Below are 141,623 nucleotides of genomic sequence, written 5' to 3'. Positions count from 1 at the left end.
AGAAGAAAAAAATAAAGACACAAACTATTCTGATTCTGATTATCTTTCAATTCAAGATTGTATTATTGACTTCATTATCAATGAGTGAAAATAAATGTTCTCGTAATGAAAAATATTGCAAGCTGTACCCCACGCCGTAGTAATTACTTGTTTGTATGAATTTCAAATCTTCCAACACTAGACCCGATTCAGCCACCCTTCGCGCCATATATTTTGTTAAAATTTTCTAATTAATCACGGGTTCATATGTTTTCTTTTTTTATTTTGTGTCATTAAAATAACATGTTGATATCATAAATGTTCAATTAAATATTTGCCGCTGGACGTTAAGCAGCTTTTAATAGATATAGTAAGATGTGGTATGAGTGGCAATGAGACAACTCTCAATCCAGGTAACAATTTATAAAAGTAAACCATTATAGGTCAAGGTACGGCCTTCAACGCGGATCCTTGGCTCACACCAAACAGCAAGCTATAAACGGCCCTAACATTACTAGTGTACAACCAACGATCCAAAATATAAAATATATACTCATAATTAGCTACTGCAGCTTTTGTCATGTTTGTGCTGATGTTAAAAATAGCAGGTCCTTTTGTTTTGTAATGTGTCTTATTTGTTAAAATGTTATTCAACATGTTACAGTTTAAGCAACGAATAGTAGGATAGCTCCGAAATCCTTGCAATTTTTCTTTCTCTTAGTACGTTGAGCAGATTCCGTTTGGCCGTACAGTTTCGGCAGTTATTCAGTGTTTTTGTCAGAATAAAAAGCTCAAAAATTCTTCTTCCGTCTTTCCATGTTATACTGTCAGAACTCTCTTCTGTGTCTTTTACCTTCTCTTCAATTCGTCATGCAAAGTTGTATTAGTTTGATGTTTGTTCATATCCAGTATTTCCTTTGATCTCACTGCTCTATGGCAGATTTTGCAGTCTTTTAGAAACGACATAGCCGCTTTTTTAGCAGGTACTTTTTTGAGATTCGCGAAACCTGATTATGACGTCAGTGAATATTCCGCGAAAATATGACCTAATTTAAAGCGACGTCGCGAAATGTTAACGTTCTTATTACAAACATCGCGAAATTACAACGATCTGGTTACCAACGTCGCGAAAACAACACCAACAGGTTTTAAAACATTATCATTTGCCCCTGCTACTGTATCGTGTTCCTTTAACATAGGAGAAGAAGAAATTGATAGTAATTTTTGGCCAAAGACTTTAAACCTACTTTGCATTAAATTCTGGAAGTTTTCTTGTTGCCGTAAATAGTATAATCCTCAGAAAATTCTCAATAATTTTTTTGGAATGATTACAGGTTGTAAATCAAATTTTCATGGATCAACTTGTTAGCTCCCATCCTGACGAGCCATGATAGCTGTCGGTATCCTGTTACACCTACCGCCCGTAAACTTTCACATTTCCAGTTTTTTTACCAAATTCATACGTGACAGGATTATTATGCTAGTAACCGGTGTTTAACCCTTATACTGCCAGCGGGCCGATCTGGGCCGATTGACGTTACCTTTAACTGCCAATGGGCCGATCGGGCCGATTGACGTTGTCATTAACTGCCAAAGGGCCGATTGGGCCGATTTAGTTGTTCTTTAACTGCCAATGGGCCGATATGGCCGATGGTTAAGGTTAATAAAATAGATGTTGATTTTAGCTATAAAAGCATAATTTAATGATGTTCTGTCAATGCCATTTCATTCTTGTTTCATTTTTTTATTTTTCATGACGTCATTTAGCCATTTTTTTGACGTTACAATGATGTCATGTATATTTAGCTACCATATCTGAATTTTGCTGTTCGTTTATCAATCCGTTGGTTGTTGTTTTTTTTTTTGTTGTTGTTTTAAATGTTTCACACTTTGTCATTTCGGATCCTTACTGTACGATATGGGTTTTGCTCGTCATTGTTGAAGGTCTTGAAGGCCGTACGGTGGTTTACGATTTCATTCATCACGTCAATTGGTCTCGAAAAAGATGTTTAGTAATTGCTACATTGGTAATCATACCATACCTTCTTATGTTTATATTGTTGATAATTTCGATAAGACATATTAATTTGACCGAAGACAGATTGGCCTTTTTTTATCATTTGGTCCATAAGAATTCGTAACTTGTGATCTTTCACTTTATATATCATATATAACTACGTTTTTTCAAAAAAATGTTTTGGGGTAATTTCTAGGTGAATAATGGTTTATTTCTTCAATTGGTTATATTTTTGTTGTGGAGCTTTTTTATTTTCTGTTGGGATTTTTTTTTGAGAAAAAAAAGTTGTTTTTACATGAAATAAATATATGGCAAACAAATAAAGGTGACGAATACTTTTGATCATGTACTGTCTTCACATGTTTCGCTTCTTAAACAATACATTCTTTGCTTTTAAATATTTAATTTTAAGCATTTCTGCATGATGAAAGTAAATCCAGAAAAGGGCTACGGAAGCATGAAATTTATCAAGTGTTTTAATTAAAACAGACATATTTATAATTTATAATATAAAGGACCCATCTTTCTTGTTAATTTTTTCCCGCTTTTAACATATATTCTGAAAGTATTTTTTGTTTATTTGTAAATTTATCTAACAGTAAGGTGCGGCCATAGCCATTACGAAGTCATGGATACCGTTGACGGTCAACGAAATCCAGTCTTTAGGTGGGTGACCATCTAAAATTCTGAGGATGGGAGAATGGGGGTGGTAGGAATGTGAAAATGAATATTATGGCATCATGAATAACGAGGCCCAAGTCGTTGTGAAAATGAATATTTTGTCCAACAAAATGCATGACAATAAAGGGAATAAGTATGAATGAAAACAATTTGTACTAGCAAAAAATGAAAAAAGAATATCAATCCGGAAAACTGTCTCCCCTCCTCATCAGAAAATCAATTAATCGCCTCTATACATATTTGACAAAATCCGCTTGGTAATGTACTTAGCCGTGACCAATAACTTAAGGATGAGCACCAAGTCTTGGTAAAGGGTCATGTCCTGAAGTCGTTTTGATTTGTTCATGTTTCTGACTATTCAAGAAACGTCCCCAGACAGGAACGGACATTATGTAAAATATATTAAACGAAAAACAGAACGATCTTGTGATGCATTGATAAAAAGTTTTGCTAATCTGTTTGCTTTTAATAAAGATGTACTCGTGCAAGAATACATGTATAGTCATATCATGCCGATAAGACAACTGTATGTACAATTATTTGATGCTTACCGGTATTTCAATCCGTCCGGAGTCCGTTCATTGGACTTAAAGGCACACGAAATTACCGGACTTGAACTATATATACAAGCCAAGATTTTGGTCACCTCACACAAATTTAAGAACCACTCAAATATAATATTTTACCAGTTTACAAGTAACTTTGCATACAATATTCTAAACATGATTAGATCAAAGTATTCTCCATCAAATGGTTCCATTTCAAGAGGATACCCTAGAATGGTTGTCTAAAATTTCTTATTCATTTCTGACATCAAATTAAGTATTTAATCACTCACTCCCACAGACTAATCGTTGTTTCTTTTTTCAAATCTGCATGCAGTGTTAATTGTTTATCCGAAGAAATTGACAAAAAGTTTTAAGTTCCCGAAAAAAGTATAACTTGAAAGTATTTTTTAAAAATTTCCTCTGTTGTATGAGTTATAACAGTATACATATAAATATGTATAGTTGCCGTCAGGTAAAATTGATACCATGCATGGTTTTAGTCGAAATTTTTAAACTACCAACCGCATTTATTCGAAATTACGTGTTTCAATTATCGGAATCAAAATTTTTTTCCAAAATACCAGTTATGTCCTACCTTTTGTTGTGATTGCACTGTATAATCCTGACCTTCACATTATCGAAGATTATTTTCCGTTGTGAATCCGCCATCGTGGTTTCTATGAGGATCCTTTATTTGCATAACATTCGTTACTCTCAAAAGGGCTGCATTCGTTTGCATCATATTATTCCTTTCGAACGTGTCCCAATTTATATAATTTCATAAATAAATTTGACCTGATAATGTATACTTTTTTGGCAAAGAATGCGTAATTGGACAATATTTTCTTGATTTATTTTTGAAATTAAACACAACATTCAACACTCCTGTCTTTTTTGTGATGCACAGTTTTTATAAGAACATGAAGCAACAGTTCCATGAGAAAAAAAACACAGACTCGAGAAAAACCCGACTATCCAAGTAAATAAGGTTCGGAGTCGAACTCAGCTTAAAGACAGATATTTCAGATTTTGTTGAAAATTAGTACGCATTTATATAATTCGTTGGAATCGTCAGAATGTTAAAAAAAATATATAAATAAGAATGTTTTATAATTCCAAGTTTATGTCGATTACGTGCAAAGGATTACTGAAGTAAAACGCGTCAGAGAATATGCTTTTCCCAAAATCTGTACACAGAATTCTATTCAAAAATAATATTCTGTTGCTGTAAACATTTTCATTTTAACGATAGGAATATATTAAGGGGTCACCGGATTCATATTTGCTGTCTTCATCATTTATGTATGAGTGATAAAATTTTACGACGCTAAAATTATTATTTTTTTTACCTTTTCCACGTTACGAAAGTGAGACTGATTATTTTCAACTGAAAAAAAAAAGGAATCCGGTGACTCCCTTATATTTTCACATAATTTTAACGGAAATGTTTAATAGCAACAACCCATAAGTTTTAATCAAAATTCTGTAGACGCATTCTCAGAAGGCATCAAAGGTAAATGAAAATCTCTTTCAAAACAAATATTCGTATTCGTTACATTTCACACATATTCAGGATATTGCAGCCTATATTTATAAAAATCTTATTTACTTTTGAATATTAAGAATTAAGTTTGTACATTAGTATATGCCAAACAAAAATTGCATCAATTCAGTATATTTTGAACTTGATTTATTGAAGATAACAGATGTGTGTAGCGTAACGTTTACACTGCATTTGTACAAGGTTTTCAATGGCATTCGTCGACGTCGTAGTAAAATTTAGCAACGTCATAGGTGTAACGTTATTTTGGACTTTGAAAAATTTTGGCAGCGAAAAGGTTAAGTTAAAAAAAAATTCCACAATACTATATTAATTTTGTGCATCAATTTGTTTAGACAAAACAAAACTGCAAAAACTTCGAATACAAAAGAGTATCTTTTTTTAAATGTCATTATTTTAAGTATGTCACCCAAACGACGTCACCCGATCGGCAATGTCGTGTGACATATTGCTTTTCCTCTGTTTCTTTTACCCTATTATTATTATTTTTCTTCAACTTACTTTTGTCCGGCAGTTTTCTCAGAGTCAATGGAACCAATCTTAATGATACTTTACTGTAACAAAGACCACTGACTTTAGAGTTCCAGTCCACCTTTTGAACTATAAAATGGGTGCCTTTACCATGGAAACAGCAAAAATGTGGAAAAAAATCAAAATAGCAAATCCATTCAATCTTTCATTAAAAGACCCAACCTGATGAAACTTTATGGGAATGTTGCCTGGCATGCCAAGATGTGTTGACCATATTTATCAATTACAAAATGGCTGCCATTACCATGGAAACTTGATATACATTTACCATTAGACCCTATGGTAAATTCTGAAAAAGTTGTATTTACTCAATTATAATGGTAGGTCAAATCAATTGAAACTTTTATGGCATATTCTCTAACATGAACCAATGTTGCATCTGTGATTAAAAAAATTGGAAATTGTCTCTGTTACCATGGAAATCAGCAAAAATGTAAAAATGCTCAAAAATTGATGAAACTTAATGTGATTGTTGTCTGTCAAGTGTGCATGAGACTTTTGAAGTTTGAATTGCCAAAATGACCAACGTTGCCATGGAAACTACAAAAATGTCAAATACATGTATTGTCAAAATTCTCCGAACTTAATGAATCTTACTGTTAATTTTAACTGGCATGTATAGATGAGACTTTCAACTTTGGAATTTTCAAAATGATTGCCGTTGCCATGGAAACAGCAGAAATGTGAAACTTTTAACAAAGCTCTAAATGACTGAAAATTTACAAAAAGATATATATAAATAAGAAGATGTGGTATGATAAAACTCTCCATCATCACAATAAATAATTAGTTATCAAAGGAAACAAAATTATAAATTATTAAATGTGTATTAAATTAAATGTATAAAATTATTATTATAAAATTATAAACAATTATAGTTCAAAGCACGGCAAGAACGTCATATTTGAATTGATCTTTGTTTATATTATCTGTCTCGTTTTGTCAAAAACAAAGATAATCAAAAGACATCTAGAGGGCAGTATACAGACTCGAACAATAGAAACAATTAAAACATACAGCCAATTGTTGAGAAGTATTATTTTTTTCAACAACTTTCTGTGTTTCAGGTTCAACCTAGTTGTGATTTCACTGCGACAACTCCATAAAACGGACGTCAATTAAAGAATCCAAAAATTGCACGTCGATTTGAGAACAACAAAAAAGACGTCGAATAGACGAGCAATTAGCCGTCGATTTGCAATGTCATTTTTATTGTGATGTCAGATATGGACATCGATTCAATGAACGGACGTCGATTAGAGACCGGACGTCGATCTAAGTCTTATAAATATATACGGTAACACTTTGCCATTTGTAAAACAACCACGTAGGTTATATATTAGACTACACCCAAAATACAAAAAAAAAAATCCAGTCATGCAATATGTAAGATAACATTTGGCTGCTCGGTAAATGTATAAGTCAAACTTGGCAAATCTAGTACAATAATAACAATCGGCCAATTACAATCGCCTAATCTACACAATAACCACTTCGGTAATAAAGAACATGAGCAGTGGCAAATCTGACAAAATAACCACTTGTCCGAATGGGTAATGTAATATATAACACTCCCCAATCTCCATAATTACCACTTGGGTAATATAATAGACAATACTCTGTCATTCTAAAAATTAACCCCTCTGGGAAAAAATCAGATAACCCTCGGCAAATATACAAAAAAAATATTACTTAGGTAATACATTAGATATTATACAACCAATCTTCACAAAACAAACACCACTCGAGCAATATATAAGATAACTATTTGCAAATCTATGGAATGACTACTCATGTTGTATATTGTATAAAACTCGACCAATAACTCAGACATAAAGATGATGACACTCGGCCAATGTACAAATGACAACTCGGGTAAGTTATAAGTATATTTTCATATATTGTGTCACATTACATTAAATTCGACCTTGAACACAAGGTTTTAAATATAAGCAGCATAAGTACTGCGTGATAACATTATAAGTTGAATGTTGACTCATCATAACAGGAAGACATAGGTTGTAAATATAGATATTTACACTTGACATCATCCGTAGGTTTTAAGTAGACACGCTATATTCTATACATAAGCTAATTGTAACCTTATATATTGTACGTTTTAATACATTTTATTATGAGTGTAGTAAATATTTAGTATATTATGGGGTAATATGAAAATAAAAAGTTATCACCAGTTGCAACATCTATAAACACAACTTGTTTCAAGAACTTCTCAAACAAGATGGTTGAATCCATTAATTTCATTTCATCAAACAAGTTAATCCAACAGCAAGCTATAAAGGGCCCCAATAATTATTAATGTAAAACCATTCAAACGGCAAAGCCAACGGTCTAATATATATAAAAACGAGAAACGAGAAACGAGAAACACGTAAAAACTACATGAACAGACCACAACTATTGTACATCAGATTCCTGACTTAGGACAGGTGCAAACATTTGCAGCGGGATTAAACGTTTTAACGGTACCAAACCTTCTCCCTTTTCTGAAACAATAACATATACATTGTAATCACAACATAGACAAGTAACACTATAAAATATCAGTTGACTTTTCGTCGGAATACATCCTTTGCTGTCCTCCCTCTGTTGTTTTCAAAAATCATTGTTCTATTAAATGTTGTCTGGTGTCATTGAGACAGACAACATAAGTAATCGATGGATTTTATTATATGTTGTCTGTTGATATTGAGACAGGCAACATAAGTAATCGATGGATTTTATTATATGTTGTCTGGTGTCATTGAGACAGACAACATAATTATTCGGTGAATTATATGTTATGGTGTGTGACATCATTAAGACAAACATGATAATCAATCAGTGTTTCTTATGTCATGTTGTCTGATGTCAATTGTGGGGGGGGGGGGGGGGGCAACATACTAAATGGGTGGATATTATCTGGGGTCATTGGGACATACATGATAATCAATCGTTTGATAACATTGTATGTTGCCATGTATGTGAAGTTAGCAGCCGGTTCGTTATTCGATATTCGATATTCAATATCCAACCGGCTGCTAGCAGTCGGTTGGATATTCAAAATTTTGTTGAAAATCTTAAAAAAAGAAATACTTGATAACATTAAAAACATGATTTTCATAGTTAAGATGACTGATAAGATACGTAAGAAAATCGTAAAATGACCTCTTCAAGCTGTTGTAAATTCTCGTTGTCCTCGAATATAAACCCTTTTCTATGTTGCATATTAATCTTTATATTATATAGATTGTTGTCAATAAAACAACTTCAAAGATTTACTTTTATACATGATATTTCTTTAAACAAAAAGAAAAACCACTAACTCTAGAAAACATTATGAAATATAAATATAAATATTTATGGAATGCCCAAACAAGAAATATATAGTGAAAACCTACCTGAGACCGCTTAAATGAGTGTGAGACCCCCCCCCCCCTGGTCTTTCAATGTCCATAAAATTAAATTAAATCATAGACTCTGTATATATAAAGGTTGTATTAGAAGGATTTCCCAGAATATTGTCATATTCGATATCTATGGAGGGCTTATATTGTCACTTTTCAGCTAAAAATTATCAAAATTTTAGGACAAAGGGCACAGGGCAATGGTGATATCCCCCTGGTCTCTCAATCTGTCTAATATTAAGCAGACATTTAGTCAACAGAGAGATACAAACGTGACTAAAAGGAATTTGCGTAAACTTTCTGTCTTTTATGTTTACGGAGCGCCCAAAGTGCCAGTTGGATATTCAAAATATATAGTGAAAACCTACCTGAGACCGCTTAAATGAGGGTGAGGCCCCCCTGGTCTTTCAATGTCCATAACATTTAATTAAATCATAGACTCTGTATATATAAAGGTTGTATTAGAAGGATTTCCCAGAATATTGTCATATTCCATATCTATGGAGGGCTTATATTGTCACTTTTCAGTTAAAAATTATCAAAATTTTAGGACAAAGGGCACAGGGCAATGGCGATAGCCCCTTGATCTTTCAATCTGCTTAATATTAAGCAGACATTCAGTCAATAGGTAGATACAAACGTGACTAAAAGGAATTTGGGTACACTTCCTGTCTTTCATGTTTACGGAGCGCCCAAAGTGCCAGTTAGATATTTTTAAAATATACAGTGAAAACCTACCTGAGACCGCTTAAATGAGTGTGAGACCCCCCTAGTCTTTCAATGTCCATAAAATTTAATCAAATCATAGACTCTGTATATATAAAGGTTGTATTAGAAGGATTTCCCAGAATATTGTCATATTCGATATCTATGGAGGGCTTGTATTGTCACTTTTCAGTTAAAAATTATCAAAATTTTAGGACAAAGGGCACAGGGCAATGGTGATAGCCCCCTGATCTTTCAATCTGCCTAATATTAAGCAGACATTTAGTCAATAGGTAGATACAAACGTGACTAAAAGGAATTTGGGTACACTTCCTGTCTTTCATGTTTACAGAGCGCCCAAAGTGCCAGTTGGATATTCAAAATATACAGTGAAAACCTACCTGAGACCGCTTAAATGAGGGTGAGACCCCCCTGGTCTTTCAATGTCCATAAAATTTAATCAAATCATAGACTCTGTATATATAAAGGTTGTATTAGAAGGATTTCCCAGAATATTGTCATATTCGATATCTATGGAGGGCTTATATTGTCACTTTTCAGTTAAAAATTATCAAAATTTTAGGAGAAAGGGCACAGGGCAATGGTGATAGCCCCCTGATCCTCCAATCTGCCTAAGATTAAGCAGACATTTATTCAATAGGTAGATACAAACGTGACTAAAAGGAATTTGGGTACACTTCCTGTCTTTTATGTTTACGGAGCGCCCAAAGTGCCAGTTGGATATTCAAAATATATAGTGAAAACCTACCTGAGACCGCTTAAATGAGGGTGAGGCCCCCCTGGTCTTTCAATGTCCATAAAATTTAATCAAATCATAGACTCTGTATATATAAAGGTTGTATTAGAAGAATTTTCCAGAATATTGTCATATTTGATATCTATGGAGGGCTTATATTGTCACTTTTCAGCTAAAAATTATCAAAATTTTAGGACAAAGGGCACAGGGCAATGGTGATATCCCCTGGTCTCTCAATCTGTCTAATATTAAGCAGACATTTAGTCAACAGAATAATACAAACGTGACTAAAAGGAATTTGGGTAAACTTCCTGTCTTTTATGTTTACGGAGCGCCCAAAGTGCCAGTTGGATATTCAAAATATATAGTGAAAACCTACCTGAGACCGCTTAAATGAGGGTGAGGCCCCCCAGGTCTTTCAATGTCCATAAAATTTAATAAAATCATAGACTCTGTATATATAAAGGTTGTATTAGAAGGATTTTCCAGAAAATTGTCATATTCGATATCTATGGAAGGCTTATATTGTCACTTTTCAGTTAAAAACTATCAAAATTTTAGGACAAAGGGCACAGGGCAATGGTGATATCCCCCTGGTCTCTCAATCTGTCTAATATTAAGCAGACATTTAGTCAACAAAATAATACAAACGTGACTTAAAGGAATTTGGGTAAACTTCCTGTCTTTTATGTTTACGGAGCGCCCAAAGTGCCAGTTGGATATTCAAAATATATAGTGAAAACCTACCTGAGACCGCTTAAATGAGGGTGAGGCCCCCCAGGTCTTTCAATGTCCATAAAATTTAATCAAATCATAGACTCTGTATATATAAAGGTTGTATTAGAAGGATTTTCAAGAAAATTGTCATATTCGATATCTATGGAGGGCTTGTATTGTCACTTTTCAGTTAAAAATTATCAAAATTTTAGGACAAAGGGCACAGGGCAATGGTGATAGCCCCCTGATCTTTCAATCTGCCTAATATTAAGCAGACATTTAGTCAATAGGTAGATACAAACGTGACTAAAAGGAATTTGGGTACACTTCCTGTCTTTCATGTTTACAGAGCGCCCAAAGTGCCAGTTGGATATTCAAAATATACAGTGAAAACCTACCTGAGACCGCTTAAATGAGGGTGAGACCCCCCTGGTCTTTCAATGTCCATAAAATTTAATCAAATCATAGACTCTGTATATATAAAGGTTGTATTAGAAGGATTTCCCAGAATATTGTCATATTCGATATCTATGGAGGGCTTATATTGTCACTTTTCAGTTAAAAATTATCAAAATTTTAGGAGAAAGGGCACAGGGCAATGGTGATAGCCCCCTGATCCTCCAATCTGCCTAAGATTAAGCAGACATTTATTCAATAGGTAGATACAAACGTGACTAAAAGGAATTTGGGTACACTTCCTGTCTTTTATGTTTACGGAGCGCCCAAAGTGCCAGTTGGATATTCAAAATATATAGTGAAAACCTACCTGAGACCGCTTAAATGAGGGTGAGGCCCCCCTGGTCTTTCAATGTCCATAAAATTTAATCAAATCATAGACTCTGTATATATAAAGGTTGTATTAGAAGAATTTTCCAGAATATTGTCATATTTGATATCTATGGAGGGCTTATATTGTCACTTTTCAGCTAAAAATTATCAAAATTTTAGGACAAAGGGCACAGGGCAATGGTGATATCCCCTGGTCTCTCAATCTGTCTAATATTAAGCAGACATTTAGTCAACAGAATAATACAAACGTGACTAAAAAAAATTTGGGTAAACTTCCTGTCTTTTATGTTTACGGAGCGCCCAAAGCGCCAGTTGGATATTCAAAATATATAGTGAAAACCTACCTGAGACCGCTTAAATGAGGGTGAGGCCCCCCAGGTCTTTCAATGTCCATAAAATTTAATAAAATCATAGACTCTGTATATATAAAGGTTGTATTAGAAGGATTTTCCAGAAAATTGTCATATTCGATATCTATGGAAGGCTTATATTGTCACTTTTCAGTTAAAAACTATCAAAATTTTAGGACAAAGGGCACAGGGCAATGGTGATAGCCCCCTGATCTTTCAATCTGCCTAAGATTAAGCAGACATTTAGTCAATAGGTAGATACAAACGTGACTAAAAGGAATTTGGGTACACTTCCTGTCTTTCATGTTTACGGAGCGCCGAAAGTGCCAGTTGGATATTCAAAATATACAGTGAAAACCTACCTGAGACCGCTTAAATGAGTGTGAGACCCCCCTGGTCTTTCAATGTCCATAACATTTAATTAAATCATAGACTCTGTATATATAAAGGTTGTATTAGAAGAATTTTCCAGAATATTGTCATATTTGATATCTATGGAGGGCTTATATTGTCACTTTTCAGCTAAAAATTATCAAAATTTTAGGACAAAGGGCACAGGGCAATGGTGATATCCCCCTGGTCTCTCAATCTGTCTAATATTAAGCAGACATTTAGTCAACAAAATAATACAAACGTGACTTAAAGGAATTTGGGTAAACTTCCTGTCTTTTATGTTTACGGAGCGCCCAAAGTGCCAGTTGGATATTCAAAATATATAGTGAAAACCTACCTGAGACCGCTTAAATGAGGGTGAGGCCCCCCAGGTCTTTCAATGTCCATAAAATTTAATCAAATCATAGACTCTGTATATATAAAGGTTGTATTAGAAGGATTTTCAAGAAAATTGTCATATTCGATATCTATGGAGGGCTTATATTGTCACTTTTCAGCTAAAAATTTTCAAAATTTTAGGACAAAGGGCACAGGGCAATGGTGATAGCCTCTGGTCTCTCAATCTGTCTAATATTAAGCAGGCATTTAGTCAACAGGTAGATACAAACGTGACTAAAAGGAATTTGGGTACACTTCCTGTCTTTTATGTTTACGGAGCACCCAAAGTGCCAGTTGGATATTCAAAATATATAGTGAAAACCTACCTGAAACCGCTTAAATGAGGGTGAGGCCCCCCTGGTCTTAAAATGTACATAAAATTTAATCAAATCATAGACTCTGTATATATCAAGTTTGTATTAGAAGGATTTTCCAGAATACTGTCATATTCGATATCTATGGAGGGCTTATATTGTCACTTTTCAGCTAAAAATTATCAAAATTTTAGGACAAAGGGCACAGGGCAATGGTGATAGCCCCCTGGTCTCTCAATCTGTCTAATATTAAGCCGACATTTAGTCAACAGGTAGATACAAACTTGACTAAAAGGAATTTGGGTACACTTCCTGTCTTTTATGTTTACGGAGCGCCCAAAGTGCCAGTTGGATATTCAAAATATATAGTGAAAACCTACCTGAGACCGCTTAAATGAGGGTGAGGCCCCCCTGGTCTTTCAATGTCCATAAAATTTAATCAAATCATAGACTCTGTATATGTCAAGGTTGTATTAGAAGGATTTGCCAGAATATTGTCATATTCGATATCTATGGAGGGCTTATGTTGTCACTTTTCAGCTAAAAATTATCAAAATTTTAGGACAAAGGGCACAGGGCAATGGTGATAGCCCCCTGGTCTCTCAATCTGTCTAATATTAAGCAGACATTTAGTCAACAGGTAGATACAAACGTGACTAAAAGGAATTTGGGTACACTTCCTGTCTTTTATGTTTACGGAGCGTCCAAAGTGCCAGTTGGATATTCAAAATATGTAGTGAAAACCTACCTGAGACCGCTTAAATGAGTGTGAGACCCCCTGGTCTTTCAATGTCCATAAAATTTAATCAAGTCATAGACTCTGTAAATATAAAGGTTGTATTAGAAGGATTTCCCAGAATATTGTCATATTCGATATCTATGAGGCTTATATTGTCACTTTTCAGTTAAAAATTATCAAAATTTTAGGACAAAGCGCACAGGGCAATGGTGATAGCCCCCTGATCTCTCAATCTGTCTAATATTAAGCAGACATTTAGTCAACAGGTAGATACAAACGTGACCAAAAGGAATTTGGGTACACTTCCTGTCTTTTATGTTTACGGAGCGCCCAAAGTGCCTGTTGGACATTCAAAATATATAGTGAAAACCTACCTGAGACCGCTTAAATGAGGGTGAGGCCCCCCTGGTCTTTCAATGTCCATAAAATTTTATCAAATCATAGACTCTGTATATATAAAGGTTGTATTAGAAGGATTTTCCAGAATATTGTCATATTCGATATCTATGGAGGGCTTATATTGTCACTTTTCAGCTAAAAATTATCAAAATTTTAGGACAAAAGGCACAGGGCAATGGTGATAGCCCCTGGTCTCTCAATCTGTCTAATATTAAGCAGACATTTAGTCAACAGGTAGATACAAACGTGACTAAAAGGAATTTGGGTACACTAACTGTCTTTTATGTTTACGGAGCGCCCAAAGTGCCAGTTGGATATTCAAAATATATAGTGAAAACCTACCTGAGACCGCTTAAATGAGGTTGATGCCCCCCTGGTCTTTCAATGTCCATAAAATTCAACCAAATCATAGATTCTATATATAGTAAGATTGTATTAGAAGAATGTCTTAGAATAATGTCATCTTTGATATCTACGGAGCGCTTAGATTGTCAAATTTTAGCCAAAAAAAATTCAAAATCTTAGAACAAAGGGCACAGGGTAATGGTGAAAGCCCCCTGATATTTCAACTTTTCTAATAATATGGAGACATTTAGTCAATAGGTAGATACAACGTGACCTAAAGAAATTTGGGTAAACAGATATACAGACCATTACCACGCACCTTCACACAGCTCACACCCCCCCCTTTTGATGTAAAATCCAGGTCCAAATGCATTGTTGACGGCTATTTCACACAGGCAACTTAGGGCTCCAACACCTCATGCTGGCAGAATTGTTTTCGCCAACATAGGAAGGGCTTGCATTGCCCTTCCCGCTAACATGGGTAGGAATCCACTTTCTTTTTGAATGTTTTCTTCAAGTGGGTAGTGCTTATTTCAAGAGTCATACCACTAGAACCTTTTTGTAGGAGCTTGGTGATCTTTTCAATCTGTCGCGGGGTAAACAACATCTTGTGTTCACCTTGCAGGTTTGTGTAGGATAAACGAATGGTGACCGGGCAACCTTTTTTGACTGCTCCCTGTAGTTCATTAGCTTGACCTTTTATTAAGTTCGAACCGTATTTTGATAGAATATTTATTCATACCTCGCAAAGATGGAAGCGGATGGTGAGATGTTCACTGCGGAGACTGATAGGATCGCCGTCTTAATCGGTGAGGTATGTCTGCATGCGATTGATGGTTCTCAAGGTCACGGGTAAGTTCACCATGTAACGATGCCCCACCTACGATAGTAGAGGGGCATTATGTTTTCTAGTCTGTCCGTCCGCCCGTTCGTCTCTTCGTTCCGCTTCAGGTTAAAGTTTTTGGTCAAGGTAGTTTTTGATGAAGCTGAAGTCCAACCAACTTTAAACTTAGTACACATGTTCCTTATGGTATGATCTTTCTAATTATAGGGCCAAATTAGACTTTTGGTCCCAATTTCATGGTCCTCTGAACACAGTTTCCAGAGACAAGGATGGAAAACCCTTGTTTTTGGTCTGTGTTTTCGACGATTTGCTGCAACAGTGTGGTGTCCATTTATTTATTAAAACACGATGTTCATCTTCTGAACGTCCGATTCGAACTGGAGGACTCCTTCGGAGATGCTTCAGTGTTGGCGGGAACATTACGCACGAAGTCCGCTCGAATCTGGATGTCCACTCGGATTGATGACTTAAGCTTACATCGATGACATACAGCGGCTATAGGCAATGAAATCAGAGGGGTTGACGCCACCGTTACTGAGGAGGGTGTCAATGTTGTAGAATTTCTTTCTGAAGTTTACAGCCTCCTTGTGAAAAACCGGCATTAAAGTCGACGGCTGAGTAACGTTTAGCTTTGAGGGTGACATGGATATTTTGCAATCGACAGTGATTTAACACGGAAGCATTACGTGTTTTGTCATTATCTCTGTCGGTTTGGAAGACAACGATGATATATCTAGGCTTTTCGCGACCACTATTGGCAGCTAGGCGACAGTTAAAATGTGAGGCTTGGGGAACGGCTATGGAATCGCACTGTATCATGCGAAATCCACAGTGGATCTTGGATTTATTTTGGATGGTTTTGCACAGTCGTATCTTGTTTTCGTCTGCAGGAGTGACGTGAGTGAGGAACCAAGAGATCTTACACAGGATTATTTTCGCCACGTTATTGACGGCGGCTGCCCTCAGAATGAATTGCGAACGAGTGGGAGTTCGTGCCTGAACCCGTACACTTTTTTGTTGTAATCATCCCAAAATATGTTTCAGGGGGATGGAAAACGAGTACGATCCTTTGTTGGTGAGCTTGGTGATTATGTATCCATGGCAGGCTGCAAATCCAGTGTTTTCAGCCTCGACATTGGTGGAAGAATCCTTAAACAACAGTTGGTCGAGACCCTGCGATTTGGAGAAGTCGTCGAGGTAGGTTCACATTCCCAGCATAGTGGTGGCGATGCCGGGGTCGTTAATGTGTTCAATCTGCTGGCCGGAGAGTCGATAACATATAGTTTTGAAGAGATACATGATACCATTGTGAATGAGATCAACGTCTGCATATGCAGTGCCGTCGTGCTTTTGATGTCGTCCTTCTACCAAGAGATAACGTTGGGTGGAGCAACAGGTCTTGCGTTTCGATGTTGATTCGGATCTCCGCTCCAAAGTTAGTAAGTTATTAGCCGGCTTAAGGTTCGAATTCGTGAACCTGGTCTTAATATTTTTGAAGACTTTCATCGAAGGTCAACCCTTCTGTGATTGTAAGGATGTCAGACATTATGTATTTATTTATAGCGTTGGATGAAGTCGTGGATGTTAGCGATGCCACGACCAGAGATGATATTGTTTAATCGGGGTTGGTTGTGGAGCTTTCTGTGTTTAACACTGAGTGGTTGATTGCGCTTGCTGCGTTGGACACTGATTTTTCGGGGGTTCTTGCTTTAGATGTGCGACACAATCTTCGTCCACTTGTTACTCTTTTTCGCCTTCGGGTTCTCGAGAGGGTTTATTGCCTTGATACATGGCATCGGAACTGTTCAGGATCTCTGCATAGTCGACAAGGTCTTAAAAGCTTCGGGCTCGAACGACTCTGGTTTCTTTTTCACCATGAGTTCCCAGAGGTCAAGGGTTCCTTTGTACCTCACACCATCCACGAAAATATCATCGCCGTCAGAAATAACTGGTTAGCTTCCGATGAAGATACCATCGTTTTCAGATCGCGATCCAAAGGTGTGGTCGGCGGAAGAATTGTTATTGAGCTGCAAATACTGCTGTGCTCGAGGTCCGAGGATGGTGTCTGTAGGTGGTGCAATGGGTAGTGGGTAGCCAAACTTTGGCGGTGGAGGAGGGAGGGCTGTCACTGCTACAGGAAGGTATACGATCGTTTCGGTGATCGGTGAAGCTGCCTCTCGCTACGACTCAACCACGTGCACAGGCGTAACACCTTGGAAAGGTCCTGGTAGAGTCAAATCTTCTCGAGACGATGCTGAATGTTAAAGCTGGCTTGAATCTGCCGCTTGATCTCTTGCAACTCCCTGGCGAGCGCCTCACACTGTTTAGGGTGTGTAATCTTTATAAACGTCGCGTTGACGTGAACCCCCCTAAGCGATGGTTTGAACACCTCTGAGCGTTTGTTTGAACGCCCCTAAGCGTTGGTTTGAACAGTGGTACCTTTCCTGAAACCATAGGCATATATCTATCAAAAGGTCCAAAAAAATCACATGCATTTCTACTCGTTTTTCCATAAAATTAAATTGAAAAGATCGAGCGATAAATGTTTGTTGATGAACACTACAATAACATATGGGTGTTACGGATAGGAAAAAAACGGACTGTCAAACAGATAAATGCCATACAAAACATGCTAAAAACAATCTAAATGTTCATATAAACCCACTGAGAAGGCTATATTATTCTTTAATTATCTAAAAATCTATTTTATTGTACAAAAACTTTCATATTTGAAAAAAATCACCATGGCCATAATGTGAAACTAAACTTCTAACTGTGTATTGCTACCTTATCGATAAAGCACTCAAAGTCCGCGTTCACCACGAAAGGGACTCTCATCGAGTGGGTGTTGTTGACAAAGGTCAGCTGGTATGTCCCTTCTTTGGGCAGCTCGATCTTGATCTTGTGGTTGACGCAATACTCTTTGTTGGTCTCCAGCACCTGTAGCCTCGATCAGCAGTAAGTTGGGTTCTCTCTCTTGCTGTTCACCAACGTCTGAAATGCTCAGCGGGTATACTTCACTATCATCTATTCCAAATACATTAACCGCCAAGGTGGAATTGGCCTTCTCAAATTTATTAATTTCCTTTAGGCTAGCCAGATTGAGCTCTGTGTAACCCTGTCCGTTTGTTTTGGGTCTACCTCGTTTTGGTGCAAGGCCGAAAGTATGGCCCTCTTGAAATACTCCTCGTCATTATTTTTCACATTGATTACACCCTTCTTGGCTTTGATCAACGCCGGCTAATCAATGTACTGTGACCCACCCAGCGGTCGGTGTTTGTTAATATTGACTTGAAGTTTTACAATTGCCTCCAATGTCAAGCCACAGTACTTTTTTCAGAGGTCCACTGCGCAATCTTTTCTCCGATCTTTTCATCCATTTCCTCAAGGGTTTCAACCAAGTCCGTTGTTGAGGTGAAAATCTGGTTTCCCGAGTGAAAGTATGCCACGTTCTCATCATCCATCTTACCTGTTGGGTTAATCTTCACAGTGAAGCATCACATTGATTTTTTATCCTTTCAATGCCCAATCGTCTGAGTTCCATCCTTGGCATCCGAGAGACCTCAAGGAAGGTCTGCACATCCATGTCAATAATGGGGGTCATCTTTCAGGTAGTAAATACATCTTTAAAGGCTTTCTTCAGTGGATGTACCTCAATTTTATCCCCAATGGCGTTCCTATCTTTTCTGATCTTTTCCTGTATCTTCTCCAGCAGTCGATCTTTCGACATCCTGCTAACCCCTATCAACCCATGCTGTTTGGCCTGTTTGATAATAATCCTTCCTCGTATAGGGTTGGGACAACGCTCAAATAATGTTGGTTCTCATTTCGATCAACTGAACCAACTGACCCTTCCTCATCCGGGAGTACCATCGGAGGTGGTTCATTTTGGCAATACTTCTCAGGCCTTTGACGTTTTCAACAACTAATTCCAGCAATTTCTAGCTATTAGATCCATGTCTTTATCCTAACAATTAAAAAAAAATCAATTTAGGTCCCCCAAAACCACTATCCACAATTCAATGGTTTCAAAACCCGGTTTTTGATCTTTCGATCCTATCGTTCTTATCAAAAAATATAAAATTCGTGGTAATCATACCCTGTGCGCCTGTTTTTTTTTCATCCCATAGCTCATAATTTGCAGAGCTCAATCGGTCTCTTTCGTTTCCAAGACGGTGGTCAGCTGCTTGTTTAATCTCTCACAATCCCAACCTTCCAGCATATGGTTATAAGTTTTGCCTACCTATTAACTTAATGTTTGCATAATATGAGAACGATGTAGAGATCAGGGGGCTATAACCATTGCCCTGTGCCCTTTGTCCTAAAATTTTGATAATTTTTAGCTGAAAAGTGACAATGTAAGCCCTCCATAAATATCGAATATGACATTATTCTGGAAAATCCTTCTAATACAACCTTTATGTATACAGAGTCTATGATTTGATTAAATTTTATGGACATTGAAAGACCAGGAGGGGTCTCACCCTCATTTAAGCGGTCTCAGGTAGGTTTTCACTATATATTTTGAATATCCAACTGGCACTTTGGGGGCTCCGTAAACATAAAAGACAGGAAGTGTACCCTAATTCCTTTAAGTCACGTTTGTATCTACCTGTTGACTAAATGTCTGCTTGATATTAGACAGACTGAGAGATCAGGGGGCTCTCACCATTGCCCTGTGCCCTTTGTCCTAAAATTTTGATAATTTTTAGCTGAAAAGTGACAATATAAGCCCTCCATAGATATCGAATATGACAATATTCTGGAAAATCCTTCTAATACAACCTTTATACATACAGAGTCTATGATTTAATTAAATTTTATGGACATTAAAAGCCAGGGGGGTCTCATCCCCATTTAAGCGGTCTCAGGTAGGTTTTCACTATATATTTTGAATATCCAACTGGCACTTTGGGCGCTCCGTAGACATGGAAGACAGGAAGTGTACCAAAATTTCTTTAAGTCACGTTTGTATCTACCTATTGACTAAATAGATATAAGAAGATGTGGTGTGAGTGCCAATGAGACAACTCTCCATACAAATAACAATTTAAAAAGTAAACCATTATAGGTTAAAGTACGGCCTTCAAAACGGAGCCTTGGCTCACACCGAACAACAAGCTATAAAGGGCCCCAAAATTACTAGTGTAAAACCATTCAAACGGGAAAACCAACGGTCTAATCTATATAAACAAAACGAGAAACGAGAAACACGTATATATTACATAAACAAACGAAAACTACTGTACATCAGATTCCTGACTTAGGACAGGTGCAAACATTTGCAGCGGGATTAAACGTTTTAATGGATCCAAACCTTCTCCCTTTTTCTGAAACAATAGCATAGCATCCCAACAAAGAAAAACATACGATAAAATATCAATTGGCAGACTTAACTCAATCAAAAAACGGATGATTAAACAATGAACGAATAAATTTGATCTGCGATATCTGAATACAAATGCACAGTTAATTAAATATTAGAGACAAACATTCATGACCAAAAAGCTAACAAACAAATTCAAACACAGCACATGACTGAGAAATATTTAAGCAATCAATGTTCACTTTAGAAAAAAAACGTTTTTTTATAATCTTGAAGTTTATACAAATGTTGTAAGAATAAGTGAAAAATTGAAGATATTACAAATAATCAAAGCTGGTGTACAGACAAGATCCATATAAATAAAAAATAACAAAAAAGCATTATAAACAGTATCAACAGGTCGAATTAACAAGAAAATACGATTTGAGAGTACTCGCAGTTACTGACAGCTAGTTAAAAGCCAAAACCAATTAATAATAAAAAATCATGCATCAGAGACTAAAATCGACTAAAACACATCACAGGGATTTAGTATTTTAACGTCATTAATAGTCAAAGAAGACATGACTTGTGCAATGCCAAAAATAAATGTATCGACAGGTAGTAGTATAGTGAAGAGCGACTTCTATAGAAATAAAAGTTAACGTGTCTGTGTCTTTATACATCTCGCCTCAAAAGATAATGAAATTTAGTTATGTTTTAATTTGCTAATGACAATATCAATATTAGTGCCAATGTGAACTATATTCAGAGATCTTATTACAATATTGGTACGATACCCCTTACTTATGTCTGAATAATATTAGAAAGATTGAGAGATCATGGGGTACTCACCATTGCCCTGTGCCCTTCGTCTTAAAATTTTGACAGCTTTTGGCTAAAAAGTGACAATCTAAGCGCTCTGTAGACATCGAAGATGACATTATTCTAGAAAAATCCTTCTAATACAATCTTAATATATGTAAAATCTATGATTTGGTTGAATTTAATAGACGTTGAAAGACTTGGGGGTCTAAACCTCATTTAAGCGGTCTCGGATAGGTTTTCGCTATATATATTGAATATCCAACTGGCACTTTGGGCGCTCCGTAAACATAAAAGACAGGAAGTGTACCCAAATTTCTTTAAGTCACGTTTGTATTTACATATTGACTAAATGTCTGCATAATATTAGACAGATTGAGAGATCAGGGGGCTCTCACCATTTCCCTGTGCCCTTTGTCCTAAAATTTTGATATTTTTTGGCTAAAAATTATTCTAGAAAATCCTTCTAATGCAGTCTTAATATATATAGAAACTATGATTTGGTTGAATTTTATGGACATTGAAAGACCAGGGGGGTCTGAACCTCATTTAAGCGGTCTCGGGTAGGTTTTTGCTATATATTTTGAATATCCAACTGGCACTTTGGGCGCTCCGTAGACATGGAAGACAGGAAGTGTACCAAAATTTCTTTAAGTCACGTTTGTATCTACCTATTGACTAAATGTCTGAATAATATTAGAAAGATTGAGAGATCATGGGGTACTCACCATTGCCCTGTGCCCTTTGTCTTAAAATTTTGACAGCTTTTGGCTAAAAAGTGACAATCTAAGCGCTCTGTATATATCGAAGATGACATTATTCTAGAAAAATCCTTCTAATACAATCTAAATATATGTAAAATCTATGATTTGGTTGAATTTAATAGACGTTGAAAGACTTGGGGGTCTAAACCTCATTTAAGCGGTCTCGGATAGGTTTTCGCTATATATTTTGAATATCCAACTGGCACTTTGGGCGCTCCGTAAACATAAAAGACAGGAAGTGTACCCAAATTTCTTTAAGTCACGTTTGTATTTACATATTGACTAAATGTCTGCATAATATTAGACAGATTGAGAGATCAGGGGGCTCTCACCATTTCTCTGTGCCCTTTGTCCTAAAATTTTGATATTTTTTGGCTAAAAATTATTCTAGAAAATCCTTCTAATGCAGTCTTAATATATATAGAAACTAAGATTTGGTTGAATTTTATGGACATTGAAAGACCAGGGGGGTCTGAACCTCATTTAAGCGGTTTCAGGTAGGTTTCACTATATATTTTGAATATCCAACTGGCACTTTGGGCGCTCCGTTAACATAAAAGACAGGAAGTGTACCCAAAATCCTTTTAGTCACGTTTGTATCTACCTGTTGACTAAATGTCTGCTTAATATTAGACAGATTGAGAGATCAGGGGGCTATCACCATTGCCCTGTGCCCTTTGTCCTAAAATTTTGATAATTTTTAGCTGAAAAGTGACAATATAAGCCCTCCATAGATATCGAATATGACAATTTTCTGGAAAATTCTTCTAATACAACCTTTATATATACAGAGTCTATGATTTGATTAAATTTTATGGACATTGAAAGACCAGGGGGGGGGGTCTCACCCTCATTTAAGCAGTCTCAGGTAGGTTTTCACTATATATTTTGAATATCCAACTGGCACTTTGGGCGCTCCGTCAACATAAAAGACAGGAAGTGTACCCAAAATCCTTTTAGTCACGTTTGTATCTACCTGTTGACTAAATGTCTGCTTAATATTAGACAGATTTTGAGACCAGGGGGCTATCACCATTGCCCTGTGCCCTTTGTCCTAAAATTTTGATAATTTTTAGCTGAAAAGTGACAATGTAAGCCCTCCATAAATATCGAATATGACATTATTCTGGAAAATCCTTCTAATACAACCTTTATGTATACAGCGTCTATGATTTGATTAAATTTTATGGACATTGAAAGACCAGGAGGGGTCTCACCCTCATTTAAGCGGTCTCAGGTAGGTTTTCACTATATATTTTGAATATCCAACTGGCACTTTGGGGGCTCCGTAAACATAAAAGACAGGAAGTGTACCCAAATTCCTTTAAGTCACGTTTGTATCTACCTGTTGACTAAATGTCTGCTTGATATTAGACAGACTGAGAGATTAGGGGCTCTCACCATTGCCCTGTGCCCTTTGTCCTAAAATTTTGATAATTTTTAGCTGAAAAGTGACAATATAAGCCCTCCATAGATATCGAATATGACAATATTCTGGAAAATCCTTCTAATACAACCTTTATATATACAGAGTCTATGATTTAATTAAATTTTATGGACATTAAAAGCCAGGGGGGTCTCACCCCCATTTAAGCGGTCTCAGGTAGGTTTTCACTATATATTTTGAATATCCAACTGGCACTTTGGGCGCTCCGTAGACATGGAAGACAGGAAGTGTACCAAAATTTCTTTAAGTCACGTTTGTATCTACCTATTGACTAAATGTCTGAATAATATTAGAAAGATTATGAGATCATGGGGTACTCACCATTGCCCTGTGCCCTTCGTCTTAAAATTTTGACAGCTTTTGGCTAAAAAGTGACAATCTAAGCGCTCTGTAGATATCGAAGATGACATTATTCTAGAAAAATCCTTCTAATACAATCTTAATATATGTAAAATCTATGATTTGGTTGAATTTAATAGACGTTGAAAGACTTGGGGGTCTAAACCTCATTTAAGCGGTCTCGGATAGGTTTTCGCTATATATTTTGAATATCCAACTGGCACTTTGGGCGCTCCGTAAACATAAAAGACAGGAAGTGTACCCAAATTTCTTTAAGTCACGTTTGTATTTACATATTGACTAAATGTCTGCATAATATTAGACAGATTGAGAGATCAGGGGGCTCTCACCATTTCCCTGTGCCCTTTGTCCTAAAATTTTGATATTTTTTGGCTAAAAATTATTCTAGAAAATCCTTCTAATGCAGTCTTAATATATATAGAAACTATGATTTGGTTGAATTTTATGGACATTGAAAGACCAGGGGGGTCTGAACCTCATTTAAGCGGTCTCGGGTAGGTTTTTGCTATATATTTTGAATAACCAACTGGCACTTTGGGCGCTCCGTAAACACGGAAGACAGGAAGTGAACCCAAATTTCTTTTAGTCACGTTTGTATCTACCTATTGACTAAATGTCTGCATAATATTAGAAAGATTGAGCGATCATGGGGTACTCACCATTGCCCTGTGCCCTTCGTCTTAAAATTTTGACAGCTTTTGGCTAAAAAGTGACAATCTAAGCGCTTTGTAGATATCGAAGATGACATTATTCTAGAAAATCCTTCAAATACAATCTTATTATATGTTAAATCTATGATTTGGTTGAATTTAATAGACATTGAAAGACTTGGGGGGTCTAAACCTCATTTAAGCGGTCTCGGATAGGTTTTCGCTATATATTTTGAATATCCAACTGGCACTTTGGGCGCTCCGTAAACATAGAAGACAGGAAGTGTACCCAAATTTCTTTAAGTCACGTTTGTATTTACATATTGACTAAAAGTCTGCATAATATTAGAAAGATTGAGAGATCAGGGGACTCTCACTATTTTCCTGTGCCCTTTGTCCTAAAATGTTGACATTTTTTGGCTAAATATTGACAATCTAAGCGCTCTGTAGATATCAAAGATGACATTATTATAGAAAATCCTTCTAATGTAAACTTAATATATATAGAATCTATGATTTGGTTGAATTTTATGGACATTTAAAGACCAGGGGGAAGTCTGAATCTCATTTAAACGGTCTCGGGTAGGTTTTCGATAAAATTTTGACATTTTTTGGCTGAAAATTTGTTTTTTTGGATTTCCATAAATATTTCGATTTATAGAATCTTTCTAGAGTTATCCAGTTTTTCTTTTTGTTTTAAGAAATATCATGTAAAAAAGTACATCTTTGAAGTCGTTTTATTGACAAAATGTATACTACATAAAGATAAATATGCAACATAGAAAAGGGTTTATATCTTATCAGTCCTCTTAACTATGAAAATCATGTTTTTAATGTTATCAAGTATTTCTTTTTTTTATGATTTTCAACAAACTTTTGAATATCCAACCGACTGCTAGCAGCCGGTTGGATATTGAATATCGAATAACGAATAACGAACTCGCTGCTAACTTCACATACATGTTGCCTGGTGTCATTGAGACACAGATTATAATAATGGTGTGGCAAAACAGTCGTTGGACGTCAGAGTAATCTCGGACTAGTTTAATAGGTGATTATTCGGAACTTTTTGTATAAAATGATGTAATATAGTTCTAAACTTAAAAACTTTTTCGCCATTTATCTAAGAACATAACATAATAAAGACATGTTTCCTTCATCACAGAACAAATTATTCTGACCCTTAGTTGGCAAGTTGTATCATAAGTTCGATGGTCTAGGTTTAGAATTTAGTATCTCATTTAAAAAAAAAAGATTCACAGCCAGCTTGCATTGTTTTATCTTAAAATGTTACCGTACAACAATATTTGTGTCTCATTTTAATTGATCAATTAGTTGATTAACACACTCTAACAAATATACAAGGTCCATGATAAAATGGAAATTCCGTTAAAACTTTTAAAATAAATTAAAATGACTCATCTACATTTTACAAAATATGTTCACTGTTCATCAAATATAACATATATAACGTACTAGTATTTCGACACTGTCTGCCAAATGCTATCACGAAGTTAAGTGTACAAAAAGAATTCATGCCGGTTATTAAAAACGAACGTTATAAGAATGCAAGATTATGTACCTCTTTGCGTTGAAGCACAGTTGCTTTTCAAAGGCTACATAATAGAAGAAAACATATAATAGTATATCTTTCCTGGCAACATATAGAAAACAAAACATCTTACTTACCTTCTTTAGCTATTACATCTACATCACGCTAGTTGAAAATAATTCCACCGCCTTTTAAACGTAATACCTCAAATTGAATAGAAGAGCAGGAAGCAAACAGTTATTCAAAACGAGGCAACGATGAACTGCTCTTCCATCAATTGTACGTACATGTACTACACAAGTCATGTAAGTGTAATACAAAATCGTCACTGTAAATATCATAATAAAAATTGACTAAAAATGATAAAATGAATATTGAAATCCAAAAAAGATTTGTAAACACATTTTTGTTCAAACAAATGAAAATAAAAAATAATAATTAGATAAATGACGTGCTTCCAATGCCCGTTTATAAATGTCATCATAAACACTCAAACGAAAAGATGGACTTATCAATCTTCCTTTGATAAATAAGGAGTAAAGACACCTGTTTCAAGAGACATACTACTATTGGTAAAACATTTGAATAACACACCAGTGAACGATACGTAAAACAAGAGATGTACGCGTAAGTACAACTTATTGTCAGAAGCATCAAAGTATTTATATAATGGATGGTCTAGTTCACTTATCGTTATCAATATAATGAAATTTGATGCGACTGTTATACAAGTGAAAAGTTTAGGTAGCTATAAATCCAGGTTCAATCCACAATTTTCTACATAATATAATGCCTGTACCAAGTTAGGAATATAACAGTTGTTCTGCATTAGTTTAATATTTTTGAGCTTTTGATTTTGCCATTTGATTAGGGACTTTCCTTTTTGAATTTTCCTCGGAGTTCAGTATTTTGTGATATTACTTTTACCTAGGAAATGTCCGAATTAGGATATACATCTGAATGTATGCGTAATTGTCTATGTCGTAGACTGATATACTAGTAACAGATAAAATGATTCTTTCTAGTGCATTACACCGGACTTAAATAATCTTTAGTCAAATTTGATGTGTTATAATACTTGTAGTTCGAGCACAAATTAATAAATTCCTTAATGTAAATTTTTCGATAATTCCGACATGAAATTGAACATTGGTTATTCAACTATTTTCTGTTCATTTTTCAATTTTAAAGTTCAACTTATGAATTGGGCTTATAATTATTCTTCCTAAAGTAACTTCCATATTAAGATACAAATTTTATCAGTGATTGGTGAATATTTATTTCTTAATTTCCAGTGGCAAATATTAAGGGTGAGGATTTAACTGTTCAAGACAACCTATAAACTAAATAAAACATGATGCATTTTGGTATCAAATTATTATATTATATAACAATGGCAGATCGACGAAAATGACTATTTCGAATATAATGTAAAGATATGTATCTATATATTTCAAAATACATGAGGTAATTTGAAAATGAAGAAACATAACCAACATATGGGAGTTTGTTATACACATTTCTATTTTAAATCTTAACTTATTGTACAAGTTTATAAGTTTGAACTCTCAGACGGATCCACACATGTTGAGGGGGATCAAAACAGTTTTCATCCTAGTGAGTCAAATAAAGTTGTCGAAAAAGTCAATTTGCCTGGTTGATGTAAGAATCCTAAAATATAGCCGTGATTTATCGATCAATAAACATTTATAGCTATGGACCCATTTCTAAATCAAAATGACGTCTATGGGTGGCCATTTTAAAATGGCTACCTGAAAATAAATAATAAAATATGAATAAAATGTGTAAAAAAAAAGGAAACGCTTTCGTCAGGTAACGGTTTTTTTCATGTTGAAAAATTATTAAAAATGAATTTGTATTGAGTTCCAATCTTATATTTTACTAGACTGATAAATATATACTTTATTCAAAGTCTCTAGCAAACAAGACCGGAGAAGAAAGTAGATTTCTGAACAAATGCAGTGAAAACTGGAAAAGGAAGTAGATCTGGAAAAAAAAATCTGGATTTTGAGTTCAATAGTAGAATGAAAAATTCGGGAAATTTTGCCGATTTTTAAAGAAAAAATTTATTATTGATTTTTCTACCATATTTTGAGACTTCGTCCCCATATAATAGGGTTATTCACCGCTGGTGTAAATTTTAAGGGTTGTTCGTCCTTCCTTGCTATTGAATGAAACTTAACTGAATTATTCCATGTCATGTGATCACGTTTCACCCAATATAATTGTTTGAGATATATGTAAGGTATAATAATAAAGCTTAAACGTTCGTAATATACTGGGATTAAAATTGTGTGGCGCTCGAATATAAAGAAGTAAAATTATCAAATAATGTTGGTATACCCGTAATTCTGACAAATACAGCTACGGTAATCTATCCCTGGGGTTAGAAAATGCTTAGTTTTCATAATATGAGGCAAACCTTACCAGTGAAAGGGGACGCAGTTTATGACTTTTTTTTAAATCAAACATGTATATCTTAATTTCAAAACGGAAATACCGTAACATTTCCGATTTGGGTTCTGTTGTTAGGGATTTTAGTTGTGACGTTATTTAAGTTATGACGTCATATGCAATGTAAACAAAAATGCTATCATTAAGTAACATTTTTTCATATCAAGGAATTACTAAAAATGAAATTGATATTGCGTTCCTTCCTTTTTTATACTAGACTGATACATATATATTTTACTCAAAATTTCATGCAAAGGGTGCTATAGACAGTTTCGTATAAAAAACAAGGGGTTATTCCCAACTAAAAATAGACATGGAGGGAAGTCCCTTTTTATCAACATAATCGGTGAAAAAGTATCATGATTTTTGTATTTGGTTGTAAAGATATGTTAATTAACTTCAATTAAAGCAGGTTGAATGATTAAACTAATTTAAAAAAATAGATTAATTATACATGTTTTGAGGGGACACAACACTGTAAACAGTCTGTTTTTTTGGCAGTGAAAATTGAAAACTTATTTGCAGCCACTGTAGCTATTTTCGGAGCAGGCGAACGTACTCTGAAGTGTGGATTTTTTGAAAGACCAGGTAAAAATCTATGAAATTCATACAATTTTGATTATGAAAAATGTGCAGGTATCATGTCTTCACGGGTGTTCACATGACCTGATTTCAGGTTTTTTAAGCTTAAATTAGGCAATGTTTTTCCCAGTTTCTCTGGATAAAACTTTTTTATACCATTAAAAGTACAGTTTTTTTTTATTCCTTTATAAACTAGAGAACATTCTGATTCCAGTGATATCTAGTTTTATACAAGTATCTTTATTAATCAGTCCACCACTAAGGGTCACTTATACATGGTCCCTCAAATTATGACGTCATAGAAAAAAACTGTTGATTGGACCCAAACGAGACTGGAAAACGGAAGTACATTGTAGTTTTCTGCGCAGATGCGGGAATTCAAAACATGACATAAAAAAAAATAAACGATTTTGAGTTCATTAGTACAATGAAAATTTCCCGACTTTTTTTTTTTTTTTTTTTTATTGAATTTTCTACTGTTTTCGTCCCCATAATATGAGGCAGGCATTACCTGTGAATGGGGACGAAGTCTGTACTATTTTTTTTATAATTCAAACATGTTGATGAAAGAAACGGAAATACCGTAACGTTTCCGATATTGGTTCTGTTGTTAGAGATTTAGTTGTGACGTTATTTAAGTTATGACGTCATATTAAATGTAAACAAAGAAACGCTGTTATCAGGTAACGTTTTCTTTTCATATCAAACAGTTATCAAAAATGATCGGCTGTTAAATTCCTTCCTAGAAATAGGAAGATGTGGTGTGAATGCCAATGAGACAACTCTCCATACAAATAACAATTTAAAAAGTAAACCATTATAGGTTAAAGTACGGCCTTCAACAAATGAGGCTTGGCTCACACCGAACAAAAAGCTATAAAGGGCCCCAAAACTACTAGTGTAAAACCATTCAAACGGGGAAACCAACGGTCTAATCTATATAAACAAAACGAGAAACGAGAAACACGTATATATTACATAAACAAACGACAACTACTGTACATCAGATTCCTGACTTAGGACAAGTGCAAACATTTGCAGCGGGATTAAACGTTTTAATGGATCCAAACCTTCTCCCTTTTTCTGAAACAATAGCATAACATCACAACAAAGAAAAACATACGATAAAATATCAATTGGCAGACTTAACTCAATCAAAAAACGTATGATTAAACAATGAACGAATAAATTTGATCTGCGATATCTGAATACAAATGCACAGTTAATTAAATATTAGAGACAAACATTCATGACCAAAAAGCTAACAAACAAATTCAAACACAGGACATGACTGAGAAATATTTAACCAATCATTGTATTCAAAGTCTCATGCAAACAAGACCGGACATGCAAACAAGACCGGAACAGGATGTAGATCTGAAAAAAAAGTGATCTGAAAAAAAGTTAACGATTTTGAATTCATTAGTAGAATAAAAAATTCGGGAAATTTTCCCGATTTTTTTTTTTTTTTTTTTTTTTTAATTGATTTTTCTACAATAATTGGGGACTTCGTCCCCATATCAATTACAGTTGCTAAAATTATTACAAACATATGTCTTACTATGAATGTGATGTTGATTGAAAGGGGAATTAGTCAATGTTTTGATTTTTTTAAATTGTTCGTTACACAAATGTTCGTCGTTAAGAAGACGTGATTGCATTATGTAGTCCGATACAGTTTTAGCTACTAATCTGACGTATTTCTTGGTCAGCTTTTTTTGATAGCGTGCGTCCATGTAAATTTTGTGTTGAAGTAAATGTTTTTTTAAATTTCTTATTACATAGTTAATAAAACAATATATATGTGATTGGTTGCAATTTTTGCGTAGGGGCTGGTCCTATTTTTCTAATTAGTCGAAATTTATTGCAAAAACTTACATTCGTGATTGGTGGGAGAGGGTTTCTATTTCGATTTTTAGGTTTCTATTAGTTGAGGATTCCCCTTTGTACGGGAAGCGGAAGTTGGTGTGTGCGAAAGTAAGGTACTTTTTATTTTGGGTAACGTGGCCGCCATTTTGGATTCTTAGAACTTTAGGTTTTGAGGTATATATGTTTTATCTGTTGGTCATGGGATATGCTGTATAATAATTGATTTTAATGTCCACTTTTTGTTGTGTTTGTTTTATGTTCTATACATTCCTTGATATCCGTTTCATATGTATGGATTGTGTCGATGTTCTTCATAACAAAATGGCGGCCGTTCATCTATAACGGACGATTGTATATCGATCAGGTATGGCCTAAGTATACTATGGTCTTATTAATGTGGTTTTCGCGTGCAATGTATTATGTTTACATTCTTAAACATTATACGGATGTCTAGGGTAAATGTCAAACAAACGAAAACCAATCAATTTTGATAGTTTTTCAAAGGGTTCGTTCAAATAATACATAACGTACCTTGACCTATTATGGTTTACTTTTTTAAATTGTTACTTGGATAGAGAGTTGTCCCATTGACACTGATACCATCAATGCTCTTCAATTTTGTACTTGTTTGGCTTTATAAATATTTTGATATGAGCGTCACTGATGAGTCTTATGTAGACGAAACGCGCGTCTGGCGTACTAAATTATAAGCCTGGTACCTATGATAACTATTTACACCACTGGGTCGATACCACTGCTGGTGGACGTTTCGTCCCCGAGGGTATCACCAGCCCAGTAGTCAACACTTCGGTGTTGACATGAATATCAATCATGTGGTCATTTTTATAAATTTCCTGTTTACAAAACTTTGAATTTTTCGAAAAACTAAGGATTTTCTTATCCCAGGCATAGATTACCTTAGCCGTATTTAGCACAATTTTTTGGAAGTTTGGATCCTCAATGCTCTTCAACTTTGTACTTGTTTGGCTTTATAAATATTTTGATATGAGCGTCACTGATGAGTCTTATTTAGACGAAACGCGCGTCTGGCGTACTAAATTATAATCCTGGTACGAATGATAACCATACCACATCTTCTTTTATTTATGATGACTGTATGTTAATTTCATTGAAACCTTGTTTAAAAGTTTTTATTATTAGATTTTCCTTTTTTCAAATACTAATTTCTATTGTAAGAGTACTAATTTGTATATGACGAGAGGGTGACATTAAAAAATAGTGTCACCCGCTCAGCAATGTGCTAGAGTAGATTAACACCCTCGTATTAGCCAATCAAAATATTGCATTTTAACGTGAAGTATAGTATATGGCATATTGCCATTCTGTTAATGTTATTGAAAGAAAGCTAATAATCCCAATTTCCGTTCAAACTTTTAATTTGACCTGTGAATGATACTATCACTTATTACATTGTGATTATTGTATATTAATTTAATTAATCTAAGAATGACTGAGCATTATATATTACTGTTTCTTCTTTTTTAATGTGACTATTACACTTGGTAAATTGTCTGAATCACTATCAATTGTTTTAATTTACCTTCATGAGGATACAACTTAACGTTTCATTGTATAAGAAAAAACAATAGTAGCCTAAATAAAAGTTGTGTTCATTCTGTACCAGGCAGTTCACCTCATGTATTTTCAATCATTATGAATAATTGTTTTCGATAATTGTTTTGTACATCAAACAGGCCGTTATTTTTTGGTTTCAATTGTTCTACACTTGTCCTTTCGGACCTTTTCTAGTTTATGATACGGTATGGCATTTGCTCATTTTTTGAAGGCCGTACCTTGAACTATAGTAGTAACTCCAACGACATTTGGTCTGACGGAGAGATGTTCCATTAATGAAAATACCACATCTCCTCATGTTTATACTGATTGTAATATATGCCATAAACAGAAGGAAGCACATCTGATTACAAGAACATGCATTTATTGAGTTTAGTCTTAGTTTTGTTTTACTTTGCTTTGGACACACAAATGTTGAATCTTTATACAATCTTTATTACAATATTTGTTTGCTTTGTTAGTACAAATTAAGTTTCTCCGCACGGGGACGGGGTTTGTAAGGAGCGTTGAATGAACAGACTGCCTTTATACTGAAAGTTGTCGTTAGTTTTTTTCATGATATTATTATATTTGTTGTAATGAATTACATTGATTTCCCGGTAAATAAAAACCGATAATTTCACATGTGAAATAAACGTGATCATTTTACTCCTTTGACATTATACAACAAGACGCTTGGTCAAGACGTTTTTAATAACGTTTTTAATCACGTCGCATCAAAACAAAATGTGAATGCGTACAAACAGATATAGTTCTTTACATGTTCTACTTTAATTTCCTGAAAACGCTATTTGCCAATGTCATAAAAATAATAATTTATCAAATAATTTACATATTGAAAAAGATTCAACTAGTGACCGAACAACCCTGTTCAATAACTCATGCGCTACGCGCATTTGTGAATTATTGTGTAGTTTAGTCACTCGTTCAATATTTTACTATATTTGAATTCTTCGATTAGTTATTCTATAATAATTATTCTAGGGTTGCAAATGTTGGTCACACCACACAATCAACGACAGTTACCATAGTAACAGCAGATAATTTAAGACATACCCTAATTTGAACTTTGACACATGCTGTATCTGTTTTAGTTTTATTTATTGAAGTATATAAAATTTACCGTCGTTCAACATCATCGTACAAAATAAAAAAAAATGGTTTTGAAAAATATTTCTGTTTGGGAAGTTAAATTCTGAATACGAGAAAGAGTTATGTCAATTAAACCATTAGAAATATATCTATAGTTGTGATGTGTATAGTATAACTAAAACTGACATTATAGTTTTTAGCAAATATTTGTTCGTACTAACCTTTGGAAGAGTCAAGGCTGCAACAAAGCTTTTGTCAACACTCTCAATGAATCCATCCTCGTTTCTCATTGGTTCAGTCACTCTCAATGAGTCCATCCTCGTATCCCATTGGTTCAGACACTCTCAATGAGTCCATCCACGTTTCCCATTGGTTCAGACATTTTCAATGAGTCCATCCTCGTATCCCATTGGTTCAGCATCATTTATCTGACACGAATTACTCCATGCTAAAAAGTTAATATATTTGCGTATTTGAATTTTTGAGCAAAGTTGTGAACATAACGACCACATGGCAACTATTATTTATCCTGTCTCTTTGTTTTTTTATAACAGTTATTTCACATAATATCCACACTACTAGGAAAACTATTGAAAAGGACAAACGGAACATGATGTTTCAATTCAAAAACATTGAAAGTAGTTTTCTCTTTCTCTTTTAGCGAAAAGCTTTGCGTCTGCTCCAGCGGACCATTTCATTACTGTACAATAGCACTTAACAACTCTACTGGCTTATTTTGTTATGAGTCTGATTAATGATTTTGGGAGTCATTCATTCATTAGGGGATCCCGCTAACATGTTAAACCCCTCCACATTATTTATGTATGTGCCTGTCCCAAGTCAGGAGCCTGTAATTCAGGGGTTGTCGTTTGTTTATGTGTTACATATTTGATTTTCGTTGATTTTTTTTTTACATAAATAAGACCGTTAGTTTTCTCGTTTGAATTGTTTTACATTGTCTTATCGGGGCCTTTTATAGCTGACTGTGCGGTATGGGCTTTGCTCATTGTTGAAGGCCATACGGTGACCTATATTTGTTAATGTCTGTGTCATTTTGGTCTTTTGTGGATAGTTGTGTCATTGGCAAGCATACCACATCTTCATTTTTTATATTATCTTCAATTATCAAAATGATAATTTACATTTAAGAATGATTTTTTCTTGAAATTACGAGAACTACTTTGATACAACTGTATGTTTGGAAATACAAACTTCAAAAAATGTTCCGTAGGGAAAACTTAATTCGTCGTTTCAGAATCTAAAGCATCATGGGTAATTTTATTCTTCCTACCCCAAGATTAAAATAACGTCACGTCATTGGTTATATTTCCATTGTTTATGAAATTGTAACCAATCACGACGTTTTGGTGTACACTTTTGAAATATTACCCAGAATGCATTAGATTCTGAAACGGCGAATTAGGCTACAGTTCCAAAATAAATGACTTGATGACAAAATAACCAGCTCGAATTATCATAGACTTCCGTGAGTATTCACATTATGAAAGGATTGCGTTGGGGGACAATTGATGAAATTTCATTACTGCATAAACAATTATAGAGCAAATCTACTCAATGCTGTCAACATGATCCTTTTTTATTTCAATCTTGACTTTCGTTAGCTATATATTCTACACATTTTGTCAAAATTAAGCAAATGAGTTTACCATAAACAAGACAAAATACCATTAAGTGAAGATATTGTTACAATATTTTGTCAAAACATAATTATTACGATCAAAATCTAATTAGTATATCAAAAATTAACGCAAGGTCGAACATTATTTTAATTAAATCTACCAAAACATTTGTAAGTTGAGTATCAAGATAAAATTCGCCATTACCATATGTAAATAAATTGTCAAGGTCAATTCCACCAGAAGCATATGGATGACAATTGTCAGGATGGAGTCTTCAAGAACATATGTAAATCGATAATCAAGGTCAATTCCAGCAGCACCAAATAGATCTATCTTGTCAGGATGGAGTCTTCAAGAACATATGTAAAAAAATAATCAAGGTCAATTCTACCAGCAGCATATGGATGTAAAATGTCAGGATGAAGTCTCAAAGAAAATTCGAAGGTCGAAAAAGACAAAAATTAAATTCACCAAAAACATTTTACTGTTTATCTGGCACTAGCAGTTATTTGTCAATTTCACAAGGCATTATATAATCTTTTATGATAATATAAACCTGAAGTTTTTTAAATTTTATGTACGAGTAACGTGCATTTCTGCATTTGACTTTATAACTATAGGCTATGTTTCAATAAAAAAGAATAGACACAGGTTCTAGATTACGAAATTATTTAAAAGGTGCTATTTAGACGTCATGTATCTCTGACAACGTGGACCCAACTTATTTTTTTGACTTCAGTTTACATTTTATCGGACAAACATCCAATAGTTCTAAATAAATATTAGACTCTAAGTTTTTTTTTTATTGGAGTTGAGTGTGTTCACCAAAAATACTTTCCCCAAGTGACGTTAAAAAGTATGGAGATACAATTTATTTGTATGACATCACTTTATGCACTATCACTGAATAAATTAGAATCTGAAACTTCTCACGGTTAGTTTCTTTAATGAGGTTGATTTTGTTCAATTATAAGACTATCCCCAAGTGACGTTAATAAAACCGAAATGAAGCAAAACTTGTACATAGTTTCTGATATTGATCTGACAATATGTATATGCCTGTCTCAAGTCAGGAACCTGTAATTCAGTGGTTGTCGTTTGTTTATGTGTTACATATTTGTTTTTCGTTCATTTTTTTTATATAAATGAGACCGTTAGTTTCCTCGTTTGAATTGTTTAAGATTGTCATTTGATGGCCTTTTATAGCTGATTATGCTGATCATTGTTGAAGGCCGTACGGTGACCTATAGTTGTTAATTTCTGTGTCATTTTGTTCTCTTGTGGAGAGTTGTCTCATTGGCAGTCATACCACATCTTCTTTTTTATATTGACAGAAATGTACTGATCTAAAAGGGACAATTAATAGGTGAATAGGAGAGTTTTATGTAATGAATTAAATTATTTCAATGGAAAAACCAAATTACATGTGAATAACATGTGCTACAGAGAATGAAGGAGAAGTTTTAACTCTTTGGTTATCGACGTTTGAGTACTATGACTTGAATTTGTGTATTTCTCTGTCCTGAATGTTCTTCCATTTAAATGCATTGAAGTCCAATCATGTTAGACTGTCATTTTAGTGTTATACATGTATTTAACATTGCCATACAAACTGAAGGTTTCGATAGCCGCTAAACTAAGTTAAAACCACATTTTTTCTTTTCTACCAAGGAAAATGGCAATTGTTATCTTACAGGTCGTTTCTGTGTTTGTTGTATTGTCTTTTTATTTATTTTTTTACACTTAAGGTGGTAGACCTAGGTCAAGGGAAACAACTCTTAAAATCATCAGTACGTTTGTGTCAATCATTTTCAAAAACATATTCTAAGCTTCTAGGTTACATAGATTATTTTCAATCTGTTTCAGGTAAATGCTTAAAATACATTGGTGAACTTGACTTTTACAAACGCTTGACTGATTTAAAGAGTTATCTCCCTTAACCAAGGTCTACCCCCTTAAGTGTTTCTCCTGTTCCTTTGTCATTTCTTTTATAGTTTTAGTTTGTAATCTGGATTTAATTTGTCATTTCTTTTATAGTTTTGGTTTGTAATCTGGATTTAATTTGTCATTTCTTTTATAGTTTTAGTTTGTAATCTGGATTTAATTTGTCATTTCTTTTATAGTTTTGGTTTGTAATCTGGATTTAATTTGTCATTTCTTTTATAGTTTTAGTTTGTAATCTGGATTTAATTTGTCATTTCTTTTATAGTTTTGGTTTGTAATCTGGATTTAATTTGTCATTTCTTTTATAGTTTTAGTTTGTAATCTGGATTTAATTTGTCATTTCTTTTATAGTTTTAGTTTGTAATCTGGATTTAATTCGTCATTTCTTTTATAGTTTTGGTTTGTAATCTGGATTTAATTTGACATTTCTTTTATAGTTTTAGTTTGTAATCTGGATTTAATTTGTCATTTCTTTTATAGTTTTGGTTTGTAATCTGGATTTAATTTGTCATTTCTTTTATAGTTTTAGTTTGTAATCTGGATTTAATTTGTCATTTCTTTTATAGTTTTGGTTTGTAATCTGGATTTAATTTGTCATTTCTTTTATAGTTTTAGTTTGTAATCTGGATTTAATTTGTCATTTCTTTTATAGTTTTAGTTTGTAATCTGGATTTAATTCGTCATTTCTTTTATAGTTTTGGTTTGTAATCTGGATTTAATTTGTCATTTCTTTTATAGTTTTGGTTTGTAATCTGGATTTAATTTGTCATTTCTTTTATAGTTTTAGTTTGTAATCTGGATTTAATTTGTCATTTCTTTTATAGTTTTAGTTTGTAATCTGGATTTAATTTGTCATTTCTTTTATAGTTTTAGTTTGTAATCTGGATTTAATTTGTCATTTCTTTTATAGTTTTATTTCTAATCTGGATTTAATTTGTCATTTCTTTTATAGTTTTAGTTTGTAATCTGGATTTAATTTGTCATTTCTTTTATAGTTTTGGTTTGTAATCTGGATTTAATTTGTCATTTCTTTTATAGTTTTGGTTTGTAATCTGGATTTAATTTGTCATTTCTTTTATAGTTTTGGTTTGTAATCTAGATTTAACAGCTGAGATATAAGAAGATGTGATGTGAGTACCAATGAGACAACTCTCCATCCATAGTCCTGCTGATTCACAACGTAACAGTATAAAGTTATTCCTGATCTTATAATTCTGACTACGAGCTGACCATTGTTTGCTGCTACCATCACGTGCCAAAATATAGGCGCCAATAAACATGAACAAAGTAAATTCGCACCCATAACTTATTGCATCGGAAAAGGCAAACTACAACAAAACATAATTTCTATAAAGTTTAAAGTTCACTAGTACATAACTGGGTTTTGTCAAAAATCCAAATTAATAAAAATACACGTTATGTTTAAAATTTGATTAAATATTGATACTATTCAATTTCAAAACTTGTTTTTAGAAATGTTAGCTTTTAACATAATTTTCGAAATTTAAAATAACTAGAGGCTCTAAAGAGCCTGTGTCGCTCACCTTGGTCTATGTGCATATCATAAACGAAGGACACACAGATGGATTCATGACAAAATTGTGTTTTGGTGATGGTGATGAGTTTGTAGATCTTATTTTACTGAACATTCTTGCTGCTTACAATTATCTTTCTATAATGATCTTGGCCCAGTAGTTTCAGTGGAAAATGTTTTTAAAAATTTACAAATTTTATGAAAATTGTTAAAAATTGACTATAAAGGACAATAACTCCTTAGGGGGTCAATTGACCGTTTTAGTCATGGTGACTTATTTTTAGGTCTTACTTTGCTGTACATTATTGCTGTTTACAGTTTATCTCTATCTATAACAATATTCAAGATAATAACAAAAAACGACAAAATTTCCTTAAAATTACCAATGTAGGGGCACCAACCCAACAACCGGTTGTCGGATCCATCTGAAAATTTCAGGACAATTAGATCTTGACATGATTAACAATTTAACTCCGTCAGATTTACACTGAATGCTTTGATTTTTGAGTTATTAGCCAAAAACTGCATTCCCCATTTCCATTCTCAATTTTATTTTACCCTTATGTTCTATATTTAGCCGTGGCGGACATCTTGGTTGGATAGCCAAGTCATCGGACACATTTTTTAAACTACATACCCCAAAGATGATTGTGGCCAAGTTTGGATTAATTTAGCCTAGTAGTTTCAGAGGAGAAGATTTTTGTAAAAGATTACTAAGATTTTCAGCAACGTCCATACAGCATAATCCAGTATAAAAGGCCTCAAAATGACAATGAAAAGCAATACAAACAAGAAAACTAACGGCGTAATTTATGTACAAAAATTAAACGGAAAACAAAATATGAAACACATAAACAAACGACAACCACTGAATTACAGGCTCATGACTTGGGACAGGCACTGCATACAGAATTAGGCGGGTATTAACATGCTTGCGGGATCCCAACCCTTCCTCTTACCTTGGACAGTTGTATAACAATACAACATAAGAACGAACTATAACAATCAGTTGAAAAAGGCTTAACTCATCAGATGGACAAAAATACAAGCAGACGTGGCCGGGTACTTGTACATCCCAACAACAGATATGAGAGTACTCGCAATTAACTGACAGCTAGTTCAGAGCCACTAACAACTAATAAAAATATCATGCATCTAAGAATAAATTATCAATCCGTACACATCCAACATCCAATGGAATTAGTGTAACGACGTCAGAAACAGTCAGAGAAAAACTTGACATTGTGCAATGCCAAGATACAGGTTTTGACTGATTGAATATCCATGAATTTGTATATGTATATACATTTATTTCTATTCCGTTATATTTAGATTTTTCCTTATCTATTTTTATATTTAGTAACTGTGGTTTGTAGATAAAGTTTGTAAAACAAGTTCGAAGAACTGGTTTGATGGTATCTACATATAAGTCTTTAGCTAGTACTGCACGGGCATTTCTTAGGCGGGAATACGGGTCGGGTTATATAGTCCCATATAGTCCCATATAAGTTGGATAATATGTATCGAGGTGCTCACAGTAACTTCAAAGTACGACACGTTCTGCAGAGTATATTATTTGCATTAATTTATAATGGTTTGGTTTAGAAAAGCTAGATTTGTATTTCTTGAGAGATATTTGTAATGTGTTATTATCTGTATTAAATCTTGTATCGCACAGAAAATATTAAGTTACTGCGAGCAAACCAAGCCTACATTTTGACTTCCCTATTACATTTAGCCATGTAGATAGATTAGAAATGTATAAAATTCGGACGAATTTAGGAGTGAGAATTTAACATTGTAGTAATATTTAGATATAAGAAGATGTTGTGTGAGTGCCAATGACACAATTCTCCATCCAAATAACAATTTATAAAAGTAAACCATTATAGGTCAATGTACGGCCTTCAATACGGAGCCTTGGCTCACACCGAACAAAAAGCTATAAAGGGCCCCTACATTACAAGTGTAAAACCATTCAAACGGGAAAACCAACGGTCTAGTTTCCTTTTAATTTACTGATAACAAAAACAATATTCATACCAATGAAACAATATTAAATGATCTTATTACAGTGTATAATTGGTAACCTTTCAGAAAAAGTTTATTTGAAGGAGCGATAAGTTTACCAGAATCATTTCTAAATTTCCGGGTACGGTTAACAACATTTCCGTAAAAATGAGGTTGTGCTTTCCCGTTTTAAATAATTTTTCTACCGATACAACCAAACTTAAAAAAACTCTTTAAAAAAGCCTACAAATCGAAAATTTGACACGTGATATCTTTTAAAATATAAACGACAAAAGATGTTTTTTTTATGCCCATTGCTATTTTGTATGATCGATAAAGCTTCTTTTGATCCTAGTAAAGGTAGCAGGGGTGTTTTGATTCAAAACCTTATATTTGTTTAATAATCTGTCAATATTAAGTTTTTATCATGATTTTTTCAAAAATATAAATATCTTGATAATGCCAGTTTCAGAGAATTTTTTGTTTGAATTAGAGTGATCCTTTACAAAGTAGAATTTATCCCTCCCTTAGACAAGATACTTGTATCTACGTTGGCCATATTTTTTTATTAATCAAAGCAATACCAACTCTTTCAAATGTCTTTTGATTTGGATTGGGGAATACTTGTGTAAAGTGTAGAAAAGTCAAATATTTTAATACTTTTGCAAGAGGAAAACATTTTAGATTGTATGTAGTATAAAAGATCTTTGGATTGTTTAGTATTCACATCTGATTCACGCCACCTCTAGAATTGGCAGTTTCACAATAACTCTGCAGGCCGTCTTTGATCTGTCATCAAAGTGAGAGGGTTAGCGCTATGGAACCAGGTTTAATCCACCAATTTCTACATTTGAAAATGCCTGTACCAAGTCAGGAATATGACAGTTCTTGTCCATTTGTTTTTTATGCTTTTTGTTATTTGATTTTGCCATGTGATTATGGACTTTCCGAATTGATTTTCCTCTAAGTTCAGTATTTTTGTGATTTTACTTTTCACTTACGTTAGCCATGTCAGTGTGCATTGTGACATTTAAGACTCAAATGAAAAGATAGATAAAGATCAGAAAAATTTATTTTATTAAAGTGTCACATCTTACACAAAATTAAATATTTACAAGTACAATCACATAAACAAAATCAGAACCAAGCTTATAAAGACTTATGAGACACACAAAGCACTCAAGGTAAAAAAGGTAAAATGCATTTAAGACACAAATGACTAATTCATGTTAAGTGTATAATTAAGTCGTGCTTTTGTAACCACAAATTACATAAAACGTTTTTTTTAATAGATACACAAGTTAACTATTGAACATATGAACTGTTTACACAGAGATAATTTAAGTACAGCTCTTTGTAAGAACCAGGCAGCGTGCGATACATGAATGTTTCAGATTTTTTCTATAATTGGTCTAGTAGAAGCAATAAATGAAAAATGCTCAAAAAATAATTTTGAGTGGGAAAATATGAGTGGTTGCCATGGTAACGGACACACAAGTTTTTGGTTGTTAAGCATGGAAAAATCTTTCAAAAATCAGCTAAATCACCACAATTCAGAGCCTGATTATGAATCAAATCGTGCATTTTTCATTAATTTTCATATGTAGCATTGATAGAACTTGGTTTAAGCTTCATTTTGGTGAAGATTGCATGTCAACCAAATTTGTAACTTTTTTGTAAAATTTTGTGAAAAAATGCATATTTTCAACTTTTCTGAAAATGGGATTTTTGCTGAATTACCACATTTTCTCTGGTGTTTTTCAGAAAAGTGCAAATGTGTACAGAATAGTTAGTACTGTAGTTATGAAGTTTGAATACTACTTTACCAAATTTAATAGAAAAATGTGTGGGATTTTTTTTAGTTTTATCACCATAGCAACCGATTTTTTCCTTGGAAACGGAGTTTTCATTTGCAGAATATTGCAGTTTAAGAGCTTAAATGTCCTGAATTTTTCATAACCGATAAGAAAAATACATAAAAGCTAATGCAAACTTTAAATTACAATCGTCAAGTGTTGTTGACTTCAATTGTTACCACGGAAACACTTATTATCCATAGCAACATCCACTCTGAAATTGCATAAATAGAAACTTATGTAATAAATACATATTAAATAGAGGTAGTTTTTTTTGAAATTGGAATATGACTGCTTTGCTTCACTTACAGTCTATTCTGTTTATTTCATAAGGTTCAACAAATGTAATATATAATGTAATGTTATGGTTGGAAGGTTAGAAAAGGGGTGGGGTGGGGTGGTAGGTTTATTTTTTAAAGATATACATGTAGATTCTTGAAAAGATTATGTTTGGTCGGAGAGCCTGATTATAAATAGAATCAATTTTTTTTTTCAGAAATTTTATATATACAAGATAGATTATCTATAACTTGGGTTTTGCTTCAGAGGTTAGTTAAGGTATATTGCAGTTCGCTTGTCAGGGTTTTTGATTTTTGTCACATTTTCGGAAACCTCAGGTTTTATTCATTTGAATACCAAAAAAAAAAAGGCATTGACCCCCATTTATCTTTTTATAAATCTTTTACATGTATAATGATATTAAGCAATCTGTAAAAGTCTTATTAAATTCAAATTATTCTTTGATAGTTTTGAGAATGTAAACTTGATCTCTATATTTTTTTACTCTTTTGATTCCTTTAATCATCCCCTATCGATATTCACTTATATTTAAATTGAAAGATCCAAAATAATGTCATACAATTGTGAAACTCCAAGTCAAATGGACAAAGGAGTAGGTCCGGTAAGGACCGATTTTGGCCTCAAATTTCAGGTTCATCTTCCCAGTAAACAATCCAACGTTGGCATTACGTCGTGACAATGTAATACTATCGTTGTGACAACGTAGTGAAATTACGTCGGTACAACGTTATTTTGTGAACTCCAAGGCACGTGCTGACAACCATCCACACAACGTTGGCACAACGTAATTTGTGACGTAATTTATGACCTTCATAGGACGTTGTGACAACGTTGCAACTCAACTGTAAATGACCCTTGTCCTCATTTGATTGATAAGAGCAATAACATTTCATTGAAGAAGTAAACAGGGTCTATTTTTTCTTCTTTTCACCTGTTTTTTTAGTTGTAAAATTTTCAATGTAGGAAAGATGGACACAACAGATATAGGAAGATGTGGTATGAGTGCCAATAAGACAACTCTCCATCCAAATCACAATTAATAAAAGTAAACCATTAACGGTCAAGGTACGGCCTTCAACACGGAGTCTTGACTCACACCAAACAACAAGATATAAAGGGCTCCAAAATAACTTGTGTAAAACCATTCAAACAGGAAAACCAACAGCCTAATCTATATATATAATATATATAAAAAAAACAAGAAACACCTATAAATTACATAAACAAACGACAAAAATGTTGATAAATGCTTTACTTCCAAACTGCCAGCAGATTCCAATATAGTCACAACAGTGGTTTTTTTTTACCTTTTAGTCAGGTTTAAATATCAAATGTATTTTTTCCAATTCATGATTCACACAGTTTTAAGGTTAAAGTCTTAGTTTTTTTTTTGCAATACTAATGTACAAGATTTACACATTTCCATTTAACAAAAGCAACTTTCCTTCAAAAATTTAACACATAAATTAATACTATTCAAAAGGCGAGATTTTGTATGATGGCCAATGAGACAACCCTCTGTCCTAAAATCAAATATGAAATATGTTAGCAATCATGGTAAATGTACAGCCTTCAACATGACACTTTGGTACATGCTTCTAAATGTTTAGGGTTTCAGTGTCCTAGACTAATAGTTTCACTATATGACGGTGGAAATTTTAGAATGTAGATTTCATTTTGACAATGGAAACATTTTTTAATGAATTATTCAGAAGTACGAAAAACTACCACATATACCTTACTATTTACTGTAGAATCATTCAGCTGGATTCCCCACACAAGAACAGGCTACGAAAAATTTTTGGAAAAGTCCCCAAAGTCTGTAGTTTACAAATATATATTTCTACACAAATTATACAACTCGTCTTAACATCAACCTATTACTATGTTAGGTCTGTAAATTTGCTTTCAAATTCGATCATGCTACTATGATATCGTGACACCAAATCGCCTGCACAGCAGCCATCCAACTAGACCACATGATCAACTTATACACACTTCTAAAAATATCCCAAAATGAAGAAAATAACTGAAATTCAATCAAATTAACTATTGCTTTTTTCCATTGACAAACCAGAGAAAGACCTATCCAAAAGTTAGGACTTCTTTTTTCTTATGTACATGAACCAATAATAAAATAATAGTATGTTTCTGATTTTTTGAAAATTTATTCCAAATTCTAGTCTTGTGTTGGTTGTATACATGGCATTCAAAGTTTTGGTTTTCTGCCCTCTAATCAGCTGGTGTTGTGTTGGTTTCCGGTCTCTGAAAAAAAAAATCATAAATTATAAAATAGTTTTTTTTTATCCCAACTTAGGAAGAACAGCAGTTCTTAAAAAATATCCTTGTTTAAACACAATCAATTTTTTTATGCGGGGTTGGTGGTATAATAAATCTTGCAGATTCATAATCATACTGTGTTGTTACTGAGATGTTTGTATCTTTGCCAATTTTATATACATATTTTGATAATGTATGTTAGAAATTTGAACATAATTTCAGCAGAATATGATAATTTATAACTTTTAGTTAACATGGTTAACCTTTGTCCTTGTTTAAAAGAAAGTTAATGAAATTATGGTTGTTCCATATAAAACTGTTTCCACCCCCAGGGACAACCTTTTTTTAATCCCCAGCACAGACAGAATAAAAAATATATAAGAACAACACTCCCTTTAATTTGCATCATGGTATTTCAAAAACAACCAACCCCGTATTAAAACGGGCGTATTAAAAGGAAGTATGGTTTCTCAAAATTGTCATTCATCAATTAATTTAAGATATTATTAGGATTTTACCTTATATTTTAATCTGACATGTTAATAAATTTATTATTCACATCATAACAGCAAGACCTTACACTACAGCTCAGGTGGATTTTGCTTTGTCTACCCGTCCACAGTGGGAGTGGGCACCGGGTGGGTAAAATTTCTAGCTTGTTAAATCAAAAGACTTGCAAACTTACAATCAATTGAAAAAATCAGATAAGCAATTATAATCAATATTTCTTACAAAAAAAAAGAATTATGGCTGGAGTGGGCACAGGTGGGCTGTTCACGGTGGGCCGGTGGATAAAACAAAATCCACCCAGGCTGTTGTGTATATCATATATGCCAATGAACGCAATCGTATTATTATCTTTAAATGAACAAATTATAATTTAATATATAAAATTAATTAAAGAATAAAGTGTCCATGAGCCACAAATGATGTTATCATTGAAGGACATACTAGTAACTTATAAAGAACAGTTAAACAGATGGTCTCCAAAATCAAAATCTGCGTTTTATGATAACAAGCTTTGTGTATAAATGTCATAACATGTGGTTCAGGCAAACTAAAGTTAGAGTTCAGAAACCAATTTTGAGTTCAATGTTCATGTACATGTATGTACATACAGTACAAGAGTAAAACCATATGGCCCAGTGAAGGAGGGCATAAAAAGAGCTGATCAACTGATCATGATGTTTACCTTTTTATATCTTGGTCCATCTTTTTGATCTGGTACATGTACATGCTTACATTGTAAGTATTGTAACTGTAGTGCATTCCACAACCTCAGACACATGATAACACATTGGATCTGTGGATTTTTATACAAGATTCTGGAAAATATCATAAATACAATCAATTATTTTCTATATTGATCAGTCTGTGTACATACTACATGTGTGTCAGTCCAACAAATCTTTGGGAGAACCAGGTAAGTGAAAAATGTACATGCATTCCATACCATAAATTGAAAAGCAAATAAGACTTCCCTATATACTGTTTTTTTTAACCCCAGTAAACTGGGTTATACCCTAATAAAAGGATAATTTTAACCAACTTTTCCCAACTGGTACGTGGATCTTGGTCTAAATAATTATGACATCTTGGAATGATTTTTTTAAAAAGTTCTGTGACGCCTATCTATGACAGTTTTTATTGGTAAAATTGTCTATTCCTATGTCAGACCCAGTAAAACATTGATTGTTTGTTGGTTTCGTTATGTTCAGTGGCAAATCTTTCATGCAGGTCTAGGACGACCACCAGTGATACAGTCTTCACGCTTGCAACTGGTGATACATGTACAATGTAGTATTATCATTAATAGGACGAGTTTGTAATATGCCAAGTTTGTAATGTGCTGAGATTGTATTAAATGTGGCAAGTTTGTAATGTGCTGAGATTACAATCAGGTAAAGGGGCGAGTTTGTTATGTACAGAGATATCTAAAAAAAAAATGTAGCTTCGCATTTGTGATATTGATCAGACTTTTATGATTCCGACAATATTTAAAAATAAGTGCAAAAAACACTTACAGCTTTTAAATATAAGATTATAGGAGGTATCATGGAGAGAAAACAATACACCTTATCGCTATTCCCGGCTGACCCGTCCGCTTGAACTTTTGACGTCAACAACAATCACTTTTCCATTGTGGCGTCAGACATTTTGTTTTATGACGTCAAAATTTTACGGGAACCTGTGTGATTTCCAGCAATGGCGGACAAATAGCGATAAGGTGTATTGCCCTCCCCCTTTTTTACTTTCTATAGACAATTACTTAATATTTCTTAAAAAACAACACAAGTTAATGGAGAAGTTTGAAAAATGGATTCATATAACACATATGTTGGCTTTAATATCCTGTACAATGTACCAGTGCAATAATATATTGACATTAAAAGAAGAAGTATCATATTTCAACTCGGTAACCAGTCAATGAGTCAACAGATTTGAACGAGGCGCCCTACACGGCAACAGATGTTATATTTTCTTGAATTATACTTGTTGTAATCATGGAAAACCTTTTTGAAGTAATGTGCAATTTATATTTTACCTTTTTCTTTGTTCTGGAATCTGAATCGAGATAAATATTTCACTGCAACTTTTATCACTGTTTTCAAAATTCAGGCGGTAAAAGTGCGCATGCTCAGAGTTTTCGTAGTATCCGGCGGTAAAACCCGAGGACTGCTGAACGTGCACTATTATAAAACGATTATAAAATTATTAAAAATAATAAATGACAAAACTTGATAATGGTATATAGTAAACAATAAATTTTCATATAAAATATTTATATGAGAACATTTAATTTGAATTTGTAATATTTTCTTTGATATTTTGGTGCAAATAATTTTAAGTATGTCTGTGCGGGGAAAAAGGGGGGATATTTTGAAAATCGAAAAAATCGTTAGCACATTTAAATGAAGGTGAATGATGTATTTAGTAAGACTCATAACCACAAAATTATCCCATAAAACCAGATTTTAATGTGTCAGCTGGTATTTACAGGGTCTGTTCACTACGTTATTATAATGTTGACAGAACGTAACAAAATGTTACGTCGAATTATGACAGTTATAAGCACGTTGTCACAACGTAATAAAATGTTACGTCCTGACAGGGTACTAAATTTACGTAAAGCCGACGTAATTTTATAACGTCGTCTCTACGTCTGCATCCAACGTTGGGTTTTTACGTTCTCACAACGTTGGTACGACGTACAATCAAGACATGACGTTCAGACGACCATTAACCAACGTTGGGAGTACGTCGTGTGTTTACTGGGTTACGAAGGATTTTGACAACTTTTTAAACACTTAAGTGTCTATTTCATTTGTATCAATTAGTTTATGTGAAAGATTTAAACTGATTTTGTCATTTAAAACGACCCGATTCACGCTCAATTATGAAAAATCTACCAAATATGCCAAAAAATGTCACTTTTCAGATGGTTTTCGTCAAAAGTGAAAGTGGCCGCATTCGTGTTCATCCTCAATCTTTATATATGTTATCTATTATCATAAAATACAACCTACATTTTAATATTAATGATGAACACGAATGCGGCCACTTTCGTTTCACACGAAAACCGTCTAAAATTTAACATAATGCTAGAATTGTGAAGATTCTGTAATTTAGCCTGACTTAATGGTGCTAGTACCTGATATTTGTGCATTGCATTGTCAAAAACAGCCCATTTTCATGTAGCAGGACCAGTCTACTGTACAATAAATATCTAAAAGTTTACATTTTAACAATTTTGTAAAACTGCTATATTTTGGGGCCAAAATGGGGTCTTACTGGACCTACTCCTTTATCTTTCTGCTTTAAAATGAATTTTAAATAAGGAAACATTTTTTTTTTGAATCTCAGAATATGATCAAGATTCTTTGATAGAAATTTAGTCATTGAATTTTCATTTCAATATACTAATGAAGTATTTTTAAGATGCTTGGATAGCAATTTAAATAGAGAGAACATAATTTTATCAATAAAACATCTCCATTCTATATATATTTCTTGCCAACCTACTTTACACAAATGAGAGCTTACTTTGGTAGTATATTTATATTGGGTTATAGCTATATAAGCAGGGTTGATGTTTTGGTTTTCCGTATAACCGCAATTTACTCAATTTTCTTTGTAATAAATAATTTTTTTTATATATGTTATATTAAAATTTTGTCTTTGGCAATTCATAATTTTTCTTAACTGCTGATACGATTGCAGCAATACTGGAGGCCAAGATGCAGGAACCATTAGAGGAAATTAGAAGACTACATACCTCGATTAACATGGCAAAACCAAACCAGCCTCAACAACAGAACAAACCCAGGTACAACAAACCAAGACCAAACTATCGACAAGGACAGGGTTACCAACAACAACACGCTTTTGTACCGCAACAACAGTACATTCAACAACAGCCAGTAGTGTATAATGGACAACAGTACAGCCAACCAATGCCAGCAGCAGTACAGAATCCATATCACCAGCAGCAGCAACAACAACAACAAGATGATGGTTCATGTGAAAATTGTGGTATGTTTTGTGGTACTAATTGCCCAGCAAGAAATAAAGAGTGTTTTAATTGTCATAAGATAGGGCATTATGGTCGTAAATGCAGAGGTTCACAAAAATCTGGTCAAAACCCCCCTTTTCACCGCTAGGGATTCGCGCCTGTCCCTAGGCATTTGTCAAAGGATAGGCACAGAGGTAGAAATTCTTTTGCAGAGGTAAATTTGGTATTGCCTATGCAGAAAAATACATCAATTATTGATATCAATGGCAGAAAAACACATGCATTGATTGATACTGGTGCAGAAATTACTTGCTGTAGCTTTGATTTTTATAGCAAGTTGGCCCTTTCTGATAAACTTTCACAATCAGATATTCCATCAATTAAAGGTGTAAGTGGACATAGGTTACAAGTGCTAGGAAAAGTTAATTTACCAATTTCATTTAAAGGTGCTGTTTTTAATTATCATGTTTATGTTCTGGATGGGCTACATCATTCTTTTATAGTAGGTTGGGATTTTTTACATGCAAACAAGATTAATATTGATTTTTCTAAAAGTGTTTTACAGGTACCAGATAAGGAAAATGCTGATATTCCTAAAGTATGTATGATACAGACTTCTAGTACTGGCCTTGCTAGAACGTATTACCCTGTCACTATTTCTCCATTTTGTGAAATGAATGTTGGTGTCAAAATTTCAAAAAGAAATTCAGGAGAAATAGTTCTTTTGGAACCAGTAAGTAATTTAGCGGATTCCAATCTTACGAGTGCTAAATGTTTGGTCAAAATTATTAAGATAAGAGCGGTCATAAGATTGATGAATCCTACAAATCAGAAAATACACATTCCCGCAACAAAAGTGCTTGCTTCTGTATCAGACATTGATTCAAATTGTATTCATGATTTAGATACATGTAACAACATGCCATCTGTTGCTAGTTTACAGCAAACTAAGGAAGCCAAGGAACCTATTAATTTTGATTTCAGCACATCTGATTTGAATTCTGACCAGAGACAGAAAATGCAGACATTTCTAGCTTCTTATAGAGATATTTTTGCTACTAATTTATCTGAATTAGGTTTTACTAATAGGTACAAACACAGAATTGAAACTTTTAGGGATTCCAGACCAGTCAAAATGGGATTCTATAACCAGTCTCCTCATATGCACAAAGAAACAGAAAGACATTTGGCTGAAATGAAGAAAAACAACATCATTAAAGAATCAACTAGTGAGTATCATTCACCTGTTATATTAGTGAAAAAGAAAACTGCACCGGGTCAGCCTCAGCAGTACAGATTTTGTGTGGACTTTAGAAAATTGAACCTTCAAACAAAAAATTCGTCCTTTCCAATTCCACGACTAGAAAACGTATTTGACACGATTGGTGAAGTGCAGCCTCAAATTCTGAGTTGTCTCGACCTTCACAGTGGATTTTGGCAAGTCGAGATGGACGAGGAAACCAGACATAAATCAGCTTTTATAACTCGCAATGGTGTCTATGAATTTCTGAGAATGCCTTTTGGTCTTAAAAATGCTCCTATAAGTTTTCAACAGCTCATGTCTAATGTTTTACGTGGTCTTAATTGGCAATTTGTTTTAGTTTATGTGGATGATATTTTGGTATTTAGTAGGAGTTTTGAAGAGCATCTTTCGCATCTAGAACAAGTTTTCACTCGTCTTCGTGATGCAAATCTCACATTGAAACCAAGCAAATGTGTGTTTGCAGCAAAAGAGGTGAAATACTTAGGGCACATCATTTCAAAAGAAGGTATTAAGGTGGATCCTGAAAAGACAAAAGCTATTAGTACTTTTCCTGTCCCTACAAGACAAAAACAGGTCCGCTCATTTTTGGGAATGTGCAATTATTATCGACGCTTTGTTGATTCATATTCTAAGATTGCCACTCCTTTAAATGGGTTGTTAAAGAAGGAAAAAGAAAGAAGTTTTAAATGGAATAGGGATTGTCAAGTAGCTTTTGACAATTTAAAACAAGCTTTATTAACACCTCCTGTCCTGGCTTACCCTGACATGAATAAACCCTTTATGCTGACTTGTGATGCTTCAAATTCAGCTATTGGTTTTGTTCTAGGTCAATTAGACAGTCAGAGAAAAGAGCGTGTCATTGCTTTTGGTGGTAAAAGTTTATCCAAAACTGAACAGGTTTGGAATACAACTGAAAAAGAGTGTTATGCAGTAGTTCAAGGTGTAAAAACATTTAACACTTATCTTGCTACTGGCAAATTCACTATATATACTGATCACAAAGCTTTGACATATCTCATGAATCAGAAGGCAAATACAGGTAAACTTACAAGATGGGCAATGGACTTGCAGCATTACAATTTTGAGATTAAGTATAGAAAAGGTTGTAACAATCAAGTAGCTGATGCTCTCAGTAGACGCTCATATCCTGAACAGCCTGACGATGAAAATGAAGTCGCAGCTGTAAAGGTATCTGAAGTGAATACTAGAACAGAAGCTAGTGGCAATGATAAGACTTTTGAGAGTATCCACGTGGAATTCTTTTATGATGATTACACTATGGTTGCTCCATTAGATCCCGTTATTGCCAGACCAGAATTGTCAAACCTTCCTGCTATTGCAAAGTTGCAACAAAATTGTCATGATTTTGGAAATATGTACAAATTTCTTACTCAGGGTATTCTTCCTGCAGACAATGATCAGAGTTCAAAAGTTCAAAAATCTGCTCAAGATTACTCTATCTGTAATAATGTTTTGTATAAATGGTTTCAGAAGAGAGTCAGAGTTGACAATGGTGAAAAGTGGATTAAACAATTATGTCTCCCTCAAGCTCTTAGAGAGGATGCTCTTTTAAGTTATCATGATAGTTTCGTAGGTGGTGCACATCTTGGGATCGAACGTGTTTATCATGCTTTGAGGCTTAAGTACTTTTGGCCTAAAATGCACCAAAGTATTGAAAACTACATTCGATCATGTGATCGCTGTCAGAGAATTAAAAGAGATACAAAGGGTAAGAAACCACCTCTTAATCCTCTGCCAGTTGACACAACCTTTGAAAGATGGCATATGGATTTTCTGAAACTCAGTAAAACTAATGAAGGTTATTCTTATGTGTTGCTTTTAGTAGATTCTTTTTCTAAATGGAGTGAGGCCTTTCCTATGAAAACTCAAGAAGCTTCTGAGGTTGCAAAGGTTTTATTTCGTGAGATTATTAGTCGTTACGGTGCAATGAAGTGTCTAGTTACAGATCTTGGTCGAAATTTTGTATCGAATTTGGTGAATGCTTTGTGTGAAATGTTGAATATTACAAGGCATCATACAAGTTCATACCATCCTCAAACAAATGGATTAGTGGAAAGGACCAATAGCACACTGATACAGGCAGTCAGAGCTTATAGTGATAAGGACCAGAACAATTGGCCAAATAAACTCCCTGGTATTTTAATGGCTTTTAGAAATTCTCCGTCAACTCAATCAACAGAGTATTCTCCCTTCTCAATGGTGTTCGGCAAGGAGATGAACTTACCTTTTGACACATCTGTTTTGCCAAAAGACAATCTGTCAAAAGATGCAAAACACCATTTAGAAGAAATAATTTCAAACCTCAAAATTACCCAAGATTTGGCTGCTGAAAATATTAAGCTTAAACAAGCAAAAATGAAAGAACGATACGACAAAAATACCAAAATTCCACAATTTAGGCTTAGAGATAAAGTTTTACTTAAAGAACATGTAGTCCCTGTCGGTCGTTCACCAAAATTAGTTGATAAATTTAATGGTCCTTATTACATAACTGACTGTGGGCCGAATTTCACATATAAATTAAGACGCTGCAGTGACCAGAAGGAACATAAATCTATGGTCAATGCGAGCAATCTTAGGCAATATGTGGATCCCACTGATTTCCGTGATCCGCCACAAGCTCCAGAACGTCCAGTTCCAGATAATCCACCCGATGCGCAAAATAACCAACCTGCAGATAATGATCAAGATGATCAAATTGCAGACGATGAGAGTACAGATTCAGTTACTAACAGTGAGAATGGAGATGAACCAAACAATGTTATTGATGATACGTTTCATGAGGTTGAGAAACTACTAAATAACCGGAAAACAAGAGGAATACAATATTTTCTTGTGAAATGGAAAGATGATTCCAAACCGACATGGGAACCAAAACAGAATATAGGAGAGGGCTTGATACAAGAATATTTTACAAGGAAAACTAGGAGAGGAAGGAGGAGAAAACAGAAAAAATATTTTACGAGGCCATAGGTGAAAACAAATTACTGTACAAAATTTCACTGGAATAACACAGATAAAGCTTTGATGGCGAATAACTCACTTACATTCAAATAATCTGGATTGAACTCCAGTTTCGAATCTGCGCAGTGGACCTTTCTTTAATTATTTGACCCTTTGATTAACATTTTTTTTCTAATTTCAGAAATTTGATAGGCAAATTATGATGTGAAGTCAAACCTAACAGAATGCATATGTGTTTTGTTGTCAGTAGTGCTAGAGTACGGCCGTGCTCATTCGACTAATCATCTTCTTTTTTTTTTATTTTAGCAATTTAGTGTCCTGAGAAACTAGAATCCATTCCAATATTATAGTTATGTATGATGAAGTTAAGTGTTCAGTGAAATGTTACCGAGAGCCAAAGTGGAGGAGTTAATTATTGGAGTGTATTAATATTTAGTTTATTTCTTTTTGTAGGATTTAGAACACAGTTATATTAAACATATTTTTAGATTACATTATGTCATAGAGATTGCAGATCGTGAGATTGCAGATCATGCGCTTACAAGGAGTGAGCATATAAGAAATCATTCATTTTCATGTTTTATATTTGAATTTTATATTGTTATATTGCCTATTAATATGAAAATGTATTGGTACTTTGACTTTTCTGTTGCACTAAAACACCTGGTTTACTTGATTTTTCATTATTGGAAAACTGCATCAGTACTATTTTTAAAACACACATATTTTAGTGTGAAGTGTTAATCTTCCTCCTCATATGCAAATTGGTGCCGTAATACTTATTAAATGCATATTTGCAAAGTAAAATCATTGAATAATTAGATCATATATCAAGTTGTACACCCGTTACAAGTGTATTAACATACATACTTTGAAATTTTGGAAGTGTCTTATTGAATATCTGCAATTATGACCATACATATATGTATTTTTAATTTTTTAACTTAAGTATTTTATGGGCATTAGATCACAAAACTACATTCACATGATTGTGATATATAAACATTGACTCTATATGAACTTTTACATTATGTTTATCATACTTTTATTCTTTTTACATGTATATATATATATAATTATTATTTTTATTTTATCAGTTCAGATGATGTTTCAAATTCAAGCTTTGGGACAAAGCTTAGTGAGGTTGAGGAAGAGTTGTTATAGAAAAATTATGAATTGCCAAAGACAAAATTTTAATATAACAGACCAAAACTTAAGTGAAAATTATTCAATTTTTACAATTTGAGTTAAAGTATTTTGAAGTTTAAATTTTATTTTATTTTCTAAAATTTCTCCTTACATAAGTTACATTATTTTTGGAATGTTAATTTTTGATAAAGAAGAATGACATACAACTTTAATATTTAGATTACGTAATTAAGACGGATAACAAAGAGACATGTAAGTGCTAAATTATTTACTTTGGATTATGTACCTTACATGTAAATTAAGGCTTTTGTTAAACAACCTTTTCCTATTACTCATGTGTGAAATTGTTTATAACACCTGTCACCCATGACTGGATTATTGACCAACCAGTGAAAATAGGTTGTGGTCAAGGGAGCTAAATTACAAGGTAATTTTTGATTGGTGAAAACAGGAGAAAGTTAAGAAATCAGTGATCATGTGACCACGCCCGCATGGAAACAATCTATGTTTTCAACGGTCACTTTGATTACTGATTTCAAATAATAAACATCAATATTTACTAGAACTTTCTCTTGTTTTACACCAGGTAAGTTGAAATATATATTTTGTATTTTTTGTTTTATTTAAATTAAAGAGTTTAAATTACCTTATATTTTTGGAAAAGCTAACTAAAGTTAAAATTCATTTAAGAAATTCACTTAAATTATTTGTATATATTTTGTAAAGATTTTATTTGTTTCCATTGAGATTAATTATTTTTATGTTGGTTACGCTAAGGACGCGATGCTTTTTATTTATGTAAACAATTGGAAAACGTTTCAAGAAGTGATTAATTCAAATCTATTTTATGTTTAGAAACATTTAGTTAATTTTATAATAGTTATTCGTAAAAGATTATTTAAAGTCCGGAAATATTTCATATTGTATCCGTATTAACTTTAAGTATTACAATGTCCAGGGGAGATAATTTGTAACTTTTATTTGCCGGGAGAAATGTCTTTTGTTGAGAAAGCATGATTAAGAGTTAAATCGAAAGCTAAATAACATAGACATGAGACCTTATATTCTTCTTTATTATTCTGTAAGTTGTGTTTTTATATTTTGTATATAGATTGCTTATTTAGTTCATAAATTAGGTTTTGGAAAGCGACACTTGTCCGCAAGATTTCAGTTTGTTTACAAAATAGTTTGAACATTTTGAATTGACTTTTGAACTTATATTTAAATTGAATTTAGTTAATTTTATTGTATAACACTCATACACGGAACTCGTGACAGAAGTACATGTTGTTGCTAAGCAACATGGGTATATTCTTTATTTTAATATTTTGTAAAAAGAGTAAATACTGTTTAGGAATTATGCAAAGTTATATTACATACCAATTTATTCAGAAATAAATTGTATTTGGTATTAGATTTTATGCGATTAAATATAGAAATAGTTTGGCAAAGATTTTATTAATTTTAAAGGTTTATTATTTCCATAGCAACAAGTTATTAAAAACTTTATGATGACAATCCTATGAATTAATTATGATATCTATTATTTAGTGATCATTATAACCAAATTCAGTCATCTGTATATAATTTAATTAATTGTTTCCCTATGTTTTAAGGTGTAAATAGTTGCTCAAACTATACCCTTTGGGTAGTGCTCCACATTTAATGGAGGAATATACAAGAAACTGAACTGAACTGATTATACAAAACATTTTAAATTAAGTATTCTTTTTAGTTGAAATGATTCGGTTTATTTAACATATTGTATTATGCATTAACCTGTACGTAAAGTTTTGTAAAGCTCTTTCACTTGATAAAATAGAGTTTGGGCAAGTTTTGTTTAATTAGTTAAAATTTGCATAGAGTTATGTCCCTTAATTTAGTTCATTTGTGAAATTCTAAATTTATTATCAAGTGAGACTTGCTATTTTATTGTGTAAAATCTGTAGCACTTTGATTACTGATTTCAAATAATAAACATCAATATTTACTAGAACTTTCTCTTGTTTTACACCAGGTGCTAAAAGTCATCAGACACAGCACAGAAAGTCGGTACAACATATATATATACCATAGAAGAAGGATATCGTTTCTGGGGGGCTTTTATAGTTTGTTGTTCATGCAGTGTAAGCTAATGCTCCGTGTTGAAAACCGTACTTTGGCCTATGATGGTTTACTTTTAGGAATAGTGACTTAGATGAAGAGTTTTCTTATTGGCATTCATACCACATTTTCTTATATTATTCTGCTCATTATTGAAGTCAATGATATATGATCTAATTATTCAATGATTTTACTTTGCAATGACTACAATAGTGATACATTTTAATATATACAGCCTCCTCTATTAATAACAACTGTTTCCTTTGAATCTTAAATAAGAAATAAGATAAAACAAAGGTTTGCATTATTTCGCAAAGTTTTGCATTGTAACGCAAACATTGGAAGAAAAATTTAAAAAAATGTGTGGCGCTAATACGTTTCCGTAGATTTTAAGAAAGGTAGTGCATATGTTAGTTAAGAATCAATGCTCACCCATTACATTAAGAATTGAAAAATCGTAATGTACAGCTGATAGAGTTGAGGATGAGTGTCATTTTTCAATCGAATGCTCACTTCATAACAATTTGAGGGAGGAACTCTTTCAGCACATTTCTAGCACATCTCGATGTTAACACAAGAAAACTTGACTATTATGGGGGATACTGACGATTGTATTGTTAAAATATAGTTCTTTTGAAATATGTAGTACATGTCTTCATACTGACTGTTATTTGAAAAATTTGGTTGGGTTCTTTTCTATTTTGTTTTGGCTCAGATTGTGACTGAGGCTAATGGTGCTATAAAGATAATTATATCATATTATTATTGTTGTAAAGTCTTTATGTTGTTCCAATCATTATACCGCCGCTTCAAAAAAAGTGTGGTATAGTGTTTTTCCTCTGTCTGTCTGTCCGTCCAGTTCATCCCTCCGTCCCATGAATATTTTCGTTGAATTTTTTCATGAACTACATTACAAGGATTTCTGAAAGGTTTATTGAAGTCGGCTATATCGTGTTATATGTTTTCAGATTCATCACTCAACCACTTCCTGTTTACCAAACACTTTTTACATGACAGCCAAGTTAAAAAAAAAATCGTCATATTTTTCTGAAGAACTACAATTTAATACAAAGATTTCTGAAAATTGGTTTCGGGGTTTATATTAGTCAACTATACTGTGTGATGCTTTTTCAGATTCAAAACTCAACAACGAAATATTTGGGCGAGGTATCATCAGTAGTTTGCATCATCATTGGTTGTTTATATGCTCTTTATAGACCCTTTAATTTGGAAAAATGAAATATTCTGTTCTGTTTTATTCTATATACAGATTTCGAATTGAGTATATAGAAAGTATTCGAACTACCTAAGCCTGATGTTATATATACAGAGTTATTTTTTTAAAAACATGTTTTTATATCTAATAATACAGACAGACATTTTTTTTTTATCCTGTTACCCTTATGATTGACTTGATAAGTGTTGGACTTATGGATTGTGGAAGTATTGGGCTGTCGGAGCAATGGATTGTCGTACTATTGGGTTGTTGTACTAATGGGTTGTCAGACTAATTGGCTGTTGGACTAATGTGCTGTTGGACCAACTGCTTGATAATTCTGATTTGATAGTTTTGCCGGTAAAAGCATAATTTTTTTAACGGGATTAGCACAATTCCAACCTAGTAGATGTATTCTATTTGTCTATCTCGTAGATCATGAATTTCATTTGCGGGATAGTAGTACAACAAAGCAGTTATTAATGATATGTTAATAGCTACATGTATATATTAAGAGAATTTCCATTATACTGGACTTCCGATATTAGCTATCACCCATTGCCTATTATTTTTTGTTTAAATCACCACCAACTTAAAATGTGTTCAATTTGCCTTTCCCTCTTTATCCACCCGTCCATCACACTTCAGTTTCAGTTTAGAAATGCATTGACCGAATGATTCTATTATTGGTTTGTTAATATTATGTTACGGGTCAATTTTGTGATTCAAGCTGGTGGAATAACATCTCAGACGGATGTGTGCCATAAGAAATTAAGAATTGTCTTATGTTTGTTAGGGCCATATATATCTTGCCTTTCCATAAGCCAGGTTGGCCCGGCTTTTGCAATCCCATGAAGTTCATCACCTGTCAACCTTAAACCAGTTGCTCCACAGAGCACCCCTTTATACGACCGCAGAGTCCGAATCCTGAACAGTATGGACACAACATTAAACCTTGATACAACTCTGAATTTGGATTGCGAATAGTTGACACAACATAGTTTTCTGACACAGAATGAATGTGGTCTAAGAACTTAAACTTACCTATTATGGTCCAATATCCTAATTCTAAATACATAGTTAGATTCATCATATCAAAGAACCACAAGAATTCATTTTTTGTTAAAATCAAAGTAAATTTAATTTTGGACCCTTTAGACCTTAATGTAGACCAATTTGAAAACGGGACCAAAAATTAAGAATATGCATTCACAGTTTAGATTCGGCATACTAGTATTTAAGAACCCCAATTATTCAAGTTTAATTTTGACCCTTTTGGTCCCTAATTACTAAACTGTTGGGACCAAAACTCCCAAAATCAATCCTAACCTTCCTTTATGGTCATAAACCTTGTGTTAAAATTTCATAGATTTCTATTTACATATACTAAAGTTATGGTGCGAAAACCAAGAAAATGCTTAATTGGGCCCCTTTTGGCCCTTAATTCCTAAACTTTTGGGACCAAAAACTCCCAAAATCAATTCCAAACTTTCTTTTGTGTTCTTAAACATTGTGTTTGAATCTGAAGTTATTGTGTGAAAATCAAGAAAAATGTCTAAATGGGCCCTTTTTTGGCCCCTAATTCCTAAACTATTGGGACCAAAACTCTTAAAATCAATCCCAACCTTCTTTTTGTGGTAAATAACCGTGTGTATAAATTTCATAGATTTCTATTAACTTAAACTAAAGTTAAAGTGCGAAAACCAATGATTCTTCGGACGACGAAACGCAATTATCTTTTCAAGTATCTACTAATGTATGCAACATTTAAACAAATCAACTTATACCCTCCCCCCATTCTCCAAAGCTCCCCCCCCCCCCCAACCCTAATGTTTCATGACATATTACATTTATTGAACAATCTGAAGAAAAAATTCCAGACAAGACTGTGAGTGAAGCAAAGACTTAAGTCATATTCCAATTTGAACGCTTTATTTATATGTTTTTTTGTACATAAATTTCTATTTATGCAGGTTTTTGGTGGATGATGCTATGGATAATATGTCTTTCCGTGGTAACAATTGAAGTCAACAACACTTAACGATTGCTATTTAAAGTTTTCGTTAGCTTTTATGTATTTTTCTTATCGGTTATGAAAAATTCAGGACATTTAAGCTCTTAAACTGCAATATTCTGCAAATGAAAACTCCGTTTCCAAGGAAAAAATCGGTTGCTATGGTGATAAAACTAAAAAAAATCCCACACATTTTTCTATTAAATTTGGTAAAGTAGTATCCAAACTTCATAACTACAGTGCTAACTATGCTGTACACATTTGCACTTTTCTGAAAAACACCAGAGAAAATGTGGTAATTGAGCAAAATTCCCAATTTCAGAAAAGTTGAAAATATGCATTTTTTCACAAAATTTTACAAAAAAATTACAAATTAGGCTGACATGCAATCTTCACTAAAATGAAGCTTAAACCAAGTTCTATCAATGTTATATATGAAAATTAATGTAAAATGTATGATTGTATTCATAATCAGGCTCTGAAATGTGGTGATTTAGCTGATTTTTGAAAGATTTTACAACGCTTAACAACCAAAAAATTGTGTGTCTGTTACCATGGCAACCACTCATATTTTCCCACTCAAAATTATTTTTTAAGCGTTTTTCACGTATTGCTTCTACTAGGCCAAATATAGATAAAATCTGAAACCCCCCATGTATCACATGTATATGGCACACTGCCTGGTTCTTATAAAGAGCTGTACTTAATATGCCTCACCTGTGTCGGATCTTCGTGCAATAATGCAAAATTAAATTAAACTCAACACTTTTATGTTTTAATTTGGCAAAACGTTCAAAGTCAATGTACTCAAGAGTAACAAACAAATCTCCAATGACATGCGAAGTGACAATTTTTTTTTATACAACTGCGAAACAACATTATTTACGTTATACCAAGATTGGTTCCTCTTTAACTGACAAATTACCTACACACTAGTCCATGTAAGTGAGCGGAGGAGGGGGAAACGAATCAACAAGCAACTATTCAAATTAAAGGTGTAGGTTCAGTAAGACCCCTTTTTGGCCCCAAAATATAGCAGTTTTACAAAATTGTTAATATGTAAACCTTTAGTTATTTATTGGACAGTAGAATGCCTCTGCTACATAAATATGGGCTGTTTTTGACAATACAATGCACATATATCCGGTACTAGCACCATTAAGTCATGCTAAATTATTGAAATCCTCATAATTCTAGCATTTTATTTAAATTTTAGACGGTTTTCGTGTAAAACGAAAGTGGCCGCATTCGTGTTCATCCTTAATATTGAATTGTAAGTTGTATTTTATGATAATACATAACATATCGTCGCTGGGCTTCTAAAATGTTGTATATTACAAATTTTTCAAGAATTTTTTTTCTTACAAACAGGCTTTGAAAATATTGGCAAAATGCATGCTTCCAAAATGTCGTATGTGAACTTGAACATTTTTGTAAATAGCAGTGACATAAAAACGTTGACATTTCTGGATCATCCAAGAACTTAAATTATTTTCACAAAAATAAAGAAATGTACAATTATTTTTTTCCCAAAGCCATTCTACAACGATTTTCAAGTTTTCATACAACATTTTGGAAGCAAACTTTACAAACAACTGACATTGGCAATTTTGTAATATGTCTTATTTCACACATTTTGATTGGTCTAACTGTATGCTATTTTGTGATACTAAAGATTTCCTCCCGCCCAGACCATTGGTGTCAAAAAGTATTTTTAGCCAAAAAAGTCATATACGACATTTTAGAAGCCCAGCGACGATATATAAAGGTTGAGGATGAACACGGATGCGGCCACTTTCATTTTTACAAAAAAAACATCTGAAAAGTGACTTTTTTCGGCATATTAGGTAGATTTTTCATATTTGAGCTTGAATCGGATCGTTTTTAATGACTAAATCTGTTAAAATCTTTCACATAAACTAATTACTTCAAATAAAATAGACACTTAAGTGTTTAAAAAGTTGTCAAAATCTTTCGTCAGATAAACCTGAAATTTGAGGCCAAAATCGGTCCTTACCGGACCTACTCCTTTGTAAATGTAATTACAACTGCATACCAAATATAATTACCATACCATTAGTGTTTTTTTTTAAACTGATGAAAATGAGACCTGCCTTATTCAGCTGCATTCCAAATTCACCAATTTACCAAAAGCGATTCCATTTAAAATGACTTACCAATAGCGAATCCTCTAAAATTAACAAACATTTTAATCTGTCATAGACGCGATAACAATATATTATTGTAAGTATATTTGAAGAAAACTTGCAAGAACAATGCAAATTTGAAAACCTTGAAATTAAATGTATCCTAAAACTTATATGTTGAACATGGAGAAATCGATATTCATGAGCGCCTAGAAAAATATGTCAGGACAAATAAGAATCAAATATCTCGTTAGTTGAAACAGCTAACATTTCAAAAATAATCATTGCATCAGTGAAACAAATTAATAAAACGTGTTAATCAATTTGACGTAACAAAATAACTGGCTTTATAATTAACCAGTTATACCTATATTGCATTATTGAAGTGCAAGACAAATTAAAGATAAGAAGATGTGGTATGATAGTCAATGAGTCAACTATGAACCAAAAAACAAATTGAGTAAATGTAAGCATCTAGAGGTCACTGTATGGCCTTAAAAATGGGCAAAACCCATATTGTATAGTAAACATGAAAAACAGTCTTACCCAAAAGGATATTTCCCTGAACCATTGTTCGCCTCTAATTCTCTATAGTTTTTTAGATGAATTTCTTTAATAATAATTTTTAATTTACTTTTCTGGGATTTCATTATATATTTGACATTCAAGTATAAAATGGTATTCATCTTTAATAGTGTTAGTGTTACACTTAGTACATAGTCTATTATTTTATCAACACTATAACATCTGCTTGTTTCTTTACTTGAATTATGAGCTGATATATGATATATTCTAATATGACGTGCTTCTTTAGCTTTGTAAACAACACTGTGATAAAATTCTCGATAAAATATACTTAGCGCAGACTCAGAGATATACATAATAATGGCTGTTACAATATACTTCCTACGTAAATCTACATGTATTGGAACCTATTTGCAGACCCTTGCCGATTTTATTGTTTTAAAAAGAGCAATTAAAAAAAGACAAAATAACTTTTATTCTTATTCGCATGCCTAATAAAAAAAAAGTAATGCACAAGAGCTCGGAGAAATCAACAAAATAAAAATTAGATAAAATTCCGCGAAAGTCTATTAATCTTTTTGGCGTTTTTTTTAAAAGTCATTTCAAAACATGACGTCATACAAATGAAACCGCTAAAGTTGAAAGTTTTCTGTTACGTGAACCATCGGAATTCGTATGATTATTGTATTAAAACTGATTTTTGAGGTAGGTTTTGTTTTATTTTCTATTCTATTCTATTGCGTTATTCGCAAATTTACTCATTTCAGCAAGTCAACATGGCGGCTCCTTAGTTACAAATGTCAGTTTTGGATTTGACGGAAGCTTACGAGAAAAACATGTAAATTAAAAATGGCAAATGTTGGGTTTGAGAATTTAATGAATTTGAAAGTTTATTTCTAGCAGTTATTCACGAAATAACCTACGCAAGCTATATATTTATAAAGATATTTGAGCTTTATCTAACAGGGAGTAAAAAAGAACAGCCACACACACAGCATACCCACCCTCGCTTCAGTTTTTTAATGACCGTATTTGTCCTATTAGAATCGAAATAATTCATGGAAGCCATAGATTGTAACGCTCAGGATAAAATTCGAATATCACGGCCCAGGCCATGTGTAAATTTCCAACAAGCTATGAATTATTTCTTAATTTACAAATATATAGTGTGTTTGTATATATAGTTTACATGTCTATCTAAATAAAATTGCAATCATGTGTACTATGTATATATATATACAAATAACATTTACTCTATTTTTTAATGACTGGCTATACATTGGACTTTGTTATTTTTATTGAAACTTTTTTACTCTTATTTTCTTATTCTGATTCATCTGTAAAAGTGTAGGAAATCAAATTTGTTATCAATACACTCAAGTGAACATGGTGTATTTGTTGACTTTTGAGAAACTGTTTCACTTAACATTAAACATGTAATTCAATAACGGTCAAACTAAACGAGAAAAGATGTTATCTGATGACACAATTGATGATACTATCTGCACTACATTTGTAACATAATTGATGTGGTATACTCATATCAATAATACTAATGATGAAACAATTACAAAACAGAAAAAGCTAAACAGTTAAAAGTAAAAGTGATAATGATAGGTATACAGAATCAATAATAATAGTATACAAAATCAATAATAATAGGTATACAGAATCAACAATAATAGGTATACAGAAGCAATAATAATAGGTATACAGAATCAATAATAAAAGGTATACAGAATCAATAATAATAGGTATACAGAATCAATAATAATAGATTTACAGAATCAATAATAATAGGTATACAGAATCAACAATAATAGGTATACAGAAGCAATAATAATAAATATACAGAATCAATAATAATAGGTATACAGAATCAATAATAATAGGTAAACTGAATCAATAATAATAGGTATACAGAATCAATAATAATAGGTATACAGAATCAATAATAATAGGTATACAGAATCAATAATAATAGGTATACAGAATTAATAGTAATAGGTAGACAGAATCAATAATAATAGGTATACAGAATCAATAATAATAAGTATACAGAATCAATAATAATAGGTATACAGAATCAATAATAATAGGTATACAGAATCAACAATAATAGGTATACAGAATCAATAATAATAGGTATACAGAATCAATAATAATAGGTATACAGAATAAACAATAATAGGTATACAGAATAAACAATAATAGGTATACAGAATCAACAATAATAGATATACAGAATCAATAATATACAATTATAGCCTTTGTATGAGGTCGATACGAGGTTATATCGACCCAAGAGAAGCATATCGACTGAGGACGAAGTCCGAGGTCGATATGCTTCTCTTGGTCGATATAACCTCGTATCGACCTCAAACAAAGGCTACAATTGTTATATTATTAATCAAGAACTATTGCATGAATAATATATTGTTTTGCATGTCTTCAAAACCATTATGACTGTAAAATTTTCAAATGTTCATACGTTATAACAGAATCACAACAATCAATATATAGATGTTTGCTTGTTTAATTGAAACAATATATAACAATTAACAGATAAAGTAACAAGAAATTTACAACAAAAACATTTTGTATATGAAGCTATACCTTTGCAGGGTTGTTCACATATGGATGAACATTGTAATTTATATTAACAGTTACATTGTTACAGTTATTAAGAAATGGCATTTTCATATCTGGTTGTGGTAGGTTTAAAAAATTTTGATTTGTCTTCAATGTCTCTGGTTTCATTATATTTGTATTTGAGGGACCATTACCAATTTCTGTAAGAATTTCATCCAATTGGTTATTAGGCAAAATGTCATTCATTACAGTTTCATTCTGCGAGTTTGATAAAAGCTCTAAATCAAAATTTGCATCACTCAATTCAACAGGAATATTTTCCACCCCTTCATTGGCTTCAACTGTAATTGTACTTTGAGACAAGCAAAGAAAATCTATATTAGATATACATGATTTCTTTCCACATGTTTTTGAGCTTAAAATTTCCGACATATGCCGTTTCTTTTTTTCACAAGTTTTTCCAGAGTAAGTTTTTAGAGAAGTTTCTGACTTGTGTCCCGTAACTGTCATTATATGTCTGCTTGGAATATCCGCTTCGTCAAGAAGATGAACAGTTGTTGCTCGGCAGGAATGATTGGTATATATGTGAGAAAGATTTGCCATTTTGCTAATTTCATTCATGAATTGGCCAAGTCTATTATGACCTAGAGGTATATTGTCATAATACACTCCTTCTTTAGGGTATGATCTTGCTTGTTGAAATAATTTTACACATTTAGGATTCAACCTCCTGATATACTTCACAAAAGACTTCACTGGACATCTTTCACCATCTGAAAAAAGCATGTTAAACATTTCTAAATAAAAATACTCCAGATAAAAGTCTTCTGCAGTCAAATAAGTTTTTTTCTTTATATGATCATAGAGTTTATACAATAATTTCTATTTTGTTTTTCGTATATTATCCCATGCATATATTCATTGATATTTGACATATACATTGTACAACGTATTTACCAACTATAAATATCACATTTTCCTATTAATGTTTGATTGTAATATGAAAAAAATGGCAAAATAATATTATAAAAAAATGTCTGCCACTGTGGTTCAAAACACTTGATAAAAAAAAAATATGGGATATGTAGCTATATTGGTTGATATTTTTTTACTCACTAATGGTTATTATATATATATTAAATCAATGCAAAAAAAATTAAAGGGTAGTTACTTTGTAGGTCAATATGTACATGTATATATAGATAACAGTTACCTGTAATTTCATACATTCGTCCATCTGAGGATAATTCACTGTCTGACTGGTGGTTTTTTGTTTGCTCATCAATTACTTTGTAGACATACAATTTGTCATCTGCACCACGCTTAACTGCAAAATGCTTTCTTGTAAGACTTGACAGGTTTTCCCTCCCTCTACGACCAAAGTGCAGCATGATGTCAACAAATACCTAAAACAGAAGAAATTTTAATTGAAGTGGACAGTATGCACACAATTAGATAGATACTAAAAACAAACACAATTTTCAATATTATATGCAAATAATTAGCCATTTTCACTATGAACAGAAGATAAATATTTTATTGACATTGAATAATATTTGTATTTAATTTTGATATACATCTAATTGTCACATTGACGTGCTGTTCTTATTATAGATTGTTATAGATGATTGTGAAAATTTTCGTCTATAATATTAATATGCATGCGCAATATTAAGCATGTACAAATGTAGATGAATAGGTACATATATACGCATGGAACACCTATATATTATAGTATGATTTTTTTTGTATACAACCTCCTTTGTAGCGAAGTCATCCTTTAAAATTCACAATATGTTTATTTTTACACTGATAAGGCTTTATGCATGGAATTAAAAAAATGTGTCATACATTGAAGACCTGTTGGTGACCTTCTGCTGTTGTTTTTTATTTGGTCGGGTTGTTGTCTCTTTGACACATTCCCATTTCCATTCTCAATTTTATTAATTTTACATGTATGTGGTATAAAAATTACCTTATACTGCAAAAGCTGTGCATCCTCCATATTTTTACAAAAATATGAGTACATCTTCTCAATATCACTCTCTTCTATGGAAGGGTGATGTTCTATAGCAGCTAGCCCAAGGCGCTTGAGTTCCTTTGTCATACCCTTGAAGGATTTACAGGACTTTTTGAATATTTCTTCATTGCAAATGTCTATGTCCCTACATTTCTGTAAGTGTCTGTTTAGACCTTGTCTATATGCTTGCATTGTTGTCTTTTTATAATGTTTACCCTCTTTGTTTCTCATTTCCAAATAAAACGATGCCAATGAATCGTCCATTTGTTCTATAGTGTACTGTTCGAATTCTATCGGCTTACTTTTCTCGGTCAAATATTCCCTGAATAGTTTAACTGCTGTGGTGTTCTGCCTTTTTGTGTTTTTTGTTTCAATATTTTCCATTATATTGTCCCTATCGTCTTGTCCCAGGGACGCGAATCTACCTTCAGCCATCTGTTCCGCCATGATCGTCTGCAACTACTGCAACAGTCTAGACAGGAAGTCGTTTTGATTGGCCGAGAAGAACATGTGACGATAATTGGGTTTTTTTAAATGTATTTTTAGTAACATGCTGTATGCTCTGTGCAATATGCTGTTTCTGACCTACGAAACGCTAAATATAGCAGAATTAGCGTGCAGCCTGAGTAAATACAAATGAACATGTGACCAAGTCTTAACGAATCACAAATTGCTAAAATAATACGATTAATAATATTAATAGGTATACAGAATCAATAATAATAGGTATACAGAATCAACAATAATAGATTTACAGAATCAACAATAATAGATTTACAGAATAAACAATAATAGGTATACAGAATCAACAATAATAGGTATACAGAATCATCAATAATAGGTATACAGAAGCAATAATAATAGGTATACAGAATCAACAATAATAGGTATACAGAATCAACAATAATAGGTATACAGAATCATCAATAATAGGTATACAGAATCGATACACAAATTGCATTAACTGAGAATATAATCAGATACAGTGTGCTTTTGACCTTAAGCGATAAAATCAGAATCGGTTAATGCCACAAACGACCCCGTTTATATAGTGTCTGGTCAATAACACATTGCGTAACGTTTATATAGTGTCTGGTCAATAACACATTGTGTAACGTATTTATCTTCGACTATCTTCACATAGTTGAATTTAGACGTTGTTATAAAGACCTAAATGAAGCATTGACGTAATCTTTGGTTTCTGATGGACATCTCTAGCTTGACATTAAGAATCTAATTATACAAAAAAATCAAAATACCTCCTATAGCAATTTTATGTCATAGATCCTTGATTTCACAACTTTCGACACGAAGCTTTCTTTCAATGATAAAACATATTGATGATTTAACTTTATGATTAGATACTATGTTTTAACTTATCTTGAAATACTAGTTAATATATCAAACACATTCTGCATTTGTATGCGCTTGTCCTAAGTCAGTAACCTATTGTTCGATGGATGTGGTTTGTTGGTTTGGTTCATATGTGTTTCTCTGTTATAAGACCTCGGTCGTCCTGTATGAATGGTTTTACACTATAATTTATAGTTTGCTGGTTGGTGTGTGCCGCGGCTTCGTACTTTGACCTATAGTTAACTTTTATAACATACGGACTCGAATGGAAAGTGTTCAAATCACATCTTCTTCTTTATATTTATTGTTTACCATTGACTTTTTTGTCAATTGAATGAGTAAATTATAGTTTGAGTAGTTCATTACATTTTTCTAATATGCGAATTTTTCACAGATTCAATATTTATCCTATTGACCGCTAATGGTGAATACAAAAATGAATTAACAAATATCGTTCAAAGCATCAGATACCACACTATCGACAACTACATGAATCTTTTCTATCAATCCTGAAAAATGTAAAAGAAATTCCGTCAAAAAATCATTTGCAAAACGTGTTTGCATCCGATACTGAGATAATATAATGTACCTAATTAGAACAACATATCTGTATTCGTTTACCTTAACATGAAGAATAACTTAGTTGTAATAAAATTGAGAATGGAAATGGGGAATGTGTCACAGAGACAACAACCCGACCAAATAAAAAACAATAGCAGAGGGTCATCAACAGGTCTTCAATGTAGCGAGAAATTCCCGCACCCGGAGGCGTCCTTCAGCTGGCCCCTAAACAAATATATACTAGTCCAGTGATAATGAACGCCATACTAATTTCCAAATTGTACACAAGAAAATAAAATTAAATTATAATACAAGACTAACAAAGGCCAGAGGCTCCTGACTTGGGACAGGCGCAAAAATGCGGCGTGGTTAAACATGTTTGTGAGATCTCAACCCTCCCCCTATACATCTAACCAATGTAGAAAATAAACGCATAACAATACGCACATTAAAATTCAGTTCAAGAGAAGTCCGAGTCTGATGTCAGAAGATGTAACCAAAGAAAATAAACAAAATGACAATAATACATAAATAACAACAGACTACTAGCAGTTAACTGACATGCCAGCTCCAGACTTCATTTCACCTATCGCCCATATAGGGTTATGCTCCGCCCATTTATGCTAATTAGCTATTGCCACGGAGACTCAGACAAACAAAGCGGAAAAGATGGCGTCCGCCAAGCCTTATCGTGCGGCAAGTTTGTCTGATCTGCCAAACAATTTCCAGTTGGGGTATCTTAATTGTGAAATTTCTTTGAAATGCAAGCAGACTGGTTTCAAATATTTCAGCGAGGGATATATTCATAATGTGAAAATGTTGAAACAAGTCGTTGAGCATGCAGACAGTAAACATCTCCGCAAAATGTCATAGAAGTCAACGAAAGAACGAGATCCCGCACAGTGTTGAGATCGATGTTAATGGAGGACAGATAGAACTTTCCAACTGTTCATGCACTGCAGGGTACGTTTATTTTTCAATCATTAATTTTATCTGCATGTCGATTCACCTGTAATCATAATCCATGTAATCCTCTCAACCATAAAACGTAACGCCCCCCTTTTTTTACTACATGGCTATGGCCACTTCTTCTGTCTGTAACTATGTACTTTGAGATTTCGCCAATATAGACGCACCCCTTGATTGACAGCAAGGGTACAGCGGTTCCGTTGTTAGTTGTATATCTGACATTACAAAAATATTCTGTCAAGTCTCTTTTTTCCACAAAAGAAGTATGTTCCTTTAGGATAAGGGGAACTGTCCCACTTCTTTGTGATTTTTATACAGTGCCATACAAAAACATTGCATATGTATGCATGGCAATGGTTTTGTCTATTGTAAGGGATATACCATTTATTTTTAGGGGAAGTGTTGGGTGTGTGGCTATATATATATCTTTTCAATTATTTTAAAGCTCCCCTTTTCTGTATTAATTTTTTGGAAAATATAGGGCAGGGAAGGATTAACCCCCCCCCCCCCCCCCCTCTTTTTTGGTTTAACATTGAGTCCATCGTGTTTATTGGAGAGACATTTTGACTTTAACAGTGTGAAATGCCTCTTGAAAAATAAAAAATAAACTTTAGGGTAGGTACATGTACAATGTAGGCTATTTTTGAGCTTACAAACTAGGGAGGGTAATAGGAAATACACAGACGAGAATATGCACTAAGAAATATAATATGTATATATTTTGTTCAAGATCTTCACATGTACATGTATACCATATATTATAATGATGTAGGCTCAATATACATGTACATGATATACTTCCTGTAACAGTTATCTTTTGATCCCCTTTGGAAAGGTTTGAACAGATTTATAAAAATTTATTAGAATAATTATGTTTTGGTGCCCAGATTTCAAATTTTCCTCAAGGACAACCAGGGGAAAAAAGATTTTGCAGCTGTGCTAAATTAATTGACATACAATGTGGAACTTCACCTTAAAATGAAGTGTGTGTTTATTGTCCAATCAAATTCAAACAAACGAAGCTAGCCAGTTAATCAAATTCTTTATTTACTTTGAGCCTTACAGCTCATCCGTATAATCAAGTACATGTACAGTGTATACATATGGCATATTTCAAACAATATGCATAATAAACAATAGGTGACATCAGAAGTTTCATCAATACAAAATATCTTTTATTACAATTTACTGTTTCTTAATTTAAGAGAGAAATGTATATACTTTCCCAAGTTACAAAGCTGTTTTGTGTTTTCACCTGATAATAATTCTATTAATTTAAAAGTTGATTGCCTAGACCAGGATTACTTTTCGTATATTTTTTTCGCCAGTCAGTATATCTACTACATTGAAGAATAAAATGAAATTCATCCTCTATTACTCCTAAACCACTGATTATTCCACAAATTATTCATAACAAGACTATAATATATCAATCTTTTTACATATGTTGCCCAATTCAAACTTTTTGAACAATTTCACACAACTTTTTTATAACAAGACCTAAATAATATACAATTGTCACTATTCAAAATTTTGAACCAAAATTTAAGTATTCTATAGTCACGCTCATACTGCAGTGGAAATCTACCTAATTCAAAATAAACCATAACGTTTGAGGTCTTTCTTTTGACACCCAATAACATTTTGCAGAAGTCCAAATGGACCTTTTCTATCATAGGAGATTTGTGTACTCCCCATATTTCACACCCATACATTAATATGCTACTAACATAAGTATCAAAAAGACTAAGCATTGTAAATACATTTAAACATAATAATGATGCAGTTCTTCTCATACTGAACATAGCTTTTTTACCTTGTTCTGCATATTGTTTCTGTGTATTAAGAAATTTACAATTATAAGGTATAATTAATAAATAATCAAAGGTTTGCTTTGCAGGCTTTTATAGAAAAGCTGTAATGGCACTTTACAGTATGTGATATCATTGTCTTTCAGGTCATATATATATATGTTGCATTTTCAACAAAAAAATACAGTGTAACTTGATTACCTTCTCTTAAGTCTAATCATATTATTATTTAGTAGGTTAAATACTGCTCCTCTAAATGCCAAAAATGTGCTCCTAAATGTACATGTAAGTCTAATTAACAATGTCTTTAATTATTGTTCGAAGTACAATAAGTAATATTTATAAAATAATGTCTATGATTGCAGGAAGATCCAAGTAAAAGAATCAGACATTTCATATCTGAACAGCTTAAAAGGTTATCCCATCAGCTATCTAGCACACAACACACCAGTCATGCAGGACACAAGTTATGGACCCTTTCCACTGGGAAGTGCATTAAGTACTCAAGTAAGTTAAATTCAAATTATAAACAATACTTTTCTAATAATTTGTATATAAACTTGTTTGATTTTATTAAGAATTTTATTATTTGGGTTCTTTAATATGCTGAGTCTGACTGTGTACCTAAAGGTTAAATATAAGTACCATATTGATGAATTGGTCTACATTACGGCCCAAAGGGTCCAAAATTAAACTTAGTTCAATTTTATCAAAATTTGAATTCCAGGGATGTGTATCTAAAAGTTAAATTTATGTACTGTTATCAAATTGGCCTACATTAAGGTCCAAAGGGTCCAAAATTAAACTTAGTTTGATTTCTTCAAAAATTGAATACTTGGGGTTCTTTTATATGCTAAATCTAACTGTGTATTTAGATTTCTAATTTTGGGTCCAATTTTCATATTGGTTTACATTAAGGTCCAAAGGGTCCAAAACTAAACTTTGTGTGATTTAAAAAAGAATAGAATTCTTGGGGTTCTTTTATAAGCTGAATTCAACTGTGTATTCAGATTTATAATTTTGGGTCCAATTTTCATATTGGTTTACATTAAGGTCCAAAGGGTCCAAAACTAAACTTGGTGTGATTTAAAAAAGAATAGAATTCTTGGGGTTCTTTTATAAGCTGAATCCAACTGTGTATTCAAATTTATAATTTTGGGTCCAATTTTCATATTGGTTTACATTAAGGTCCAAAGGGTCGAAAACTAAACTTGGTTTGATTTTAACACAAATAAAATGTTTGGTAGTTATTTGAAATGCTGCATCAAAACATGTATTTAGATTTTTAATCATGAACCATTGTTATCAAGTTTTCAAGTTGGTCCAAATTAGGGTCGAAAACTAATCTTCAACAAAAATTAAGTTCTGGGGTTCTTTGATATGCTGAATCTAACTGACCCCAGAAACCCCCCTCTGGATCCGCCACTGTGACTGAGTATTAAATACTTGTAAGCTGTACATGTCTTTTGTTTCAAGTTATTGGTTGAACTAGTGCATACTATACTTAAATGTTTAATGCAATATGCTAATGAGGGAGGGAGGACAGGAGGGGTCCTGATCCTGAACATGAAATCCTTATGTTCTGAATTTAAAGTAAATGAATTAGCTAAATTCTAAGATAAGGGCATACGATACAGTTACAGGGGAGGTAATAAGGTTGTTAATGTAAATTGTTATTTTTGCGACATCAAACTATGACTTGTCTGATTTTTATCATTCAAACTGATTTATCTTAAAAACAAGTTCATGGACCCCTTTTTTTTAAAGCGGCGATTTGTTCCATTTTGCAAGGAGACTGTGACCCAAAATTTATAAAACTGTAAATAGTGGATTTTTTTTTAATTTTGACAAACATACAGCAAAAAATGATGGTTTTTTTTCTCAATTCATTAACATTTGATAAATATGAGTTATTTCTGAATAAAAATTGCATAATTTTTTAGGATACTTATAAATACAGAAATTATCGATAATTTAACAAAAAAACAATTTGGGTTTATTTTATAAAACAAAAATGTTAAAGTTTTGTCTTTCTTTTGAAGAAGAAAATACGGCTAGAATTCTGAATTTTGAGCAAGTATACAATATTTCTACCTCATTTTACTCAAAAAGTACCACATGAAGGTATATTTTTTATAACATATTTGATTTAATCAGGTAAACAATAGTCTAGATGCATATTTTCATCAACTTGTAAATATAGGACCAAAACTGTATTGTATGCCCTTAATTGAAAATATGAACAAAAAACAGACACATGTTCATTGTACTAAAATACATGTAATTATTTTCGACGAATAATTGGTTTTTGAAAAGTTGTTAAAAAACAACATACATTCCAAATCTGGTTAACACGTCCAAACAAAGATAAAGGTACTTTTTGTCCAACTATTTTAAACTTCTTCACAGAACCTATAGTACGCTCAACATGTACGCGATGTGCAGCAATCTTCTTTGTTAAAAGTGCATCTGCTTGAGTCATTTGTAATCCAGCATTAGCAAAAGGTGGGATGTTTAACTTTAGTTTGCAATCTTCAACTTCTTTATGAATATTAAAACCCTTGTCTGCCATAATACCACCACCTTCCTTGATATGACCATGCTGTACTAAGTTTTGTAACATCTTCTTTAATCCCGATTGTTCAAATATATCTTTGTCTGATATAGCACCAGAAAATAAACATGAAGTAAATAAAAGTGACCCTCTAGGATCAACTGCTACCAAAGCTTTTAAAGTGTTTGTAGACTTGTAATTTGAATATGACTGTGACTGTGCATGCAGAGAAGAAGGCTTCTGTATTTTGATTTCTGTACCATCAATTATTGCCAAAGTATTAGGAAAATCCCTTTTATAATTTTCAGGCATATTTTTAATAATCATGTCACGTGGCGGCCAAGTACATACTGCTCCAAACCTTAAGTACATGAAATTTATCCAGTCACAAAAAAGTGAACTACAGTCTTGTGTAGATATTTGAAATCTGTATCCCAAATCTGTAAAGTCCAAATTATTTCTCAATTTACATAATGTAAAAAAAAACTGGTCCTTGATTTTTATTTTTATCTTCATATTCTTTGACATTTTTAAGGGATAATTTGATGAATCTGGCACTAAAAACTTAAAAACTGCATTAAATTCAGTATTGTTAAAGCCACTGTAGTATCTCAACATTTTATCATTTTTAGTAAAGTTTTCGGCTGAAAAAATTGACCTTTCCCTCTGTTGAACTTGAAATATTTTCTGGGATTTCCTGGATGCATTATTCAATGTTAGCTTTTCATTATCCAATATTTTTCGTGCAAGGTCTCTCTCCAAAATCTCCTTTTGCACTGTTAGAGACAGAATATCAATTGGGTCAGCCCCTGAAATATAAAAAATATCATTAGATTCTTGTGACTTTTAAATATATGTTTGTTAAAGAAAAAAAAGTTGGAATCTGATTTTTTTTAGTTTCAAACAGATCAGAAAAAAATTGATTTGATGACGTTGTTTTGTCTATCAGTTCATAGACAAAATTTATTGATGTGAGCCTGATGTCGTCAACTTTATTTCATGGTTTACTCCAGTATAAAATAGAATTTAGAATTAAATTATGAGAAAAAACTGATATATTTTATCTGTCAATTAGTAATAACATTAAATATTGTGGTGCAGACTTAAAAATAAAAAAAATTGTAAGGGTTCCGCGGAACCCAGTGTCTCGCCTATTTTTACTATTAATCTCAGGCTCAACAAAAATGAGGCAAAAAATCAATGAAAATATTCCTCTTGATACTATCTTCTGATTGTAAGAAGCTTCTGTCCAAGTTTGGTAAAAATCTAGGATTATAGTTAATGAAACTAATAAATGTTTTGAAAACTTTAACTGCAGACCGTATGTAATGTTAACTGTAAGAAAATCTAAGTCCATTTAATAGTAAAATACAGAAAAAATGGAATTATCTTTTTACAAAATTTACTTCTGGATACTATCTTATGATCATAAATAAGCTTCTGTCCAATTTTGGTACAAACCAAGGATAGTTTAAGAAAGTTATTAATTTTTTAAAAACTTTTACCAGAGTGAATGTAATGTTTCCCCGCAGAAAAAACTAAGTCCATTTAAGAGTAGAATACAGAAAAAATGGATTTATTTTTTTACATAATTACACCTTATGTAAGAATCCGGGGTTTTGATTGGTTAATAGCCAGTGTATTTTTCACCAATTTACTGTTATCAAATGAATATCGTTCATTTTTAACGCCACCGGGGTATTTGCTAAAAGGATATGCCTTTTTTACCCTCTCTGCCGTGGTATTTGCCAAAATATACTCTATCCGACTGGACGCTTGTAATGTCACGATCATCAATGCGTTTTAGTACATTAACATTCGGTGTAATTAAACAGATATATCAATTATTGTTATTGAGGGGTATTTGCGAAAAATACCAGTCTTGAGAATGAATTTCCCTCGCCTTACGGCTCGTGAAATTTAACATTCCCTCGACTGGTATTTTTCGCAAATACCCCTCCTTAACATGATATATCTGTTCAAAATTTACTTCTGGATACTATTTTATGATCATAAACCAGCTTCTGTCCAAGTTTGGTACAAATCAAGTATAGTTTAAGAATGTTATTAAAATTCTAAAAACTCTAACCACAGAGTTAATGTAATGTTTCCCTGCAGAAAAAAACTAAGTCCATTTATAAGTAAAATACGGAAAAAAATGGAATTTAGTTTTAAAAAATTTACTTCTGGATACTATCTTATGATCATAAGGCTAGACAAAAACCAGTGTGCACCATTTTTTTTATGTTATTTCTCCATAAACAGAAAAATAATTTCAGTTATTTCCTTAAATATAAAATTTTAACAATCCCCTTTCTTTTTAGGCAGACTTTTATTCAGAGAGAGAAATAGTTCCAGTGGAAACTGTTTGTGGAGATTTAGTTTTTCCGAAAGAAAATGGTCAATCTGTTTTATCAGAAAAATACAACACTTTGATAGACACCATTTCAAATGATGAAGTAAACATTATAGAAGAACAGACCAGAGAACAAGCTCAATGTGAAAAGTGGTTCAAGGAAAGAGAAAAGAGAATAACAGCATCAAACTTTCATAGAATTGTCAAAAGAAAAGCTGCAATTAATGACAAGTTCATTCTTTCCATAATGAAGCCAAAGCCTTTCACTAGTAAAGCAACATCATATGGAAGAAACAATGAAATAAAAGCTAGAAACTCATATGTTCAAACTTCTGGCCATCATGTTCATGATTGTGGGTTTGTAGTTAACCCGAGGTACCCTTTTATTGGTGCTACTCCAGATGCCAAAATATGTGACAATGGTGTAACTGGAATTATGGAAATTAAATGTCCATTTAGCCAAAGAGATAACCTTATCACTGACGCAATGCAGGGTGCAGACTTTTGTTTAGAGTTGTCTGAAAATGGACCGAAATTAAAAATCAGTCATGATTATTTTATTCAGGTACAAGGTCAATTACTTGTAACAGGTTCTCAGTTTTGTGATTTTGTAGTCTATACAAAGAAGGACATCCATATTGAAAGAATTTATCCAGACAAAGCAGTAATGCAAAACATTCTTAATAAGCTTGCAGACTTTTATTTTGATCATGTACATTTATAATTTTATTCAGTGTGTAAGAAGTTTCTTGCAGGTTAATTTATTTCATGTTTGACAAAAAACAAATCATTTATAAGAATACTAGTTGTGTCATTGGCATTCATATCACATTCTTATTTATATATTACAATGTATTAGGTGAAATAAAAAAAATGTACAACTTATAAATGATAAAATGAATCAGGAAAGCATTACTTTAGGAATAAATATATAATTGGAAAATTTTATAGGTTAAAGAACTCCTTATCAAGATATTTGATGTTAAGGAAATGGCAGGGAAAGGATTTCTCTGACTTTTACCTTATATATTTGGCTTTTGTATTATTTGGGTCACAAATTGTAAGAAAAGAAATCTTCAGTTTGCTTATATTTTGTAAATGATCATTTAAATATTTCTATAAAAAGAAAAGTGTGTGATGGGGCAAAATATTTAACCCTGTGTCTTAGCTAGGGGAAACGCAAGAAGTTCGAAAATTTTACAAGGAAAAAAAAAACTGTTTGCAGGATGTTAAAAGCATAATTTTTAATTATTATATTGGAAGTTAAAGTTGTACCTAACACTTCAGGGGATTAAATCTGTGATATCACCTAGATATTTAATCACCTCGTATTGTTATTAAATGAAATATAAAGCTTTTTAATTATCAGAAATAGTATTTGTCAAACTACTATATCTCTTACATTTTTTTTCTCGAGAGATTGGTTCAGGTTTTTTGAAATTTTTATAATTTTTTCAAAGGATCAAAATACATATTTTGTAAACAAATTTATGAAAATTAAACGAGCCAAATTAATTTAAGTCCAGATGTTGGGTGACACCTAAATTGGTGTCATTTTGGTATATACATGTATAGTAAATATAAATGGTTTGTCAAAGAACCCCTTCTTATTTTTAAGCCTTGTACATTTTTTAAGAATCCCTCCTCTTGCTGACTTCATGTAGAACATTCTTTTTAATTTGTATGATTATTACTTTATCAAAATTTTCATCATACCTAACACTGCAAGGAGAAAACTCTGTAAAATCAGCTAAACGTTTTAATTAACTTACATTGTTAAGGAAACATTACGCTTCTCAATGATCAAAGTTATTGTCTGCCAAACTGCTATGTAAGCAGTGTAAATTTCTAGTAAAATGGTTGGTTCAAATTTTTTGAAATTTTTATATTTTTGTCAAAGGATCAAAAGGAGTAAATACTTTGTCAAAATTTTGTGAAAATTAAACGAGCCAAATTAATTTTAGTAATAGTGTTAGGTTCCACCTTAAAAGTAATTCAATTCTGAAAGTGATATATCAATAAATAAATTTAGAGAAAACTTTAAAAAAAAATTAATCTACAATTTCAAAGTTACAAGGTCGACAATAAAAGAGCACTTATTTTATACCAAGATTGATTTTTTAACAAAATTAAAATGTGTTTGTTTGGTGTACATGCTGTTTTATGCTTCTTGGTTGGATTGTGGTCTTTCTTACGCATACCCCATTTCAACTCACAATTTTATGTTATTGAATCACTTTGCATACTAACTGTATTTAATAAACAGTACTGATCACAAACTTTGTGTTATGTCATTTATCATTGTGTACCAAAAAATTGAACCATCAACAAATGAAAACATCTTTTTGAGAAAGTTTAGTAGTCCTGAAAAGGACTGTTTTTGTAATCATTGTCATCCTCTGCTGTACAAATATCAGTCTTAGGCACACATTTCAACTTACATCCTCCTTCTGTTTGTATAGCAACAGTGTTTTCTTTGTTGAAATCTGGTGGTATATTTTCTTTGTTGGAATCTGGTGTTATTTCTGTTGTTTGAATTTCTGATGTTTCACTGAAATAACAAGAAACAATTAGTCAAAGGGAGACAACTTGAATTTGTGAAATTATCTAAAGCGATTTCTTATTAAAAAGAAAGATATATATGTAAAAGACCTTTGAAATAGGAGAGGGCCATTTCATAAAAAAATAATAAATATTGTTAAAGGTACCTGTATATTATTTCATTTACAGTAATTTGTTAAACAAAGCTAGTGTGTCATATATTTCTGCATTTGCTTTTTACTTCTGCTCTAATTTAAAATAAATTAGGGTATGTTGTTACTGTTAATAGTTTCTTGAAATATTGACTTGACCAGACTTTAGATATAAAATAGGAATATCTTGTTTGATTTCCAATGAGACAACTCTTCACACGAGACCAAATGACACAGAAAATTAACGACTGTAGGTCACTGTATAGCCATCAACAACAAGCAAAGTCCATACCACATAATCAGCTGTAAAAGGCCCCGAAAATACAAACGTTAAGCAAGAAAACAAGGAAACAAATGGATGTTACATGTAGTCCAGATGTATGTCACCTTTTAAAAACAATCATAACCTGTAATGCTTTATATTTTGGTTTATGGGTAAAGTCACTGTATAGTTCAGTATTGATAAAAATGAATGATGGGAGAAAAAAAAATTGTTTTTATGGGTTACATATTTATGACCAATTATTATATTTATAAGGGACATATTTTCATAAAATTTGTATCTACCTGTAGATCAATTTTCTTTTCACTTGTCTGTTTGGTGCAGCTTTTGGGGTTTCAATCACTCTTTTGGTGAGGACTTTTCTTGCTGGTTTTGGAGTTCGTCCATCAAATGGTATCGGGTCGGGATATTCTTCTGTTGGCCCATTTTTGTTGACAAAATGCTGAAATAGAGAACCTAAAATATTGTACACTGTATTTACTGGAAGGATTATCAGTTCAATTATAAAACAGCAGCTTAGATTTGTTTTAAATCAATCAATCAACATCATAATATGTGTGTGTACCTAAAATATGTGCGTTCTAATGAGGGTCTATCTGACACATGAAATTTTTACAGGGTTTTATGTCTTTTTGATAACAAAGTTACCGTAACCTGTTGTCAATTCAGTAGGATGAGTCAGTATAAAAAAAGACTTATATACAAAAATACATGTATGAGACATTTTTTAATCATTAATGATTTAAACTTGTAATGAATTCTATCAGATCATAAATGCAGTTCAGACTTTTTACACATTTTTCTTTCATTTTCAATGAAAAATCTCCATCAAGGACCAACAGTATTAAACATTAACAGTTATAGGACATAGTAAAACCTTCAACATGGAACCTTGGGTCAAACTGCTTCAAGTGCCAATTAGACAATTAGTTGTTCATCACAATGTGTATTTCACAAAATTCTTTCATTTCTATGGCCTAATTATTACTGCATTGAACGTTGGGATTGCCTTGTGCGATGTTTGCCATGGCAAATGTTTCAATAATAGAAATATATTTTGATTGTGTTTGTTTTAAAGATAACATAGTAATTTCATTTAAAAAAAAAACAAATAGAAAAGAATAAATAAATAGTGCACTTTAAAGTACTGATTATCATTGTGTATGTTGTTTTAAAGCAAAACAGATAAGAAAACAACTGTGTAAATTAATATCTAAAGTTCAGATGTAAAAAAAAGTAATGTCAGTCAAATAGAACTTTCATTTCCCTCGACTGTTGGAGATATGAAGATTAGTTCACCCTCGAAAAGTCATATGCCCTCGTCAAATATGATTTTTTTGGGGTTAACAAATCTTTATATCTCCCTCAAACACAGGAAATATATGCATAATATTCTACCCCCAGGACGAAGAACACCTCTAGGCTCTTTCCAGCTTAAATAATCTAATTGTCCCACCAAAAAAAAAAAACTAAGTCCAAATATCTGAAAAATTTCGCCAGCACGGCTCCTAGAAAAAGGGTTTTCAATATATTACGAGACAAAGACCAAAAGTTTGGGCAAAAGAAAGAAAGTATACCTAGAAGTGAGGGCAGTTCCCCTTATCCTAAGGGACATACTTCTATGCAAAGAGATAGCTTTCCAAAATTCATGAATCAAATAATTCCTTTTGTTAATTGACTTACATTGAAGACTTACCCTCTCTTGTGTATGCAAGGCATGATTAAATATGTGTAGTGTACACAAAAGTTATCCAAACAGTTCAGGAATATACAAAGATGATAACTAAAACATGGTTGGAAAATGCATTGGACAGTTGGAAGGACTTTGTATAATAAATGCTTACATTTACATATCTGAAACCAATCTCTTGACAATTTATTTATTTTTATGTATATTCGTGTAAAGTTAATGTGTCGGTCGTGTGTGTACATGACTATATTGCGCTATGTTATGACTTTAGGCACACAAAAAAGGGGGGTATGGACTGTCATAAGCTGTGTTTTGGTGTCTAGGACATCAATTTTTTATCAATGGTGATATTTAAAACAAGAATACTGTTGAATCCTTTCAATTTAAAGTATTTGATTTGTTTCAGTATACCTTTGAACAAATGTAAGTTGCTCTCGTTATCCGTTCAACATTGAACTGTGAGTGCGGTCTTCCGCAGGCCTTTATCCATTTTAGACACTTTTCTAAGTTGTTTGACTTCTTCGGAAATGGCAAAAAATAAACACCGTCCTGAAGTCGATCCTCGTACCGACTGTCGGTGTTACAAACACCGTAACAACAGCGCTTTACCATAATTGACCAAAATGTACACTCAGACAATTTCAGGCAGACGTCATTGTTTGTCTGAGTCTTGTTGTAGCAACAAAAATACGCGCGCGCATCTGCGATTTCATTGGTCGATAAATTATTATGGGCGGAGCGGCGATAGGTGAATTAAACTGACTGAAAGATTATGATTTCATCATATGAACATCAGGCACAATCCTTCCCGTTAGGGGTTTAGTATCATACCATCATAACATATATGAGAAGAACATAACCCGTGTCATGCCAACAACTGTTTTTAGAATAAATGTGTTTAGTTCCGATGCAAAGACCTTATCAGTGTTTCAATATTAACGCCAAAATATGCAATCTTTAATGACTTGACAACAGTATCGTAATTATATCCCTTCTTAATAAGTCTATTCAAAGGTTTAGTAAGTTTCTGAGGTGAATACTGATACCTTTGTGCTTTATAAAGAATATTTCCATAAAAAATTGGATGTGAAATACCTGAACGTATTAGAAGTCTGCATGTGTTCGCTTTATCTAGATGATTTGTTGTATGTATTATTATTTGTTTTAAGTTTGAATTGATGATGCAGAATATCGATTTGTTTTCACTTTTTTAAGTCTAAATATATCTAAAAGCTGTTTAAGAACATTTGTTTTGATTAGGAGGTATTGTAATGGACACTTTCTTCATTGCCTACTATATTATACAAAACGTCACAAAAATAACAAGCACTTCATACTTACAAATGGTTAGGTGTTCTAAATTCGGGGTTGATATATTTGGTTTTGCATACACATGTACTTGCATTCCTATTTTTCTTTTCTGTATAAAAGCAAGTATTTTCTAATAGTTTTAGAAAAGTATTATATCATCTGACGAGACTTGTTAATTGGAAGTTGCAGTTTATCTACCTTTATTAACAAGGAAATGTAAACAGGATAAACTTTTGTATTCCCGTTTTCCGATCGTAATCGTCAATAGTCGAGAACGAAGGGGAAGGTTTGTTTGTTGGCTTCAAAGCATTGGTTTTACTGTTTTGCGTAGTGATTTTTTACTGTTGTACTCTTTTCCATCGATTTCTATTTGGGCGTGGTGTTATCTGTCTTTCAAGATTTAGGATTTGTTCCTGTACTTCAAACATAAAAAAAGATATCACTTAAGTTACCTGCTGTCATTCGTTCTTTTATCTCTTTAAAACTCCTCGTCTCTAATTCCATTTTCCTGATTTCGTCTAATCGTTTTACATAGGATTCACCTGCTGGATTGTTACGCTGGTCAAATCTAGTTAGCATATCATGAACTATAGTGATTAGGGTTTGGTATCGTGTGTCATCTAATCCAAAGACAGAAGAATGCTGCATTTCATTTCTGATCACACGTATCCGTTGAATGTCGTCACCAATAGTATCTTCATTGGTAGAAATCTCGTCAACAAGTTTTATTTTCCTAAAGCCTTTACTTGGAAAGTTTATTTTTAAAGCACAATATTTCTTACACATTTCTGTTATGTCCAACTTATCACGATCAAGTATTTCTCCAGTCTTTGTATCTATGTATAAGCGATCGTATAAAACGCCTGATAATACCTCTAGAACTATCATTGACATTCTGACGTAATTCTGTTGATCACTACTTATTCTACGGGAAGCCTAAAATATCAATGAAATATGTTATGGTACAAACTTATGCTATATAATTGCCATCTATTAACAGGTAGGTAGACCTACAAATATAGTCAAGGCAGTAAATACACCGGGATAGTGAAAAAGGATAGAACACAGAATTAATGCTAGCCAGAAAATTCATGTTGACGTCAGAATATTCAGCATGTTCAAAATTACGTCAAATTTATTTGAATAATTAAAAAACTATAAAAAAGATATACATATATATCATTGCAAGCATGCGAGATTTGTACAAAGCATGACACAATGTTCTAAAAGATATACTAGAAGTATTTCCATTCAACAATAATTTTACAGTGGAGCATTTTTTTTAAATGAGCTAGCTACGTTGTATGTTGTTCGACAAAGATAGGTATTTAGGGGCTATTCAAAATGCTATGATATTCAACGCAACCAAGTAAACATGGCGTTCTTTTCAATTGATTGAAGATGCATTATTACATGTATTTCATTACCTTGAACATACATAAAACAACTTAGAATATAATAGCAACATACCGGTCAGTAACATTTCTTTATTTTTCATATAGCATAGTATGATACGATCATAAACAAGTGAAATAGGATGGATAATTTGCTTAAAAATCACATTAATATTTTCGCTATACAGCTTTAATCCTGTAGACGATCACATTAATTTTAGGAAAGCACTTAACATGCTTGAAAAGGAGGTACTTAAAAAATTGTCAGGTGTGGACGTGAAGCCTGTAGGCTGGCTGTAAATTATCTGAAAGTTCATTTATGATTTCAAAAATTTAAATAAATATAACTCAACTGTTCGCTTTTCGTGATATTTTTCGTGTCATGTTATTTGTTTTTCAACCTGGAACAGAAATAGGAATCGATGAAGACCCTAGGGTAACCTGTATATTTTTCGCAAATTGTTCTTTGATCTATGAAAAGCTATTCATATATTTATAATGCAACCTTTATTTTATATGAAGGTCCCACAAAAAATCTAAAAAGTGTGTATGTTTTTTAGCTTCTCTCATGCGATACCTTTTTGGTCACTTTTTATGAATTGCGTCGGAATATGAATCATAACCCTCAATAGTGAATGAACAGGTTGAACAAATCATTCTGAACAAACAGAAAAAGAAGACACATAAGAACCTCACAAGACTTTTTTCAAGTTTATTAATGAAAACTCTGTCTCTGATCGAATACGGTTAGGTGAGCTTTAAATTATAAGTTATAGTGTGGATTACGCAAATGTTTGAAGTTAGTCGGGTTTTGCGTACATTTCCTGTAAAACAAAAGTTTTGTTGTTTTCCTCTTATAGTTGATGTGTTTACCTCAGTTTTAGTTTGTAACACGGATCTGTTTTCTCTCAATAGATCTATGACTTTCGAACAGCGGTATATATAAAATTTAGTCCTGGTATCTATGATGAGTTTATTTACAACCACTGCCGGTAGAGATTTATTTCCCAAAGGGTATCACAAGCCCAGTAGTCAGCACATTCTGTGCTGACATGAATTATCATTGATATTCATATATTGTTACATTTATAAATTAACTGTTTACAAACTTTTGAATTTTTTTAAATACTAAGGCTTTTCTACCTCAGGCATAGCTTACCTTAGCTGTATTTGGCAACACTTGTAGGAATTTGGGATCTCAATGTTCCTCAACTTCGTACTTTATTTGTCACAATACACAAATTACCAATAATTGGATTTCATCATGTCACAAATATATGCCCACTAAATGAAAATAATCTAAAGCAAATAGAAACATTACCTTTGATTTCTCACCAGACCAATAGTCTTTATATTTATGAACTGTCGCATGTTCTTCGCAATAATAATTTTTCCCATCATTTACTTGATCAAATTCTAGGAATCCTGTGTCAAAGGAGAAACTGGTGGTCTCACACTTCCATTTTTTCTCGAAAGATACCGTTTTCAACTTGTATCGCGTGTTGACAATTCTGTTGATTTCTCTTTCGACAACTTTTAAAACAGCTTGGTTAACCTCTGTATCTACTTCATCCCATTGCCATACTTGCAGCTGAATCATATGGCTACTCTTTGCTAATACAAATTTTGCACAGCCAGTTCTGTCAATATTAAATACACAACAATCCTTGAAGAGACCTATCTCGCCCTTTACCACTGCTAGAGGATATTCTCGTAGACAAGAGACAATCAGATTGCTGATTAGATACGGCGGTAAAAAACTAAAGACAAAACACAAACATGTAGACTTGCTAGCATTTGGAACGTTAAACAATACATCAATATCCTTAATTTTTAATGTTTGAAGCATGCATGGAACATAAAAACTATGCTCCCTTTGTACATTTCCACTTTCCGTCAGTAGCAATGGATAGATGATAATGTCAAACTTTTCAATTACTTCCAGTATATGCTCTTTATGAATTCTCATGTCTGCTGATTGTTTCTTGAATATTTCTTCCAATAGCTTAGGATCCATCTTTCCTGTTTTTTTTAAGTTGTCCCATTGTAAGTGTGGTAATTCAAATTGAAACTGCTGGGCTGTAACAATGCATTTAAAGGCATTTGCTAACCATTGGGGATCAAGTATGATGTATGACGGAATGTCTTCAAAAAATATCACGTTACCAATTTCATGTTCATGTTCATACCTGAGAAAGAGATGAAGCTCCTTGTTATCAGTTATCGGAAGTGGTATTTTCTCACCTAGTTCTTTTAATCTTTCAAAAGAAATTATTTGTTTTCCGATCGTAAGTTCATAGTTGATGGCTTTTTCCATCTGAATAAATTTAACAGGATATTCTCGATTCCAATTTGCGGTACTCTTTGCTGTGGCAAATATATCATTCCTCAATTTTTCAAAAGCATCTTCTACATCCTCTGTGTTGGAGATCAGGTGAATTGATCTAAGGTGAAGTTTGGAATCTTTAAAGATTTTATCAGTGTATGATTCGAGACGTTTTCTGCATTGTTCTTCGTCCTTTCGCAAAAACAAAAACAGTGATACTGTATTATTTCAGTATCATTTAACTTAAACAGTCTTAGATACATGATTTGTTATAAGATGTTTTTGGCTGTAACTATTACTATTCTCATATCTGTACTTTTCTGTGTCTTTTTTTCTAGAGCGGATGTATAAATACTCTGGCTTTCGTAAATTGTTATGATATAAATTAGGCTGTTAGTTTTCGCATTCAATTATTTCATATGTTTTTAAGCCGGCTTTGAGTCTTTTGTTTTTATGCTGATTGGTTTGTGCTTCGTACCGATCCAATGGGGAGGGTTGCATGTTCACAAATTGTGTCGCTATTAATAAGGCCATACGTTTTTCCTTTGTTTCAATTTTATATATTTCGAGGACTATATGGTGTGTATTATTCTCGTTGTTGTACGGTTACCTACATTGTATGCGTGCTTATCATTTTTATCTGGTCGGTAGTTGTCTCATTGTCATACCACATCTCCTTATTTGCATACACTTTTATAGTAATACCATCTTCGAGTAGTGTGGGTACACATAAATTCATTTTTTTAACTTGGACTTTTTGTGTTTGAGTTGATATTTTAGCACTCCTTTATTCTCTTTTCCTTTTCTGGCAACTAGAAACAAATGCGTTCATGTATAGTTTATGTTTAGTCAGTCTTAAAAATAAATACAATAACATTTAAGGAATGATATCTTTTAAGATCATACAAACACATTCATTTAACGACAAACTTAATGGTCCAATACAAATTTTTGAAAAGCACACCAAAAATAATTTTGCTTTTTAGTTTTCAATATAGCTTAGAGCTACTAGTTTGTTCAATCAATACTTTTCTAAGATCAGTATGAAAACGTCTTTACAAGATTTTCTTTTTTTCACGTCAATGTTGCAGTATCAGTCAATGTTGAGCAAAGTCCAGTTAGTTTTTTGTAAATATGAGAAATTAAATAATGTAATGATAGGTTTAACACTAGCCAAAACTATAGACTTTTTTTTCGTTAGCAATACAATTGCAGCTTAAAAATAGATTTATTGAATGATGATCGTTTTCGAGTTTCCATCAAATCTGACAGCGGCGCTCGATATATTTGAGAAATGTCTTTGATGATAACTGAATATAGCTTATATTTTAATAGTTTTCTTTTATCAAAGAAAACCCCAGCACTTCAAGCATCATCTCATTCACACTTCATTAAAAAATGTCCTTGAAATGTAAAATCATCAATTAGAAAGATCAAGCACAACTTTAAAAACAAACACGACAATCAACATTGATGAGCATGACCGTCAGGACAGAAAAGGATATACATTGTTATCAATATGACAAAGGTACATATTCGTACAGTAAAATGAAATAGATATTATACAATTTCCATAGTTTCTATTTAAACTGTGCTCTAACGTAACAGTGACTCAGCGATTCATTAACAACCAGTTAGATGTATAAGACATCGTGGCAAACGTGTTCTAATCGTATCTTATAGATCTGATACATTGGTGAAGTATTTCCAATATCCATAGTCTAAACTTAACTAGAATTACGTTTTTATACGAACACCAGTTAACATTACCTAAATATTTTCAAAGGCGCAAATTCAATTGTCAAGTTTTTATAAATAGAGACTAAATTAACATGTCTACTCCATTGTTTCTTTGATTTAAATACCTGAAATTTGTCCTTGTGTGTACCAATTGCAATAACTGGTGGATCTAGAAGGTTGTGAGCTCCTTCGAGCAATACAGCTTCTGTTTTGTTGTTTATGCTTCCATAACAATGTATTGTATCCATCCAGAAATTGAATGTGCCTGTGATTAAAGACAAATTAATATTTAAATATTTCGGTGGATGACTGCACATGAAATGTCTCTTAAGAATATAATTACTACATTCAATAAAAAATACATAATGATTTATCCTGCAGACCGTTATAATACTGCAAGTAAAAAATATAACTATTTTAATCAGTGTTTAAACAGAGGCAAAAGTTACACACGGGCGAATCAACATTCATCAGTCAAAAAGAAAGCGATAACGATCGGGCAGATCAAAAAACCCAAAGAATAGACAATAAAAAGTAAGCACAACATTATATAGAACACAATCGAGAGAACAAAATGAACCTTGCATAAATCAGGGTTGAATCGAGGTGCTCAAGAAGGGTACGCAGATTCTATATCACATTCAGAACCCGTCTTGTTGTTTGTGGTAAGTACAAATTCGACAATAAGTCTCACTTGTACGTCAGAGTCGACGTAAATAGAACGATATTGTGGTAACTACAAATGGAACATGCCTATGGTAATCTGGTAATAAAGCCAATTTAATGATGGAGTCCATAAATTTTCCATGTGCAGAAAGCAAAATGCTATACATTAATAAAACACATTGCGAGGCGCAGCTTGATACGAGCGATGAGGTCGAACCCTAAACAGTTTGGGCTAAAATCGACACTTCATTCATGCAAGCTTGATACAGAACTGAATTTGGATTCTGATAAAATATTTGACACATATATATAGCTTTCTAAAAATTATTTTTTACAAAATTATAAACAAACCTACCATGAAGTTCTGCATAGTTAGATTAAGCATATAAAAAAAACACCATTGAATTCAAATGTTGTTAAAATCAAACTAAATTCAATTTGAACCCACTACGTCCTACACTTTGAATTAAATCCCATTGAATATGGTCAAGAAATAAACAATTGATACATTTGTATTAGAAAAGTTTTGTTTTTGTTCCGTTTTTCATAACAGTTCAGACCATTGCCCCAAAAATCAATCCCAACCTTCATTTTTTTATCTGAAACCTTGTGGTAACATTTCATCAAAATCCAATCGCTAATATGTAAGCTATTGTTTGGAAATCAAATGTCTTCAGGCAACACAAGATATTTGCGGTCGTATAACAAAGGATGTTTGTATGAGATAAAAAGAAAACAACATTTGTGGAGATACCTTTTTAAGCACGATATAAAATAGGTTAGCTACAAGTATATTACACGATTTTACGTCTATATAAAATAGGTAAGCTACAAGTATATTTCACGATTTTACGTGTAAAAGAGAGGGGAAAGATAGCAAAGGAACATTTATAATCATAAGACGAAAATAAACTGACAAAGACATGACAAAGAACGCCAAAGACTAAAACGACAATCAAAAGTATTCAAAACACAACGTAGAGAACTTAAGACTGAGCAACAGAAAACCCAACCAAAAACCGTGGGTGATTTCATACACTCAGGGAAGATTCTACTCTACATGTGCACACGTCGTGTTGTTCGTGTATTTAAAAACCTGGTGATAAGTATAATTCGGTAGGTTACATACGAGACACAAGTGGATGGGATTGTAGTTACGACTTTTGGAACATATCAGTCGTCATCTTTAAAACAGATATTCAATGACGTTTAACCAACTATTGATGGCGTCTGTAAAATTTTAGAAGGGATAATTTCAACTGCACCTCTTTGACACTTGGCTTGACAGCTTTTTTGTGAGCAGTAACCTTCTTATAAGGACATCATGATAGGAAATACAAGTCCTAGAATATTGTATCAATTTGGAGATATATACTTAATGGGAAGACACTGCTAGAATGTTGCTACATAGAAAATGAAAGAACAATTGGGACCTGAAGGCATCTCTTTTATCACGAACTTTTGTTTTCATCTGATCCTCATTGTCAATTTCTAGATGGAAGTCAAGATAGTAAATGGCTATATTAAATGAAACACGAAAAGTAGTGTTGTTTAGAGCAAATAATTAAAATCATTTAACAAAAAGCCACGTATTAAAATTTGCTGTCTTAAATGTTTAGTTTCATTGTTTTTATATGAACTGATCATCAAGAAAATTCGTATCTACGTTTAATATAATCATATCTTTAAATTTGATAAGGAACCACAAATTGACAAACCGTAGGATACTGTGTCATTTATGTCATGTAAATTTGCTACGACAAGAAAAATTGCTTCTGAATTCAAAAACGTTTGATGTGTGTTGTAATACTCAATGTCACCAGCGAAATCCCACACTGTTAAATTTGCATAGCCGTCTTCGTCTTGTAAGTCTACAGCAGATCCGATTATACTAAACAGCTCATCCTTTGCCAGTTTAGAAATCGGCGGTTCTGTAATCTCCGGATAAGCAAACTGATAATTCATTTTGGCATGTTTGGGTTGAGGTTCTTCGTCATGTTCAATATTTCTGGTGATTGTGCCCTTATCATGCTTATTATCATCTGTTGATATCTGATCTGATGAAGATATCTCCAATATGTCATGCTTTGGTTTTTCTTTATCTTGATGTAACTCTTTGACAATTGACTGCAATATTCTATTGTTGATACTTGTTTCTTTCACTAATCTTGTATCTACAAAAAAAATAGTAAAAAGTGTTCATAGTATAGAAGAAATCTATGGAAGTTAGGATTAAACTTCACCTATTTCATATGTTATACAATAAAGAAACAATAAGAAAACCACGTCCACCCCTTTCTCAGAAACTAAACACATAAAACAATAATCTGTTAAGGCAACAGGTCATTCATTATCAAGAAAAAAGTAAATTAACAAAAAAACCGAACTCTGAGGAAAACTCAATACGGAAAGTATGTATTCAAATGGCAAAATCAAAGCTCAAACACATCAAACGAATAAGGGTATCTGCATTTAAAAAATATAGATATCAATAACATTTTATTTTCATATAAAACCTTTACAGTAACAACTATCGCAGTAATTGAAATAATGAAATTACAGTAGACATAAAGTATTTGCTAAAGGATTAAATTGCCACATACTATAAGCAATAAGTCAACTATATTGTTGTATGGAAGCATTGTTAGCTGTACATGTCTGCCTGGCATATGGTTCATCTGACCTTGACCTCATTTTCATGGTTCATTGATCAATGTTTAGTTTTCTTGGTTAATGTTAAGTTTATGTGACAGTTGTAATAAAGCTTTATATTTGAACTATGTCCAGTGCACGATGTTTTGTCGATATTGTCAACATCGCAATGTCAACTTTGTAGTGTCGTTATTGTGTTTACATTGTTACCTATCAATATGTTCTATACCTTTTTGTTTACATCGTTCACATCGTATACATCTGGATGTTGACAATATCGTGTCGACATCGTGTTTATATTGTATATGTATAGAGTCTATAGCTTTCTGTTTACATCGTTCACATCGTATGCATCGCGATGTTGACAATAACGTGTCAACATCGTTTTTATATTGTATATATATATATATATATAAAGTCTATACCTTTCTGTTTACATCGTTCACATCGTATACATCGCGATGTTGACAATATTGTGTCAACATCGTATTTATATTGTATATATAGAGTCTATAACTTTCTGTTGACATCGTTCACATCGTATACATCGCGATGTTGACAATATTGTATCAACATCGTGTTTATATAGTATATATATATATATATATATATATATAAAGTCTATACCTTTCTGTTTACATCGTTCACATCGTATACATCGCGATGTTGACAATATTGTGTCAACATCGTGTATATATAGAGTCTATACCTTTCTGTTTACATCGTTCACATCGTATACATCGCGATGTTGACAATATCGTGTCAACATCGTGTTTATATTGTTTATATACATATATATATATATAAAGTCTATACCTTTCTGTTTACATCGTTCACATCGTAAACATCGCAATGTTGACAATATTGTGTCAACATCGTGTTTATATTGTATACATAGAGTCTATACTTTTCTGTTTACATCGTCCACATCGTATACATCGCGATGTTGACAATATCTTCCCAATATCGTGTAAACTTCGTGTTTATATTGTATTTATATATATAAAGTCTATACCTTTCTGTGTACATCGTTCACATCGTCTACATCGCGATGTTGACAATATTATGTCAACATCGTGTTTATATTGTATATATAGTGTCTACACCTTTCTGTTTACATCGTTCGCATCGTATACCTCGTAATGTTAACAATATAGTGTCAATAATCTTGTTGTTGTTGTATATACATTTTTTTTCGTTCTTTTTTTTTTTTAAATTAGTTAACATGGTTAAGCAGTTAGTTATATAGTTAAAATTGTTTTCCATTTTTCATGTCGGCGTCTTTATTGTTAACTATGCCATATACACTTTGATTAATGTTAAAGGCCATACGGTTATCTATAGATGTGCCAGTTAGTATGTATGTACTGGAAATTTTACTTATTTGCAATCATACCACTTCTTTTTTTTATAAATACCTTTCTGTTTAAATTGCTCACATAATAATGCTAACAATATTGTGTCAAAATCGTGTTTATATTTTATAATGAGTCTATAGTACGTTACGGTATATAAACGTTAAACTAACTGCATTTGATTGCACCTGTCCTTAGTCAGGAATCTGTCGTTCAGTAGTTGTCGTTTGTTGAATTGTTCATACGTGTTTCTGGTTTCATGTTTTTTACATTAGACCTTTATTTTTCCTGTTCAAATAGTTTTACACTAGTGTTTTTTTGTGCCTTTCATAGCTTGCTACTCGATAAAAACCAAAACTCCGTATTAATGTCAAACCTATAGGGGTTTACTTATAAAAGATGTAACTTAAATAAAAAGTTGTCTCATTTGAACTTATACCGCATCTTCTTATATGTATACATCGCTATGTTAACGATGTCAACGATGTAAACAATATATAAGAGTTCAAACAATGTTGACGAAGTTGACTAGATATTGGTTTAATATTGTGTACATAGCGATGTTAACGATGTCAACGATGTAAACAATATATAAGAGTTTAAACAATGTCAACGATGTTCACACGACATCGTGTTAACCTTGTAAACATCACGATGTTAACGATGTCAACGATGTAAACAATATATAAAATTTCAAACAATGTCAACAATGTTGACACGACATCGTGTTTACATTGTAAACATCGCGATGGTAACGATGTCAACGATGTAAACAATATATAAGAGTTCAAACAATGTCAACGATGTTGACACGACATCGTGTTTACATTGTATACATCGCAATGTTAACGATGTCAACGATGTAAACGATATATAAGGGTTCAAACAGTGTAAACGATGTTGACACAACATCGTTTTAACATTGTATACATCGCGATGTCAACGATATATACATTATATAAGGGTTCAAACAATGTAAACAATGTTGACACTATATCGTGTTGACATTGTAGATATCGCGATGTCGACAATATTGAATAAACATCCTTCACTGGACATGAATGTTGATACGATACCCATATTTAAACTCTAATTTATACCTCGTAATGTTAACAATATAGTGTCAATAATCTTGTTGTTGTTGTATATACATTTTTTTCGTTCTTTTTTTTTTAAATAAGTTAACATGGTTAAGCAGTTAGTTATATAGTTAAAATTGTTTTCCATTTTTCATGTCGGCGTCTTTTATTGTTAACTATGCCATATAAACTTTGCTTAATGTTAAAGGCCATACGGTTATCTATAGATGTGCCAGTTAGTATGTATGTACTGGAAATTTTACTTATTTGCAATCATACCACTTCTTTTTTTTATAAATACCTTTCTGTTTAAATTGCTCACATAACAATGCTAACAATATTGTGTCAAAATCGTGTTTATATTTTATAATGAGTCTATAGTACGTTACGGTATATAAACGTTAAACTAACTGCATTTGATTGCACCTGTCCTTAGTCAGGAATCTGTCGTTCAGTAGTTGTCGTTTGTTGAATTGTTCATACGTGTTTCTGGTTTCATGTTTTTTACATTAGACCTTTATTTTTCCTGTTCAAATAGTTTTACACTAGTGTTTTTTTGTGCCTTTCATAGCTTGCTACTCGATAAAAACCAAAACTCCGTATTAATGTCAAACCTATAGGGGTTTACTTATAAAAGATGTAACTTAAATAAAAAGTTGTCTCATTTGAACTTATACCGCATCTTCTTATATGTATACATCGCTATGTTAACGATGTCAACGATGTAAACAATATATAAGAGTTCAAACAATGTTGACGAAGTTGACTAGATATTGGTTTAATATTGTGTACATAGCGATGTTAACGATGTCAACGATGTAAACAATATATAAGAGTTTAAACAATGTCAACGATGTTCACACGACATCGTGTTAACCTTGTAAACATCACGATGTTAACGATGTCAACGATGTAAACAATATATAAAATTTCAAACAATGTCAACAATGTTGACACGACATCGTGTTTACATTGTAAACATCGCGATGGTAACGATGTCAACGATGTAAACAATATATAAGAGTTCAAACAATGTCAACGATGTTGACACGACATCGTGTTTACATTGTATACATCGCAATGTTAACGATGTCAACGATGTAAACGATATATAAGGGTTCAAACAGTGTAAACGAGTTTTCCACAACATCGTTTTAACATTGTATACATCGCGACGTTAAGGCTGTATACATTATATAAGAGTTCAAACAATGTAAACAATGTTGACACTATATCGTGTTAACATTGTAGATATCGCGATGTCGACAATATTGAATAAACATCCTTCACTGGACATGAATGGAAAATAGACCAAAACACAAAAACTTAACACTGAGCAATGAACCGTAAAACCCAGGTCAAGGTCAAATAAAACCTGCACGACTGACATATAGATCATAAAATATTTCCATACATCAAATAAAGTTAACCTATGACATAGTATTAGATAAAAAGACCAAAACTCAAAAACTGAACTTTGACCACTGAACCATGAAAATGAGGTCAAGGTCAGATGACTTCTGCCCGTTAGACATGTATACCTTACAATCATGCCATACAACAAATATAGTATAGCTATTGCATAAAGTATGAGAAAAACAGACCAAAACACAAAAACTTAACTACAACCACTGAACCATGAAAATGAGGTCAAGGTCAGATGACACCTGCCAGTTGGACATGTACACCTTACAGTCCTTCCATACACCGAATATACTAGACCTATTGCTTATAGTATCTGAGATATGGACTTGACCACCAAAACTTAACCTTGTTCACTGATCCATGAAATGAAGTTGAGGTCAAGTGAAAATTGTCTAACAGGCATGAGGACCTTGCAAGGTACATACATACTAAATATAGTTATCCTATTACTTATAGTAAGAGAGAATTTAACATTACAAAAAATCTGAACTTTTTTTTCAAGTGGTCACTGAACCATGGAAATGAGGTCAAGGACAATGGACATGTGACTGACGGAAACTTCGTAACATGAGGCATCTATATACAAAATATGAAGCAACCAGGTCTTCCACCCTCTGAAATATATAGCTTTTAAGAAGTGAGCTAACACCGCCGCCGCCGCCGCCGGATCACTATCCCTATGTCGAGCTTTCTGCAACAAAAGTTGCAGGCTCGACAAAAACCATAGGTAAATAAACGCGAATGTTTGAATTATATACATGTAGTTGATTGCAATGTAATGGATTGTATTATGTATATCATGTGAAAAATTTGCAGTGACAGACCGTTAGTTTTCTCGTTTGAATTGTTTTACATTGTCTTATCAGGGCCTTTTATAGCTGACTATGCGGTATGGGCTTTGCTCATTGTCGAAGACCGTACGGTGACCTATAGTTGTTAATGTCTGTGTCATTTTGGTCTTTTGTGGATAGTTGTCTCATTGGCAATCATACCACATCTCCTTTTTATACTATATAAGGAACGTATTTGTGTAACAGTATCTACAAATTTTAAGTTAGATTCTGTACTTGCTAATGAACAATCAGAACAGCACTAAAAAACTACGAGAATAAAGGAGAGGAAACAAAGGAAGGGAAAATCATGAAAATAAACGTAAACATCTCTCATTTATATTAGTGTTTGTCAAATGAATTTCATTTGTGCAGGACCAGTAGATTTGGAGCAGGACCAGTATATTTTCAGTCCACTGGTCCGGCTGGCCAGTACACAAAAAAGCTTAAATTCGACCTGTGTGTTGACGTCACATGCCTTGTGACAGCAACTATTAAGAATGATTTTGACGTCACATGCCTTGTGAGAGGAACTAGTAAGAATGATTATCCAAAATATATTCAGCACGTTGAGGAAAGTATAAATTAGATGAGAATGATTTTAAAGTTAATGTGATCATGGTGATCTGAAATCAATCAATCTTCATCAAGAGCCTACTTCACTTTTCCCATCAATTTGTTGTTGTCTTTCATCATTTTTCATTATAACATTATAAGCAGATATCAAGGTTTCCGTATATTAGAAACAAGTAATTATAAATCATTTCAGCCGGTATCTGAATAATTAACATTAGATCATAACCTTCAACTACTGGTGCTACAGATTCCTGTGAATGGGTGTTAAGAGTTACTTCTGGGGATGTCTTTGACATGGCAGTCTACAAAAGAAAAATATGCTATAAACTATCATGCCCCATGTGAAAAGTTGTCAAATAGTTTAATACACATATTTTAATAGCCTTTCTACCTGCCACTAGGTTTAAAGGACAATAACTCTATATTTTACAGGAAGTTGAAATGCCCTATTCAATCACAACTTATTTTAACTAGACACAGACAATTATCTTGAATGACCGTAATTCTTTACTTATTTCCAACTTTGATTCTGTTGTTTGCATCTATTTGTTATAATAGGTACAGTAATTGTATTGAACAAAATCATTCCTCTTCGCCGCATTATTTAAAGATAATGCATAGTGATGCACGTTGACTAAGTATGAAAGTGCATATGTAGTTGTCTCCCTTACTAGAATAATCAGTTTCAGAATGTTCAATGTTATTTTCCTTGTTTAAAACTATAAATTTCATGTTTCTTTATTTAAGAATTTACATGATGCTTATTCAGTACATATTTGTGAAATTAAATAGATATTAGTATTTTGAATTCATTGGTTAAAGATATTCATTTATATTCTTAAGTTTAGTATTTGCATTGTCATAAATCATGTATAACCTCCTTTGACAAACTTAGGCCTATACATTTTATATGACTGGTTTGGTGTAATTGCATTGAGTCTGAGGTCTGAAGTATACAGTCCAACCAATGAAAGTTGTAAAGAATGCAAATCTCCCTTTAATTTATTGGTTTTCAATTGCTTAACGAAAACGAAAAAACAAAATTCCACATCCCCATTTTGTCTCAATTTGAAATTTCAAAATATATCAATTCACCAAACACATTTGACAAGATAGATTTTTTTCGGTGGTATAAAAAAATTACAAAGAAAATGATTTCGTTCTTTGCTAGATAATTGGTGAAACAGACTATACTTAATAAAATTAGTGAGTGAACACATTGAGTTATTCCTCTTAGTATAAGAAAATGTTTTCTCAGGCGTGCAAGAACATACAATCAAATGTTTTGTTTTATTTTGCCCTAATTGTAGATGACTGTTTAAAAAACCAAATTTCATTGGTTTATTTTGATATTTACAAAATTAAGTAAAAAGCTTAATTTTAAAGGCCTATTTTTGTCAATGAAAATAATGATTTTTAGATAAATTTCAAATTTGCCCATAATTTGCACATAATGTTTAGAAAATGCATAAAAGATCAAGAAATACATATGTCAGACACATTATTCTTTATAGAGAAGTTGGGAATACATATTTTCAAGTTGTTCGTTTGACCAGGCTGATGATACAACCCACACTAACTGGCACTTGAGTTGTGTGATGGTGATTTCGGTCATAAATCCTAATACCCAAATAATGGACGACAAACAATATTTTACTAATGATTTGTAATGTGATGTCCTTTTTCAAATAATTCATATATTTGTTTTTTGTCAGAAGCAGTTATTGCCAAGTTCGAAAACAGTATAGTGTTATCAACCATACTCATAATGGAGAAAATGCATCATTTCTTAAAGTATGTTTTATTTATTCCATTGTTTAATTGCAAGAAAATAGCACATATTCAGGTTTTCAGGTTTTAGGTTCCAATCTGGCAATATGTGTTGTAATGCATGTAACGTGGCTACCTTTATTTGTAATGATCAGTTAAGAAAACTAGAGGCTCTAAAGAGCCTGTGTCGCTCACCTTGGTCTATGTGCATATCAAACAAAAGACACTCTCCAACGTTGTAGACAAGATAAGACTTCACGACAAAAATCTCTATTTTTGTTGATCTTGTATTACTGATTTTTTAGTCTGTTTAATTTCACTCTATCTTCTTTAGTTTTTGCTCAAAACACAAACGAAGGTAAAAAAAAAACCTCATTTAAGGGCAATCACTCCTATGAGGAGTAACAGTCTACTATAAACTACAGAGACAAAAATTTACTTTTAAATATATCTTGCCTTGCTGATCATTTGTGTGATTTAAAGTGTTTATTTATCTATTATAATTTAAATCATATAAGGCAAAACGGAAAAAAATGTTTCTCTCTAAATATCATAGTTTTCATGATAATAGGCAAAAATGAAAAAAATGGTAAAACTTGTCATTTATGGACAATAACTTCTATAAGAATATGTCTAACAGTTTTGATGTATATGGACAATTGGTAGAGCTCATCATGCTGAACATTTTTGTTCCTTTCAGATTTTCTCTATTTATAATATTTAAAACGTGTCGCTCACCTTGGTCTATGTGCATATTAAACAAAGGACACAGATGGATTCATGACAAAATTGTGTTTTGGTGATGGTGATGTGTTTGTAGATCTTACCTTACTGAACATTCTTGCTTCTTACACTTATCTCAATTTATAATGAACTTAGCCCATTTGTTACAGAGGAAAATTTACAAAATTATTAAAAATTGACTATAAAGGGCAATAACTCCTTAAGGGGTCAACTGACCTTTTTGGTCATGTTGACTTATTTGTGAATCTTACTTTGCTGAACATTATTGCTGTTTACAGTTTATCTCTATCTATAATAATATTAATGAAAATAACCAAAAACAGCAAAATGTCCTTAAAAATTTCCAATTCAGGGGCAGCAATCAAACAACCAGTTGTCGGATTCATCTAAAAATTTCAGGACAGATAGATCTTGACTTGCAAAACAATTTAACCCCCATGTCTGAATTGCTCTTAATGCTTTGGTTTCAGAGTTATAAGCCAAAATCTACATTTTACCCATATGTTCTATTTTTAGCCAAGGCGGCATCTTGGTTGGTTGACATTTTTTAAACTAGATACCTCAATGATGATTATGGCCAAGTATGGTTAAATTTGGACCAGTAGTTTTAGAAGATAAGTCTTCTCCTGATAAACAATTTTACCCCTGTCAGATTTGCTCTAAATGCTTTGGTTTCAGAGTTAAAGGTCAAAATCTACATTTTACCCCTATGTTCTATTTTTAGCCATGGCGGCCATCTTCGTTGGTTGGCCGGGTCACGCCACACATTTTTTTAAACTAGATACCCCAATGATGATAGTGGCCAAGTTTGGCTTAATTTGGCCCAGTAGTTTCAGAGGAGAAGATTTTTTGTAAAAGCTAACGAAGGACGACGACGACGGACAACGACGGACGACGGACGCAAAGTGAGGGGAAAAGCTCACTTGGCCCTCTGGGCCAGATGAGCTAAAAATAATAGACAAAACTTGCATTTTACCCCTATGTTCTACTTTTAGCCATAACGGCAAATTTGGTTGGTAGGCGAGGTCATCGGACACATTTTTTAAACTAGATATCCTAACGATGATTGTGGCCAATTTTGGTTAAATTTGGTCCAGTAGTTTCAGAGTAGAAGATTTTTGTCAAAGTTAACGATGACGAATGACAACAATGGACAACAGACGACGGACGCCAAGTGATGAGAAAAGCTAACTTGGCTTTTTAAGCCAGGTGAGCTAAAAAAATTGTTTTCTGATTTTTGTGATTCACAGTTTCTTGCTTTAAAGGTGTCAGACCACCAATTCAAAATCCCTACCTATTCCAACAATTTTTTCATTTTTCAATTGTCACAGCTTTCTTAATTTTTTACCTAAGCATAACTTCATACAAAGCAGGTATATCCTAAAATGTACATGTATCACCTTTCTATCTGCCAATTTTTAATCCAGGTTTAATGTTTTCACTTGTAGTAAAATACCAACGGTCAGAAGGTAGCTACTAAACATAGCCTCAGATTTTTCTGGAAATCTTAAATAAATATAGTATGGAGTGCATTAATCCTAAATTTTTAATACAAACTCATGAGCAATTAAATTATGTCTAACAAGAGTGTACACGCTGAAATGTCTCGCCTTCTTTACTAATCATTGATATTATGTTGATAGTCCTAAATATAAAGTTTATTACAACTGTCACATAAACTTAACATTAACCAAGAAAACTAAACATGGACCAATGAACCACGAAAATGAGGTAAAGGTCAGATGAACCATGCCAGGCAGGCATGTACAGCTATCAATTCTTTCATACAACAAATATTATTCACATATTGCTTTAGTTTAAGAAAAACAGACCAAAACACAAACACTGGGCAATGAACCGTGAAATTAGGTCAAGGTCAAATAAAACCTGTACCAATGACATAAAGATCATAAAATATTTCCATATACTAATTGGGTATATGGAATACTGTATACAATAGGTTAACTTATAAAGATATAAAATATAGTTGACCTATTGCATATAGTATTTGAAAACAAGAATGTGTCCTAAGTACACGGATGTCCCACTCACACTATCAATTTCCATGTGCAATGGACCGTGAAATTGGATAAAAAAAATCTAAATTTGCATTAAATTTAGAAAGATCATACCATATGGAACATGTGTACTAAGTTTCAAGTTGTTTGGTCTTCAACTTCATCAAAAACTACCTTGACCAAAAACTTTAACCCGAAACTCTCACTTTCATTTTCTATATGTTCAGTAGACCGTGAAATTGGGATCAAAAGTCTAATTTGGCTTTAAAATTAGAAAGATCATATCATAAGCAACAAGTGTACTAAGTTTCAAGTTGATTGGACTTCAGCTTCATCAAAAACTACCTTGACCAAAAACTTTAACCTGAAACTCGCACTTTCTTTTCTATGTTCAGTGGACCATGAAATTTGGGTCAAAAGTCTAATTTGGCTTTAAAATTAGAAAGATCATATCATAAGGAACAAATGTACTAAGTTTCAAGTTGATTGGACTTCAGCTTCATCAAAAACTAACTTGACCAAAAACTTTAACCTGAAACTCACACTTTCATTTCTATGTTCAGTGGACCGTGAAATTGGGATCAAAAGTTTAATTTGGCTTTAAAATTAGAAAGATCAAATCATAAGCAACCAGTGTACTAAGTTTCAAGTTGATTGGACTTCAGCTTCATCAAAAACTACCTTGACCAAAAACTTTAACCTGAAGCGGGACGAACGAACGGACGAACGAACGAACGGACGAACGGAGGCACAGACCAGAAAACATAATGCCCCTCTACTATCGTAGGTGGGGCATAAAAAAAGACAAAAACTCAAAAACCATGAAAATGAGGTCAAGGTCAGATGACACCTGCCAGCTAGACATATACACCTTAAAATCATTCCATACACCAAATAAAGTAGACCTATTGCATACAGTATAAGAAAACAGACAAAAAAACACAAAAACTTAAGTATAACCACTGAACCATGAAAATGAGGTCAAGGTCATATGGCAACTGTCAGTTGGACATGTACACCTTACAGTCCTTCCATACACTGAATATGCTAGACCTATTGCTTACAGAATCTGAGATATGGATTTGACAACCAAAACTTAACCTTGTTCACTGATCCATGAAATGAGGTCGAGGTCAAGTGAAAACGGTCTGACGGGCATGAAGACCTTGCAAGGTATGTACATACCAAATATAGTTATCCTATTACTTATAATAAGAGAGAAATTAACATTACAACAAGTCTTAACTTTTTTTCAAGTAGTCACTGAACCAGGAAAATGAAGACATTGGACATGTGACTGACTGAAACTTCGTAACATGAGTCATTTAATTTAAAGTAGTTAGCTAACGCCACCGCCACCGCCGTCGCTGCATCACTATCCCTTTGTCGAGCTTTCTGCGACAAAAGTTGCAGGCTCGACAAAAATGGTTTAAACTACACTTTCACTAAAAGTTTCATTTCTGCAAAATTTTTGGTTAGTATAAGTAAACAATGACATCAAAAGCACTATATATTTTTTAGGGAAAGGACTACTTTAATATAGAACTTTACATTCAAAATTGGAGTGAAAACATACAAGAACATGATGTGATGTATTTACCTAGGAGATGTCAAGCTGATACCGCATAGTCAGCTATAATAGGCCCCGATAAGACAATGTAAAACAATTTAGACAACAAGCTTGGAATTGTCAGCTTACATTGTTAACTTATAACAAATACTACAATGACATTGAAAACTATAGGCAGCCGTTTTATTGTAATTTCTTTGTACCAAGTCTGTTTTGTCTTTTATAATCTGTGAATATCTTTTCAAGTAAGACAAGACTATTTACCTTAAGGAAGTCCATCACTTCTTCCTTCTTCCTTTTTTCCTCTTCATTATCAAAGCCGTGTAATGTTACCAGATCATAAGGAGTCTTACCCTGAAATACAATCAAGTAATCTTTCATTAATAATTATACACATATATATCATTAATTTCAAAAACTGCAAAACGTTAAATAATAGGTAACTGTTGCATTAATTTTACCTATACAATGCAGAATGTTGTCTTATTTATATATACTTGAAATAAAAACCAGTGAACCTAAACCAACAACAAATATGTCATTATAAAGAGATCAATGAATAATATTTGAGATTTTGCAAATTATTGAATGATTGGTGTAGGGTGTGTAGTGTTTCCCCTATTACACAAAAAGGGCATGGTAACTTAATTGAAAAAGGGCACCTAGAGCGCGCTAAAATCTTTTAAAAGGGCACCTAGAGTGTATGGAAAATTCAAAAAAGGCACCTATAGTATGCTGCAGAAATAAAAAAAAGTATCAGGTACTAAACCAGTTCAATAATCACTTTATGGAAGAGAAGTTGTATTTAACAATATTTAGAAATTATTGTGCATGTTCTTGATGTTGGTTGGAAGTTATTTAGTCTCATTTAAATAGATACAAACAAGAATGTGTCCAAAGTATACGGATGCCCAACTCGCACTATCCTTTTCCATGTTCCATGGACTGTAAAAAATGGGTAATAATCTAATTTGGCATTAAAATTAGAAAGATTATACTATAGGGAACATATGTACTAAGCTTCAAGTTGATTGGACTTCAATTTCATCAAAAACTACCTTGACCAAAAACTTTAACCTGAACGGACGTACAGACGAACGGACGGACGGACGGACGCACAGACGAACGCCCGGACGGACACACGAACGGAGCCACAGACCAGAAAACATAATGCCCCTCTACTATCGTAGGTGGGGCATAAAAAGAAAATTGTTTTAGTGCACACTGAAGTGTTCATAAGTTAGGAGTTTTAAAAATATCACAGGTGGAACAGGAGATGATATATTGATGCAATAGTACATTGCATACATTGCAGAAGGTATTAAGAGTTGTTGGTTGGAACTTATTAAGTCTCATTTAAATAGTTACAAAAAGAGTTTTTTTTAAATGCACACCAAAGCGCTCCAAAGTAAGGAGTTTCAAAAATATAACAGGATGAACAAAACAGAAAGGCATATGCTTTAAGTGCTCCTATATAAGGAGGATTATGGATACAAGAAGTAAAACAGGAAATACATGCTGTACATAAACAAATTCTGTCAACATATCCTACACCAATCATACAATATTTACAAAACTACCATCTAATCACCTTCCATCAAAACACCCTACACCAATCATACACTATATGATTGGGAGAAGGTATGTTGGTTGGAAGTGTATGATAGGTGGACGGTAGGATGGTAGTGTTTGATTAGTAGGAAGCATGTTGGTAGTGCATGATTGTTGGAAGGTGTGTTGGTAGTGTATGATTGGTCGAAGGTATGTTGGTAGAGTATGATTGGTGGAAGGTATGTTGGTAGTATATGATTGGTGAAAGGTATGTTGGTAGTTTTTGATTAGTAGGAAGCATGTTGGTAGTGCATGATTGTTGGAAGGTGTGTTGGTAGTGTATAATTGGTGGAAGGTATGTTGGTAGTGTATGATTGGTGGAAGGTATGTTGGTAGTGTATGATTGGTGAAAGGTATGTTGGTAGTGTTTGATTAGTAGGAAGCATGTTGGTAGTGTATGGTCTTTGGAAGGTGTGTTGGTAGTGTATGATAGGTGGACGGTATGTTGGTAGTGTATGATTGGTGAAAGGTATGTTGGTAGTGTTTGATTAGTAGGAAGCATGTTGGTAGTGTATGGTCGTTGGAAGGTGTGTTGGTAGTGTATGATTGGTCGAAGGTATGTTGGTAGTGTATGATTGGTGGAAGGTATGCTGGTAGTGTATGATTGGTGGAAGTTATGTTGGAAGTGTATGCTTCGTGGAAGGTAGGTTGGTAGTGTATGATTGTTGGAAGGTATGTTGGTAGTGTTTGATTGGTAGAAGGTGTGTTGGTAGTGTATGATTGGTGGAATGTACATGTATGTTGGTAGTGTATGATTGGTGGTAGGTATGTTGGAAGTGTATGCTTGGTGGAAGGTAGGTTGGTAGTGTATGATTGGTGGAAGGTATGTTTGTAGTCTGTGATAGGTGGAAGGTATGTTGGTTGTTAATGTATGGTGGAAGGTATGTTGGTTGTTTATGATTGGTGGAAGATATGCTTGAAGTGTATGATTGGTGGAAGGTGTGCTTGTAGTGTATGATTGGTAGAAGGTATGTTGGTAGTGTATGATTGGTGGAAGGTTGGTTGATAGTGTATGATTGGTATAAGGTATGTTGGTAGTGTATAATTGTCTGAAGGTTTGTTGGAAGTGTATGCTTGGTGGAATGTATGTTGGAAGTGTATGATTGTTGTAAGGTATGTTGGTTGTTTGATATTTTTCTGTACCACTGCCTATTTTCTTCAAAATATCTCTAACTTTGCTTTTATAGTGATTTAAAACAAAATGAAGTATGTAGTTAAAGGTATGTTGGTAGTGTTTGATTGTTGGAAGGTATGTAGGTAGTGTATGATTGGTGGATGGTATGTTGGTAGTGTTTGATTGATAGAAGGCATGCTGGTAGTGTATGATTGGTGGAAGGTATGCTGGAAATAAACGCATCAAAGACACCAGGTCTAAATTTTGCATATACGCCAGACGCACGTTTCTTCTTCAAAAGACTCATCAGTGACCCTCAAATCCAAAAAAGGTGAAATGGGCCAACTAAAGTACGAAGTTGAAGAGCATTGAGGACCAAAATTCCTAAATAGAAGTGTATGATTGGTGAAATGTATGTTGGTAGTGCATGATTAGTTGAAGGTGTGTTAGCAGTGTTTGATTGGTAGAAGGTATGTTGGTAGTGTTTGATTGGTAGAAGGTATGTTGGTAGTGTATAATTGGCAAAGATATGTTGGTAGTTTATGATTGGTGAAAGGTATGTTGGTAGTGTTTGATTAGTAGAAAGTATGTTGGTAGTGGATGATTGTTGGAAGGTATGTTGGAGGTGTATGATAGGTGGAATTGTTGGTAGTGTATGATTAGTGGAAGATATGTTGGAAGTGTATGATTGGTGGAATGTATGTTGGTAGTGTTTGATTGGTGGAAAGTATGTTGGTAGTGTTTGATTGGTAAAAGGTATGTTGGTAGTGTTTGATTGGTGGAATATATGTTGGTAGTGTATGATTGGTGGAAGGTGTGTTGGTAGTGTATGATTGGTGGAACGTATGTTGGTAGTGTTTGATTGGTGGAAGGTATGTTGGATATGTATGCTTGGTGGAAGGTAAGTTGGTAGTGTATGCTTGGTGGAAGGTATGTTTGTAGTGTATGATTGGTGGAAGGTATGTTGGTAGTGTTTGATTGGTTGAAGATATTTTGGTAGTGTTTGATTGGTGGAAGGTATGTTGGTAGTGTATGATTCGTGGAAGGTGTGTTGGTAGTGTATGATTGGTGGAAGGTATTTTGGTAGTGTATGATTGGTAGAAGGTATGTGTGTAGTGCATGATTGGTAGAAGGTATGTTGGAAGTGTATGCTTGGTGGAAGGAAGGTTGGTAGTTTGATATTTTCTGTTCCACTGACTATTTTCTTCATAATATCTCTCAGTTTGCTTTCATAGTGATTTAAAAAAAACTGAAGTATGTGGTGGAAGGTATGTTGGTAGTGTTTGATTGGTAGAAGGTAGGTTGGTAGTGTATGATTGGAAGGTTTGTTGGTAGTGTAAGATTGGTGGAAGGTATGTTGGAAGTGTATGATTGGTGGAAGGTAGGATGGTAGTGTTTGATTGGTGGAAGGTATGTTGGTAGTGTTTGATTGGTAAGAAGGTATGTTGGTAGTGTTTGATTGGTGGAAGATATGTTGGTAGTGTTTGATTGGTGGAAGGTATGTTGGTAGTGTATGCTTGGAGGGAGGTAGGTTGATAGTGTTTGATTGGTGGAAGGTATGTTGGTAGTGTTTGATTGGTAGAAGGTATGTTGGTAGTGTGTGATTGGTGGAAAGTATGTTGGAAGTGTATGATTGTTGGAAGGTATGTTGGAAGTGTTTGATTGGTAGAAGGTATGTTGGTAGTGTATGAGTGGTAAAAGGTGTGTTGGAGTGTATGAGTGGTGGAAGGTGTGTTGGTAGTATATGATTGGTGGAAGGTAGGTTGGTAGTGTATGATTGGTAGAAGGTATGTTAATTTTGTAGTGTATGATTGGTAGAAGGTATGTTGGTAGTGGATGATTGGTGGAAGGTAGGTTGGTAGTGTATGAGTGGTGGAAGGTATGTTAGTAGTGTATGATTGGTGGAAGGTATGTTGGAAGTGTATGATTGGTGGAAGGTGTGTTGGTAGTGTATGATTGGTGGAATGTAGGTTGGTAGTGTGTGATTGGTAGAAGGTGTGTTGGTAGTGTATGATTGGTAGAAGGTAGGTTGGTAGAGTATGATTGGTGGAAGGTAGGTTGGTAGTGTATGATTGGTAGAAGGTATGTTAATTTTGTAGTGTATGATTGGTAGAAGGTATGTTGGTAGTGTATGATTGGTGGAAGGTAGGTTGGTAGTGTATGAGTGGTGGAAGGTATGATAGTAGTGTATGATTGGTGGAAGGTATGTTGGAAGTGTATGCTTGGTGGAAGGTGTGTTGGTAGTGTATGATTGGTGGAATGTAGGTTGGTAGTGTGTGATTGATAGAAGGTGTGTTTGGTAGTGTATGATTGGTAGAAGGTGTGTGTGTAGTGTATGATTGGTAGAAGGTATGTTGGAAGTGTATGCTTGGTGGAAGGAAGGTTGGTAGTTTGATATTTTTTGTACCACTGACTATTTTCTTCATAATATCTCTCAGTTTGCTTTGATAGTGATTTAAAAAAAATGAAGATTGTGGTGGAATGTATGTTGGTAGTGTTTGATTGGTAGAAGGTAGGTTGGTAGTGTATGATTGGTGGAAGGTATGTTGGAAGAGTATGATTGGTGGAAGCTATGTTGGTAGTGTATGATTGGTAGAAGGTAGGTTGGTAGAGTATGATTGGTGGTAGGTATGATGGTAGTGTTTGATTGGAAGAAGGTATGTTGGAAGTGTATGATTGGTGGAAGGTATGTTTGTAGTGTATGATTAATGGAAGGTATATTGGTAGTGTATGATTGGTAGAAGGTAGGTTGGTAGAGTATGATTGGTGGAAGGTATGTTGGTAGTGTTTTATTGGAAGAAGGTATGTTGGTAGTGTATGATTGGTGGAAGGTATTTTGGAAGTGTATGATTGGGTGAAGGCATGTTGGTAGTTTATGATTGGTGAAAGGTATGTTGGTAGTGTTTGATTAGTAGAAAGTAGGTTGGTAGTGTATGATTGGTGGAAGCATGTTTGTAGAGTATGATTGTTGGAAGGTATGTTGGTAGTGTATGATTGGTTGAAGGTATGTTTGCAGTGTATGATTGGTGGAAGGTAGGTTGGTAGTGTATGATTGCTGGAAGGTAGGTTGATAGTGTATTATTGGTGGAAGGTATGTTGGTAGTGTATGATTGGTGGAAGGTATGTCAGCAGTGGATATTGGTGGAAGATCTGGTAAAAGGTAAGTTGGTAGTGAATAATTGATGAGAGGTTTGTTGGTAGTGTATGATTGATGGAAGTTATGTTGGCAGTGTATGATTGGTGGAAGATATGTTGGTAGTGTATGATTGGTGGAAGTTTTGTTGGTAGTGTATGATTGGGCGAAGGTATGTTGGTAGTTTATGATTGGTGAAAGGTATGTGGGTAGTGTTTGATTAGTAGAAAGTATGTAGGTAGTGCATGATTGTTGGAAGGTATGTTGGAAGTGTATGCTTGGTGGAAGGTATGTTGGTAGTGTTTGATTGGTAGAAGGTATGTTTGCAGAGTATGATTGTTGGAATATAGGTTGGTAGTGTATTATTGGTGGAAGGTATGTTGGTAGTGTATGATTGGTGGAAGGTATGTCAGCAGTGGATATTGGTGGAAGATCTGGTAAAATGTAAGTTGGTAGTGAATGATTGATGAGAGGTTTGTTGGTTGGTAGTGTATGATAGGTGGAAGATTTGTTGGTAGTGTATGATTGGTGGAAGGTAGGTTCGTAGTGTATGATTGGTGAAAGTTTTGTTGGTAGTGTATGATTGGGCAAAGGTATGTTGGTAGTATATGATTAGTGAAAGGTATGTTGGTAGTGTTTGATTAGTAGAACGTATGTAGGTAGTGCATGATTGTTGGAAGGTATGTTGGAAGTGTATGCTTGGTGGAAGGTAGGTTGGTAGTGTTTGATTGGTGGAAAGTATGTTGGTAGTATTTGATTGGTGGAAGGTATGTTGGTAGTGTTTGATTGGTAGAAGGTATGTTGGTATTGTTTGATTGGTAGAAGGTATGTTGGTAGTGTATGAGTGGTGGAAGTTGTGTTGGTAGTGTTTGCTTGGTGGAAGGTAGGTAGGTAGTGTATGATTGGTAGAAGGTATGTTAATTTTGTAGTGTATGATTGGTAGAAGCTATGTTGGTAGTGTATGATCGGTAGAAGGTATGTGTGTAGTGTATGATTGGTAGAAGGTATGTTGAAAGTGTATGCTTGGTGGAAGGTAGGTTGGTAGTTTGATATTTTTCTGTACCACTGACTATTTTCTTCATAATATCTCTGTTTGCTTTGATAGTGATTTAAAAAACTTGAAGTATGTGGTGGAAAGTATGTTGGTTGTTTATGATTGGTAGAAGGTAGGTTGGTAGTGTATGATTGATGGAAGGTATGTTGGTAGTGTTTGATTAGTAGAAGGTAGGTTGGTAGTGTATGATTGGTGGAAGGTATGTTGGTAGTGTTTGATTGGAAGAAGGTATGTTGGTAGTGTATGAGTGTCGGAAGTTGTGTTGGTAGTGTATGATTGGAGAAAAAGTATGTTAGCAGTGTTTGATTGGTGGAAAGTTTGTTATATTTCACCTTTTTTTTTATGACCACTTATAATTATCGGTAGATTGGTAGATATTGACCTCTGTGTGTATGGATTAGTATGTATAGATTAACAGGTGAAATCTTCTGATCAACAAAAAATTATAATTTTTTTTTTTTTAAATGAATATTTACAAATTAATGTTAAGTAGCAAGTAGCACCAATATGTATGTCTTTCAAAATACAATTCTCGCATTATTATTTCTTGCATTTTTTTATATTTCGAAGCTGACCCTTTTTTTTGTGAATTTATTCAACAACAAACTTTTTGTTCATACAAGATGAACTAAATGTCGCATTTTGTTCTTATGCTGAAAAGAAACAAACAAATGTTTTATTTCAAAAAAATCATGACACTGCCCCCCCCCCCCCCCCCCCCCCCCCCTTCCCCCAACTCTTCAACAAGAAAGAAAGATTGGTTTGGCATTGTTGTCTAGTATATAATTTTCAATTAAAATGCTTCTGTTTTTTTATAAGAAATACTTTATAACACAATCTGAAACATATACACGTATAGGCATCTATAAGTCCAAGCATATGAATACCGTGAGTAATGCATGCATGCATATACATGTAGGCATTAGTTTCTCGCTACATTGGAGACCCATTGGAGGCCTTTGGCTTTTGTCTGCTCTATGGTCGGGTTATTGTCTCGTTGACACATTCCCAATTTTCATTCTCATTTTTTTTTAATATACGACAGTTTCTTTTTTTTCTGTTCCAAATACCATGTATACATGTACATATATGAGGCAATGAAAGGATCATCATTCATGTGTAAATAAATGGGGTTTACAGAAATAAAGATAATAATGGGATAAGCACTTGAAAATACAGAATAAAGAGATGGAAAATATAAAGAATAGATTTAATGATTTGTGGTTGCTTAACACCCAGTGACAAATAGTCCATGCATGTTTAGGACGAATAAAATAGGCATATAATAAAAAAGAATAGAGTGGAATGGTGAATTTTTTAATGTCATAGAACTATTGAAACTATTGTCTGACACCCCTCCCCTATAACCAACTACACTCGCATATATACTCTGAATTAAATATATATTTGGCAAATTCATATTCTACTTCGATATTTTCAATCGTTTAAGTTTTGATAAATACCATTACAAATAACATATATGTCTCACTTTCCTCAGTGAGGGTATTCCATTGAGAAAATACAATAAACAAGCCGGTTGTCAACTTAATGTGGATTACGGATTAAGTTGTTGTCAAACTTGAATTAACAAACTGAGGCGAATTTAACACGAATATGTATTTTCCCTTTAACTGTGTTTTTATTCTCTGTTCTTTATTTTCATTTAAACGAAAATAAATACGTTCTGACAAATTAAATTAAAATAAACATTAAATAAATACACAAAAAGCATGTATTATTTAAAATGTATTTAGGTAGTAGAAATATAGGACCAAGGATTTCATTTATATGTTTGACCTTTGACCCCAATCATCTGCATGGTATTCATGAATATATACATTTTTTTTGCCAAAATGTCAATTTACCATTATAAATATTACTTAAACTCCGCAAAATAATCAAAAATTAATATTATGTCTATTCTGTATAAAAATGCTCAAATTCATAGATATTAAAATTAAAGTTTTATTCTGCTAGACAAGAGATCACCATGGATTTTAAATTTAGAGTATCAATTCTCTGCGTGTCGCCATTTTGACCATCCTCTCCGTTTTTAACCACGATATGTCTATGAACCACAAAGGACCAAAACCACAGTAGCCTTCTATAGTCGTAATCGCGTGTCGATATCGTGTCATACAATTAATAAATAAAGTGTGGGTAACTGGTCAACTTCCCCACAGCTGGAAACATGCAAATGTAATTCCTATACTAAAACCTTATAAAAATAAATCGAACCCTAAATCCTACAGACCGATTTCTCTTACACCAAATTTTTGTAAACTAATGGAAAGCATGGCTAATGTTAGACTTAAACATCTGCTAACGGAGAAAAATATAATAAATAAAACACAAAGTGGGTTTCGTGAAGATCGCTCCACATTAGACCACTTACTGCGACTTGAGACAGACATTAAAAAAGCTAAAGAACGTAAACAATTTCTATTAGCCATATTTCTCGATATTGAAAAGGCAGTTGACTTAGTATGGCGTTATGGTCTACTAAAAAAGTGCAAAGATTACGGTATAAATGGAAGGTTATTTAATTCTATAAAAGACTTTCTGCAAGGTAGAAAAATTCAAGTAAAAGTAAATCAAGAATCCTCAGACGAATATGATCTTAACAATGGTATCCCGCAAGGTAGTGTCATCAGTCCAACATTATTTAACATCATGATTAATGATCTAGTAGGTATGGCAAAAAAAAACGCAGTAATGTCACAATTTGCTGAAATATTGCTGAAGTTTGTGGAAATATTAAACATTTAACAAAACAAATGCAAGAAATCCTTAATAACATAAGTGCATGGTCTAAAAAATGGGGTTTTAAAATATCTAAAACCAAAACAATAGGAGTAATATTTGGAGATCGTCATGTTTATTTAGTTAACCTAATGCTAGATAACCAACCAATCAAATTCCAGAATCATGTCAAATTTCTTGGTCTCATACTAGTATTTGATAGAAAGCTAACATGGAATAAACACGTAAACTATTTACAAGAAAGGTCTAAAGCAATATTAAACGTTCTAAGGTATGTTCAAGCAAACAATTATGGCATGGGTACTGATTCTCTTCTCATGCTATATTAATCTCTCCTCAGATCGGTACTTGACTATGGATGTCAAGCGTTTAATTCAGCATCTATAACTGTAAAATCTAAATTAGATATAATACAAGCTAAAGGTCTTCGCATAGTGTTAGGTGCCCATAAATCGACCCCGTTAGAAACAATACAAGCCGAGTCTGGCGAAATGCCATTACAATTAAGAAGGGACCACCTTTCTCTTAAATATTATGCCCGTACTAAACAAAATCCATCAAATCCAGCCAATCAATTAGTAGATGACTGTATTGAATATCAAATTTATAATCATAAATGGAATGACCATAACATACCTTAAGGATTCAGAGTCCAAAATCTACTTAAAGATAACGAACTAGACAAAATAAAGTTGGTTACCAAAAATATTCAAGATCCACCACCATGGATTATAGGTCAAGCAAAAACATCAAGTAACACAATAAACAGCCTCAGTAAAAAAGAAAATCCGCATATCATTAAGACTAAAGCGTTAGAGGACATCGACAATGCATATAAAAATCATTTAAAAATTTACACCGATGGCTCAAAAGACCCATCTTCGGATAAAACTGGATATGCCTTTCTAATACCATCAAAGTTGATTGCAAGCTATAAACGAACGTCGGACAATCTTTCAGTTTACACCACAGAAATGACGGCCATTTATCAATCATTAAAGTGGCTATTCTCCAATCAACAGCCAGGGCAAAAAGTTGTTATTCTAACTGATTCATATAGTGCAATCCAATCTATAAAAAATAATGCATCAAGTAGACCCGATTTCCTAGAACCAATTCAAATATTGGCTTGTCGTCTAAAACAAACAAATATAGAAGTAACCATAGAATGGATACCAGCGCATGTTGGTATACTAGGTAATGAACAGGTTGACAAACAAGCTAAATTAGCGCTAAGTAATGATAAGATTGACCTTAACTTCAGTCTTAGTGCAAACGAATTCATTGCAATAACAACAGCATTATATAAGAAAAAGTGGCAAGCTAGGTGGGATAACACATGCTCCCTATGGAGTCGTTCTATAAATAATACAGTAAATAAAAAACCCAATTTTTATCAAGGTGATCGATATCATGCAAAAACAATAACTAGGTTGGGCACTACTTTATTACCTGGGCAACTAGGCCAGTACATACGCAATGTCTCTCCATTATGCAATACATGCGGCATTAAAGAGGATATAGAACACGTACTAGTAAACTGTATTAGTCATTCACAAGCAAGACAAAATTTGCAATCAAACTTGGATAAGGTTCAAATACAAAATATTAATACCAAAATATTACTAGATCCTCCTAAAGATAAACAAGAATATGTCTGGTCGTGCTTGGTTCACTGATATTTAAGAGAAATTGATTACCATAAATTTATATAAGTATATAAAAAAAAACCAAAAACCAGTTATTAAATAATAACTAAAATACACTGCAAGAGTTATCCGGGTCATTGACTCAGAAATGGAGTCAGGCCATAACCGGCAGTTAAAATTCAATTTCTGCTCCAGAAACAGTACGTACTAAAGAAACGATCGTTAAGGAGACCAACTACACTGCAAGAGTTAAAAGGGGTCAGTGACTCAGAAATAGAGTCAGGCCATAACCAACAGTACAGAAGGCCCTTCAAGACGACTTAACAAATCATCATTAAATAGACAATACACACTGCAAGAGTTATCCGGGTCAGTGACTCAGAAATGGAGTCAGGCCGTAACCGGCAGTAATAATTAAATTTTTACCACAAAAACAGTACGTACTGAAGAAAAGATCGTTAAGAAGACCAACTACACTGCAAGAGTTAAAAGGGGTCAGTGACTCAGAAATGGAGTCAAGCCATAACCGGCAGTACAGAAGGCTCTTCAAGACGGCTCAACAAAACTTCGTTAAGAAGACCAACTACACTGCAAGAGTTATCCGGGGTCAGTGACTCAGAAATTGAGTCAGGCCATAACTGGCAGTACAGAAGGCTCTTCAAGACGGCTCAACAAAACTTCGTTAAGAAGACCAACTACACTGCAAGAGTTATCCGGGGTCAGTGACTCAGAAATGGAGTCAGGCCATAACCGGCAGTACAGAAGGCTCTTCAAGACGGCACAACAAAACATCGTTAAGAAGATCAACCATACAGCAAGAGTTATCCGGGTCAGTGACAGCTCAGAAATGGAGTCAGGCCGTAACTGGCAGTTCAGCTAGCTCTTTGAGACGAATTAAAATCCAAAAAAATAATAATATATTTAAAAAAAAAAATATCTAATAATTTGAAATAATTTAACATATTTAAAATTAGTTAAAATATATGTAGGGATAAATTAATTAAACTATTGAAATTATGCTAACTAAACAAGAACTCACGATAACCTTTGGCTTTTTTTATTTTTTCCAAATTCGCGGCACCCAAATTATTTTTGTTTCTAATTTTGGTCCTTATTTAAATTGTTCATGTCATTAAGCCGCAAGTCAAATCTAAGACTTAAAAAATGGTACTTCGCAAGATCTGATTTGCGCTAACCAAGTTTTAATTAGTGTGGGGCGCTGTCTTCCTGCGGATAGCGTTCCAGTGTACTAGCACTATAAAGTCCTGCAACTACGGTAGGCTAGCACAAAGCAGTAAAAATTTACATACACCCTTTGGTTTTATATTTATTTTATTTTATTTTATTTTACCTATCATTTTTTTTAGTACATACAAAACATCTCACTAATTATTTTTGCAACACTCACATACACCAATTTAGGCTTATTTCGGTTTATACAAAATATTTGGCATACAAATTCACATACACAATTCGGCATATCAAAGTTATCCGCTCTTTACTTGGCTGCTGGTGTACCAGGACAACGTTGCTTCCGTTCACTGCTGTTTGCTTGGTCTAGCTTTCCTCCTGTTCCTACTTCTGGTGGCATCATGTTTATTAAATATTTATTTTATTTTTTTATTGATTTTTATTTTTTATTAAACAAAATTATCTTTATATTATTTTATTATATTTATTTTTATATTCTTTTCTTTTCTTTCTTTATTTACTTATTCATAAATTTGTATTCATTTATTTATTCAAATTTTTGTTTATTTTAAATTTTTATCAAACTTATTATCATTCTAAATTATGTCAATTACCACATGGTAAAAATTAAATTATTTAATGCCCAAAAAGGCGCAAGCCAGCCGACCGTGCAAGGGCTGTATAGCCAGTCAAGGTCGTTAAAAACTTCCATTTGTTGATATATTGTCAATCGTACGGTTGTTTTATACGACTAACTAACTTGATACAGAAAATGTTTTTTTGTTTAAGTAACCAAGGTCTGTCGTTTTTAACTGTTTATATGGGAATTGGTGAAAAAGTCATAGTTCAAAGTCATAAATAATTGTTCCGTTAAAATTGTTTTCGAAAATCTAATTTGTTCATAATTATTTTATGTAATAAACTTATTTAAATAAATTCGGACCTTCCCTTGTCTGATCACCAGCATGGCTAAAGGTATTACTCCCATATGTATTGTGAGGGACACGTTCAGGTATTCAAGCGATTTCATGTCGGACTTGCAAGTTCACGCATCGTTCACTTCTGAGGGTATTGATCAGTGTACACGACCGATAACTTGAAACTTTCCATTTTGAACTATCAGGTGTATAATATACATCTCTGTCTTGCGTGTCCGATAGTGATATACTAGTCATTACTACTCTTACGCTTGTTAATAAACAAAAAACATTTCTGGTAAAAAGAATATTATTTATAAAAATCTAAATAATTCCAAAAAAAAGATTTGATAAAATAAAAATCTGTAAGTTTAAACATTTTTTCCAAGGGTAAATTTGGTGTAAATAGACTAGCCCTCGTATGACAACAGTATGTTATCATGGGATGTCGATGGACGAAGCTGAAGAAGAGAACCAATTTGAATGAAATACAGGTCGATATTTAACTTGCTTTGGTTCATCGAAGTTATGGACATAGTAAAATCACATATTTCTATTTCAATAAGATTGTTCTCGAACAAAGGAAGGAATTCGTCATCACAAATGTTGGGTATAATGTATAATAATGTGAACATGGTTCTGAAAGTACATTAAGCTTAATTTCCTGTTCCGACATGCATTTTATATATGCCACTGGACGTACACTAATTATCCCCAAGGGATGTGAAGATTTTGCTGGAAAACTATTGAGTATCAAAATTTCAAATTAATTTCGGGATTTATTTTCTTTCTTTGTATTCAATAACAGAAAATAGAGTAAACTGCTTGTCCGCTAAATAGGGGTATTCTTGTCAGATAAAAGAGTTATAGTTATATTTAAAAATACGGAAATATGACATAAATTGGTTCTGTCTTTTTTTTAAACATCGTTAAAAAGATGTGTGTCTAAGGTGAACGACACAAGAACCCTGTAATACTAGTACGAGAGTATAGCATGTAAACATTCTTTCTCAATAATATGGTTGTATTGGAAATCTTTTCATACAGATTGACAACTCATGGTCCGATATGCATGTAATATTTGCCAGTTCTTTCTAACATCATCATCTTATTCTTTGATATTGCTGTAAACATCGATGGTTCACACCCAAACAAAATGGGAGTAATGTACCTTCAGCGCTTCTCCGTGTTTTACTCTTATGAAACTTAATATATAGACGACATTTCGGTATTGAAATGCATCTACATCTCACAAACATGGTTTTAAAATAACGATTTTGAGTAATCACCTACCAAAGAAATATAAACGTAAGGCAAGATATAACCATGCAGGAACTTAGTTTTCGTCAGAGGCAAGAACTCATCACTATAATAAACGTATAGTACGTATATGCATGCAGTTTCAAATATGAAGAACAAGCGGTCGATGTCGATAGTCCGTTTTCTAACTGTTAAGAGTTAGACATGTCACTTGTTCATTCTTGGAAGCCTTCATTTTCCCCGTCCGACGATGCATGGGAACTTTTTCTGATTGTGTTGACTATAAATGCTTGTATGGTAATTCTGTCGTTTATCTGTACATGTGGTTGCATGTCCTCTCCTTTCCCAACTACAAATGGCAATTAACACTTAGAATATAGCCATAAAGTAGGACAATAAATGAACAAAAGACAAATCCGGGTCATGGGGTACAGATAAGACACATAAGTACCAACAAAAGACGATCAAAATTAAAAACTTAAAGTAAATCAGAAACGTTCATGGATCACGCAAAACATGCAGGGGCGACACCGGACTAATGGGAGTTTGCTTCTTGTAAAACATTCGCCGTGAAACAATGAACAATGATGAAGACAAGCTTTTGTTTCAACTTTTTTTTTTAATTTCCAACATGAGGCTGTTACGGCCCCGTCCAATGTTCTTAAGTATCACATAGTTTATTTTCATTTTATTGTAAGCTTTCTGAAATAAATATTTACATATTAAAGACTGTATTTTTTATAATTTCTTTTCTTTCAAATTCAGTTAAACACTATTTCTGATTTGCTTTTTTATAAATTTAAAATGTCTGCTTCTTTTTCTTCATTTTTTTTAAACTCCGGTTTTGTATTACCACTGACCAGCTCAGTCAAGAAACAGCTGCTTTATGTTTGCATAAATGTGTTTGTAACCAATGTAACATGCTATTATTTCCTTATTTTTTATTCCGTGTCTTTAAATATATAGTCTTTATCGGGAAGGCAAGACTTATTTTGTCTGTTGGTTGCTTAGCTATAGTAAACAAATCGATTTACGTCATACTCTGAAGTTGGATGGAGATTGTTTTTAAATAAATACCGAACCTTATTAGACTATAGTACTTTGGTTTCATGTTGGATTTTTCTCAATTTTAAATTGGGAAGTTTTATCACATGTTTTGCATAATTATTTTTTTTGTGCTTGCAAATGAACGATTTATAAATTTAGTCCTAAGCACAGCTAGCAAAATGTCTTTAGGATAATCTCAGAGTGTAATTTTTATTTCAACTTTGACGTTTGCATCAGGACGACGTAAACAGAGAAAACGTTTATTTTTTTAGAATGACACACGTTTCTTCAAACAGAAATCGCTTTTATCTTTTAATTGTTTTAGGCATTAAAAGACCGGTTTCTAAAAAAAACTTTCATACAATCGAATGAACGAAGTATATAAGCTTCTGGAAGGTCAGGGATTATAACATATTTTTCGTAATACTGAAAAAAACGAAAATTTACGGTAGTTAATGGTCGAATTGAAGCTTAATACCTACCTAAAAAATTCATTGCTAAAAGACTTTCATTTTAGTCATCTCTGGTGTATTTAAGATGGATTGGTTTGAAGCGAGAACAGACGAAATATGCTAACCAGTGCTGCTAAAAAACGGCCGTTTATGGAACGTCGCGTTCAACACGCTTTCGTAATCGTAAATACCCTAAATTAAATATGATGGAAATTTTTATTTCATGCACATATATATCAGTTTGAAACAAAATGCAATCTTTGCTTCATAGATATCTACCTTTTTTTGACTTGTCTGCCTCCAAAAAATTAATTCGGCAGTTTTAAGAAAGTTCATTTTTTTCTCATTTTGTTCATGTTCAGTGGCAGATATATAACGTCTTTGACGTCGCAATCCCACAGAGTCGCTGCATTATATAACTATATGTTAACCTTCGAGAACTATTCTTAAAGAATGACGGATTTTATTTTACCATGGTATTTTTTTGTTTTGTTCCGTCACTGAGAATATGTATTGTCCTATATGATTCCATATTACAAAAATTTGACTCCAAAAAGGATAAATTTTGTCTCATAGAATAATCGGTAGTTTTTATCCGATAGATTTATTTTCCCATTTTTATCGGATATAATAGTTATTTTGAAAAACTACAAACGATAATTATTCATTCAAGCATCATAAATTTATTGATTGATTATAGAAATATCGAAGCAATTCTTTTAGTTTATATCATTAAATATACAATCAATTTTATTTAGTTATTTGGATTTAATTACCTTAAATGAAAGGTTGCGAATACAATAATATATTAATGTCACTGTCTCAATAAATTGCATATTATACATTTTTTTTTTTTTTTTTTTTTTTTTTTTTCTTTTTTTTTTCTTTTATTTTTTATAGCACTCAGATTGTTGTTGACTTTATAGAAAAAATAACGATCATATGTAAAACAATAGCACACAATTTAACAAAACAAAATATAAAAAGTAGCAGGTTATAAAATATTTGAGTTTAGTTTAGCTGTGCATACATATGCTAAGAAGGAAGTCAAAGGATAGAGTCAAAAATAGATTACAACTTAAATGTAATAAAATTCCTATAGCAAAAACACATTTCAAACATCATTTCAATCACCTATATTAAGGTCGATCCTGATGTTGTTTTTTTTGTCAACTTTCTCATCATTGTGCTTTTTTTTATTTAAATTTTATTTTTAACAAAAAGAAACTACTGTACAATATTATTTAATTGTTTGTATAAAAGTTCATCTTTATAATATTTTAACATAAGTATTTCTGATAAATGTTCTTCTACTGGCATATATCTACAAGCCCAAATACTATGAACATATCCATAAATATACGGAAACAAGTCTGTATCAATATTAAACAGTATACATGTATTTGTATTCATACTAAAATTTTGATAATTTTTTTCATTTTGTATAATACTACAAACTAAGGTTCTGAAGTATGTCAAAGTTACACATTTTGTGAATAGATGTTCTAATGTCTCAACATGTTTATTACAATAGCTACATTTATATGTTTGCCTGTAAAACTTTCTCCTAGAGAGCCACGCCCCTGTTGGCAATATCATATGTACAACTTTATAAATGAAATCTCGTATATACATATTGTTTACCCTTTGTAAGTTAATCCATATATGTTGGAAATTTACATTTGGGTATAATATTTCAATCTTGTTTATAACATTGTTAAATTCTAACAGCTGTAAATAAACGTCTTTAAAACTTTTCTTATTAAGTACAATATTACTTTGATATTTAAGATATATGCATTTTAATCTTTCATATTGCCCTATAGTGACCACAGAATGTCTATACATATTTTCTGCTAATTTTGGAAGTATGGTTCTTGTAGTGATTCCTATGAAATAAATGAATATTGATGTCCATACAGATGAATTTCCAGTTAAAACTTGAGTTATTCTATATAAAAGTAAGGCTTCACATTTCAGTTTAATGTCAGGAACTTGTTGTCCACCATCTTTATATTGTTTGGTAATTGTTGTTCTGTTTAACAGCTCAATGTTGTCCCAGAAAAAATCGTAAATCACTTTATTTATTTTCTTTATATAAAATTCACTAGGTGGATATATCCTTGCAGTATACAAGAATTTACTAATTATATAAGTGTTTAAAACTAAAACTTTATGTTTATATCGGAATTTTCTTTTTTTCCATTTGTCTATCTGTTGTATCAGTCCATAATATTTCTTTTTCCAGTTAATTTCAACTGCATTTTTCCCAAACCATATTCCAAGGACTTTAATTTCGTCTTTGATTAGCTTGTTTATACTGCCATAGTTTTTTGTATTAGGATTTCCAATTTTCAAAATTTCGGTTTTGTTTTCATTAATTTTCGAGCCAGATACCAAACCAAATTGATTAAATTCTTCGAGTAATTTTTCATAGTCTGTTAAATTAGTCGATATAATAGAACAATCATCTGCGTGTTGAAAAAGTTTTACATTTGTGTTATGATTAGGAATTTGTATTCCCTGTATATTATTGTTTTTGCGAACTTTACAGGCTAATGCTTCTATTATGACAGCATAGATACTCATACTTATTGGACATCCTTGTCTTATGGATCTTGTAATTTCAATTTTGTCACTAAGTGCTCCATTTATAATAACCTTACTTGATATGTTAGTGTAAATGATTTCAATCCATCTTATAAAGTTTGACGGAAAATTCATCGCTCTTAACACTTGTATGATAAATTCATGTTCCACCCGATCAAAAGCCTTCTCCTGGTCAAATGAAATTAATATACCACTTATGCCATTCAAATCCATATACTCTAATATACTTTCTATAGATAAAAGATTGTCTGATATTAATTTTTCTGGTCCTGCACCTGTTTGGTTTTTATCTAATAGTTTGTTTAATATTTTTGACAAGTTTTTACTTAAGAATTTGGTAAGAATTTTGTAATCAACACATAGTAGACTAATCGGTCGCCATTGTTTCATGTCTTTTCTATTACCCTTATTTTTATATATTAGTGAGATCAGTCCTGTCTTCATTGTTTCTGTGAGTTCTCCGTTTAAATACACATTGTTCAAAACTTCCACCATATCTTCCCCTATTATGTTCCAGAATTTTAAGTAAAAAGACTTTCCTATTCCATCAACTCCTGGAGATTTGTTATTTTTGAATTCCTTTAATAATTTAAGACATTCATCTTGTGTTATAAAGGTATCAAAGTTTGTTTTATCTTCTTCTGTTAATTTATTTAGATTAAGGTCTTCTAAATAGTTTGTCATTGATTGTCTATCAATGTTTTGTGACTTATATAAATCGGAATAAAAATCTGTCACTATTTTAATCACCTCACTTTTAGATGTGCATGATTTTCCATTTTTGTCTAATACACTTTCTACTTCTCGTTTATCTCCTCTTTTTTCCTCTGCTTGTTTAAAGAAATCTATGTTATCTATATCTTCTTCGTAATAATCTTGTCTTGAACGTATTATTGTTCCCATTTTTTCCTTATTTTCTAATTTAATTATAGTTTCACTTAAGTTATCAATGATGATTTGGTCAGGCTGAATTTTATTTTCTTCATTCTCAAGTTTCATATATGTTTCTGAAAGTTCTATTCTTTCACGAGCTACTAATTGCTTGGAGAAACGTATTGTCAATTCTTTAATTTTTTTCTTTCCAATTTCCCACCAATCTAAAATGTTATAGTTACTCTTCCTTTGTTTCCAATTTATCCAAAAGTTATTTATGTATTCGGTATAAAGTTCTTTGTCCAATAAACTATCATTCATTTTCCAACTAATGTTATAATGACAAAGATGTACCTAATACAAATAACACATATGACAATGGCAATAGTGATCAAGAAAACCTCAAAACGTATGATATCTCTCAATATGACGAAGTACATGATCAAAATATAGACACACATTCCAAATTCTGTAGTTTTGATACGGGAACTAGGTATTTTGGACAGGGTTTTCCTTCACCACCGAAAAAAGATCATATAGAAAATACAGAGGAGTTTGTCACAAGTGAAATTTTAGATACCAATTTAGAACCAATAAATCAATACCAAACAGAGAACACAATATACAAAAACAATTGGGAAAACGAAGAATCGTGGGAACAAGACAATCAGGACGATATTACAAACAAACAAGAAATCATACAACAGAATGAGTTACAAATTGGTGAAATAATAGAAATATCTTGTGAACATAAAGAAAAAACAGTTGAAACACACGAAACCGAAAATGTTTCCGTGTTTACCAGAAATGAACAAACTTTTGAAACAGAATTTGAAAATATTGTTGAAAATGTAGAAATAGATACACAGATAAAAGAAAACGAACAAATGGAAAACAAGAATACAGAAGCTAAGAAAAAGAAAGACAAAACTAAAGTAGGGAAAAAGAAAACTGAAGAAAAGATGGAAGATAAAGACAAGACAAAAAGTTCAAAAACTACACACAAAAAAGGAGAAATACACAGTGATAAGACAAAAAAAGATGAACCGAAAACAGATAGCAAAACTACATTAGCAAATAAAAGGGCGAGAAATTCAACCGGAGATGGCAAAAAGCAAGAGCACACACAAAAGAAAACAAAGGTACAAACACCGACAACTCAAACTTTAAAATGATGCATGCTAAACTAACATTTCTTTATAGCACATTACTAATGTTAAGTATTTTGAAAATTATAAGTGTGAATATTAGAAGGAGTTTTGAAACAAAAATAGATGGTATCATTAGAGATTATGGTGACTGTGAAATCATTTGTTTGCAGGAATGTGGTTATATTAAGCAACATGTTATTAGTAATTTAGAAAATAATACAGACTTTAAAATATATTTTTCGCAAGGAGAGTTACATACAAAAGGTGTGGTAACCTTGGTAAAAAAAGATATTGAATGTACAAACCATTACTTTAACAGCAATATATTGAAAGGTAGATTGGTACATACTAGTTTCAAAACTGATGACAAAGTAATAAATCTATTGAACATTTATAGTCCTACAAAATCCACAGGACAACAAGGTTTCTTTTATAGAGAAATGATAGAATACTGTGCAAGTGTAAATATAGAATCACATAGAAATATTATGTTGGGAGATTTTAACTGTATTGATCAAAAGATTGATACAAAAAACCCAAATGTTGTACTTGATAACACTGTAATTTTGTTATATAAAGAATTGTGTACCATGTTAAATACACTAGATAGCTATAGATATAAATATCCAAAAAAAATAAGTTATACTTTTATAGGTAATAAAGGTGCTAAAACTAGAATAGACAAAATATGTATATCTGAAGCATTAAAACATAAGATAAGAGATCTTAAGCATATACCCTATCAATATAGTGACCACAAGATCATATATATATCCTTGAAACTTAAAAAAACTAAATGGGGAAATTGCATATTATACAAATCCTTGTCCTTTAAATTTTATTTGTTTAATCGGACGTCGTAGAGTATATATATATTTTTTTTACCGTATTGTGTATTGAATTGAAACACGAAGTTTAACGCGGACCTCGATGAGAACACCTGGATTGAAAGTTTGCAAACGTTCTGACCAATGAAATTCATTTTACTATGTAACGTGAACCTCAACGAAAGCACCTAAATGATTTTTTTGTGTACTGAATTGAAACATGAACGCGGACCTCGATGAGAACACCTGGATTGAAAGTTTGCAATTGTTCCGACCAATGAAATTCATTTTGATATGTAACGCGAACTTCAACGAAAGCACCTAGATGAAATATTTTATTCCTACGACAATAAATTTTTAATTAGAAATTACCGCTAAAATACAGTAAATAAAAATTATATCAGAGCAACAATGCATAGTTGTTGCTTTTCCATTCTTGTTTTTTTTAATAATGTTGATGTTGATTTTAATTTGGTAGGTAGAATTAAATTAAATGCCCTAAACGTAAATATACGGGTTTTTTTTAAATGCAGAGATTGTCGACTTAGAGCAAGTCAAGGTCGTTAACTTAAATCAACCTACCCATCGTTATCGCAGACTAAAATTTATCTCATATAAACAGAATACATGTTCATTTATAGCAAGACTTTTTGTACGTCACGGTGCATGACAGCACAATAATCCCTTTAACGAATCGGAACCACATTTCACAATTTTCGTATTTTGCTGCTTTTCCACAATTAACGCCCGTTTCGCGTCAGTGACCGGTATTACAATTTGACACAGTTTTAAAAATTTATTGAGCTGTTCCTTCATTTAAATTGTTGTGCAAGACTTAACTGTTTATTAAATTCAACAAATGTCAGCAGTATCTTCATTAGTTTTATTATTTAACACAACATTGTTTTTATTACAAGCTATTTCATATATCAATATACAGCTAGGGAATATTTGTTGTTGACCGAAAATATAAGATACATCGATTTAAACTATGTGAAAAATAAATAATTTTTGTAAGTTACTTTAATTTCCGTGTCTATATTTAATTTACGAGTACACTATAGTAAGACAGAAAAAGAGAAACGGAAATATACAGGAATACCTAAAGTTTCGTAAGTCATTGCAATGGACCCTACATTACTTACAAGTCACAAGTTTTCATAGCACTCAGCAAGTTTTGAAACGAATATGTGAGATAAAGATCTACTGCATTTGGGCAAATTAAAAATATGTTAAACATTTTATTTTTAACAGATTTACAAGTTTTGAATTTTTTAAACCGTGCATAAATATTTTATTGTTTTTATTTAAATTCCTTATATGTTACGTGTATTGATCATTTATTTGTTTAAGGATGTCTGCTGGTCATGTTTTTGAATTCTTGTCATATTTTCGATTTTCTCAGGTTTTATCCATCCAAATGTATTAAAAAAAATTTTACACGACACCCCACTTTTGTCTTCATAAATCTGTTCAATAGATCATTTCAGATTTAGTGATCCGGCGGCATGAAATCCTTGTTATTTTTTCTTGGTTTAAAGGGTAAAAAACAATTCCAATGTTAACAAATAGTAAAGTCTGAAGAAAACCCTTTTCCCGCCATTTTCTAAATGTCTCGTATTTTGAAAACTACACACGAGACTAATGATTTTATTACTTTATTTTGTTTAAATATCAAAGTTGTTTTCATTTTAAGCAACCACATGAAATCCTTGTTATTTTAAATTAGAGCAGCAGACATCCTTAAATTGTGAAGTATATGACTTTAATAAGAATACACACATTTATACATGTTATATATATAAGTCGATAAAGTTTGAAACAAATAAACGAAAGATACATCGATTGTTGTGTTGCTTGAGTGATTTACTTGTTAAAAGCTCGGGTCTCAACACGGTTTAAAACGAATTAATACCAGTTTGAAATAGTTTAACGGGGGCGTGGCCTATTTGTTTGACGTAACTTACCGCCAACTTGAATTAAATTGAACGACTGCAAGCGTATCTATTTGACTGGCATTAAAATGATTTGATATGCATTGAAATAAATTAAAAATGATACTAATTTTTGTCAATCTTTATCAAATGACGATTAATCTCATTTAAACAGCGTTAAGGCGTTTTTGTCCGATCAAGTTAAATTCGGGTTACTAGTGTATATTCAGCTATAATACATTCTGACAGCACATTCTTTTCATTTTTTATCCAAGTTTCAACCTACATAAAGTCTTCTTTGTATTAAAAAAATACCACTGATTTGAAATTTTTTAATTTTTTTTTATTATTATTTTATTTTGGTTTTTTTGTAAGTTTTTCGATCTCTAAGTTCGTTAGCAATAAAGATCAATGGAAATAATAAAGTTTTTTTATGGTATCTTTTTTTTACAGTTTTGACTGCATCCAAGACTAAAGATGTCAAAGAACAAGAGGCATTAATATTTGAGTGAAAGCGTATTGTTTACAGAAAAAGAAACAGTAGCATATGCATAATAGAGTCTAGTTAAAAAATCAAGAGTCAGTTAAATTGAGTGAAAGCGTCTTGATAAAAGAACAAGAGGCAGTATTGTATGAATGAAATCGTCTTGTTTAAAGAACAAGTCAGTTATATTTGTGTAAAAGCGTCTTGACAAAGGAACAAGAGGTAAAAATACATGAGTGAAAGCGTTGTTAAAAGAGTAAGATGTAGTTATGTTTGAGTGAAAGCGTCTAGTTAAAAGAACAAGAGTCAGTTATATTTGAGTGAAAGCGTCTTGATAAAAGAACAAGAGATAAAAATACATGAATGGAAGCGTTGTTAAAAGAACACAAAAGGCAGTAATATTTGAATGAAAGCATCTTGTTAAAAGAAAAAGAGGTAGCTATATTTGAGTGAAAGAGCCTTGTTAAAAAAACCAAGTCAGCTATATTGAGTAAAAGCGTCTTGATAGAAGAACAAAAGGTAACAAGACATGAGTGAAAGTGTTGTTTAAAGAACAAAAGGCAATAATATATGAATGAAAACATTTAGTTAAAAGAACAAGAGTCAGTTATATTGAGTGAAAGTGTCTTGTTATAGGAACTATAAACAGTAATATATGAATGGAAACGTCTTGTTAAAAGAACAAGCGGCAAAAATATATGAGCGAAATTGTTTATTTGAGGAACAAACGGTAATAATACATGAGTGAAAGTGTCTTTTTAAAAGAACCAGAAGAATTGATATATGATCGAATTAATTTGTTTTTGTGATGATGGATATTTATCTCATTGTATCTTGATTAAATTCCTTCTGAATGGAAGGTAACCAGGAAGCAAAAGAAGCCTTGACGAATGACATGCAGTATAACTAATTGCAAAAAGTCTGTAAATATTTGATTTAGACATTTCCTGTAATTTGTTTATGATATAACTGTATGATACAGCTAGAAATGAAGTGTATGAGAAGGCTTCTACATAAGTGTATTAATTAGTTCGATCTTACTCTACATGCTCTAGGCGACATATAATTCATTTAATGGTTTTCTTTTATAAATTGTTATTTTGGTGGAGAGTTGTCTCATTGGCACTCACACCACAGTGTCTTATATCTATGGAGATGGTATTTTTTTTAATAATATTTCGATTCGAGTATTGTCTGTGTTGCATAATATACCGGTAGTATAATTCTAAGTGGTTAATTTGTACCCATTTAATCTGTTCTTGATAATTACTGATCAATCAAAGAAGGGGGGTTTATAAATGGCGCACAAAACAAATGTACCTCTAACATGTTAATCAATTTGTCACGAGACTGCAACGTCGTTATTGTAATTGAAAAGATATGAAAATCAATATTCGAAACAAAATTTAAAAGTAATTGACAAAACCCAAACCAAGAATATAGTTTAGTATTTTTTGTCAAGTTCAACATGTTCAAGTAAGCTTATAAGAAATTGTCAAATGTTAGCATAAGTGTTGTGTACATGTTATCACTTTTTACAAAATGAATTTGTACAAAAATACTTTTCTCCGATGAAATTTCAAAGCAGAAAGTCACTTATCATATGGAAACATCAAATGATAAAACACACCAAACGAATGGGCAAAAACTGTCATATTCCTGACTTGGTACAGACATTTTCGAATGTAGAAAATGGTGGATTGAACCTGGTTTTATAGCGCTAAACCTCTCACTTGTATGACAGCTTCGAATTTCATTATATATTTACAACGAAGCGTGAACAAAACAAAAATAATAGGTAAAATAGTCACAATATGGGTACAGTAGTCATTACTGTGTCACAATCTCAAAATAAACAAATATTTTTACCAAAAAAAGCACAAAGAGCCTTTATCAAATTTAAAAACCACATCCATTGCTTCGCGTGTTTAACGTCAGAAAAAGATAACGTCACATAGGAAGAAATAAAAAATAGTTTTGTCGTTTAAAGTATTTTCAAAACAATTATAATTTCACATGGAGAATGATGGTATACAGGGATACCAGGAAAAAAACATATTATAAAACATAGTAGAATAACGACATATGTTAATTTTGCAATCGTTTATTTTGTATATTGTTTTAAACTTTATGTGATATGTTTCATATATTATATAAGACTTTAGTTTGTATGTTTTATATTTTGTTTGTAACATTTATTTCTTTTATCGTTATTTCTATTGTAGCAGAACTGTCTATCATCGTACTAATTAGTCCAATTTCAACGTCATAGTTATCTACTAAGTATTGGAAGATATATTCCGATAGGATACTAGTTGGAAATTCTTTAAAATCTAAGGAGTATGTTGTTAGAGACAAAAATTGCCTGTCTTCTTATGCCTTCTTTTCGCACAGTGGTCAGTACAGCTGTAAACGCATCAACTAAATTTGATTTAAAGTCATCTAAAGGGATCATTTCAACCAAATTAATCAAACAGGATGTGATCGTCGCCTCTGTAACAGAATGCGCTATGCAATGCAGCAGTTGCGATTTTTGTGAAACAGCAAGTTTTGATTATGTGACGATGTTTTGCGATCTCTCTACATCATGCTATCTAGAAACACTGGTTTCACAAACTGCAACATTCATAAAGAAACGTCCAGCACAAAGTATGTACATGTATTGAAATTCTTTTTTTTTCCTTTTCCTTTTCAATATATTTAATATTTTATTTTTTTGAAAAAAATGAAAACAACACGTTAAATTTCGAATCACTTTTCTGCACTTTCTGAACGCCAAAAACTGAATGTGAATGTATAAGTACTGAAGCAATGGAAGAGCTTTATAAAATAAAAGACTGAAAATAGCAAACTTCATCTAAGGTCAATTCTGAATGAGGGGGTAAAAACCTAAGTTTCTTTATAATTTCAAAATTTAAAATTGTTTGTATTGCACAATGTCATGATTTTTTCTCTCTGACTGTTTATAACACCTATTGTATTTCTTCTGATTATTATTAGGTTTTTCCACTTTTCCACTTTTCTGTGGAAAGAACTATTGTATTTGTTCTGATTATTATTATTAAGTCCCTCCACTTTTCTGTGGAAAGACTTATTGTATTTTTTCTGATTATAAGGTCTTTCCACTTTTCTGTAGAAAGACCTATTGTTTTTCTTCTGATTATTTTTTAGGTCTTTCCACTTTTCTCTGGAAAGACCTATTGTTTTTCATCTGATTATATTTTTTACTTCCGCCTAATTTTGTTCTTGCAATAAATATTTGTTTCGCAACATGTGGCTTAGATATTTGGTATATGATATCGAACAGTTTATGCGTTTTGAAATTTACCCTGTGTAACCGAATACTTTTCTTTGTAGGAGTTATCTCCCCAAACACTGTTTTCCTTGTGTTCACTACTCCTTTGCAACCGTAAAAGATTACGACAAATTTATTTTATAAAATTGATCGATATATCCTTTGCATGATTTGTCCTATTTTGACCGAAGCAATATGGACGCTCCTTATGAGAGTTATTTCCCCTTATGCATTTGACATAAGTGATATGCATTTCTATCTTGTAAACCATAAGTGATAGAGACCTAGGATCTTTTGATTTGAGGTCCTTGGTCCTAAAAAATGAAAATTAGGTCAATGTCAAAGGTCAAGGTCATATTTTAATTTTTAAATCTGGCTTATTTCCACTCATTTCCAGAAACCGTATAAGATATCGAAAAATTATTTTTTCTAAATTGTTAGTTGCAACATGTTGTAACATGTAAATTTTGATTGCAAGGGTATGTTGAACGTAAAAGGGAGTTTTCTCCTCTCTTGTATTCAAAAATACGGGTATGGTAATATAACTCATTAACCAAATATAATTAAGACCTATGGTCTTTTGATTTGAGATCCTTGGTTTATGACCTTGACATTGATCTCAAGGTCATAGCTAGCCTAATTTGACGTTCTAGATTTTGACCTTTGCTTTTACCTCATATGTATACATGATAAAGCCATGAGACTTTTGACAAAAGGTATCAAACCATTTAACCTTGAAAAAAAAACCGGAAGTGACCTTGTGTGAACCGGAAGTAGCTATTTTTGTGCTTTATTAATATAAAAGTATATAAAACTAGATATTTTTGGAATCAGTGTCAATTAAGGTAGAGAAGGACACTGAAGACCAAAAAAATATAGCCAATGAACTTTCTTAAATTTCCCATATATTGTTCATTGGGGTGTACCTAACAAAATATCAAAATTTGAGAATAGGTTTCCAGGCTATTTTTTTAAATATTCTTTGAAAAAGTAACCTCCCTTTGCAGTCCTAAAAATGTCATTTTTTGGCCTATTTAAGCTATAAAGGTACCTGCCAAAACAGACATATATAAAAATTTTTTAACTTTTTCTCAGAACATTATGATAAATGAATATTTTGAAATATTTTAGACATAATTAAATTTTTTTTTTATTTTTTTTTTTTTCATAATGGCTACCCTTTTTTGCAATATGCCTGTAACCGGCTTGTGTACAATTTTGCCAAAAAAATATTGTAAAAGTAAAAAAAAAAAAAATTGTGTCAATGAACTTTTTTTTAAATTTGTATATAAAATACTTTATATCCATGCTACAAGTTATAAAAATAATAAAGATATGCTTCCAGGGAAAATAAAAAGTTACGGGGGTAGAATGACACCCTGTCACACACCCTTTTATGCAGATTTCATGAAAAATGTTAAAATTTTCACTATTTTTTTTAAATATCTTAACTAAAGGTGGGATTGTTTCTTTAATGAGCATATATTTTGCAGCTTCCATGTCTTTGTAATACTTTTTTTATCCTTTCAATTAACCTTATTTATGCTGAGAGGAGGTTGCATCAGTTTTGAATATTCAGGAAGTTGACAGTTGACCTATGAACATAATCATCATTTTCATGGTTAATAATCCTTGATGAAAAAACTAATCTTTCATTAAATAAGTATTCATAAATATTTATCATACCTTGGTTTTTTTTACCTCATGTGAAAAGGATTGTCCTACTAATTTACATATATCATTACAGTGTATTATGTGTTTCGTGATGTTTTAATTTTAAATTGTATGATTTTGATGTTCTCTTTGTTTAGTAGTTTTGTTGAGTAGTCACTGCTTGGAAATACCAAGATCTTTTAATTGACTGTTTATGTTTATTTTTTAAATACACCTAAACATATAGACTATTTTGTATGGACTTTGCTCATTGTTGAAGGCCATACAGTGACTTATAGTTGTTAATTTCTGTGTCATTTTGGTCTCTCATGGAGAGTTGTCTCATTGGTAATTATACATCTTTCTTTTTTTTATATGAATAGTGTAATGTTTGATCTGAATGATTGCTGTGAAAGTCTTGGAAGTGCAAACAAAAATCAACATACTCATAAATCACTGTTCATGATTTTAATGATCATGATGATGTAGAAAAAAGAATATATATATATATATATGCAAAATAAATTTTATTTCACATCATATTTTTTTATGTAATTGCAGACATTTTACAGACAACAATTGATTTTTATCTAGATGGACCATGTTTCAATAATATAAAACAAACCACTGTATTAATTTTCAAAATATTATGATACTATAACATCAATTTCCAATACATATCCAGGATGAGAATGTGGATGACACTTGTACAAAAGTATACTCTCAAAAACAAAAAATAAATATGGAGCAGATTCAGTTTCCAAGAGACTCACTAGAACGTTTGTCCAATTTCATGAAAACTGCATTCTCTGAAAATATATTTGTGAGTGACTTGGTCCAGTTTATTAACCAATAAATTCCTGTAAAAAAGCGTTTAATCCTTATTCTTTAATTTAGGCCCAAAAAAAAAAAAAATTCCACACTCGTTATCACCATCATAGGGTAATACATGTAGTATATTTGTGTCATTGAATTGGCCAGGCACATGAATTTATTTGTTGGTTCACACAAAAATATGTACTCCTTGTTACTAAAAGTCTTATTATGATCATTAAAGGAATATTTTGTGTTTGTATTCAATTTAAAGATTAACGCCATGTGCAAATAAATAGTTTTAACATTGAGTCAGATTGTGTTACATGAACTATTGCCTCATTGATTACAAAAAGAAGTTTGGTCAACGTCCTCTATCGAGAAATAAACAACTTCATGAACAACTACTGGAGGTCCTCTCGACCAATTATATAAAAGTATTCCCTTATATGCAAATCATATAAGAAGTATGATAATATAATATCAATTTACAATACATATATATATATCCATGTCAATGAGAATGTGGATTAAACTTGCAAAGGTGTTTAGTCTCAAAAATAAATATGGGGCAGATTCAGTTTCCAAGGGACTCACTAAAACGTTTGTCCAATTTCATGAAAACTGCAATCTTTAAAAAACATTATTCCATTAATACTTCATATAATCTTTCACAAAGTTCATCCTCCTTTGACTGATTTGAACTTATAGCATACATGTAACATCTAAGTATGTAAGCAATAACTCTTTTCCCCTTCAGCTCTTTATACTTATTTGCTGCTGCATACAGTTGTTTTGACAGATTTTTCTTGACATGGTTTTTGTAGTCTCTTTTTTTTATGTTTGCAAACTTTTGCTTCAGTCTTGAGGTTGTTGTGGAGTCATTGTCTGCGTGAATGATCCCAACTGTGCACCCTCTGTTGTCCATCCTAGTAACCATTGATAAAGCCATGTCAGGCTCCATGCCTTTACTTGACCCTGTAACAAAAAAGGACACTGTAAATACTACAATTTCTTACATGAGAACTATTTAAGATGACTGAAACTTATTTCATCTCCCTTTTTATACAAGTAACTTAAACTAGAGGCTCTAAAGAGCCTGTGTCGCTCACCTTGGTCTATGTAAATATTAAACAAACAAAGCAGATGGATTCATGACAAAATTGTGTTTTGGTGATGTTGATGTGTTTGCACATCTTACTTTACTGAACATCCTTGCTGCTTACAATTATCTCTATCTATAATGAACCTTGGCCTAGTAGTTTTAGTGGAAAATGTAAATAAAAATTTACAAATTTTATGAAAATTGTTAAAAATTGACTATAAAGGACAATAACTCCTTAGGGGGTCAATTGACCATTTCGGTCATGTTGACTTATTTGTAAATCTTACTTTGCTGAACATTATTGCTGTTTACAGTTTATCTCTATCTATAATAATATTCAAGATAATAACCAAAAACAGCAATATTTTCTACAACATTTTGTACAAGGGTTTAGATTGAGAAAAAAAATTGTAACGATTTCTGACAGCAGGACAAATTTGAAGGTGAATTGCAATCATATTCCTACAAACTTCACATGGTTTAGGCTAAAATAGTTTGTAAAAAATGAACAGATGAAGGGGTGCTGAAAATTATTGTTTACCTCATTTCACCAACTATATCCTTCAGATGAAGTGGGTGTTGCATTTGTTGCAAAAGAGTTGTTCCGCTAGAACTTCCAACTCAACAACCCTCCTGCCTTCATTCCATGAGATGTTTTCACTCTGCCCGATATCAGTTGAAACCGTAACATTCGAGGCAATGTTTTCAACTAATACCGGTGTCTCTTCTTTTGTCGGTTCCGGTAGCAATTCTCCCCTCGAACCGTAATCATGGTCTCCCCATTGATTCAATTTACCACTCTCATTCAAAGAGTCCATCCTTGTGGATTTTTTAAATCTATCTTTCTTTATAAACCGACCGCGAACACGAAGGCGGTCGCAGTCGTCTGCCATTTTTGTTGTTTACCTTGTCTACCAATTGCGTAAAAAAAGAATCGGATCCGATTTTAATTACGCAAAATGCACGTGCTAGTAGGTCATGTGATACCCGTCCGTCTCTACCTTAAATATTCAAATATTATCGGAAGAAACATTTTTCAAACCGGAAGTAACAAATTATCTCCCTTATTCAAAAAATATGTATAGAAACCATATATTTTTGGACTCAGCGTACAATAAGCTATCATTTGATGATTGAAATGACATTTTAAACTTAATTTTACAACTTTGATATTAGAATACATTGTTTTTGGTGGAAAGACCTTCAATTGTTCTCTGAACAATTGGTTTTTAATTATTATAATTATTTTTTTTCTTCCGCCAAATTTTGTTCTTGCGATAAATTTTTGTTTCTCAATATGTCGCTTAGATATTTCTCATATGGTATTGTATAGTTTATGCGCTTTTAAATTACACCCAATTATCTCCCATTCATCATACTAAAGTATATAGAAACTATCAGTGTGAAAGAAGCTATCATGTGAGACCTGAAGTGACATTCATTTCACCGGTAGCATATTATCTCGCTTGCATCACTCAAAAATAGAATTAACCAATTATTTATCGCATTTATAAGTATGAAGAAACTATCTTCTTTGATGGGTTTTTAATTATTTTTTTTTCTTCCGCCAAATTTTGTTCTTGCGACAAATGTTTGTTTCGCAATATGTCGCTTAGATATTTCTTATATGGTATTATATAGTTTATGCGATTTTAAATTTTACCCTGCTAAGCCGAACCATTTTCTTTGTAAGTGTTATCTCCCTATTTACTGTTTATCATCTTAGTGCATCTCCTTCGTAACAAAAAAAGATATCGACAAAATTGTTTTGACAAATTGTTTGTTACGTCCTCAGGAATTTTTGACTTATTTGGATTGAAACGATTTGATGAAATTTTATAGAAGTTATCTACCTTTACAAAATAAATTTGTCGGTATGTTTTTTAACTCATAAACAGTTAACCGTATAACCCTATAATGTTTTTATTTGAATCCCCTAGGTCCTAACTTAGAAAATGAGGTCAAGGTCAAAGGTCTAGGGCAAGTTCTCAATTGTGACTTTTGCTTGCTTTTTCATTTTCTCAGACACTTTGAAAGATACACATAAAAGGAGTGCAAAATGTCTGCTTTATTGTTATGAAGATATGCTACATGTTCATTAAGTCTGATACAATTTAATGGCATCTTATAGGAGTTGGTGCCCCTGAAATGTCTTGATATGAGGTTATTTGATTATAATGTAACTAAGTTCATTATAAAGGCATTTGACCTTATACAAAAGTTTAGTTGACAAATGACCTTGGAAAATGACTACCGGAAGTGACCTTGAGAAAACCGGAAAGAGCCTTTTTTGCAATTTTTTTATCTAAAATTACTCAGAATCCATACATTTTGTCATATATATACATAAACTGATTACTAAAGACCGGAAGTAGCATATTATCTCGCTTGCAACACTCAAAAATAGAATTAAACCATTATTTATCGCATAAGTATGAAGAAACTATCTTCTTATAAAATTTCTTTGATGTGGAGTCTTCATACTTTTTTTTTGCATTTTGTCGAAATGCAGAAGGTTACCTATCAATGTTAACTTCTTTGATATTTGGTCTCTGGAATCATACCACATCTTCTATTTTTAAATTCATCAGAACTTCGTATTACATAATGTCCATTCATATAAAAATAATGCTCTGTATAAACTTTATTAGAATTTAAACCAATATTTGTGGCATGCAATGGAAATCAACGGTCAGTATTGGACACATGGAGAACGCCGTCTATGGGAGAAGAAATTGAAACCAGTTGCAATGATAACTCATGTTCAGTTGGACATCTTAGAAGTTCGATTATTGACACCTGGAATGGTTCCGGTATTGATCAGGTATATTTAAATCTATATTTTTAAATCTAACACAGTTAGTTTAGTTTCTATAAATATATAACAAAAAGACAAACAATGCCATGGGTAAAATAGAAATACAAAAAGACAGACAATATAAAGTGTAAAATAGAAATACAAAAAGACAAACAATGAGACACTTCAGTTAGAAATACACAAAAAATCACACTATTTCAATGCCGTTTGAATGGTTTTACACTAGTAATTTCTGAGGCCCTTTATAGCTTGCTGCTCGATGTGAGCCAAAGCTCCGTGTTGAAGGTCGTACACAAATGTACTTTGACCCATAATGGTTTACTTTTATAAATTGTTACTAAGATTGAAAGTTTTCTCATTGGCACTTATATCACATCTTCCTATATCTATATATAACTTACGTACCATAATATACAAATATATTTTAAAGCAAATACTTTACTCTTTCTTTAAATCAGTTCTCTACACATCTTATTAAGTTTTAATCCCTCGAGTAGACAATCTACTTTGAACAGTCAAGAAAATTAGTCTAAAAGAATTATTTTGCATCTATAAGAGAGCCGAAATATGCTAAAGATACGTTCATAAGTCGAAAACAAACTGACAACACCGTGGCTAAAAGAGAAAGATACCAAAAAAGAACTACAAAAGTACACAAAACATAACATCAAAAACTAGACTGATCAAGACGAACCATACCACTCCTTGGATAATCTTAGGTAGAAGTTCAATTGAATTTAATAATTTTGACGTAAAAAAACAACTTACATAAGTTGAAGATGTCAAGATACCAGAGGGATATTCAAACTTAATCCGAAGATGAACATGATGAATAAGTACCAAAAATCGTTCAAGAGCTATATGTCAAAAAATACAAACAATAACTAGCCAAATTCATCTAAAGTCAACTTTGCCTGAGGGAGTTGAAACCTTAGTTTCATAATCTATACTATTAAACGAGAAGACCTCATTTTGTTTGTCGCTTCTCTTCCTTCCACAATAAATCAATCATCATGCCTCTGTGTCCTATAGGTAACATGCATATTCGCATTTGTCATCCATTCTTATGATTATTCAAATTGAGTTATTTTGAGAGAAAAACGACAAAAAAAGGAGTCCGGATATGATTCCGTCATCAGACTGAATTTTAGTCATAGATAAGACTTCCGGTTTGAAACATGAACAAATACAACCAATCGTATGGTAGATAACAAAAATGAAAAATAAATAAGCCATTCAGAGCGTGCTCCATATCATGGTGTTTAGATCGTAAGAACCACAATTACCTCCTTATAGTACTGCAACTGACATCGAAAAAGACGCTTAGTTAACGAGTTTAATGGTCCGGAATAACACACGGCTGCAAATTGTTTTAAATGATAGAATAATATCTATATTCTAATTTCCGTCGGGTCGTAAAAAGTTTCTATGGTCACATTTTTGTATTTTATCCCTTTAATGGGGGTACCCTTCAATTTACGGTTTTGGGTAGTTACCTTAAAATCCAAAAATATATTTTTTGGTTATATTTCCTGCTATTTTCGTAAATATTTTCTATGCACATATCATCAAGGATCATCGGAATGATTAAGACATAAATATAATACCATCTCCAAGTAAAACTTTTAAACTTAAAGTTGGCTGTTTTTAGATAGAAATTTAACGCGTTTTTCTTTGAAAACGAGAAAACATATGATTCAAAAACAGTCTTTGACATTTGAGAGGACAAAACATATTATTGCGATACTGCATGCAAATTTTGTTGGGCAAATTCCAAACAATTTTGTCAAAAGATCAAAAATAAAAACATCATTTGTACCTTTTTTAATTACGGAAATTTCCTATCCGTCAATCAGCTCCACCATTTATTTTTTCATTCACAATCAATTTGATAGTTTCGATGTGATTATGTAGATTTTGTAGGAGAAGTTAATTTATTTTTGAGTGATTTGAATATATTTAGTAGTTCTTTCGTGCATTTTCTGTAAATAAGTTATATTTTTGTTAATAAAATTTTGACTTTATATAAAAGTTAACCAAATCCTTCGGATAAGAGTTTTTTCCGGATAATGACTATTATAGTTGACATTGTGTGAAAATACATTGTATGTCAATGTTTAACCTCAGAGCAATTACTATGCATGCAAGTGGTCGGGGGAAAAGTACTATTGAAGTTTCGCAGAGATTTGGTGTTAGGCAAAGTGATGCTAAAACCAACTTCTCTTGATATTCTGCTTTCCGTGGGCGAATCATCAGTGATGTTATGAGACTTGCACCAGAAGGCAATATTGGTGCGTCTTTAAATAAGATTGGTTGATTGATTGTTGGTTGCTTAAAGTCCAGTGGCAAATATTTTATGCATGTTCAGGACGAGAACAAGCTAACAATAAAAACAATAGGTAGGTTTTGTCATAATAGAGGCCATTCGGGATGATGATCGGGAAAATTTAGACTGCCACTGGAAAATGACGGGATATTGGATTGGGACAGAAATTTTCCATTGCAACATGCCACCTTCGGACCCCTCAAAGAGTTGATGCAAAGGTTTTTAACGTGCAAAGAACGTGACACTCCCTTTACACGAGGCATCGGATTTAACGTCCCCATTCTGACCGGACGTGACTTGATACATCCCGCACAGCCAAACGGACGCCCAACTTCGTTTTACTGCCGGTCAGGGGAAGACCAAGTGACCATATTTCGTTTCCCCAGTCACTCTTGGGGAACTTTAAATTAGAAACAACAGAAATCCATATATGTGATCAAACTGATCGACATGTATCCTCACAACCTGACACTTTTATACGATCTCGCGCTCAGTTTCTTTCTTGTAGATGCTTTTTTTCTTGCTGATGTTTTTAATGCTTATTTCACAAATATCACAGATAATCTTAATATAGATCAAAACATCGACAATTCTAGTAGTTGTTTTAACAAACTTGGTGATTTTATATCGGGTCATGTACCAGATGACGTGTATTTTTCTATACCACTTATGAGTAATGATTTTGTGTGTTTACAACTAAAAGCACTAGATGAATCAAAAGCAACAGGCCTTGATACCATAAGTGCAAAATTTTTAAAGATGTCTTCTCATGCTATTTCACTACCACTTTGTCATATTTTTAATTTGAGTATCAAAACATGTATTTTTCCATCCTCATTTAAACTGGCAAAAGTCATACCAGTTTATAAGAACAAAGGCTCAAAACAGGATGTTTTTAATTATAGACCAATTGCAATTTTACCACTCATTTCTAAAATCCTTGAAAAACATGTGAAAACACACTTAGTAAAATATCTTAATAAATACAAGTTATTGTATAGAATGCAGTCAGGCTTTCGTGCAAACCATTCTTGTCAAACTGCTTTAACAGCTTTAATAGATAAATGGCTTAAAGCCATTGATGATGGCGATCTTGTTGGAGCAGTATTTCTAGATCTAGCAAAAGCCTTTGATCTTCTCAATCATGAACTGCTTATTCAAAAATTAAACAAATACAAATTAGCTTATACTTCATTACGTTGGTTTACATCATATTTGGCTGACAGATATCAGAAAGTATCTATTTCAAATACATTTTCAGACGTACAAAAACAAAAAACGGGTGTACCTCAAGGATCCGTATTAGGACCGGTGTTGTTTTTAATTTTTATTAATGATCTTCCTTTGTCTAATCCTAATCATAACACAGATTTATTTGCTGATGATAGCACCATATCAGTCATTGGACAAAACAAAAGTTGCATCAGTCAAAAACTTAATACGGTTTTACAAGATATTTTTCGCTGGTGTGATGACAATAAGATGGCTGTAAATGTATCTAAAACGAAAGCTATATGCATTGGATCTAAACAAAAGCTTTCCGTTACATCAAATGAAAACATTAATCTTGCTTTAAATGGACAACAAATTATAGAAAGTACATGTGAAAAAGTTCTAGGTGTTTTTATTGATGCATCTCTATCTTGGTCTTCTCATATCGATTATATAATCAAAAAAGTTAACTCTTCTTTAGCTTTACTAAAAAGGATAAAGAAATATCTAAATCATAAAGCTAGACAAATGTACTATAACGC

The 141,623-nt window shown here is 32.7% G+C and overlaps 6 protein-coding genes and 1 long non-coding RNA gene across 7 annotated transcripts; 3 read left to right on the top strand and 4 right to left on the bottom strand.

Annotated features, from left to right (window-relative positions):
• Positions 1 to 45,403: 45,403 nt before the first annotated feature.
• Positions 45,404 to 48,205, bottom strand: LOC139527387 (uncharacterized). Its single transcript, XR_011665348.1, has 3 exons — positions 48,081 to 48,205; positions 46,728 to 46,860; positions 45,404 to 45,520 (listed from the first exon to the last, which is right to left on the bottom strand). It is a non-coding gene; the product is annotated as an uncharacterized lncRNA (long non-coding RNA).
• A 1,568-nt stretch (positions 48,206 to 49,773) lies between these two features.
• On the top strand, positions 49,774 to 50,196 carry LOC139526299 (uncharacterized). The gene has a single exon (XM_071321428.1). The coding sequence runs from the start codon at positions 49,774 to 49,776 to the stop codon at positions 50,194 to 50,196; it is 423 nt and encodes a 140-aa protein (XP_071177529.1).
• Positions 50,197 to 65,969: 15,773 nt separating this feature from the next.
• On the bottom strand, positions 65,970 to 68,764 carry LOC139527386 (uncharacterized). Its single transcript, XM_071322800.1, has 3 exons — positions 68,019 to 68,764; positions 67,257 to 67,449; positions 65,970 to 66,816 (listed from the first exon to the last, which is right to left on the bottom strand). Exons 1-3 carry the CDS (start codon positions 68,508 to 68,510, stop codon positions 66,062 to 66,064), a joined length of 1,440 nt encoding a protein of 479 aa, XP_071178901.1. The 5' UTR covers positions 68,511 to 68,764; the 3' UTR covers positions 65,970 to 66,061.
• A 587-nt stretch (positions 68,765 to 69,351) lies between these two features.
• On the bottom strand, positions 69,352 to 104,724 carry LOC139526298 (uncharacterized). The gene is made up of 8 exons (XM_071321427.1): positions 104,695 to 104,724; positions 104,054 to 104,143; positions 97,914 to 97,989; positions 91,489 to 91,944; positions 89,230 to 89,369; positions 86,360 to 87,556; positions 84,097 to 84,580; positions 69,352 to 69,925 (listed from the first exon to the last, which is right to left on the bottom strand). Exons 1-8 carry the CDS (start codon positions 104,722 to 104,724, stop codon positions 69,858 to 69,860), a joined length of 2,541 nt encoding a protein of 846 aa, XP_071177528.1. The 3' UTR covers positions 69,352 to 69,857.
• Positions 72,994 to 79,946, top strand: LOC139527385 (uncharacterized). The gene is made up of 2 exons (XM_071322799.1): positions 72,994 to 73,264; positions 77,636 to 79,946. The coding sequence occupies exons 1-2, from the start codon at positions 73,211 to 73,213 to the stop codon at positions 78,389 to 78,391; spliced, it is 810 nt and encodes a 269-aa protein (XP_071178900.1). The 5' UTR covers positions 72,994 to 73,210; the 3' UTR covers positions 78,392 to 79,946.
• On the bottom strand, positions 75,018 to 83,047 carry LOC139527384 (uncharacterized). The gene is made up of 4 exons (XM_071322798.1): positions 82,745 to 83,047; positions 80,928 to 81,085; positions 80,109 to 80,218; positions 75,018 to 76,120 (listed from the first exon to the last, which is right to left on the bottom strand). Exons 1-4 carry the CDS (start codon positions 82,943 to 82,945, stop codon positions 75,042 to 75,044), a joined length of 1,548 nt encoding a protein of 515 aa, XP_071178899.1. The 5' UTR covers positions 82,946 to 83,047; the 3' UTR covers positions 75,018 to 75,041.
• A 19,117-nt stretch (positions 104,725 to 123,841) lies between the features above and the next one.
• LOC139526297 (myb-like protein V) lies at positions 123,842 to 124,638 on the top strand. The gene is made up of 2 exons (XM_071321426.1): positions 123,842 to 123,897; positions 123,939 to 124,638. The coding sequence occupies exons 1-2, from the start codon at positions 123,842 to 123,844 to the stop codon at positions 124,636 to 124,638; spliced, it is 756 nt and encodes a 251-aa protein (XP_071177527.1).
• The last annotated feature ends 16,985 nt before the right edge of the window (positions 124,639 to 141,623 follow it).

Source organism: Mytilus edulis, chromosome 6 (assembly GCF_963676685.1).
Source record: "Mytilus edulis chromosome 6, xbMytEdul2.2, whole genome shotgun sequence".
Lineage (NCBI taxonomy): Eukaryota > Metazoa > Mollusca > Bivalvia > Mytilida > Mytilidae > Mytilus > Mytilus edulis.
The sequence above is the reverse complement of the archived record's forward strand: the minus strand, read 5'-3'. Positions and strand labels throughout refer to the sequence as shown.

Excerpts from the sequence above, each read along its gene's own strand:
- LOC139527385 (XM_071322799.1), top strand. The coding sequence starts at position 73,211 with ATGCAGGACACAAGTTATGGACCCTTTCCACTGGGAAGTGCATTAAGT. Across the intron at positions 73,265-77,635 it reads GAAGTGCATTAAGTACTCAA|GCAGACTTTTATTCAGAGAG; the intron begins GTAAGTTAAATT and ends CTTTCTTTTTAG.
- LOC139526298 (XM_071321427.1), bottom strand. The coding sequence starts at position 104,724 with ATGGAAAAGGATAGTGCGAGTTGGGCATCC. Across the intron at positions 89,370-91,488 it reads AAATGACACAGTATCCTACG|GCACATTCAATTTCTGGATG; the intron begins GTTTGTCAATTT and ends CTTTAATCACAG. Across the intron at positions 87,557-89,229 it reads CACACAAGGACAAATTTCAG|GACGAAGAACAATGCAGAAA; the intron begins GTATTTAAATCA and ends TTTTTGCGAAAG.
- LOC139527384 (XM_071322798.1), bottom strand. The coding sequence starts at position 82,945 with ATGGTAAAGCGCTGTTGTTACGGTGTTTGTAACACCGACAGTCGGTAC. Across the intron at positions 81,086-82,744 it reads CAACTTACATTTGTTCAAAG|CATTTTGTCAACAAAAATGG; the intron begins GTATACTGAAAC and ends TCTCTATTTCAG. Across the intron at positions 76,121-80,108 it reads TATACAAACAGAAGGAGGAT|GGGCTGACCCAATTGATATT; the intron begins GTAAGTTGAAAT and ends TTTATATTTCAG.
- LOC139526299 (XM_071321428.1), top strand. The coding sequence starts at position 49,774 with ATGCAGGAACCATTAGAGGAAATTAGAAGACTACATACCTCGATTAAC.
- LOC139527386 (XM_071322800.1), bottom strand. The coding sequence starts at position 68,510 with ATGGCGGAACAGATGGCTGAAGGTAGATTCGCGTCCCTGGGACAAGAC. Across the intron at positions 67,450-68,018 it reads CACAGCTTTTGCAGTATAAG|GTATTTGTTGACATCATGCT; the intron begins GTAATTTTTATA and ends CTTCTGTTTTAG. Across the intron at positions 66,817-67,256 it reads ACGAATGTATGAAATTACAG|ATGGTGAAAGATGTCCAGTG; the intron begins GTAACTGTTATC and ends TGCTTTTTTCAG.
- LOC139526297 (XM_071321426.1), top strand. The coding sequence starts at position 123,842 with ATGGCAATAGTGATCAAGAAAACCTCAAAACGTATGATATCTCTCAAT. Across the intron at positions 123,898-123,938 it reads ATATCTCTCAATATGACGAA|TTTTGATACGGGAACTAGGT; the intron begins GTACATGATCAA and ends CAAATTCTGTAG.